This window comes from Equus quagga, chromosome 10 (genome assembly GCF_021613505.1).
Source record: "Equus quagga isolate Etosha38 chromosome 10, UCLA_HA_Equagga_1.0, whole genome shotgun sequence".
NCBI lineage: Eukaryota > Metazoa > Chordata > Mammalia > Perissodactyla > Equidae > Equus > Equus quagga.
The window spans coordinates 7,908,511-8,052,689 of NC_060276.1; the positions used below are offsets into that span (position 1 = coordinate 7,908,511).

General features: G+C 39.4%; 1 long non-coding RNA gene across 2 annotated transcripts; it reads left to right on the plus strand.

The window, feature by feature from the left end:
- The first annotated feature begins 7,852 nt into the window (after positions 1–7,852).
- LOC124245277 (uncharacterized) lies at positions 7,853–101,945 on the plus strand. Of its 2 annotated transcripts, XR_006890257.1 has the most exons (4): positions 7,853–7,945; positions 55,162–55,292; positions 101,009–101,182; positions 101,833–101,945. It is a non-coding gene; the product is annotated as an uncharacterized LOC124245277 (long non-coding RNA). The 2 variants fall into 2 exon arrangements; XR_006890256.1 differs by lacking the exon at positions 101,833–101,945 and having other exon boundaries at positions 101,009–101,583.
- Positions 101,946–144,179: the final 42,234 nt, after the last annotated feature.

Here is a 144,179-nt window from a genome sequence, read left to right on the forward strand (position 1 = left end):
AATGAGTTTTCTGAGTATGGACGTTATGAGGTGGGGCTGTCATGCTTTCAAGGTGCTATTTATTTCCTCTTAGTTATTTGGCCTCCAGCTAACATATAATGTCAAATTAAAACCTTGGTCTTCTGGTCCAACCATCTTGTCTATTAATACATAGCTTTAAAAGGGATATCTCATGCTCTTGAAACCTAGTTATGCTTAAAAATCAAAGTGCTAACATTTTGGCATTACTTTTTTAAGTACAAAACTAACACATGCTTATTGTTAAAAAAGTAAAATGATACAGAAGCACATTGACTATGCAGTAAAATGTAAAATTTACCCACCTCCGACCAACCCCCTTATTTCGCTCTCTAGAGATATTCTTTCAGATTCTTTGCTAAGCATACACAGACACATATTCCGTATTTTTATTTTTAGTTTTTACACTTATTTTCTGCAATGCTGCATGGATATAGATGTTCTTCCATGTCAATACCTATAGACAGTCCTCTCTCTCTCTCTCTCTCTCTCTTTCTATATATATATAGATAGATAGATAGATAGATAGATGATAGATAGATAGATATAGCTGTCTCCATATACATATAAAATCATGAATGTAAAGATTGAAAGAGCTCATTCTAAAGGAAAAGCTATGAGGAAGAAGAAATGCTAGGCTACAACTCCTTATCTGACCCCTGGAATAAGTTTTCTTTGGGTCTAACCCTGGTTTTAACTTCCTTAGAACTAAGGAGAACCCATCTTGAAACTCACCTGAATCTTTAATCTTCGTTTTATGTCAAGAGCTATTTTTAGACCATAATCACAGCTCTGGAGCTTTAAAGCATCCAGGCAATTCCATATCAAAAGGATTTGACTTTGTTCTTTCTAGGGAGACAGATGAAAATGCCTGCTGGAAATAATCAAGTGGCAGCAGAGTTGGCTCTTTCTAATCCCTACTTTCTCCCTGGATTAGGGAGGATGAAGAAGAAATTGCTCAAGGAGAAGAGAAATTTAACATCTCTCTGAAGTCTTCAGTCCATAGCCTTTTCTAGACCCTTGGCCTATTCCAGGGACTGTCTCCTCACTGGCTCTAGCACCAATCCCAGTCCTTTGGCGGGGAAGAATGAAGCCCTGAGCCTGACGTTTTACTGTAAATCAGCTTTTCTATTGATACTGATCTGATAACTGAATTCTAACAATTGGCCTCCTGCCTTGTTCCTTATGATTAAGGTGCCATTTTAGGTCATTTTTGTGAGTAAAAAGGGATGCTGTTAATAACTAATCTGGGACAGCAGGAGCACACCTTGGCTGTCCCATGGAAACTGGACATATGGTCGCTCAATTTATGGTCAAAGAACATCCGGTACCAGTGAATGATAAGAATCATACTGCACTTTGATTGAAGACTTACCAGGCACTTACTAAGCTCTTTACTTAATGTATCTTATTTAATCCACACAGCCAACTACCCTATAGGATAGGTGCTATTATTCACATTTTGCAGATTAGGAACCCAAGGCATAGAAAGGTGAAGTCGCTCAAGTTCCCATGGCTAAATTCCCCTCAGCTGAGACAAATTGTAGGAGCTTAGAGAAGGTAAATGGGAGTATCAGTTCGTTTGAGAACAAGGAGGGGTGGACTGGAATGAGGGATGATACAGCTGAACTCTACAAGGAGGTGTGGCAACACATTTGGGTGGGATATTTTTGGGCTGGAAGTGTTTCTTAAGGAGGCCAGGAGAGTATGGGCTAATGGATTATTTTTGTTGCTGTGCTCCATGATTCTTTTCTGATGACAGCACATCAGTGCTGAGATGAGAGCCACACATCACCTCAGGCTCCCTTCAGATGCCCAGGCATCTCATCTGTAACATGCCAGCCTGCAGCACAGTACAATGACAGATAACCCAACTGTGTCAGCAGCTCTCCAATGCCATCCTCCTGTACCTACAGAACTCTTCGTTAGGAGCAAGCCAGGCCCAGTGATTTATGTCTGTTTATCTGGTCAGAATTCCAGGAGCACTTAACCTCTGTATCCCTCACTTTAGCTCTTGCTCTCCGTCATCTTTTATTGCCCCCTAAGCATTCCTTGTGTAAGCCTTGTCTCCTCAAGCAGTTGGTAAGCAACGCAAAGGCAGGGACCAAACCACTTTGGCATCTCCGTAAGTGACTGCCACAGAGTTAAGCACAGAGAGATATTAAACAAGAATGTTTTCTGTATTAGTTTTCTAATGTGCCATAACAAATTACTACAAACTAGGTTGTTTAAAACAACACAAACGTATTATCTTACAGAAAGCCAAAGTCTGAAATAGATCTTACTGGGCTAAAATCGAGATGTCTGCAGGGCTGTGTTCCTTCTGATGGCCCTAGAGGAGAATCCGTTTCCTTGCCCTTTCCAGCTTCTAGGGGCCACCCGCGTTCCTTGGTTCATGGACCTTTCCTCCACTTTCAAAGCCAGCAGCACAGCAACATCAAATCTCGCTGATTCGGACCTTTCTTTTGCCTCTGTTTTCCACTTTTAAGGACTATTATGACAACACTGGGCCCATCCAGATAATCCAGGAGAATCGCCCCATCGCAAGGTCAGTTGATTAAAGAATCTTAACTCCCTCTTGCTTTGTAACATAACATATTCACAGTTTCTGGGATTAGAACATGAACATCTTTGGAGGGCCATTATTCTGCTTACCATTCCCCTCCACAAGTGGGAGGGAGGAAGTGGGGAGGACAGGGTTCTCCCTGTATTAGTTTCCCGTTGCTGATGTGACACATTTGCAACAAACTTAGTGGCTTAAACAGCACAAAACATTATCTTACAGTTCTGTAGGACAGAAGTGTGAAATGGGTTTTAGTGGGCTAAAATAAAGGTGTTAGCAGGGCTGCATTCCTTTTGGAGGTGCTGGCACAGAATCCATTTCCTTGCCTTTTCCTGCTTCTAGAGGCTACCTGCATTCCTTGGCTCGTGGCCCCTTCCTAAATCTTACTACATCTTCAAAGCAATATGTGGTCAGATCATTCTCACGTTGAAGCATTATGTCCCTGCTTCTAGCACCACATCTCCTTCCTTGAGTCTCACTCTCCTGCTGCTCTATTGTACTCACAGGGCCCTTTGTGATTACACTGAAACTATTCAAATGATCCAGGATGATCTCCCCATCTCAAGATCAGGTGCTCAGCAACCTTAATTCCATGTACAACCTTATTTCCCTCTTGTCATGTAACCTAACATTTTCACAGGTACTGGGAATTAGGACGTGGACATCCTTGTGGGGCCTGTATTCTGCCCCACACCTTTTAAAAACTTTTCAAAAAATGTTCAAATATGCACAAAAGTAGAGAGAGAGTATAATAAATCCCCATTTACTCATCCCCCAGCTTTGGACTTAGTTCATTTTTGAGGGTTATTCTGTGAGTAGTTGGAAGATTATTATATACAACGGATACTAGTCAACTTTGTTCCTAAATTATTTCCTTTTCTTGTTGTATAAACATTGAGATTATAAAGTGTTGTTTAAAAGTTATTTTGTAAACTTTAATATTCGTAATGGTTATAAATGATATAAAACAGTATGTCTAAATACCTTTAAGGAAGAATCTTGTATTTAAAAATCATGAAAAGCAGGAAGGTCACAAAAACCTAATATTCTGACATCCCTTTGTACAAAATAATACCTCTGAAAATATATTTGTGGGAAATTTTGTCAGAGCATACAATTTTTAAGCCCATGATCTATTAGAAACGTATACATACATGCAAAACCCATGTTTGGATTGTAGTTTGTATTTTCAGACAATCTCCATTGTATTTTTCTAATTTTATTGAGAGATATTTGACATGTAACATTGTGTAAGTTTGAGATGTACACAGTGATGATTTGATACCCATGTAAGTTGTTAAGTTGACAATGTGCATTATTCAACCCAAGGATATATAGTTTTAAAGTCGAAAATGGTAGAATCATATTCACTTTCGTTAGGATTTATAAGATTTACAATGTAGAAAGCATTTTAAAATTTCTTGATAGATCCGTTGTGAAGCACCAGCTGCTTTTTTTCATCTGTGCTGTCACCTTACCTTTATCTTCTCCCAGAGCCTTGTTGGATTTAATGATATCCACAATTCCAGCCAAGGGAGGTACTCTGACCAGTGTTCAAGCTTTTGCTGTCAGTATTTGTGACAGTAGATCTGACTTTGTGTATTATGTATGTCTATGCATTTGTATTAGTCAAGCTAATACTTATTTTGGCAGTAGCATACCACCTGGAACTTGTGGGACCTCAACTTCATGTGGGTTTATTTTTCACTTGCATAAAATCTGATGTGGCTGTTCCTGGTGAGGAAGCTCTCTCGGGCAATCTCCAGCCATGAACTTGGAAATTGGGCTTGTTCCATCATCTTGGATTATTTCACTTCCACCCATACAGATGGGGGAGATAGGGAGAATGTGGAAGATTGCATGGCAGGATTTAGGGGCCAGGCTTGGAAGTGGTGTATATCACTTCCACCACACTCCATTGACCAGAACTGGGTCATGTGGTCCTGTCTTTATATAAGGGTGGGCTGGAAAAGGTAGTCTTCCTGTGTGCCCTGGAGAAAAATGAAACTATGTGAACACATGGTATTTGTCTCTGCCACAGTTTGTGAAGAGAATTTTTAGGTCTTAGATCTGGAAGAGAACTTCAGGTTCAGCATCAGAAGTAGAAACTGAGGCACAGTTGGGGGGGAAGCCTTGCACAAGACTAGAGAAAGTGCCAGGCCAACATTCTAACACCTAGTATCTAGACAGCAATGGAGGTTCAGACCCTTTGTAGCATCATCTGGACCAATCTTCTGCCTAGTGGAAAATGGGCCCTTGTCAACAGCACCCCTGACATCCCTCTAATGAAAGGCTGAATTTTTTTAGTTAAAGAATGAAGAGAGGTACAAATTTACAAATGCCAAGATAAATGTACATGTAATTTGCTAATATTTTAACATCAGTTTTATCTTTCAAGTCATGGAGTAGTGTGGCATTATATCATTTTATTGTGCTGAAAGGTTTCTTTTTGCCCATTGAGTTTTATTCACATTAAGTAGAATTTTTGGAAAATATGTATGAGACATAAAACTAGAATACTTAATATTCATACTTGTTATACTTTAATATCTTGCCTAAGAGTTCAGAGAGGAAATGATGTTTGTGTCCTGCATATGCCAGTATTTCTAAACCTTTCCATTAATATTCACATTAGAGATAAGTGAATGAAAATAAAAATTATCTGGAAATTGAAATGTTTCTGCATTAAATTTAAGGTTTTCATTTTCTAGAATATATTATTTTTTGGTTTCAGCTCTTGTAATCTTGTTATTACCATGTGGCCAATATATTATACCTAAATTATACAAGGGGAAAGATTTGGTTTGGAGAGTTGGAGTGGGGTAGCAAATGGAGAATAAAGAAAAATAAACACAAGTTCGGGGAGATTATTCCTTTCCTACTGAGGGGTATCAGAGCTCTCTCCATGGCCACAGTGGGATGAATACTGTTGCTCTATTCCTATATCCTGCCAGTTCTGAGCTAGCTTCTGCATGTTGAAGTTCAAAAATTCTTGGAAAGCTTGCTTTTCCCAGCTTTGGTCAGAACTCTTACAGTGGGCATATGTCTCCATTGTAGGCTAGCGTTTGTCTTAGCTACATTGGTAGAAATGTAGTGTAAACATCTTCTACCATATCTGGGGTATCATGGCCACTCTAGGATGTCATACATTTACAATAACAACAATGGCAACAAAACAACAACGGTACCTAACAATTCTAGAGTTGTTATATGTCAGTTATTGATTATGTACCAGTCACTGTACTAAGTGATTTATATATATATATTAGCTCATTTAATTCTCAAAACAAATCTGTATCTCTCTTATGTTCCTTTTTAAGAATGAAGAAATCCTTCTCAGAAGCCTTTAGCAGATTTCCCCTAAAGTCTCATTGGCCAGAATTACTTCACTTGCTTATGTCAAACCAAGCATTTACCAAGAGGAATGCTTGGCTTAGAAAGTCCAATCAAAACTCATCACCTAGGTATGGGAAGGACATTGCAATTCAGCGGAGGTTGAACAAAACCTGGGTTATGCTAGCAAGGAAGAAGGGAGAGGTAAGGCTATTTGGTAGGAAGCCAACAGTGTTCACTACAGTACTCAGGGATAAAGGAGTAAATGTCAACAGAATTCAAACTGGAGGCATTCTTCAAACATGAATAGAAAAGTGAAAACAAAATTCCATTAGTAGTTGTACCATTTCAAAATGATGAACATCAACCGAAATAGCTGCACATTTTCTGGGCATCTCTAATTAATTTCTTTTTAATGGTTTGCAGTGTAACTCCAGGCAAGTTAACTTAAGCATTTGGCATTTCTTCTCTGAATATGACAACCCAATAATGAGACGCTTTAGTTCAAGACACTAGAACTGTCGTTCTGTGTTCTTAATCCACCCTAGATGTCCACAGCTTGATCTCTGTTACTTCCCTCATCACCAGGATCCAACGAGGGCAGAAGGAAACGTTTCAATAACGACTGAAAGCATTTGGGAAGACCTTTAACTCTCCTACGTCAGAGGGCCAAGAGCCTGATACCTACAGCCATTTATGTGCAGCAACGTCTATATAACCCTTCGTTTGCCCAGGTTTGGGGTTCGATCCTCTCCCTTCACTCCTGTGCATGATCCTAGTCAGTTAACACTACAGCAACTTTGTCCCAATCTTCCCAGGCATCTGGGCCCACCACCAGTTTGCACAATGGTGGGAATATCTGTGAAATTCAGCAATCTTGTAGGCGTCTCCTTCTCTCAGACAGTCAGACGTAGACAGATTTTTCCACGTGTAATATTTATTGTAGTTTAAATCATACTCTATGCAATTGTTTCTGATTTTCCGCCTAGGATCATTGTCAGCTTGCAACTGTGTTACATTTTCACAACTCTGTTTGGACTCTATCTCTGATATGGGAGTCTTGCCCAGGGGCCAATGCTGCATCTACGTTCCACCTCCGTTGCCTGCCAGGATTCCCAGAACACTCTTCCCTTAGGAGTCCAGCTCCCTCGCTCATAGGGGACCAATAAAGCACCATAATATGTTTCTGTTCTCGAGAGTGACAATTGACAAGAATGACTTTGTCCCACATAGTGCAAATCTTTCTATTTTATTCCTTGTGGATACTGTACACTTACTCTTCCGATGTTGAGCCATTCTCCTTTGGAATCACCTTCCCAACTATTTTTCCAGAACAGATGAAACTAATTTCATTATTTTCTCATCAGACATTGCTTTTGACTCAAAGAATAATACCCAGGTGGATCATTCACTTTTTTAAAGAGATTTAGCTTCAAATGGCATCAGGGTTGTTCTGAAAATTTACCTTCAAAGGCTGAAGATCAGCCAATGAGTATTGAGTGTGCTTTTGAATAAAGAATGTCGTAGGTGTTTTCAACTGACTACCATGTTTAAGAGACTGCTAGGGACTGTAATTTACTCGTTGTGGAAGGTTCTGTTTAAATCCAGCCCTCATCCCATAAAGCAGTCCCTATTCAGTGTTGGAAGTGATACTTTCCTCCTTGGCCCTGGGGATTACTCATAAAGCACTTAATTATTTGTTTGCAAAGTTTCATTAAAAAGCAGGGCCAATCATTGCTCGCTGACCTAAACATTCAGCTTATGTACTATTCAGCTCCCCACCTTTATGCTAAGCTGCAGCTGCAGGAGCAGAACTCACAGGAAATACACACACCCGAGCACTCCAGAAGCTATTTTATACAAGTGGGTTTTATAAATAACCGCAAGCTCTTCTTATCTATCAAATTTCGACACCCAGCCTCCCCTGTGCTCCCTAGAGGAGTGCCAAGAGAGAGGAGAGAAGAAAGCCTCCAGGTTCACCCCTTTGACTCTTTAACCCTGAGCTGCCAGTGTTCGCATGTGCCATGACAGGTAACTTCTGATTACTGAACTCCTTATCTTAAAGAAAAAAAATAGGATCGAATGTCCCTGCATTGCTCTTTATCTGCATTTCCAGAAATAAAGTGTGCTGCAGGGAGGGGAAAAAAAGGTCATTGGACCACATTCATTATCAGGAAAAGAATATTGTAAGAGGAATTCTTGAGCGCAGTGCTATTTAAACTAAATTTTGAGCAAGAGTAATAATTACCCTTTATAATATCACATGTGTAAAACACACTCTTAAGCTTCCTAATGGCAAAGAGGGAGGAGAAGGGGGCGTCCTAATCTACAGATAATGAGTAGTCAGGTTGCTGATCACTTGGTCCTGCCCCATATGTCCTGTATGTTTGTTCTGGGTGTGGATGTGTACTGTGAAGTAATGTATGACAGACTCTTCAGATCAAATCCTGTCCTGACCAGTTCTCAGACTCTTCTTAGCTAGTTAAGTGGCCCATGGACTCTCCTGCCTGAGTAAACTTTCTTCAGAACCCCAATTCTAGCAGTGCTTTTTTTTTTTTTTTGCCTTTTGACTTTTTTTATTACTCAAAAAAGCTTCATTTTTTAATTTAGCTTTCTGACTCTGTGCTTGTGCCTTCAACACTTTCACAACGATTTTCTGCTCCTCAATAAGGAAAGCATGCTTGATCCTGTCGCGGACACATTTAGCACACATGGAACCTCCATAGGCCCTGCTGACGTGTTTTTTCGTTTTAGACAATCTCATAAGAACTTTAGGCCTCACAGCACGAACGCCTTGCAGTCGGCCTGGGCACACGCCACACGCGGACTTCGGTGCTTTCCCAACTTTCTTGGTATAAAGGTAAACAATCCTATTACCAGGGGTTCGGGACAGCCTCGTTTTGTTAGACGCTGTGTTGTAGGAGAGCCTATGGCGGTAGGTCAAATGCTGGACCATTCTGAACGCCTCTAGACGCCGTCCCCGGAAGAGCTAGCAGTGCTTTTTAAAGTGCCCGTCCCCTTTGCTTAACTCCCAAAGACTCCACTGACACATACTCAGAATGCCCCACAAGTGTCAGAAGAAGAAAGGCCTTACTTTCCAGAGGGAGAGGAAGGTCTTAGTGTTTTGTACTCCTGGGTGAAGCTTTTTATTGTTTTGTTTTATCATTTATTTTTGTCCCTCAGTGCTTCATATGACGATTCAGTTACCTTAAATTCTTCCCCTCTGTCAGGTCCTAACATCCACACTAAGCCTCCACTCCCGGTAAACTGCGTGCCTCATTTGGAGAGGATTCTCAGGACTCTGAGAGTCTGAGCACTGGACACCAGCATACTGGACAGAATGCTGACGGAGCCTGGAAGACTCCTCGTGGAGTCGCAGACTGGCTCAGCTATTCTAAATGTGCTCCATTCTGTAATTATTATCACGATTGCTCCTTCCTCTTTTCCCTCTGCTATTCGGGTAGGATTTTCAATCTTGTTTCCTCATCCAATCCCATCTCATCTGTGTTCTACTATCTTTCTACCATCCAGGATTTCTTTGAAATCTCTAGTCTATTGCCTGCTGGTTTTCTGATGACCCTCCCCCAAATATTTTTCAATAATTTCAAGAGGACCTTGGGAGGGAAGAGAAGTAGATGTGTGCTCAATCCATCATTTAAAACTTAAAGCCCAGATTTCTCTTTATCTGTTATTAAAATCATCTATTAGTGGGAATGTACTTCATGCCTTATCTATCAGACAGAAAAGTCAACCTTGTTAACTATTCTAGTTTAAGGAGCTTCCTAAGCACTTTGCACAAAGTCAAAGTTATCCTATCAGTTAACCTATCTGATTACATACTCATCATCTGAGCTAATGGCCTTTCCATCAGCCTCTCTTAGAGCTCAGTGGGTGCTCTATGGGACTTCCTCACTCAAGTCAAATACCGATTCCATAGCTTTCTGTGGTGATTTATGCCCCATCCTTTTTGGTGATGTCCTTTCTAAATATCATAATTACAGAGATAAGCTATGGTATTCAATTCAAGCACAAAAGTGTCATAACACCATCAATTTTCCTATCATTGCTTCATTATTGTTCTGTTGAACACAGAGGTGTAAATAATCCATGGTTACTGAAGTCAATAGATTTTGAAGGCAAGTTGAGCTGAAATCTCCCATTAAAAAAGTACTCTTTTCCTTACAATAGTGATTATTTTTGGACACACAGATAAAGCCGGGCTGATTTAATCCCCATTCTGCCCACCGCCAAAAAAGTTTCTTTCTCCAACATTCTATAAAGTCATTTTCTTTCTTTCTATTTCCCCATTCCACTTGGAGTGACGGAAGCTGTGGGCACCTGTTGAATTTTTGAGTTACACAATCTGACGCTATGGAATGTAAACAATATATTGGAAAATAATAATTAATTAAAGTGGATCAATGAGGTCTTCTCTACTTGATGTAGCTACTTTTGAACTTGCATAAGAGGGCTTCACATAAGCAGAAAAAACTGATTACTGCCAAGACATCTTACTTCTCAATTAAAATCACTCTATCTGGAAACACTGGAGTTCTCTTCAATTCATACACTAGTCACCTGGTTGTAGGTTCTCTCAAAGTCCTCTCTTCCATGCGCACTGCCAATGTTCTACTTCAGGACCTCCATGTCTTTTGGTTCCGCAATTACAATAGACCCTGACTGGTCTCCTTACCTCTGATCCAGTTCAACCATCACCAAATTTTAGCTTAAAGTGAAAAGCAACTTTCTCTTGCTCCTCATCTCTTAACTATCAACCCTGTTTCTCAGAAGGACACACTTTTTAGCTCTTTTAACTTTTGCTTCTGGTTGCTGATAAATTTCTAAATAATTTATATACATCGTTGTTTCTTGATTTACTGATGTTGTACATTATACATCCTTACTTTCTGCTCCCAAACCTCCCACTGTATGGTTTTCTTCACTCTTTTTAGCTCCTCTCTTGATTACCTTTGTAAGTTTAAGTAATATATTAACAATTTTATTGTACATTCAAACAACTTCAGACAATATTTCTGAACTCCTCATGTGGTGAGATGGTACTTGCTGGGCCTGCTGCATAGCTCTGATCCTGGAACATCACTGCTTACTTGCTTGGATTAAATTGCCTCCTGACTCCGTGTTTTCCTTTGTCTGCTTACTCCCTTTTATATATTCTCTGTTAGTTTTCTAAAAGGAACATGAGTTTTGGCATGTTTAAAAATTCATTTTATCGTTTTCTCAACCTTGAGAAACACTTTGGCTATGTATGTGGTTCTCACTTAAAAATTGACTCTGTATTTTGAAGGCATTGCTCCACTGTTGTCTGGTGTCTAATAGTGATGATGAGAAACCTGATACAAGTCTTCTTATCATGCCTTTGTAGGTAACCTAACGTATTCTCTTAAGAGTTGTGGCATCTTCTTATTATCCTGGCTGTTCTGAAATGTCACAATGATGTGTCAAGGTCTTTTAACCTTTATTCTGTGCTGGGCACTTAGTGGGCTCCAACATTTGGAACACTCAAGTCCTTTAACTCCAGGAAATTTGCTTTTCTTCCTTCTATCAATTCCTCCCCACCACTTCTGTCTTTCCACAACACCTGTTTGTTGGATATTAGACAGCCTGTACTGAATTTCTATCTTTTATATTTTTCCTTACATTTTCCTTTTTCTTTTAGTTTTGTTCTGCTCTGAAGGAATTTCCATTATTATATTTTAATTAGATTTTAAATTTCAGCAATCATATTTTTAATTTTCAAGAACTCTTTCTGATCATACCTGTTTCATATCATCATCTTCCTGTTTATTTGTTTGTTTGTTTGATGGAAAACTTCTCTCTTTGGCTGCTACCTCCACCCCTCACAGACTGAGTATGCTGGCCGCAGCTGCTGTTGCCGTAGCTTCTGCTCCTTTTTGTTCCATTCCTCCTCTTCCTCTTATCTTCTCCCTCTTCCACCTCCTCTTCTATAAGGTTACTTAACTTAATTCCCTCGTATAATTATCATTCTTTTTTGCTGATAACAATTAAGGTCTGCTCTTTTAGCAGTTTTCAAATATACAATACAGTTTGTTAATTACAGTCACTGTGCTGTACATTAGATCCTCAGAACTTATTCATCTCATAGCTGGAGGTTTGTACCCTTTGACCAACGTCTCCCCGTTTCCCCATCCCCAGTCCCTGGCAACCACCATTCTACACTCTTTTTCTATAAGTTCCGCTCTTTTAGATAACACATATAAGTGAGAACATACAGTATTTGTCGGTCTCTGTCTGACTTATTTCACTCAGCATAGTGCCCTCAAAGTCCATCCAAATTGTCAGAAAAAGGAGGATTTCCTTCTTTCTTTATTAATTAATAAATAACATATATAAAGAACTATTAAAAGTAACCCAAAAGCGTGGTATTATCACAAGGATGAATAAAAATATCAGACTGCCCGCTATTCCAGTCCTGCTGAACACATCAAAAGAAATGTATTTGCCAACATTTACAGCCTATACTTGAGATACAGAATTTGTTTAACATTTATGTAGTCAAATATGTCTCTTTCTTTGATATTTCCTCCACTACTTCTAGTTTTATAAACTCCTGACCCTCAAGAGTTAATAAACATTCACTTTTGATTTTTATATTTTCTAAATTTTCTGTGTCTGTTACCTTTACAATTAAAATAATAAAGTATAGTTAATATTATAATTAATATTAATCCTAGATTATAGATCTATAAGCATATTGGACAATCTTTTATAACCTGACTCCTTTCTCTTTAAACTTAGTGCCCAACTAGGCTTCCAAAGACTTTCTAGTAGTCTTTGGAATGATGCTTTGTGTCTGTGTCGTCAATTCACCCTCTCTTGTGCAGTGAAAAGCCTGTAATAGAAAGGGGATAATGGAAGAGTAGAGATTTTGGAGTCAGTCAGATCTAGGCTCAAATTCCAGCTATCTCATTTAGTAGCTCTTCGATTGTAGCCAATTTATCCAACAATTGCCATGCGGTTGCCATGAGCATTAAATGAAATAATATATATAAAGTGTCTAGCACATAGAAGATGCTCAATAAATGTTAGGTAGCCTTTTTCTCTCCCCCACCCATCCCTTTGGGCATTTTGCAACTAGCTCAACATTCATTATTGACATGCTTGTCAGGAATAGTTGTTAAAATTACTTGCTCTATGAACTGAGGGAGTCACTTGGCTATCCCTGAAATAAAAATTATAAGATGGAAGATGTATTTTACACATAAGATAGCACAGAACATTCTGGTAGAACACAAGGTCCACTGAGAGTTAATTCATGAAAGCAAAGCAAGTTTCTTTCCAATATGTTTTGCATATCAGTCGAATTTTGCTAAGTTATCCTACAGTAACAAATAGCCTCCAAATCTCAGTAGCTTCCAACAATAAAAGTTTCTTCTCACTCACATTTCACAACCTTTACAAGCCAAGTACATTTCTAGTGTATATCCTCTTCATTCTGAGAACAAAGCTGAAGGATCAGGCCCTTTCTGAGACATGCCAGTCTCAGTCAGAGGGAAAAGTGAAAGAGAAGAACGACACGCCACATGATGGCTCTGAAAGCTTCTGCTCAAAAGAGGCACATGATACTTATCTCATATTTCATTGGCCAAACCAAGTTACTTGCCTGAGACTGGTGTCAATGAGATAAGAAGTCTAATTCTCCTGCAGGGATGACCCAATAGGGGGGTTTGAGGCAAGGTTGGGGTCAGCACATATTAGAGTAATACAATTTACCACATATGGCCTCTCAAGTATACGGCTCTCATTTGAGGTAACTACAGAATGTCTAGAGCTGAGGTAAGACAGCTGTAACGTGAATGAAGTGGTGTAACAGGTGTGCAGTTTAGTCATTTCTGGATTCTGTTAGGTCGATCACTGTAGCGTGTTACCAAAATCTCTTTTCATGCTTTAGTATCTCAGACTGTTTTCTGCTCTGAGGAGATGCCTCCCTTCAGCCATGACAGAATGGTCTATCTTGCTCTTTAAAGCGTCTAGACAAGAATGGCCTACTGGTGAGCAGTGCTTCTGTGTCTTTTGTAGAGCTACAGTCAAAAATATTGCCCACTGTGCTCTTTAGTGCTTCCTATATAGGGACCCACATGATATCATCAGAATTTTTTCTGCAGAAACAAACCTTGTTTCTGTAGACTAATGTGTGTGCTTTCTCTCTTCAGACAATAAAGAAAAGATCCACCGTGTTTCCCTTTTTGGACTTTCATTGCCATAAATCTTGGTACTCAATTCATTGCCAAACTGTAGTTGTTGACAACTCAGCTGCCTGGTAGAATTTCCTCTTCCTGACTTTAAATAGTTCTTGTTCCATTTAATATCCTGATTGTCCAGATTTGCATTTTTTTAAGCCTCTACCTGTCTCAAATGTTTTGGGATATAGTCCAAATATTGAATCCTGAAAAAAATAAAAATGTGAACCAAAATTATAAACTAATTCAGAAGAATATGTTCCAGTTCTTACTACCATATCTACAGAGAGATGGAGCATATTATAAGCAAACTTTAATTCACTGTAAAAACTCCTATTCCTTAAGCCCTAAACCACAAAAAAATTCAAAATAATGTTTGTGTCACAGAGTGTTGTATGTAAATGTTTTTAAGTGTTGAATTCTTGGGTAGAATGTGAACCTGATGAAGATAGGATCCATGTCATATTTATATTTCCAGCATCTACCGTGCAGCCCCAAAGGGAAAGAAGCATATCCTGCACATAGGACACCTTGCTCTGTGGTGGAACTCAGGATGTTGAGTACCTTTCACGAGGTCACAGAGCTAGGAAGAGGCAGAGGTGGAATTCGAACTGAGTGCTGTATCATTCCAGACCCTGTGCTCTTTGCATTATACAGTATTTCCCGAAGTGAGGTCACACATGTAAAATTGGTGAGGTATGAGATGTTTTGGGGTGGCATGTGTAGGAATCTTTTAAAGTTATGCATTTATTTTCATGTGTGTCAAAATATAATTAGAACACCTCTGATTTCATGGATACTATGAACTAAGATGAAACACAGTTTAACTAGAAAATGTGAGTCAATTAAAAGAGCAATGTTAAGTAACCAATACTGTGGGTGGTATGAGGGCTATGGTGAGTAGCCTACAGGTGTGCTAGGAATGACGGAAGTCTGGGAAACTGCTGCTTAACTCCCATCTCATTCTGGTTTCACTGTTATCACATAACATATTTATCCTATGATACAACATATTCAATCTGAAGTCTGTTGAGCACCCCCCGCTACTTGTCAGGCACTTAGCTGGGTGCTGAGATTAATAGCCGTGTTGCTTCTCCTCATTAAACTCTCAGTTAGCGCCTCAAAGACACCTGAAACCGGCCACCTCTGTTGTGGACGGAATGTAGAAAAAAAAAAAAAAAAGCTGCAATCTACAGACATTTCTGCCCACCAGTTCTAACCCTGCATTTTAAAATTCTTTGCATTATAATTTAGATTTATCCTCTATTGTGTGGTAATTTCCTTCTTCACTTTAAAATAGCACTTTAGATGTAAGTTAATTCAGCTGCGCTGTTCACTCCATCAACGTTCAGTTATCAGCGCTGATTAAATAGGGTGTTGGCTCTTTGCATTTGTGATATGGGCTTTAAAAACAAGGATGCCAGAGAAACAGATATCAGGTGAAGCTGTGCCCTATAAATAGAAAAGATAATAAGGTGCTTCAGCTTTCTGCTAGTAAAACTTTATGTAGGGTCTTGGTGACTAAAATTATAGGCATTTAGACTGTCAGGAAGAGGAAAAAAACTTATTATGGTAAAATAGCACAGAGTTTGCCTCTCTGTAATAGTTATGAGTTTTTTCCTCACTTAAAATAACATGATTTTATGAGCTTATAGTACCTGCTGGAAATTAAGAGGAGGACTGCATTTTGCAGCTCATTAAGTGTTGATTACGTAAGTATTTCTGGGTGAAGCATCATTGGAATTTTCCTCCAAAAGCAAAACTGACAGTTTTTCTCCATCCTTTTTGTTATTATTTTCTCAATTATGTGTTTGTAAAGCACATAATTACTCTTAGTTATTCTCATGAGCATTCATTTTCATATCTAGTAACAATCTTAGGTTCGAAAAAGTTTTGCAAAAGAAGCAATAGAAAAATCTATGTACTGTTAGCAGGAATTAGCATTTATGAATATTTTAGTTGCTTTTTCTATAGCTAGTTTTCATTATCCCCACATTATTTTCTCTATCATGTCTTCATTTAAATATGTATTAACATGAGTTAATTTAGTTTTAGCTGGAGAACCTTTTAAACAACGGCTATAGCTCTGTTAGTTCTATCTCCAGATAGAGTGTGATTGAGGACTGATGGGCCCGTGATGGCTGAGTCTTGGGCTAAACACCAAATACTCCCACACCTTCCCCAGAAGATCAGATATTCAGGACTGGAGGGGGGTGGAAGGAGAGGGACTAGCATTTTAAACAAGTTAATGTCATTCAACTAACCTCGGTATATCAGTTTGGGTCCAATCAAGAGACAGAAACCACACTGATTTTGGAACTGAGAGGCAATATGTTGATAACTGGCACACTGGGTTGTGGTTTTCACCACCTTTGTGGCACTTGGTCCCTCTTCTTCTCCCGTCACCCCTGCATCCCAATATACTTTGAATACAGCAGGCAGGATGAACCTGTTAACATGGAAATTAGGTCAGGTCACTCTTCTTTGCAAAACCCTTGCGTGGCTCCCATCCTACTCAGAGAAGAAGCTAAAGTCCTTAAATCTACTGGGTCACATACAATCTGTCCCTCTTTACCTCTGTCACCTCACCTTCTACTACTACTCTTCCCCTCTGTCATGTGCCACCTCAGCCACAATGGTCCTCTTGATGTTCCTCAAGCATGCCAGGCAGCGCCTGCTTCAGACCTTGGCACTTGGTGTTCCCTCCCCCTAGAGTGCCCTCCCCTGCCATTGCACGTGGCTTGCTCCTTCCCTTCCTTTACTCCAATGTCACCCTCTTAATGAGGCCTTTCCCGGGTATCAGGTATCAATGTCATATGGCAGCTAGCTCTTAACCCTTCATATCCCTCTTGGTTTCTTTTTTCTCCTTCATACCTGGAATTCGATATACCTGTAATCAATCATGCCAGGGTTACACTAGTGCCAATTTTGCAGGGATAGTATAAAGATTATATCTAGATAAAGTGGAGGCCCCGATGCATAGAGAACACTCAAGAAATATGAGCTCCATATAGCCAACAATCCCTAGGAAGGATGACCCCTTCTTGCCTATATTAAAGGCAGGCCTAATCCTACACTGCAAGCTGGCCAAGTGGCCACCTTGTCCCACACTCAAATATAGATGCACAAGACTAACCTTCTGATGGCAGGAAGAGGCAAGTAAAGACAAACATAAGGACAAGTGTACCAATGGAAATAAATATTATAGCCCTCTGGCTAGACATTGCCAAAGAGGACACACCAACAGGAGTCAGCCAAGGATATAATAATGTCATGTTCTAACTTTAAGGCTTGGCAGAGGAGTACAAGTAAGTTCTGATGATATCTCATCATGGGCAGCCATTTGAGATATTGTCCCCAAGTGCAGGCACACACTCCATCCTGGGTTAGTTTTTGCACCATTTCCAGCCACCCCCATGAGAAATCTCAGGCATTTTAGATCCCTTCCTCCTCCCCTGCTTCTCTTCTTGTTCATTTCCGAGGTCAGGGCTGCTTGCTCGTGTCATCTCCCTTCCATTCCCACTGCTCTGCTTCATGCCTCAGCATTTCTCACTTGAATTAGGGTAATAGCATCCTAACTTGTCCTCCCTTCCCCGCCCCGTAATCTAACATTCATGCAGCTGCCAGTTATTCTGATTCTGATGTCATGCACCGAGCATTTACTGTCTTTCACATATTGTTTTAGGTAGTTCACCTTTATCACTCATTCAACTCTCCCAACAACATTTTGAGCATAGGACTGGCAGTAGTCTGTATCATCAATGCAGAAGCAAGTTCAGAGAGGTTAAACAACTTGCTCTAGGTCTTTCAGCTAAACAGTGGCAAGGTTAAGTCTATGGTTTTTGCACCACCTCATACCTGCCTCTCATACGTCTTCCTAGAACACAGATCCCTTTGTAAAATGTGATTTTTAAATCTTAGCATTCAGAGATCTTCATAATCTAACTCTATCCTACTTCTTAATCTGTATCTCCCATCTAATTGCCCCTCACAATTCATGCTCCAAATTAACCAGAAGACTGCTTTCCTCCCAATATTCTAGGGACTACAGTGTCCCTGTAACTTTGCATGTGCTTTTTCTGCCTGGAGTACACATCCCTCCCTCTTAGTCTATTAAAAATCCTATAATGTTTCAGGCTCAGGTTAATTGCTGTTTCCTTCATGAAACCTTCCCTAATGCCCCTTGGGCAGAATTCATGGCTTTTTCTTCTGTATCCCCACAACACTCTGCCTTTATTTCTAATATACTACTTTTTTTCATTCTGTCTTCTATTATAGTTGTTCATATATGTGTCTCCTCTCTCCAGACCAAAAGTGCCTTCTGGGCAGGAACTATGTCTGATTTATCATTCAATTTTCATCATCTAGCATGGCGCCTGGTACATAAAGTTTCATAAGAAAGGTTTGTTGAATGTGGAGCGAATACTGACCTTCTCCAAGGTAGGAGTAGCTCTGAGTTATCAGGCTAATCCCCGCCTGCTGTAATTAGCATATTCAGCCAGGCCTCTCCAGTCAGCGTTAGGAGCCTCTCCTTTAGGCTCCCAAGATATCCCGTGCACTTTGAACATCGCATTATAATTATCTGTTTACGTATCTGCCATCCCTGTTCGGCTGCCTGAAATGAAGGAAACGTGTGTGAAGCCCAATGACTGTGACTCAGTGAATGGGCTTGGAGTGATTAAATGAAGGCAGACTGGTCCTCCACAGTGCCTGGCATTCTACCTGTGCTGAAGGGATATGTTTATTCTCACTGATGCCCTTCTGATGCTAAGCCATTTGAGTCAGTCTTCAATAAATCACAGTGTGATTGGCAGAGAAATGGGCAAGTCAGTTGTTCTCTAGGGGAAATGGACAACTATGGAACAATTTGACCATAATGGTGGTCAGAATGACTAGATCTGTGTGGCTGCTGCTTCCCGCATAGACCTAGCCCGAAACAAATAGACATGAATTTGGCAGCATAGGCACCTCCGTGGTCAAGGTAATAGTCAAAATGAATATCTGCTTCCTATCTGCTGTTAAGAGAGGTCTATCACATTTGTCTAATTTCCCATTTCAAGAGTATCAAATTCTGATGGTCAGTTTCAACAAAACTCAACCGGAAATTTGGTATTTTACAGGAATAAGTACATGGAGAAAGACACAGCGGAACTGAAAAATGGCATGAAGGATGCCCTGTGACATTATCAGTATAATGCCTTGACCTTAGTTATTCAATCTCTTGGTTGAAAAATGCAAAATATTTGCATGCATAAATCGCTCGATAGTAATTTTTTCTTTTTTGATATCTACCCACCTAGCCTGAGATTTTGTAAACCAGGTGTTTTTTTGATTCTCACAAACATGACATTTTTATGAACATAATAACACAAAAATATGTATCAGTGCCAATGCATCTTAAATATTTTCTATCAAACTGTGACCTTTTCTATTTGAAATAATATCTGAGTCTTTTTTCCTGGTGTTCACAAAACCCGCTGGGAAATTCAAATGATATCATCTGAAATGTAAAGGTATGCTTAGTAAAATTGGTTCAACCCAGATGTTTATTCAGGGATGCAACAGCTAGATATAGCTGCTGATTGAAAATGGAGCTGCAGGCTCCTGAGTTAGTCTGAATCACCTTCTAGATGAGTGAGTCCACAGGATGGATCAAATGTTTTCATAAAGAAGAAGATCAAGAGGAGTTGGAAACAATCCCCTGAGGGGCTAGATTATAGTTCACAGGATATTTAGAGAACATTTCCTCCCTCTCCTGGGAGTGGGCAATATGTGTTAAAGGTGCCTAGATTGTATGCACGTAGTTTGTGAGGATATTCTCAGAACGTCCACTCCATCCCTTTCTGTAAATCCTTTGAAAGGTCTGAGTGTAACTAATTTAAGCTCTCTCTCCCTGCCATATCATCTCCAACTGTGGCACAAGTAACTGGAGAAACCATGCAAAAGAGTAATGCTCTATCAGGGCATGTGAGTCTTTCCTTCTTCCTCACACGGTAAGTCAGATACAAAGAAACTAAGTAATTCTATTATAGTAAGCAACTTAAGAGAAACGCCCAAGGGGTAAAAGTAACCAGTTTCTTTCCTTAAACAGGATAAGGGCTCTTCTCCTTCCTTCTTGGCAAACTCTTCCTCATCTATTAGACACAAGCCTCTGCTGTGAAAGCCTTGCTGACCTCCTCGGTAATAGTCAGAAACTCCTCTAGGGGGCCCTCTATATGCTAGGCACTATGGGAAGCAGACGAAAAGACAAGACCTTTGCTCTCAAGGATCTTACAGAGCAGAAGGGAAGACAGACGCGTGGATATAAGCCCGAAATATTACAGTAAGGTGCTGCTCTCATGGACATATCTACAGTGTAATAATAAAAAAGTGCCTCAGTCAGCCTGGGAAAATTATGGAAGACTTCTCTGGAGAGGTGAGCAAACCAACTCTTGATCTTACTTAAGCAGACAAAAATGACTTATTACAAGATTTCAAAAGAGGTCTCAAGGATTCCAAGAGGAAGGAACTGAAACCAGAAATTGAAATACCAGCAGGATTATAGTTTTATGCTTTTCATCTCTACTATTTTTTAAGAGTTGGCTTCAGTCTCTCTCCCTCTCTCTCTCCCTCTCTCTCACCCTCCCTCTCCCTTTTTCTCTCTCAACCAGCTATCAATACTTCAACTTATCCACAGTAAAATATGGCTGTTTGCATTCACAGCCTCACTTAGAGAGTGCTTCCTGGGAAAAGAAAATCTGATTGGCCCTACTCAGGTCAATATGTACCCCTAATTCAGTGCCACAACTAGGGGTCAGGGTCATTCAGCAGAAACACAATTTCTGGGTCATAAACCGCTGGATAGTGAGAGGAGTTCTCAGCGAAAAGTGTCTGGGTGACACCAATATGTATTCATTACACAAACCACACGCAAAGACATCCCATTAGCTCTATATGACTGGAATATAAGGATGATGTGGGTAGAGAGGCAGGAGATGAGGTATAATGCTACGCAGGGTAGAATTTGTCTTGTAAAGTGATATGATAAGCTTTGCAAGGGGACAATAATATATATCACTACTGATCGAGATGGAGAAAATTGGAGAAGCAACATATATTATTATGTATAACTGTGTACTGTATATAATGATATTGCATACCATAATGATACTATATATAATACCATATATGATATATTGGATAAACTATTGTATACTGTTATATATTAATAGTCCTCTTGTTGAGTTTGAAGTACTTATATTGAAGTGGAGATGCTGCATAAGAGCTAAACTTTGTTGAGCACTCTCTGTGTGCCAGGTCCTCCACTTTACATATATTATCGGATTTAGTCCACACAAGTTCTCAGCCAGATAGGTATCATTTTGGTCTCCATTTTACAGATGAGGACTCTGAGGCACATAGAGATGAACTTGTCCAGGGTCACAGACACAGGAAATCCAGGATTTGTATGAACCAGTCTAATTGCAGTCTGTACGCCATGGCCACATGACTTTCTTTGGCCAATGAAAAGTGAGCAGAAGTGATTTATTTTTACTTCCACGTGGAAGCATTTAGAGTTGCAGTGTGATTCTTCATGCTCTTTTTCTGTGCTGTGGCAGGGCCTGGAATCTCACGTTGATATGGAGGAATTATATGGTGGAGCTGCTGTCAGCTGGGATCCCTGAGTGAATGCATAGGGCAAAGATAAAGCCCCTAACCCCCACCAAAATATATTGGACATATAGCTTGAAGGAGAAATCAACCTTTATTGATTGAAACCACTAAGTTTTGAAGGTTAGCTGTATTGTAGCATAACTTAGTCCATTCTGTCTGGTACAGTGAGCAATTGCTGTTGGTTGAGTGATAATATCTCTCCATCATTTCTACCTCCTATTCCCCATACATCAACAATGCCAGCATAATTATCAGAATCCCTTTTCAACAGGTAAATTTTGTAAACAGTGGTGATGAAACATTGGGGGCAGTATGAGAAGCCTATTATTTATCTATGATCTGAGGAAGCTGAACTATATTTTCTTCTTTCAAGTATTGCTCGTAATGACTTCAGTAGTCCAAATTTGTGACATTTCTCATACCTCAGGCCAATATTTGAGTGCCAGGCACTGCCCTAGGTGCTGGGGATACATCAGTGGACAAAACAGATAAATATCATCTCTTCTGGAGTTTACATTCCAGACGGGGAGACAAGCAAAATGAGTACGTTATACAGCAGGTTAGAACGTATGAAATGCCATGGAGAAAAGTAAAGGAAGAAAGGAGGCTGGTGGGACCGAGGGGTTACAATTTCAAATAGGTGGTCAAGGAAGGCTTCCCTGAGAAGGAAGACAGCGCCATGAGAACATCTGGGGGAAGATTCCAGGCAAAGGCAATGCAAGCAAGAAGTGCCTGAGGCAAGAATGTGTTTTGTATTTTTGAGGGACATTGTGAAGGCTGGCGGTCAGTGAGGTAACTGGGCGGGGGGCAAGTCAATAAGGGACTTGTCAGCTATTGGGAGGACCTTGACTTTTACCCTAAATGAGATGGAAACCTATCACAGGATAACTCAATTAAAACCTACTCTGTTAAGTTAAAAGCTTGTGGTTTTTACGTTCAGTTTTGCGTATTAGAGCTTCCAACAGCAAAATGTGTGCATTTGTGAGTAAACAGAGTTTAAGGAACACAGTGAAGGGATTCCTGCCTTAGTCAGATCTTCACTCATTTCCCAGTCTCTTCCACTTAACATTTCCTTGCTTTGTAGTAGTACTTACTGGTTGTCCATCATCACTACCACCACCACTCTGAGCCAGGCCTTTCTTATCTCCCTCGCCCCATGGCAAAGATTTCAGCAGCCCCCGAGCCTGTGTCTTCTACCACTCACTTCTCTATTTCACAGGAATGAGAGGGCGAATTACCTCAACTACTGTTCACTCCCACTCTCTCTAGCTCAAAGTCATGCCAGCAACTAAAACTGGTACTTCCATTGAACCATAGAAATGCATTCACCATTGCCCGATGCCTTAGAAGGGTTGCCTTGGAACAGTGCCTTTCAAACTTCTTTCAAATATCCTTAATGGAAGAAGAAAGGGGTTGGGGCTGAGCCTAGAGCAACTCAGTTTAAGCATGAAATGTTTTTAAAGTCTCCAACTTTATCTTAAAATTGTATGCAAATTTCACATTCTTATTCATTATATATCCTTATTTATTTTAACATGAAATAAGGTTTTCCCTCAAGTCCTCAAGGGATATTGATTTTTCCAAGAAATGTGTCCTGCAGATTGTTTACTACATATCTCAGATAATCAGAAAAAATGTACCTGGACTCTATTATCTTAGCTCCCCATAGAAATGCCTTCACTATGATTTAATGTTGTTTTTTAATATTTTTATAGAGGTCTGGCTAAGAGAAATCCATGTGAAGAAAGTACCTGTGTCTTTCATCAAAGTGTACTCACAAATATTGTCTAAAACAGTACTCAGTATCCTTTGTGCAAGGAGCCATGCAATACATTTTTATCAAGTTTTTCCTCTGTCTTTGAGGACCCCCTAGGTGTCCCTAATCTCAGTTTGAGGAGTAAGACCTTGGTACAGTGGTTCCCAAAGTGTAGTGCCTGGAGCAGCATTACCAACATCACTTGGGAATGTGTTAGGGATGTGTATTCTCGGACTCCACCTCAGACCTACTGAATCAGAAACTCTGGGGTTAGAACACACAGCAATCCGTGTTTTTAAAATTATATTTATTTAATTTTTTTGCTGAGGAGGATTCACCCTGAGCTAACATCTGTGCCATTCTTCTGTTGTGTATGTGGGTCGCCACCACAGCATGGCCGCCAACGAGTGGCTAAGTCCGTGCCCAGGAACAGAACCTAGGTGACCGAAAAGGAGCACACTGAATTTAACCACTAGGCCATGGGGCCAGCCCCAGAAATCTGTTCTTTGACAAGCCATCCAGGGGATTCTGATGCATGCTAAAGTTTAAGAACCACTGCCTTAGCAGATGCCTCAGGCCCTCAGTAAAATGATGGAGGTGGACAGTCAGCATTTTGTTCTGTTTCCATTTCCTTTACAGCTGCCCAGTGCTCTTGGGTTTACTTCTTCCCACCCCATCCCCACCGCCTCACACCATTTTCCTGTATGCTCTACTGGTCTCCTTTCCCTGTCTAGAACACATCAAGCTCCTTCCTGCCTTAGAGCCTTCATACTTGCTGTTCCCTCTGCTTGCAGCACTCTTCACTACGGCTTTCAAGTGATGGACACCATGTTGTCCTTCAGATTTCAGCTTAGTAATGCCTTCTCAGAGAAATCATCTTTGAACAGCTAATTTAAAGTAGCCAATCAGTCATTTCATAATGTCACCTTCTTTATTTCTCTCCATAGCACTTATCAGCATCTTCCACACTACACATTTATTTATTTGCTTCTTGTCTGCCTCCCTCACTGGAACGAAAGTTCCATGTGGATGGGGAATTGTGTCTGTTCTGTTTACATTTACATTTGTATCCCCCACACCTAGAATATCCCCTGGCACATAGTAGTAGCTCAGCAAATATTTGGTAAATGAATAAAAAATTAGTTAAAAGAACCATAACTAGGAGTCATGAGACCTGGGAACAATAAAGAAGAAATTTAAAGTGTAGTTGTGCCCACAATTTCCACGTGATGAGTTTGTCTCAATTCTTATTTGCTGCACTGGATTGAGGATATGGCTATGTTGTATGTGATTTTTGGACAATATAGCTCTTATATTCAAGCCAAACTACTCATTCTGGTGTTCAACCAAAGAAACAAGGCTGTGTTACAACGTTGGAAAAAAAATGGTTGTACTGGACTTATTGAGAGACGGTAGATAGGTCTCCAAGATGGTACCATCACACAGATTTTCAAGTGTGACCTTAGACTGAGTTTATAACTTTCTCCTTGAGTAATACATGACTTCACTGTAAATGTGCTTTACGATTCTCTCAAGTAACCTTAAAATTACATTCATGAAATCCCCCTTCCTACCTTCCTTCCTTCTGTTTCTTCTTCCTTCTTTGTCAAAAAGCAATTAGGCAGACCTAAATGTAATAGGAAGGCACTCTAGTGGTAGCTGAGGCTCCTTCAAGAAGGATGTGCAACCTCTGCCGTGGCCTTGCAGGGTTGGGAGACTTGATATGTATAGGGAGATCAAGCAAAGGAGTAACTATATTAAGTAAATACTTTGAGAAAATAAGGAAATATATTGAGACAATGGGAGCCACTTTTTTATTATTTGAGAAGGGAGTTATAAGCATTTAACGGGCTAAAGCTAGACTGAACCCCAAGATTTTGGGTGGGAATGAGAGGATTGATGAGAACTCAGTAGTAAATATATACAATGTAGAAATAAATCTATATGTCAATGTGTATACCTAAATATATCTATATATTTTTTTGAGGAAGATTAACCCTGAGCTAACATCTGCTACCAATCCTCCCCTTTTTGCTGAGGAAGATTGGCCCGGAGCTAATATATGTGCCCATCTTCCTCTACTCTATATGTGGGATGCCTGCCACAGTGTGGCTTGACAAGTGGTGCATAGTTCTGCACCTGGAATATGAACCGGCGAACCCCAGGCCACCAAAGCGGAACGTGTGAACTTCACCACTGTGAACTTAGCCACAAGGTTGGCCGTATACGTATATATTATATGTAAGTGTGTATATATGTATGTTTATGTGTGTACATACCTCTCCATAAACAACACATATACACACATATATCTCCTAACTCTGTTCATTGAGCAATCCTGGGAGCTGTGATACCTGGTAACAATAAGCACACTTAGTGTCCAGATCATTGGTTTCTGAAGACAACTCACTATCCAACAAAAGGAGCCAGAGTGCCTTTGAGAAATGATTGCTTCTAGGTTTGGGGCAAGAAAGGAACTAGATGAACCTGGAACCCTTTATTGTTCCCAAAAGAAGGAAATTCTCTAAGAATGATAGGGATATGTCAAAAGCATACAAAGGCCAGCTTAAAGAGGTTCACACTGGCCAAATCCAGGACAATATGAGTATGTATGTATGTATGTGTGTGTGTGTGCGTGTGTGTGTGTATACATATATGTATATAGTACTGGATTATAACCCACTAAAAATAGTAATCCACAGATCCATCCACATGTAAATGGATGAATACATAAACGGAAGAAAAGAGGAAGCTTTTCCTTACAAAAGAAAGTCAACTGAAAAATTTAGAAGGAATGATCAAATTAGAAAATCACCATTTGGCAATCATCATAGAAATGATTAATTCAGATAAGAAATAACAACAGATGCTAAAACTAGTGGGTGAAAATGAGATGAAGAATGGGATTTTACATAGCTCTAAAAGATCTCAACCTGAAATACGTATTCCTTATGAAGAAGAAAAGTTAGTGCACAGTAGAACAAAACAGTGCTGATACCATATTAATCATGTGACCAATGTTAGCACCGACTTAGGCTGACAAATCAACATCATGTACCACCCAACAGGACAATGAGAACATAACATCACTCTTATTATATCTCGGTGAAAATGGCAGAGCTTGGGTATAATCATGAGGAAACTTTAGACAAACTCATGATGAGTGACATTCTCCAAAATGATATCTGTAATCTTTAAAAAAATCAAGGTCAGGAAAATCAAGGAAAGACTGAGGAATAATTCCAAATTAAAAGAGACTGGGAGGATATTCAACAGGGTGCAACCTATGGTCCTGGATCGGATCCTTTTGCTAGAAAAGATATTATTGTGACAATTGGTGAAGTGGAAATGGGGTCTCTGGGAAAATGGTATAGGGGAGTTCTTTGCAATTTTTTCTTGCTACTATTGTGGAGGTTTGACATTGTTCAAAATACAAAGTTTTTTAAAAATTATTTTATTGGGGTCATAATACTTTATAACATTGTGAAATTTCAGTTGTACATAATTATTTGTCAGTCACCATATATATGTGCCCCTTTACCCCTTATGCCCACTCCCTAATCTGTTCTCTTTCTCCATGTGTTTGATTATTTTCCACATATGAGTGAAATCATATGGTGTTTGTCTTTCTCTGTCTGGCTTATTTCACTTAACATCATACCCTCAAGGTCCGTCCATGTTGTTGTAAATGGGACAATTTTGTCTTTTTTTGTGGCTGACTAGTACTCCATTGTTTATATATACCACATCTTCTTTATCCACTCATCAGTTGATGGGCACTTGGGTTGCTTCCATGTCTTGGCTATTGTGAATAATGCTGTGATGAACATAGGGGTGCATAAGTCTCTTTGAATTGTGGATTTCAAGTTCTTTGGATAAATACCAGGTAGTGGGATAGCTGGGTTATATGGTATTTCTATTTTTAATTTTTTGAGAAATCTCCATGCTTTTTTCCATAGTGGCTGCACCAGTTTGCGTTCCCACCAGCAGTATATGAGGGTTTCCTTTTCTCCACATCCTCTCTAACATTTGTTATTTTATTGTCTTGGTAATTATAGCCATTCTAACAGGTGTAAGGTGATAGCTCATTGAAGTTTTGATTTGCATTTCCCTAATTTATGATTATTTTTAACAGTTTCAATCTCTTTTGTTAAGTATCCCCTCTGTTCATTAATTTTATTCCTGATCTCATTGAACTGTCTTTCTGAGTTTTCTTGTAACTCACCGAGTTTCCTTATGATACGTATTTTGAATTCTCTATCATTTAAACAGTAAATTTCTGTGACTTCAGGATTGTTTTCTGGGAACTTGTCATTTTCCTTCAAGTCTGGAGTATTAATATACCTCTTCCTACCATTTGCTGGGGCAGACTTGTGACTTCAGATAGTGGTAGTATTTGGTCTCAGATTCCACCTGCCACTACTTATTGGGAGGTAGGAGCTGTGTTTTCTGTGCCTGCCACAACTGCTGGTAGTTGTTCCTGTGTGTTGGAAGCTGTGCTGACAGGACCTGTCTGTGTTTGCCCACTGGCTGCTGCTGTTTTACACACATATGCACAGGTGCTCTGGCAGGGATCCCCAGCTCTGGTGAACTGGCCAAGCTGTTGCACCAGGTGAGGGGAGGGGTGCTTTCTTGAGCACACATGATCCCCTGTGCTCCTGCTCTGCACTGACTATCTGCCCACTTGGGGTGCTCGAATTGGTGAGGACACACCCATGATTGCTTTGTGGCCTTGGTGTGGAGCATTCCTGGGGGCTGGGAGGCAACTCTGCTAGCAAAAACTGGAGTGTTCCCACAGAGGGCTGCATTTTCCCCATTCTGCTCTCAGAGTCATGTGCTGGCCACTGCACCAGGTCCCTGGCCCCAGATCAGTGTCACTGGGCAGGCAGAGGAGATCTGCTTACCTCCTTCCACTGCCTCCTTGGGGATTCCAGCACCCCCACCTTCAAATGTATGACTGTGTGGATCTCTCAGACATCTGTTGAGTTGTGTGAATGTTCTCTGCTGGTTTATGAATGTCCTTTTCATTGTAGGTTACAGGGGAGAGACTAGGAAGAGTTTACTCCGCCATGATGCTGACATCACTTCCAAAGTTTGTTTTTGTTTTAAAGGCACTAAAGTAATAACATAAGATCATATAAGAAACCACTTAATTTTGATTGAGATTCAGGTATTATTTCTTGAGCACCTACTGTGTGCAAGCCATTATGCTAGTTATAATTATGGCTAACATTTCAGAAATATTTTTCCAAGGTCTAATATGTGCCACATCAGAGTTATTATAGGGTTGAACTCCTGTTTCCCTTCTCTCAGGGAACTCAGTTTGGTACTGCCTGATGTCCAACATCTGAAAACAGTTGTATCATTTGTTTTGTCAAATTTACTTGTCATTTACTGTGTGAAGGCAAGTATGGTACCATTTATTCCATCATGGCCACAAACAGAAATTCTGTGTAATTTTATTTCATTTTCTTCAATCATTTTGGAGAATTATTTAACAGTTTCGCATAAAGTTACACATATAGTGATCATATGATCCAGTCATTCTTCTTCTAGATTTTTACCCTAGAGAAGTTAAGGCATATGCTTTTGCTAAGATTTGTGTGCAAATATTTACAGCAGCTTTATTGTAATAGCCAAAACCTGGAAACACCCAAAATGTCCATGAACATGGGAATGCATAAAGAAATTGTTTTATATGCATACAACAGAACTAAAAGGAATGAGGTACTGATACATGGAACAATTTAGGTGGATCTTGAAACTATTATGCTGAGTGAAAGAAGCCAGACACAAAAGAAGATATGTGAAATTTATATGAAACATGAAAATAGGCAAAACTAACCTATAGTGGCAGAAAGCAGATCAGTAGTTTCCATGGGCTGGGGTGGGGAAATTGAGTCCAAAGGAGCAGGAGGGAACTTTTTGGGATAATGGACATATTCTGTATCTTGATTGTGGTGGTGATTACATGGGTTTGTATATGTGTCAAAATACATTGAACTAGTCAGTTAAAATGAATGTATTTTATGTAAATTGTATTTCAATAAAGTTGGTTTAAAAAGAAAAAAATAGCCAAGCAGCCTTCCTAATAAGAACAAACAAAATCACTCTGCATAGGCAACCATTTAATTTAGAATTTAAGATTCAACTATCATTAGTTTAGCTCTTCCTAACACGAGCCATTATGATAATCACAACAACAACTAACACTTACTGAGCATTTACTGTGTACAGGTACTGTGCTAAATGTTTTCCATGAATTTGTTGTTTCAACTCATATTTATCAAGTTGCTACTATGTGCAAGGCTATGTTCTAGGTCCTGGGGATACAGTGGGCTCCTGCTTTCACATAGTTTACAACCTAATGGTGAGAGACAAGCAATTTATCAATGAAAAGGCAAGATTGGAAAACTTTACTCTGAACTCCCAGCTTAAGAAACTTTCATTGTTAATATACAAGCTTATGCATATGTCTGTACACACATGCACAGACATGCACAGACATACCCGCTCATATATGTGTGTGCCCATCTGGTCTGCCTACTTTTGTTGTATACACACTCTGAAGTTGCTGGCCTAAGATACTCCTGATTCCCCTGCACATCCACATTCATATTTGGCCATGCCCTCTCAATTACTAGCACATACTCGCTCAGAAGCTTTCAGGCAAGTATACTATGTATGCATAGCCGTTACACTCACCTCTTTCACTCACTCTTTTTCCCTCCTCTCCCAACAAATTGCTTTTGCTACACAGAGTCAAAACATGTAGGCATTCTGTAGGATGAAAATAGCCTGGATCTCATGACATTTGCGAAGACTCTTCGTTGAATTGTATCCATTAAAATTTTATAAGTTTCCACTTTGGCAGGCCTTTGGATTCAGAAGTGAATGAGACCAAGCCCTTGTCCTGAAGGAGCCCATCAAGTGGTGTGTACTTGAAGGTGAACATCCCAACCATTACCAGCCTAATCTCCACCACACTTTTACCTTCTTGGAGAAACACTGTTGGGCCTCCTGGTCTTCAGATGCCAATTCTCTGTGGTAGAACAGAACATTCTCATGAAGTGATGTTATTTCCATTCAGCATCAGTATGTTCAAGCTGAAAGACCCCCTCAGAGGTCATCTAGGCCAATGATACTCAATATGTGGTCCATGGACTGGGTCTGGGTTTTGAAAAATTATCTGTTCACAATGTACTAAGTGCAGAGTGTGAGAGTAAGCATATATGGACTTCTAAAGCAATTTATCATTGTGGTGATGTCCAAGAGTGTAATTTAATCTTTCATTATAGACAGTTTCAGAAGCATAACTCCCTCATGTATTACCTGTGGAAAGTGAAATCCAGACTGGGAAACGTCTTTTGCAACGGCTCCTGGCTGTTGCTTCAGGCCTGTTACCTAGCATGTTCCAAAATTTATTCTGAACTCATTTGAGGCAGAATGCTGAATTGATACCAAAAAAGATTAATGATGGCTACCATTTGCAGAGTATAGCCTGTGTGTCAGGTACTGCATGAGGCAGTGTTTATCCATTATCTCTTTTCCTCACAACATCTCTTCATTGTATGTATAACTATCACCACTTTGCAATGACGACATTGAGGCTCAGAAAGGCAAATCAACATATCCCAATGTTACTCAGGAGGTAAGTGGTAGAACCTGGATTCAAACAGGTCTGTGCAGATTGGAGCTCTTATCCACCATAGTATACATGCCTTATCTGTGAACCTCAAACCATCTATGAGGTAGAGACGATTGTTAATCCCATTTTACAGTTAGAGAAACTAAAGCTCAATGAGATTAAGTGACTTGCCTAAGACCATACAGTTAGTGAATGACAGAGCTGGATTTAATTTGTCTGCTAGCTCTAAAACCCACACACTTTCCCACTATGCTACACTGCCTTAAGTGTTCAAATGAGAAATGTTAGCAAGATAATAGAATATTGTTCTCTTGGTATTGAAGCATATCGGTTTCATGGGAAAGGTCACAAGGCTGGGGAAGTTCGGAAGTCTAATCTGGGACTCATGCCAAGGTCTGAGTCCTGTCTGGCTGGCACATACTTAGACAGGGCATATATCAGTGTGTCACCAGTGTGGGCTATAGCTCATGTTAACTGTTTAACTCTTTTTCTGTAGCCAAGTCTCAATGGAATTCTCTAAGACTCTTCTGGATTCTCTGTCCAGGCAGATGCCAGTGATCTCCCCTTTGCCTGGAATTATCTTTTCCATCTCTTCGCCTAGCTAACGCCTATTCATCATTCAAATAACAGCTTAAATTGTATTTTCTCAGATAAGCCTTCGGGCACCCCTAAGGAAGTCAGATCTCCCCCGTGTGCACCTTCGTAGCATACTAAAATACTCAGCAGCATTCCACATAATGGTAAAGTAGTGATTATATAATGTTTCACTTTCTCTTAGTAGGATGTAAACTTTGAGAGAGGAGGGGCTTTGCTTACTCTTACGTCTCCAGTTCCTAGCACAGTGCCAGCATGCTAGATACTCAGTTAGTTAATGCTGTTGTTTTTGAAATAAAAAATGGCTGCATGGATGCAAATGTTGGATTCTTATTCAACCATGCCTTTTTCTGTCTCTATGTTATTTCTTCTGTGTTCAATTAGACCAGTGTTTCCTAAACTCGCCTAATCATAAAAATCACCTGGAGTCCTTCCCAAAAAGTATAGATTATCAGGCAGAGAAGCCTGGGAGTGGTCCAGAAATCTCATTTGTTTTTCTGTTTTGTTTTGTTTTCTTTTTTCTTTTTTATTCTTTTCTTTTTTCTTTTTTTACTAGCAGACTGGGCAATTCTTGTGAGCATGCTAGTTGGGGAAACACTGACTTCGAATATTTGTGTCTTATTTCTGAGTATTACTTGACAATTGGATCTGTGGCTTGGTTAATCCTATTCTTTAACCTAGTGCTGAGGCGTTGTCTAAGCATTCTGTATTGGAGGAGATGTTATATACAATGTTGAACTTGCTGTTCTGACCACAGCACCACCTGCTCAGTTGCCTGGCATGGATCACCAGTGATGTCACAATGGAATCTAAAGCCCTTATCCTGGCATTGAGAAACTTCTAGGATCTGACCCGAAGCTCCTTTCCAATTGCCCCTCTTCACATGACCTCTGCTTCATGTACACTAAACTGCTTTCTTTTTATTCCTCATATACACCCCACAGGCCAAACATTTTGATTTTAGTTGTGCTATTTCTGTATGTTAGAATGCCTTTTTTTCCCATTTCTGTATCTTCAAATGCTAATTTTGGGATCCAGTTCCATGCCCCTTCCTCCATGCAGACTTCTGTGGCTTCCCCTTTTTCTGATCCCTCCTCACATTGCGTACCTACCTCTTCGATGGCTCTTACCATATTCAACTTTGTATTGCAGCTTTTTCTGCCTCTATGTTATCACTTCTTTTAGGCTGAGAGCAATATGAGGGCTAGATTCTCACCCATGCCTAAGTTGCAGGCTCTCCTGAAGCACACACAAACCTTTGCCCCCAGAAGAACCAGGGATTCATTTAAGACATGTACCCCCCAGCTCCCAGCACCAGTAGGAAAACAGAGATCATCAGGTAGAGGCTTCCTCTACAATTCTGTTCTCCTCAACTCCAAACCTATCCAGGTCCTCAAGCATCTTTTCCTTTTGTCTTAGCAGAGGGATGCTTACTCCTTTCTAGAGTGAACCTCTCCACAAAATGATTTAAACATTTTGACAAATGAATAAATGAATTAGTCAGGATAGACTAGATTATTCCCTGATTCAAAAAAACACAACAAATGTCAGTGGTTTAACACATCAGAAGTTTATTTCTCACTCATGCCACATGCAAAACAGCTCAGCAGAGGATTCTGCCCCCTTATGGTCACTTAGGTGCAGGGTGATGGAGGCTTCATCTCAACATGTATTTCCACATCACTGCAACAGCGGGAGGAAAACGTTGTCAATTATCCCCTGGTTCTCAAAGCTTCTGCCTAGAAGTGACATACACACACCACTTCTGCTACACTTCCCTTCCACTCATATCTCATTAGCCAAAACAAGTCACATGGCCATACTTAATTTAAAAGAGGGCAAGAAAGTGTAATTCTATCATTTGCCTGAAAGGAAGAGAAAACTGGGATATTTGTGAACATCCCTAATGATTACCAAAATATGTGGATAGAACATATTTCAGTGACAGTTTTCTGGCTTTATTTTTAATTACTTTCCCCATCAGTCTCCTGTTTAAAAGGTACAACTGTCTTTCCTTTCTTCGGCTTGCTGAAAGTATGCATACATTTGAGAAAAAGTGGAGTCATCTATGACCCCGTGTACATGCAAGAAAGTTCACTATAGACTGACTCTTGCTTTGGTAGAAAGTCCAGAGAAATTCTTCACAGTTAAGAGACTGAGATTCACAGCAAGACAAGTTTGGGAAAGTGTCAGACTCTGCTACTTTAGAGGACAATTAATTACACTTAATAATTTGCAATTTAGTGCTTCACTTTCCATGCAGATAACATCTGCTTCCTTATAAAGAATATATAGGAAACAATAGCCCTAAAGATACATTTTGGAAGGAGATTTTAAAGAGCATTCAGGTGTGCTGATAAGTTGCCCTTTTGTTGTGGCAAGAATTTGTATTTGGCGGGGTCGGGGGGGGGCGTGGAGGGGGGTAATTCCTGACTTCATCCTGACTTGTCTTTGCATGTTTGATAATGTAACTCAACCTTTCTCCACATTATTTCCCTGCATGCAAAAAGGAGATAATACTTGCTTTTATAGCTTTTTTGGAATTTCAGAGGGAAGGGCTAGGTAGTAAGAACAGCATTGAGGAAGAGACCCTATATGGATGGTAGGCTTCAGCTAATTTATATTAGCATAATCTTAAACATTTATGCCTTTCAAAAGGCTGCATTATATAGAAGAAAAAGCACCCATTTGGGATCAGAAAGACATCACTTTGAGTCTCATCTCTGTCACTTCCCAGCCCTGTAGACCAAGGAAAGGCAATGGGACAACACTTACCTCATGGCACTGTTGTGATGAGAAAATGGGAGAAAATATATGTCACCAACCACAGGGGCCGGCACACGGTAAATTGTAAATAAAAGGTAATTATTAAAATTAAAAGGCAGGCAAAGAGATGGATCGTTTTAGAGGATTCAGCAACTCCCAAAATGACCTTTAACCAAATATGCCTTTATGTTAAACATTCAGGGTTAAACCATCCCATTGCATAACTTGTACTTATAATTTCAATGTACACAGATACTGAGTTTCTCACCTCTTTCTGAATTTATCTTGGTTAGCTAAATTGTTCTCTGAGTCGATAAAACACTTGGCTTCCAAAAGGGATGTTAATATCTTCCAGAGTTACATACATTCTAATAGACAGAAATTACCATGCCCTTATCTTTTAATGATTCAAAATTGAGACTCAAATATTCTCTGCTGTGATATTCATTATTAACGTGTAACAGTAGATTTAGATTTAAAATTATGAATGTGTGAATTGCTATGGTGTCACAAATTATGGCTTTGCATATTGAATCATCTCATATTAAATATGAATAAAATGTAGATAGAGAGATACATTTATGTAATAAATTCAGCAGAAAAGCAAAGAATCCTGATAAAACAACCATCATGAGGCTAGGAAATCTTTCTCTTAAAGAAGTGCCTTTTTTCTTAGTATCTGCCATTTTATTTCTACATATTTTTCTGCTACTTCAATAATAACGAACAGTCTCAAATAAATATTTACATTAGCTCCTTTTGCAATATGTTGCTTACTTAGACTGTATGGGGCATCCAATGTTTGAATGCACTTTCAAATACTTGGTTGAGAAAAGTTTCAATAGAAAAACAAAGAAGAGCATGTGTCTCTGCAACATTACAGCTGGGAGGGGCACTTAAGAGCGTCTCTAATCTAGTGCGTTCATCTGGCAAATTGGAGAAACCGCTATCCAGAGAGATCCAGTTACTTGCCAGGGCTAACTGTTAGAGGCAGAAGCAGGATTAGAACTCAGGCCATCACACTGCCTCCTGTGTTCTGTTTATTTTAAAAACAAGGCTGCCAAACTGGAAACTCACAAGTCCACATGCTCACAGGACTCTAAACCCAGTGTTTTTGACCTTCCTTGGGAAACAAAGTATAAGATAGCTGTCATCTTTATTCTCTCTGTTTCCCTTTGAGAAGAGGACAGGATGAACACTCAGATATTGCAAAGCGAACAAGTATACAGCGATATGTCTGACAGGCCATATCCTCAACCCTCAATCCCCAACAGCAGGCGTAACCTGTTAAGTAAAAACAGCAAACCACTGAGATAGGAAAGAGAATAGCCTGCTTATCCCCACCTCTCCTCCCTTCACATCTAAGTAAAACATACCTGATTTGGTCTTTGTGACTCAAGCTGGGACTTGATTTAAATCTAAACCACTACTGTGATTTTGTTTGACTCAAACTCCTGTGATGGTGGGTGAAAACACAATGACGATGTGAACTCATATGCATTTTCTGCCCTCAAATAGACAAGGCTCTGTGAACTGAAGATCAATGCACATTTAAAGCTGCATTTTCCATTGTTACTCTTAATAAAAGAACACTCTTTGCCATGTCATTAAGTGATAAGTGGCATTAAATAATACGAAACTTGGAAGCAGTCATTCCAATTTATGTGACTAGCCAATGCCCTTGCCTAAACAAAGAAAAAAAAGTGGTAAAAATCAATATGGCTATCTTCTGATCACACTTAAAGATTTTTCAAATTTGAAGGATCAAATCTAAAGGAAAAGAGATAAATATATTGGTATGAAAACAATTTAATAATTTAATAATGGTTATGAGTGCATAGAGGCTTCTTGGGGGAAAAGGAAGGTGACCAACACAAGGGAAGTTTCTCAGACATATGTATCTCTTGACAGTGAGGGCTATTTAGGAGTGGAATGGCTGGGCCACCTGCTGTCTATGTTTTTTTCTCTGTGTGTTCAGCCAAATCTTTATTATAAGCCAATTTCCTGTAGGAAAAGGAATGGTGAGGGCATCAATAATAAGGGATCTTTTATTTAGTAAAAATCTAATATAAAAAATTATCAGAGCACCAGTTAGCAAGCTGTGTTGCTGGACTTCAAACTAGTTTCGTCTATAGAACAAAGACTTGGTGGTAAGTATTGAAATAGGAGTCTCTGAGTTTCGGTTATGCAGAAGAAAGATACAGAGGAGGTTGAATGCCTGCTTCCTGCAGTGGCAGTCTCCTTAGCACACTTGAGGCCAGGACAAACCAAGCATGATCTCTAACTGAATTAGAGAGATGGAAGGGACACCAGGTCCGCACTTCCTCTTAAAAGTTTTCACATCCGTTCATGCAGCCATGCAGATTTCAAGCCTTGCAAACCATTTCAGAAACTTCTGTCCACAATCTTTGGACAGAGAATAAGAACTAACATTTGCTGAGGACTTGTGTGTACCTTGTACTCTACTAGGCTCCTTGGATCCATCAGATCCTCTCATCAACCCCGGGAGGCAGATATCACTAGGATACCTATTTTCCTTGAGAAAAAATTGATGCAGAGAGAGGTCATGTAACTTTCCTGTGCGGGCTACTAAGAGGCAGCGCTGGGATCTAAATGCAAATGTGGATACCTCCAGAGCATGTATTTTTCTCACTAGTCTGTGCTTCCTGTCATATTATGCTTGCTTGAAAATAAATGTTTTTAACTAAAGGCAAAAAGGCGAGCATTCAGTTGAATTACCTTGGGTGAGTTTTAAAGAGGTTTTCTATATATGGTATTACAATCCTTCTGAATTTCCTGGCTAGCATTCTTAATATTCAGCTCCCTAGTCAGGTACTGAGATATGCCCATGGATTAATTATTTTTATGCAATGGTGAATATTTTCCGAATTGAACTGTTTTAATAGCTAAATTCAGGCATGCACATATGCGTGTGTGTACACACACAGAGAGAACAGATCAAGGGACCTAATGTTATTGCAGGAAGCATCAATATTTATGCTTGGTAAGTGTATAGACAGAAGTTTTCAATTAAGGAAGCAGAAGAAAATAGTGAAACTAAAATTGAATCTAAACTAGCTTGAACGTTTAAGGATCAGTGAAGTTAATGTTACAGTTAACTGAAGGTTAGAGAGAAAAATCCTCCCTGCTTCCACATTTAAAGCCCTGTTGGATTGCCCAGCGAAGCTCACCCTCTGCCTAGCTCTCATCCGAGAGAGGAGGTGAGCAGGATCGATTTGGGTGCCTGTCTCTGACCTCAGCACTTTGATCATGGGCTGTATGTGCTATTTTCTCCTTGATTCCAGCAGTGACCTTGTGTGTCTCATGTCTTTCGGGCACTCAGGGTAATCTTGGTTAACATACGTTTCATCACTTACCTCTGTAACTGAAGACACAAGTTAGCAATTACATCTCTGTTCATCTCAATATAGACACATGAAGCTGCTGTTTAAGAATAAACACTTCATGTTCACTTACTTTCGCCTAAAAGCACGAAGTAGAAAATTCTAGGGATGTAAGGGTAGGACTCAGTGAACTGCACTGATGTGGGTACTAGTGCCCCTTTCTAATGGGTCCAAATGCAGTTACTCATGTACTAGAATAAGGAAGAGGTAAAAGTAAATTGAGTAATTGTCATAGGAAATGTATTATAATTCATGGTGGCATTTTCTTTGTTTTCAGCTTAAAGAAAAGCTAAACATTTTCTAAAATAAGGTTTCACTTTTCTTGTTTTCTTGATGCTAACTGAGTCTTAAGTGTAAGCTGGAACTATGTAGAAGTGAAAACCTACCAGAAATTACATCCTTGGTTGTTTTATTATCAATCAGTAAGAGGATTAAAAAGGCTTAGCATCAATTACCTGACTAGACAACCAATGGAAAAATAAAATTACATCCAAATGTAATAGTGATCATTGGCATGTTCAGGCTGCTGGAGACCTTATTCACAGGCCCTATGATTACACCTTCATTATACCCACTGAAGATATGGCTCTCTGGGGCACCATGATTCATAGGATAAAGCTCAATGTAGCAGCAATATTACACCAAAGTGGAATGTGACAGGTGAAATCAGGCCAATTAAACACATTTAATTCTGGGACTAGTTAAATTTGTTCATACCAGATTGCCTGGTTAGTGTGAACCAACCATATTTGCCTGCTTCATCTGATTATGATTTTACCTCATGTTTAATCTTATCTAAATGAATGGAAGTTGGGCTGTGTACCAAAAGATACTGACCTTATTATTTTAGATATTCCTGGCTCAAGTTTTAAGGGCTTGTCTATTAACAAGGCTATAAGTTTTACCCCTGCTCCTGATCAGAAAATGCGTCCATTTAAGCTAATGTGGAGCAGGGTGTCCTCCTCTGGATGGACTGTCCTTCCTGCCACTCTTCACTGGCTCACTTCTACTCATCTTTTAAGGCTCAGGGAAAGGCTTCCTCTTCTGCTTCTTCCCTGCCTCACCACCTAAAGTCTAGGTGAGGTGACTTTCTTAAGTACACTTCTCTCACAGCCTGTAAGACACCTGTAAGAGACAGGTTAACAGATTGCACCCCAAAGCTCAGATGTATAAATACACAGAGGTGTCATTTCAAATGGCTTGGAAGTTACGTGTGTCAATTGATAGTAGCTTAGCACAGTTCCTTTGGTCTCTCTCAGTCCTACGGAGGTGCTCTGACTGATGGACCCACATGTCAGCAGATGAGACTCACTCATCAAGACTAAAGAAATACCCACCAACTTTCAAAACTTTGTTAATACTCATTTTGTTTGTTTGTTTTTGATAAGTGAAACTTTGCTCTTATCTTAAACAATCTTTGATTTATCAGGATTCATCTGTATATACCATATTTAAATAACTTGTTTAAATCCTTGGGCAGCTGCCCATAAGAGCACATGGTCCAGGTTTCCCGTTCACATGAACCCCCCTATGTTGTGTCTCTCACATAGCCATGCACCAGTGCATTTACTTGTATGTCATTTACACCCAACTGTAAACTTCTTGGGAGCAGCCAAGTTGTTTTCTTCATCACTAAATCCCTAATACCTAATATGAGGCCTGGCATATAGTAGGTTTCCAGTGTTATGAGCTGATTGAATGCATAAAAGCTAGAATTTATTGGATGCTATTTGTATGTGGCATTGTACTAGGCACTATCCCGTACAGTTATGAAGCGGTTACTATAGTTATTCTCATTTTACAGATTAGAAAACAGAATCATAGAGTTAAAAATGCCTGACGTCATAGAGCAAGTAGGTGGCTGAGTTGGGGTATGGCCCAGGTTGTTCTGACCTCAAAGCCCTTGCCCTTAACTATTACGAATAATGCTTCTGGTAGCTGAATCACCCCTCCAAGGAAAACAGGGACCTGAGACACTGTACCAAGGCTTGGACCTGTCACACTGCAATCTAGGACGGGCTATCATTTGTCCTCAGGCTATGGTCCATGAAACCAGGAAGGTGTTGTCTAAGAAACATTGCCCTGTTGAGAAATGATGCTAGAGATTGGCAGACAGTCCCACTGAACCATCAAACTGAAGGGGCTCGGCAGATGGAGACTCCAAATACAACATCATGCCAAGGGAGCTGGCAAAGAGCAAGAAGGTTCCAAGTGGAGGGCTGAAGCCAGAGTCTCGAGGGATTGTTGAACTGGAAAGAGTAGCTGAGGCATTGTGTGGATTTGTAAGAATGCCAATCAGCTCAGACTGCTGAATAAGCATCCATCCATTCAAACAGTCCTCATTTATGGAGAACCTTCTCTTGGTCAGCCACTGAAGATACAGACAGAGGCAAGTCATATCTCCTGCAGCAACAGTATTGGAGAATCTTACACACTTGCACAGACTTTGGCACACAGTGGGTGCTCCTATTGCCCTGCGTCCTGGCTGCCTAGCAATAATTGATGCTAATAGTACATTTTTATTGAGCACTTACTATAGGTCAGGCACTTTTCTAAGGGCTTTTCATGCTTTAAAACATTCTATCTTCACAACAACTCTTTAAGATAGGTATGATTAGCATCATAATGTTACAGATGAGGAAACAGTAGCACGGACAAGTTAGGGGGCTTACTCAAGGGGACACGCTTCATCAAAGATTGGAACTTGCGAATTCTGGCTGCAGAGTTTGAGCTCCTAACTTCTATATGCACTAGCTCTCTAAGTGTTACTCCTTCCCTAGGTCCTCTTTCATCCAATAGCATCTATTCATTCACCACATGTTAATGAGAACCTACCGCGTGTTTAGGCCTGGGGTGGATACTGGTGATGTAACAGTGAAGAAGATAGGCAAGGTACTAATACTGACATAGACGGACTGTTAACTGGCTCATGAGATTAGAGAAAACAATAACACCCCTCCTGTCCCCTTCAGGACTCCAGCCATGCCCCTCCTCTATTGCTAAAAGCTGCACATGCTTCCCAATAAAGGCCAATAGTGAATCCTGAGAAACTCCACCCACTCTCATGAGTTGGAACTGCTATGGGAAAAGAATGCAATGCCAAATACATTGGGGAAACTGGTTTAAGGAACTGCTAGGATTTTGGTTTGAATCCCTTCTGTGTTGGGATTCTCCAGTGTATCTGTATAATGGCAAACAATTCCGTCGTTGTATGAAAGGGAATTCATACTGGAAATATTTAATTCCTGGAACCAAGGAATTTAATTTGACAGCAAGCATATTAATTGAGAATCTGTGGCCACACTACTGACCTTAAAAAAATGGCCTTGCTTGTGTAAACTTGAGAGCATCAGTCTGTACCCTGCTATGGCTGTGTGGACCAGAGTCAGCAAAAGACTAGAGAGTGCATTTTTATTTATTTATTTAGTTAGTTAGTTAGTTTTAGGAAGATTAGCTCAGAGCTAACATCTGTTGCCAATATTCCTCTTTTTTTCTCTTTTTGCTTGAGGATAATTATCCCAGAGCCATCATCTGTGCCAATCTTCTTCTAATTTGTATGTGGGACACCACCACAGCATGGCTTGACAAGTGGTGTAGGTCTGTGCCTGGGATCCAAACCCACAAACCCAGGCCGCTGAAGTAGAGTACGCAGAACTTTAACCACTCAGCCATGGGGCTGGCCCCCTAGAAGGTGCATTTTTAAATGAAAAGAGATGTCCAGCTGTATTTGTCTGTTGCGACATTATTATGACAAACAGTTTTATTGCGTAATTTTATTAGTTAAAAGTAGAGCTGATTATAAACTTACATAGAGAACAAGATAAATAGATGTTTAAAATGTCCTTGCTTTCAAGTTCAATGATGAATAACTGAAAATCCAACTTTTAAGGATAGCAACAGGAGGGAAGAAAACACTATCTTTTGAAAAACAGATTTCATCTGGACCATGTGGGAAGTCCTCCAGTGTAACACAGGCTATTATGTGGAAAATGTATCATACTTATCTCATGGGCAGGCGGAGGATTCCATATTGTATCTCCACTTTGAGTCATTTTAATCCACATCCTGCCTTTTTTTATTCTGGTTTCAATACCAATTTTGCTTTATTGGCTTGGGTCTTAATAATGACAAATACCAGACATCTGTACTTTAGATTAGACAAAGTGAAGCACCTTTGGATTCCAATTGTCTGGATTTTGACAGAGAACTCAGGACAGGGGCCCTGGGCAATTTTATATTATCCATTCAGCACGCATTTACTGTGGACTGGGCCCTGTGCTATGGGCTGGGATGTGAAGCCCAATCACATATATTCCCTGGCTCCACAAGCTTGCAGTCTAACGGGAGAGGAAGACACAGACAGATGAGTGTAAGATGGGGAGTGCATTCTGAGAGAGATCTGGAGCTGGGTTAATTCCAGCGGGGAATGTACATCTGTGACTGAGGTCTCCGTAAGAGGGCAAAAAGCCACCCAGGTGGGAGCCAGAATGGCACATGTAGACGAAAGCAATAGTGGTTAAGGGAACGAGCTTTTGCATCAGCCAGATGTGTGCCAAGGCTCTATTTCAGGATTTAGGAGCCATGAGGCCTTGGGCAAGTTAATTAACCTCTCAGAGCATCCATTTCCTGAATTACTGAAGAGTTTTACACAGAGGAAAGATATAGTCAGATATCTGCTTCAGGAAGATCTCTTGAGCATCTGTGTGGAGGGTGGGTTGGAGGAGGCAAGGCTGGAGGCAGGAAGGAGAGGAGAGAGCAGAGCTCTGTTGAGGAAATGAACGGCTCGAAACGCAGACTCTTTTATATGCATTGCCCAGCATCTGGCAATACCGGTGCTGACAATGATTCACCATATACGGTACTTACTTCAGGTTTGGCAAGTGGCCAGGGACCAGTGAAGAGAGCTACCCCTCCTCCTCTGCTCAGCACACAGGGCCCATTCAGTATCACCCCTTTAGACTACGGCTGGGCTCCTTGCCCTCCAATCCCTGGGCTCCACTGGCCCTGGGGAAATGACAGGCCCTGGGAATCAGAGAGATAGTGCCCTTCCTCATCACGCTCAGCTGCCCTACTGTCTAGGAGGTCATAGATCGTCCCAGTGGCAGGGAAGCTTTTAGTGCATGTGCTAGGAGAGTCTCATAGATATAAACTCTGTCTACCTCTGGGCACCCAACAGGACGTGGGTAGGCTGCAGCTCTGCTGTACTGGAGTCAAAATGCAAGAAACCACAGCACCTTCGTGCTCTCTGGCTGCAGAAGGGCTTGTCCCTGCTTAGTGGGACAGTGCTCGCTTGCAAGGAATATTTTAAAGCAGTTTGAGATTTTTCCCAGGGCATGTTTCCTACTCTGGCCTCGGCAATGCTCTTCAAGAACAGCAACAACAAAAATAAGGCCTATGCCTTTTTGTCTGTTAAGGGCATTGAGAAATGCTGCTGTAAAGAAACCTGTTTAACTTTCCTTAAACCAGTTTCCCCAATGTATTTGGCATTGCATTCTTTTCCCATACATCTGTTAACAGCTCTATTGAAATAATATGGGCAAAAGGCCACTGCAGTGAATCTGGGAGGGGGCCGGAGGGACGTGGGGAGTTTGATATAACGGAGAGTGGCCGTTGTGGAGTCAATGTTGTACTTTATTATCCATGTGACTGGACAGGTTAGTTAACCTGCTGAGCCTTTGTTTTCTTATCTGTAAAACTGAGATAATGCCTAACTTGAGGGTTGTCATGACGATTACCTGAGACCAAATAGGTAAAGCTTCAGTATGGGTGAAGTAATTGACAGTTATCTTTTCTGCATGTGGGCAATCATGAATCTAGGCTTCCAAGGATTGGTTCTCTCAGTTCAATTGTATTCACTCATTAAGGTTTTAGCTGTAAAACGTGGAACTGACACAAATACGATTTATTTGAAACAGAACAACATTAAGTTGATTTCAGGACTGAGGATAGAGGCAGAACATGGAATGGTTTGCATTTCTCTCATGAAAATTGGGGCTACATGGAAACCTGGATCTTTGCTTCCTAACAATGAACAATGCAGGCACAGCTTGTGAAAAAGATTCCCAGTCTTCAAGTCTGTGACATTAAAAGTTAACAAATTTTGTCTGCTCATTGTTGTTTCTGTTTTTCTACCTACACAGGAAAATCAAGTACTAGATTTGGGGTATGAGGAGATTCCAAACAAGAGGGAAAGCAGTGTGATTTCTGGGGCCCTTTGCTGGCCTAAAACATTTCTCCACCTGCTGGCTTTTGCTTGGAATTACATATCACAAAGCTCTTCTTTTCATAGCTGGCTATAAAATCTGCCACATAGATGATGCATGGACGGACGGACGGATGGACGGATGGATGGCTAGATAAAGCTAGATACAAAGTTCTGGTGCTGTTGCCTTGATAAATTGTCCTTTTGTACATAACAGTCCTTTCCTTATCTGAAGATATCCATTTTGCAGCATCTAACTTGATTCTTCTCCCAGCTACACTACCCCAGTTTCTTCTCTTGTTGCCTATATGCCAGTCTCAGTCTCCCAGTCCTCTGACACCCTGCCTGCCTCACTGATTTAAGCAGTTCCCTTATCCACAAACGTCTCTGCTGGAGGGAAGTCTAATCCCACAGCCCATCCACTCAGGCCTCTCAAGTGTGCGCCCTAAACATTAGACTCTCAGCAGCCCCTGCCCCCACCTGCCCCTGCCCTGTTTTTGGAATTTAGAGGTCAGAGGACAGGAAAGTTCCTAGTTCTGTGAGCGGGAGGAGAGCAAGAGTGGGAACAAATGACATCAGCAGATGACACTCCCTGACATCGCTTCCCCTTTCTCAGAAGTGGTGTTTTGTTGGTTGCTTTCCCACAGCTGAGCTTGTCATAAAAGGAGCTCTGTTCTCCCAGGGTTTGTTAATTGCAGCATCACTGGGTTAAAAAAAAACCCTTCAAGAATGTAGGGAATCTTGTCTTAGTTCATTTTGATATCTAGTCCCTTACTGCAGTATCAGTTTCCAAACTTATTTTTGATACACCAAAAATTAACAAATCAAAGTCATACTGACATACTCAAATCTCCAAAATTTAAATAACCCTTTATGCTACTTAAGTGTAAATTACATTAGATGTATCAGGTTACAGCTCTGCATATCACCCAACAGTTACGTAATCTTTTAAATTCTGTCAAAACCTATGATTTCAAACAGGGTTAGCTTTTTTTGGAGGAATCTCTGTTAATATCTACTGAATATCCAGGCCCCTCAGTGAAATTTTTGTGACAACTAATTTTCTAGCGCAGCAAATATCAGTTCTACTTGGGAGTTGGCTTTGATCCTTTGATCTGGTGATGATGTGGGTGTGAGTGTGGGGGAGGGAAAAGGCTGAGTATAGTTCACTTGGTGATTTATATAGCCGCTTTCACATGATTAGAATGAGAATCCTAAAGCAAACAGCATTGTGGGAAGCCATAATAATTAGGAGGTCTCTCTTTAGCTGGACTAAATTCCAAAGTGATCCCAGTGGCTTGGAAGTCAGAGAGTCCATTTCATTCTGTGCTTAAGAAGCATTCCCCTGAAGGAGTCCTGCTGATTCTGGAGATTAAGGAAGAACTTCCTGGTGGCAATTAATTAATTGCATGCAACACTTTAATTTAAAATGAGTCTCTGCAGTTTTGGAATAAATAAAACCCTCTAAACTGTGAAAGTAAAATGAAAATAAATGTTGATGGCCATATTGCCAACCTTGTCTGTGCGTTTAAGTGTGTTCCTTTGGAATCTTAATGCCAGTGCCACCAGGACCACAGTCTGTACAACTAAGATGAGCGTTCAGCTCAGTCCCAGGACCCACACTGATCTCCTTTAACTAGGCTTCCGTGCCCACCATGTGCATTGCTAGGGGAACCAGGCTAGAGCTGGGTGGGGCTGGGCAATTTCATTGCCAATACCAGGGTTCAGTCCATGTCGTTCTTTTCTTTTTCTTTTTTTAAATTTTTAAAAAATTTTTTATTTCTTGAGGAAGATTAGCCCTGAGCTAACATCTGCTGCCAATCCTCCACTTTTTGCTGAGGAAGACTGGCCCTGAGCTAACATCCGTGCCCATCTTCCTCTACTTTATACGTAGGACGCCTATCACAGCATACCACTCGCCAAGTGGTGCCATGTCTGCACACGGGATCCGAACCGGCGAACCCCGGGCAAAAGAAGCAGAATATGCGCACTTTACCACTGTGCCACTGGGCCGGCCCTGATGTCATCCTTTTCTAAACCTGAAGACAGGGCATTAGCATTTGCTTCTCCATCAGGTGAATTCTTTCAGGGACCACAGGGCTTCTGAAGCCAAGAGAACCTGTGAGGAGCAGAGGGCACCCCAGGGAAGCTGCTGGCACATTTTCATCCTATGAATTTTAACCCTTTGGTATGCACACTCATTTGCACATTCTTATTATCCCTGTTAACTGATGCTCCTAGAAAGCAGAGCTTGTCCGGTCTATTTCCAGGCCTCCACCAGTGCTGCTTACTGAGGGGGCTTTTCTATCTACCAATTCCTACATGTGCTGCAGCTCTGAAGCCTTTCCCAAACCTCTCAGGCTGAATACATTACTCCACCTGAATTTGCTCACCTTCAAGAGGGGGCTGGTAGCAAACATCATGCTCTAATTTCTTTGGCCCTGATCTTGGTCCATTTCACAGACTTGTCATCTGAGCTTTTGGCCTGTACTCGACGGGGACACTTCAGTTCTGCTCCCACACTGTGCTGTGAGCCCTCCCACACAACCTCGCCTGCACCCACAGGATTCTTATAAAAAGTCTCAGCAGCTGGGGACCGGCCGACTGAGGAAAACACTTCAAGCCTTGCCTTCCCTTCTCCAGTTCCTACTTCCCCAAGGTACCAGCATTTCTGGTAATGCCATCATAAATTGCCCTTTCTTTCTGTATTTCTCTGTTTAGGCTTGATGGCTGAACTCCAGCCTCTTCTCCATGGCTAACTTGGAAATGCCACCGGTTGCAGTGGCTGCACATCTGGCAGGGTTTTAGTCTGCACAGCCCTAAAGCACTCACTCCAGAACTCTGCTACAGTGAAACACAACTTATGGAAGGAAACTGGACACACTCTGTCGATCCCCCACCATGGCCTAGGGCTTTCTGAGAGGGACAATTGGGCCCTGCCTCACGCTACGCCCACCCCCGGGCTGACCAGCAGCGGGAACATGGCTCTCTCTTCTTCAGCACACACAGCTGTTTGCTTGTCCGCAAGTGCTTTAATTCCAGCCTGTCTAAGAGTCACTTGGCTCAATAGCTATCACTCTCCATAGAGCATGAGACCCTCAAGGGTGGCTGAAGCCTTGGTACCCCTGTTCCTCCCTATAGTGTCTAGCATATTAAAGGATTTCAACAGTTTCTGAAATGAGTTGACTCTGTGGCAGTTGTCCATCATGGCAAAGCTCTCAGAATAAATAGAAAAGAGGCAGAAGGAGAGAATAGATATGAGTGGCAGGCTTAAGTTTCTGAGAATCCACGTGTGGAAACAGCACCTTAAAATGGTCCTTCCACACACAGCGTTTTGGATTTAACATTATAAAGCCTCTCCTTAGAAGTTTGCCTGGGTTAATATCATTGGCTTCATTCATATTTTAATATCCCATCCCTTTGTATATTCACCATTAACAAAAAACATTATGAAATTTCCAACTTTATAAAGACATTCAGCCAGATTATTAAGCAGGGGGATGCGAGGACAGGCATTGTTAGAGGTCAAGGGAGAATTCAGATTCTGTCTGAGTGCATTATCTTTTCTTTTTCAGATCACTCTCCTTAGTTGCTCGATAACATTGTAGTTTTTCTGACACTCGCTTAGTAATAACCAAATAAAGGCAACCACCATAGTTTTATTTTTTGTTGTTGTTATTTTAAATAAAAGCTTGTTATATGCAGATGGTAGTAAGCATCCTTGGGCTCAGAGCCAAATCATTGGTTTTGCTTTCATGGAAACTCATGACTAATTATGTGCTCAATTATTATCTGCCCTTCTTAGATCAGCAATAGAAAACTTTTCTCTTTACTGAGCTTCCACAGTGCCCTGATAGAAGAACTTTATCAGTCAGCTTAGGCTGTGGTAACAAAAAAATCCTAAATCTAAGTGGCTTATGTTAGCCAACGTTGACTTCTTGCTCTCACCTCATGTCCACTGTAGGTTTGCTGCATGTCTTCCTCACCCAAGGTGATGGAACAGCCCCTAGCTGGGATGTCGCTCATCTCACAGTGGAAGAAAAGGAAAGGCAGTGGCAAAGGGCATGATGGCTTTCAAGGCTTCTGTTCCAATAGAGTGTGGATCAATTCTGCTCATTTCTAGTGGCCAAACTGAGGTGTGTGGTTAAGCCAGACAGGGCAGGGATGTATGACCCTCCCTACGGGATGAGCAGTGAGTATATGAAGAATAATATAGTCTTCTACAGGCCTCCTCTTTCCAAGTTCCCTCTTAGCACACTTCTCTCAAAAGTGCCGAAGTTGATTTTGCATTTGAATCATGGTCTTTTAATTGTAAGCTGATCCTGTGCAGTACTGGACAGTAGTTTTAGGAGGAGCCCTTGGGCCTCTTATGTCAGAGAGATTTCCTGACCTGTATCAAAAGTCTCCTGGGGATCTGTGGCATCATGGAAGGGAAGTTGTTCAGAAGATGCCCTCTCTCGATAACAAAGGCCTTCTTCTCCCATAGCAGGGCAAACCAGAACAGAGTTATTGCTTTCCTGAAGTTTCCTACATCCATATAGTAAGCCTGGGTATCAGCAAACCTGAAATATTTTAAACCATAGTCGTTAGCATTTTTTTAAGATTTATATACTTGTAATTGCCTTCAGCATGTGCTATTGTCCTGTTTGGTTTCTTTGTTTTAGATTTACACAGCATTCTACATTCTACTTTTTAACCATAATCTCCCTTTTATATATGTTTACAATATCTGTCTCCCCTGATTTAGTCACATGCACCCACCCCTAGGCCTACCCCTTCTGTGCCCAACTGTTCTCATCCTACTCCTTTATATTGATGTGGGTCTTGAGATATCCTGGGCCATTTCTCTTGGACATGGAATGTTGAGTTCCTGCTTTAGGATACATTTATGGGATCCATTCTTTTATGTATTCTGCACACCAGCTTCCTAAGACCTCCTCTTTACTCTTTTCCATCCTCACTCTTGTTCCTGTGGACTTCTAAATTTCCATCTTCATGGAAGCTGGTACTCAGTCTTCAGTCTCATGAAACATGGAGCCAAAGTTCAAGTCGGGGTGAAGTTGGGGAGAACCTGGAACCTCTTTCTGGAGTTGACAGGCCTGGTATCCCTAGAGAGTTAGAGGCTGCTAAACATTCCCATTCCCAGTGAGAAGCTGGGTGTGTAAGGAAAAGAATGCCTCCAGGCCCCAGAACAGTGCCACGCGGGTGATACCACTCACTGCCACCCCAAGATGTGTTTGCCCTTTGGGGAAAGGGCACTGCAGCCATCCTGGCACTTTGTTGGTATACTAATATTAAAATCAAGCCAGGGAAAAATGCAGTGATGTTTTACGTAAGAAAATGGTTATCTTATAGCACAGTGGCTGTAATGTACTCACTGATCTGTTTTTCTTACCTACCTGTCAAAACTCCAGTTTGAGGATTCATATCAAACTTATTTTACTTCACAAAAAAAGGCTGTTGCTATTATCGTTGGGAGAAAAAGCATCACTGGCTTGTTCACGACAGTCCTTTCATATACAAAAGCAATATCCACAAAATAGAGGAGCGCCCAATCAGAGAAAGCATTCATAGACCAGTTCATAGGTTTCTAGCCCACACATAATGCTGTAGAATGCACACACTGACATACACACACACACACACACACACACACACAAAGCTGACTGCTAGTTGGAAGGCAGCTTGTTGGGTATGGAATTCCTAGGGATGGAGATGGCAGCAGAGAGACCAAACAGCACCTTCCCTTCAGCCAAGACAGCATTCTCATCTGTAACCTAAGAATAATCAGAGTACCTATCTTGTAGGGTTACTTTTGAGGATGCAACATGAGAATGCACGTACAGTGCTTCACATTGGGCAGGGCACAGTGGAAGTCATTGAAAACATTAATTTGCATTGTTATTGTAAAGGTCTCACCTGACCAGTTTTTGAAAGTAGAGTCATTGCCATACTTTGTATGCTAAGGTGATGGCCTGGAGGATCCTTAGTAAAGTGTGCAATTAGCATTGCTTATCCAGAACTGGGACTGCGATCCCTCACCCCAGTTCTAGATGCCCTCCTCAGGTCACTGTATATAGTAATCACTGAGGTGGCTGCCCAAGGCTGCCCCCAGTGCCTGGGGCCAGGAAATGGAGTGAACTTAAACTCCCATATGGCCAAAATTACAATTCTGTAAGAGCTTCTATTTGTTGAATGCACTTCTGTGCACCCAGCATCATTCCTAGTTCCTAACATACATGGTCTCATTTGCATTTATTCCACAGGACAACTCTAAAGGTAGGCACTGTCATTAGCACCCTTTTATAGATTAGGAAAATGAGGCACAGAAAGGGTAAGCACTTGCCTAATGCTACCTGGTAATCTAGTAAGTGGCAAGGCTGGGAATCTAACATAAGCCTGTCAGGGCTCAAAGCATGAGCTGTGATATACCCAATCGGAGACTATTGTAATATTAGCAGTAATGGTAAAAAATAGCCTTCTATTCCTTATTTTTTATATTTCCCTAGGGGTCTTATGTCTATTTGACTTCAAAGAAAAGACTATGAAAATCTCTTTTAAAGCAAAATGATTATAAGTAACTTTTCTTCATGTGCTTAAAGATTTATTAAGGCACTATTATTAAAATTCCTTGTTCAGGATTAAACTGTTCAATTTATAGTACTTGATAAATTACTTTGATACACTTAGCTACCTCTTCTGTACCATCTCTTTAAATTAAATTTTTAGTTTAAGAGCAGAGAACATTGACAAAAATGAGAATTCAAAATAAAATGACTGCATATGGAAATCTGTATATAGCTCTAAGATTTCTGAATGTCTCAACATTTTAATTCCTATCACATGGATATAAGCTTGGACTTAAAATATCTGTAGAGTCATTTCACTTTGAATCAGACGTTTAATGATTATTTTTTGTGCCTCACTGAATTTGTTTCTGCTTCCTGTCTTCACCACAGCCTTAGTTTCACCGACACTGGACTGACACTAATCGTGAGAGCAGGTTTAATTTCATCGGAGGAATTCGTATGCACATGTGAACGCTGAGGTAGTATAAGCAATGTAGCCACATCCTGGGTTTAGCAATTTTGGAAGAAAGCCTAGAAGAGCTCAAAGAGCATGGGATTTTAGGTTAGGCAGCGCTGCATATCGCTACTGACCCTGCCACGTACTAGCTGCGTGATTCTGAATGTATCAGTTAATCTTAGTGATCCTTCATTTCCCCGTCTATAAAATGGGGCTAATAATACCTTATTCTCAGCAGAGATGTACATCAGGGCCATAGCAGCTCCCACTTTTATTGAAAAGAGGAAAAAGTGTTGATTCCAAATAATCCTGTCATCTTTTGTATCAATAAAAATAAGAAAAAGTGAATCACTTCTAATGCATAATGTAGAAAGAACTTTTTAGCAGTTTCTCTCTCTCTATATATATATATTTCTTTACACTATACATGTACAAATTCTGTATATATACATATATAGTCTCCACACTATATTTGCTGTATATATATATGTAGTATATATACTATACATATATGTATACACTATTCATATATATATATTTAGAAACCCTGTATTTTATACACATATATTTACAGACACACACACACTTGCACACTGGGTTGCTTAATCATTAGCTGACTGTTGAGGTATGCATGGAGGGAGAGTAACTAAAACAGGGTTGCTAGACCGGCTTAAATGAGATTCTCATCATGTTATGCTTCTGCTCAAGAACAAACAATTGGCTCCCGATTCTTTAAAATTAAGTTAGAATTCCTTTATTCTTCAGTGTTGTTTGTATGTTTAAATTTTTACGTTAGGTTCTTCTTTAAGTTATTTTTTAAGTGATGCCTATGTCAGGCACTGTGCTTGGCACTTTCACATAAATGATCTTATTGAAGCCTCATAACAACCCTGGGATGTAGGTGGTATTATCCCCATTTTGAAAAGTAGCTTTATTGAGACAGAATAGATGTACAATAAACTGTAAGCTTTCAAGTGTACAGTTTGATAAATTTCCACATATGTATGTACCTGCGAAACCATGACTACAATCAAGATAGTGAACATATCCATCACCCACAGGAGTTTCCCCCTACTTTCTTGTCATGCATCCCTCCATCCCTCCTTTCCCAAACAACCATTTATCTGCCTTCTGTCACTATATATTAGTGTACATTTTCTAGAGTTTTATACAAATGACGTCATATAATAGGTAGTCGTTGTTGTCTGGCTTATTTCAATTAGCATAATGTTTTCAAGGTTCATCTGTGGATGTAATTGAGATCAGTACTTTATTCCTTTTCATTGTTGGATAATATCTCATTATATAGACGTTGATGGACATTTGGGTTGTTTCCACTTTTTGGCTGTCATAAATAATGTTGCTATGAACATCAGTGTACATGTTTTTGTATAGACATATGTTTTCACTTCTGTTGGGTAGATATCCAGGAGTGGACTTGCTGGGCTATGTGGCAATTCTGTGTTTAACTTTTGAGGAAATGCCAGACTGTTTTCCAAAGTGGCTGCAAAATTTTACATTGCCACCAGAATTTTTAAATATATCAATAAACTGACTTAAAGAATGGAAAGAACTTATTTAAGGCTACACCACTTGGTGTCAAGTCCAAATTTTCCAGAGTCTGTCATTTCAAAAATCCAAGGAAGGTGATGGTAAGCTTCTTGAGGCTAGGGGTGTTTCTCAGACTTATTCACTTCACAGCACAGGCAGGCTCTGAACCAGACTGCTTAGGTTACAGCTCAGCTCCACCACTTACTGGCTGTGTAAGACTAAGAAAGAATCTTAACCTCTCTGTTCAATTTCTCATGTGTAAAATAGGGAATAATAATAATGATAGCTACCACATAGGATTGTTTGGTAATTAAATAAATTAATAGTTACAAAATACTTTACCCAATCCCTGGAACACGTAGAGTTCAGTAAAGATTGCTTATTATCATTATTATGATTATTATTGCTGTTGTTGCTATTATTTGCACCCAGAACAGCTCTTGATAGATGTGAAATCAACCCTCCTTAGAAACCACACCAACAGGCTGCTCTGTGACACATGAATTGCCATCTGGTTCCAGCAGGGAGACTTCTTTCATGTCTCAAAATAGTGTGGCACCGCGTATACAGACTTGAGTAAGGGGCGTTCCTGCTCTGGGGACTCTCAGTCTATTGTGGTGGCTCTTAACCTTTCGGGGCTTTGAGCATTGGATGAAGGTTATGGACCTTCCCTGTAGGAAAGTGCACACGCAGAAAGCACTTTCTAAGTCATTTCAATTATGGCTATCTTTCAGAGGGAGGCATGAGAACTAACTTTTAGTACACACCTCATCTATGACAGGCTTTCTCCTAGGCACTTTACATCCAGGGGTTTATTCAGTCCTCATAATAATCCTAAAAGGGAGGATTCATCACTTTCATTCATGGAGGAGAAAACTGAAGTTCACAGAAGAAAGTGGCTTTCTCAAGGTCACATAGTAGTGATGCTTGCTCTGTTTCCAAAGCCATGTTTCCTCTGCCATCTCTTCCACATCTTATTTTTTAACTATAACTTTAAGCACCCTTAAAGGTGAAATTGCTTCAAAACTCCTTCCATGATTTGACAGTCTACATTCAAGTATTTTAGTATAATTGGAGAAGTCAGTGGGCAGGCGATTTTAGCTTGCTCTAGTAGAAGTCGGTAAGCCACCTACTTGGGATTTTGTTAGCGAAGTTTCTCTGCTTTGTTTCCTCTTGATAACACAGCAGGATGTCATTTTAAAGGATGCCAATCCCAACATGGTTCTTGCACCTAACTTGCAACATTAATTATTGACTGGTTGTGAGAAATGCATCCATTGTATAAATGAGCTCATTTACTTTGACACCTAAATTGTCTTTGAATCACATCGGGCTCAAGTCACTCAACTTGAATACAAGGCAGTTCTGTAATGTGCTTGTGATACAAGTCGGAGGGTGAAGAGAGTGCTTTCCAATTTCAGACCCCTAATCCAATTTGCTAGACACTGCAGCTCATACAACTTTTCAAGCAGAAGAGGACATACTCTACCATTTTCCAGAGTGGACTTGAAAGCCCACTGGTGAGGACACCTCGTTAGGCAGAATCCTAAAAGGAGATTCTTGGTTTATCAAGGGCTGGAGTCCAAAAAAGCTATTTCATCAGTGGCTGTGGTTTCTCAAAGCTCAGTGGAAAGGCCTGCCCAAAATCTCAGTGCTCAGTGTGGTGGTGTGGCAGGGGGAAGGGGGGCAAGGATGGCAGGGAAAGTAGAAAAGCCCACCCTGACCTCCTTGGCTCAGACATGGCTTTCCCTTGGCTCAGATGCCAGTCACTTCTTCTAGCATCCTCCAACATATGTGAATGGGCAAAAAAAAGATACAAGAGACTGCTTCTTCTTTTATTCACTAATTATATTAAGCAAAAGAGAAAACGTTCTGAGCTCCATCTCACTGTGTTTTTAATGCCCCTTCCCAGTGTGTCACAGGGATCACATTTTCAGGACCAGCCATCCTCCTTCCTTTTCACACACAGAAAGTAAAAGGGGTAATTATCCCCCAGGAACACCTTAATTGTTCCAATTAACCTGACCACTTTTTGCAATCAAAGCCAGGCAGAGAATAGGATTTAAAGCGATCAAACATCATTTTATGGGCTGTAGATAAGTAATAGACAAGGCAGGGCATTTCTTATAAAGGAGGGACTCTGAAATGAAATAGGCTTGCACTTAGAGACTTTTCAACCACTATTACTGAGAAGAAAAATGACATTTTAGGAGCTTTTTTCTACCATCATTGTGCCTTTCTTTAATAATATAGCACAATTATCTGTGCTTATTTAAGCTGTGGAAGCATTCTGCGAGTGAGACTGTTTAACTGCTTTCTTAGGCAGGCAGGCCTGGGTTGGAATTTTCCTTCCAAAACTAATGTGCACTACCATATTGGACTAGTAACTAAACCCTTCTGAACCTCACTATCCTTATCTGTGTGCCAGGTCCTTACCATACATCATCTCAGTCAATCTTCACAATTCTAAGAGGTGGATATTGCACCCATTTCTTAGAAGATGGAATTGAGCCTCAGTGGACCTAAGTGACCTTCGCAAGTTTATAGTTTGGCTTGCTGGTGAGTTAGAGTTAATTTATTCTTCTTTTTTTTAACCTCCTAACATTCACTGAGACTCTATCTATCTACCAGGCACTCTGCTAAACATTAAGGACATAGTGCTAAAGATAATGGACATAGTCTCTGTTTCGATGGAACTTAAGTAGAATTCAGCACTGGTCACAAAGCCCATATCCTAATCACTATACCAGAGAATTTTGCCTTTCTCACGGTGTCGTTATGCTCGGATGAGTGAATGAATACAAAAGTGCTGTAGTCTTTAAGGAACTTGTGTCATGTATGTGATACACACATACACATCCTACATCAGACTGAATCTTCATGAACTTGCTCAAAGCTCATTTAGACATGACTGAAGTGACAATATAACTAAAAATTGGGCCACTTGGGTCAAAATCAGCTAATTTGTTAAATAAAATGTAATAAAAAATATGTAGGCAAAACTGTAGAGACAGAAAGTAGATTAGTGGTTGCACTGGGGCTAGAAGTGGGAAAAGGGATGACCGCAAGTGGGAACTAGTTTCTTTTTGAAAAGATGTAAATGTTCTAAAATTGGATCGTGGTGATGGTCGTACAACTCTGAAAATTTACTAACCATCTTTGAATTGTACACTCAAAACGAGTACATTATATGGCGTATAAGTTATACCTCAAATAAAGCTGTTAAAACAAAAACACAAAGTAAGTTAATAAAGACCTATGAGTTAGTCCTGATGGGAACTGTAGTGAGTTCAAGTATCTCTGGGCTGATCCAGGAAGAGACAGGATCACGAATGGCAGTAACATACAAGCTTGATTGACTGATTGATTACTGTGATTATTTTTGCCTGGGGCACTTTCACTTTAAAAGTTATCTCCTGGAATTATGTCACAATTCATGAGAGGAAAATTGGTGGAGGAAGGGTGAATACCAGCCCTGGGTTCACTTGATTATCCATGTCAGTAAATGTCAAATACATTCTTTTGTTACTGTTTGGATGGACCTAAATTTCTGGTGAGAAATGCCAAAGACAATGGTAACAACTTGTGGACGTGAAAAACAGAAAGACTATTTTACTAATGTTCACTCGTAGTGTTAATCAGGGAGCTTTTAGTTAAAGCAACAACTAGTTGTAGGAATTTAACTGTAGACAGAACGATAAGCTGAGGATTTATTAATTGTCCCTTGCCAGGTTCTGTCCTTGTTATTGACAAATCAATTACACACAAACTGAATTTGTAACTTTTCAGTTGGATAACTTTAAAAAAAAATGAAGCATTTGCTTCCCTGAACTATTTACCTGATTGAGTTATTTTTAAATTACACCTTGAGAGTATTGCCAAATACTGAAAGCTGACACATCATCTTAGCAGGGGTGAAGTTTCATTGTGAAATTGGACATGAACTTATCTGGCAAGAACACAACTTCTGAAGTGTTCTTGCCTAAAATGTTTCTTCTCATAAAAACTTATGAGAATATCAGAGAAGACATTTTAAAGGTCAACCAATCCAGCCCTCTTTTAGGCGTAGATGAAACAAAGACCTTACAGAGAAGAAGTTAGCGAACCTGCTTATGGTCACACAGCATCCTTGGAACTGAGTCAAGACTCAAAGTGATTAACCTTCAGACGATCGGGTCTGATCTCCATCAGACTGTCTTGCACCTATGTGTATGACTCGTTTCCAAATGCATATAGGTGCTGTTATTAATAAGAAAGGATAAAATACAAATGTATTTGAAAGCATTGCTGAACATAGAGGAAGTTGATAAAAATCAATGTATTTTTTCTCCACTCAATAAACAATAAGATTATAATGCCCCTCATGTGGAGTCAGCATCATTGAAGGGGGGCCATTGAGACGTTCTCATACTCACAAAAATTTGGAAACTTCTTGTTGTGGGTTGAATTCTGTCCCCTAAAAAGATATGTTGAAGTCCTAATCCCAAGTACCTGTGAATGTGACCTTATTTGAAAATAGGGTCATTACAGATGTAACCAAATTACGATGAGGTCATACTCAATTAGGGTGGCTCCTAATCCAATAAGACTGATGTCCTTATAAGAAGAGAAGAGATACACAGGGGGAATGCTATGTGACCACGGAGGTGGAGATTGGAGCCATGCAGCTAAGAGTCAAGGAGGGCCAAGGATTGCTGGCAGCACCAGAAATTAAGAGAAAGGCATGGAACAGGTCCTCCCCTAGAGCCTCCAGAGAGAGCATGGCCTTCTGACACCTTGATTCCAAACTTCTAGCCTCTAGAAGTGTGAGACAATGAATTTCTGTTGTGTTAAGCCACCCAGTTTGCAGTGATTTGTTATGTCAGCCCTAGCAAACTAATATACTTCTCTTTTGCAAACAGTCCGTATTGAGGGCTGCCAACAGGCTGTGGGAGACAACTGCTCAGATGGAAGTTGTCATTATGTGCTATTCATTTATCTGACTTATTTCCTTTCATCTTGATACCACTGCTTTCATCACAGTGCTTCGCCTTCACCTGTCCTATGTACTGACTAGATTTTAACTAAGGTCGTCTATTCTCCTGTCCTCTTCCACCCCCTATCCCCTATCTCCCGTCTACTGGCAGGGATGGAGGTTTTCCACACAGCAATTGTAGATTAGATTTGTTTTAGAGGATGAAAGTGGATGGGCTAAAGCAATGATTACTTTTATGAACTCTCCCATACTTTCATTCTTTTTAAAACTCAGTTTGCTTTTATTGAAAATGTTAAGGATTATTTCCTCACTATTCCTTCCCCTCCAAATTAAGGCCTGTATATCCTTCTATCTGAATCCTAACTGGAAATCTGGGCTTTTTTTTTGCTGTACCAGCTGAAGATGAAAGCAGAAGTCAATATCTAGGAAAGATAACAGAGAACCATGACATATGTTATTTCAGTGGCATAAAATAATTGTAATTATTCCCCTTGGCAGTTCTGTTCCTATTAGATACACAACTGACCACCTCACTTTATTGTTCAATGAACTCAAGTGCAGGGCTTCTTAAACATTAATGTGACACTGACTTTAAATCTTGCTCTTTCAATGACATTATACTCTGGCATTAAACTTTGGAGTTGGGAGGGTCTTAGAAGTCAGTGAGCTTAGTGGGGCCTCGGAAAGCACTGAGACCTGCACAAGTTCACAAAACTAATTGATAATAGAGTCAAGCTTGGAACTCAGGCTTCCTGTGTCCCAGTCTGCCATTCTTTCCACCAAATCTCTCTTCTTTTTAGAGGACATTTAGTTTCCTTTCATTAAGTGTTATTGCTCTTCCTCTCCCAGTCAAGTGTAGTGTAGTTCAAGGTGTGATCTCTTTGTACACAGATGACAGAACTTTCCTGCGTGGTCATGTACTTCATTGCCCTCTTATTTCAACTAGAGTTGCAAAACTTTACCCTCCCACCAATAGAATAGAACAGAATAGAATAGAATCTTCAGATGGTGAGATAGGTAATTCATAATATAATTTCAAAATTAAACAATGATAATTTCTTAGTTTTGATCATTGTACTAAGGCTATGTAAGATGTTAACATTAGGAGAATCTGGGTCAGGGCTGTAAAGGAACTCCATACTATTTTTGCAACTTTTCTGTATGTCTAAATTTAGTTCAAATTAAAAAGGTTTAAAAATTGAATAAGCAGCATTTTGAAATATACCCATGGCTTTACTACCTAACCTAATTCCTGAAAAAAAATGTGTGTGTATTCCTCAGAACATTTTTTATAAATTCATAAACCTTACGCTGCTGTAGCACAGTAAGTTTGATAAGCCCCCTCTTATCATCTTGTGAAAATTACATTTTGTTAACAGCCATTAACAATCATATGATAGACTGTGTGCTCAGGACCCATAATTTGCACATAGGAGAGGAAAGATATGAGAGGGAAATCAAGAGTACTCTTGGAGGCAATGCAAAGGTTGGATAATCCTCTTTTGGAAAAGCCACAGTGCTCCACTTCTCCTGGGGGAAAATGCATTTAGTATCAACTACAGTCTGAAATGGGTAGATTCTTCTTTCCAAGCCCATGCCTACATTCAAAGTCCATGTAATTGCTTCAGAAGAAGCCCAAGTGTATTTAACGTTATCTCCTACAATTGCCCCAAGTGGATCTTGTAATGCATTTATATTCATCAATCAACTATTGAGTGCTTTCTATTCAGAAAGCACAATTCTTGTCTGTCTTGTCTTGTCTCAGAAAGACAGTCAAGTAAATGGATTATTATTATATGATATTTGATAAGTGCTATGGTGGAGGGAGCCGCATGGTTCTCTCAAGGCAGAGGATGAGAACTTCTAATTTGGCCTTTAGAGTCAGGATGTCAGGGAGCACTTCCTGAGGGAGGAACTATCCAGGGCTGAATCTTTAAGGAGAGCATGAGGTAGCCAAGCACAGAAGTCAAGAACTGTAGAGAGATATTCTAAGCAGAGTGAGGAATATGAGCACAAGTATGAGGAAGTATGGCATGTTTAGGTAGGTAGTCCATTACAGTTGGGTCATGAGGTATATGTGTACATGGGAGGGGTAGTGGGGCAAGGCCTTTTGTCCCAAACCTTTTGGGGAGAGAGGAACAGCATGGTATAACTTTTGTCTCAGAAAGATTACTCTGGCTGCAGAATGGAAAGTCGATTGCAGGTTAACCAGAATGGAAACAGGGAACATAGTGAGAATGCTATTGTAATAGACTGGGTCAGAGAAGATAGTGGTTTGGAGAAGGATGGTGGCAGGAGGGGTGGCGAAGCATACTCTTTAAAGCTATAGTTAGGAGGTAAATTTGAAAGTACTTGGTGATTTATTTGGATGTGGGGTTTAATGAGAGTAAAAGATGATGTCGAGGTTTTTGCATTTCCATAATGAGTTAGCTATAACTTCAACTTCTTTCTGAGCCTCTCCTCCACCTCCTGTCTTAAGTGAAACCTCGCTCTCCTAAGGACACTGCTTTCCTTGGAGCCCTCTCAAATGAAGAGGCAGAGTAAAAGCGACATCATATGTTTCCAGATACAGTTTACGGGGATGCCAAAAAGACATAGGTCAAATATTTTTTCTTACCATTTTGCACTCAGTTAAAATGAATGAAAATTTTGAAAATTGAATACAAAAATATACTCTAGTTACACTATGAATTTATTATTTTCTATGAAAATCTTAGCATGGAATAGGGAGAGAAGGCACAAACAGATTACACTGCCACCTAAGCATCAATTACTCTTGCTATGTCACTTCTCAAGTGGTGGACCCGGAAGTAATAGTAGTGTCACCATTTCTCTCCATGGGCTCTTCTAGAATTTTACTTCTGTATGCTGTAGTTAAATCTCTTTGTATCATGAAATTCCTATCAGCTAGTTCTAAAAATTTCCCCCTCTCCATATTGCTGTCAACTACTCCACTCATTCATCTAAGATTTTGGCACCTGATTCACAGTCATCCTCTCTACTCTACATCCCAGTCATCCTAGGATGACATCATTGCCTACATGGATGACCCATCCAAATATACTCGCCTCCTAATTCCAATGACTTTCTTCTCCAGTCCTCTTCAGTTAGCCCTCCCCAAGCTACACTCTGGACCTTATCATTATCCATAACTCTTCCACCTCCAAAATCTCTAATTTCAGTACCTCATTCTATGACCACAACCACCTCTCCTTCTAGCTTTATAGTTTAACTACTCCTATCATGACTGTTATTTTACCGCTTTCAGACATCCAAATCACTTACCCCTCTATTTTCTCCCAATCAACCTTCCCCTTTCTTCACTTCCCTTTTTAATCAGCCTAGTTTCATAATTAATCATTTCAATAACATCTTTGTCAATACTGCAAATATCTTACGTTATTTCTCTTTTTATTGTATCAACTTGAAAAAACCCGACCTTGGACCAATCCAACTGTCCACTTTCCCAACTGTGCCAATAGGCAGTTAAATTCTAGAAAAAACTGTGATTCAACAGAACAGCTGAGCTCTAATATGAATTCAAGATCATGAGCTTCATGTGGGCCCACTATTCTTCCTGACAAACCTATTATATTTCTATAGTCAACCTGTTTTCCGTCTCTTCACAAAGATTATTTAAAACCTTTTCTTCAAACCTGAATCCTGCCTCAAGTCTCTCCTTGTAGATGACCTTTTATCCTGTCTTAGGAATAAAAAGACAGAGACCAGAAGGGAACTTCTGTATTCCCTCTATCAAACACACAATCTACCTGTAACTGAGCTGCATCCATTTCATCTTCCTTCAGATTTGTCATAATATCAGATCTGTCCTTCCTTCAATCTGAGGCCAGGCACTCATCTTGAACTTCAGATCTCATCACCTACCACTTTCCCAGGACCTTTACATTCAGGGAACTTAACTTATTGTTTACCCCTTTCTCTTTATTGTTTTCAACTTTTCATTCTCAAATAGATGATTTGCATCAGCATTTATACATGCTTAATTCTCTCTCATAGAAAGCAAAATAGCACTTCTTTACTGACTTCTCTTCTCCCCTGTACAGGCAAACTTTTCGATAAGTTGTTTACACTCATTGCCTCTACTTCCTTCCCTCTTGTTCACTCCTTGACCAAACATAATCCAGCTGCCATCCCATTGTACCACAAACTAGCTTTCACTAAAGTCATTAATGGACTCTATGTCACTAAATCCAAAACACATTTTAAAATTCTCATTTTGCTTGACCTCTCATAAACATTCAATCATCTGTTGACCACTCCCTTTTCTGAAAAAAAGAAAGTAAAAGCTCTCATTACTCAACTCTTTCTTTGTTTTCCTTCTCCATCTCTCACCTCTCCATTCTCTGCCTCCTTGGCAGGTGCATTCTCTTCCTTTACCTTCATCCCAAAACTCAAGTTTCCCCTTTCTTCGCAATTTCAGTGCTGCACATGGTATGAGAGGATGCCATAAATAGGTGGAGTATCTTGTATTGTTGTATTCTGAATTCCATGGTGCTTTCATTGTAGGAGTCCAGTAAAAAAAAATTTCTACCCCCAACTTCTCACCATCCACCCACTAAGGTCAATAGCTTTCAAACTGTGTCTGCTGAGCCCTTGACTTCTGTGAAGGTACTTCAGGGACCACTGTGGGGTGGATCAAGGAGAAGGTTGAGTTGATAGGACTTCAAGTCCCTTGCTGTGTTTCAGTAAAGTTAGGTCCTTTTTTATTTGGTTTATATTATTGGAGTTTAATGTAATATTTCATTTGAAACAATGTTTTTTCTGCACACACCCACATTTATATGTACACACAAACACAAACACACACACACACACACACACACTGGCCTATTCCAATGGCTGCACTGAGCCTGAGACTAAGAAACAAAACCTGTTGGTATTATTTTAAGTTTCAGATATCTGACCGTTTTCTTCCAGTGCATAAATCCTCTGTAGAGACAAATTAAGGATTGTATGTGAAGATCTCAGACAGTATGAGATATGCTGTTTTCAATGTTGCCTCATTCTGACTCAAAGGAAAAATACGTTCCTTTACCCCATTGCCTGAACTTGATGTATCTTGGAATTTCTAACCCCACCTCCATTTAATATGTCATGGCATCTAAAGCCTTTGCAGATGCCCTAAAATGGAAATTGCCAACCAGGGATGGAAGCATCTAAACAAGACTTATGAGTATACTAATTATTTCAGGGGATAGATGCTCTATAAAGAGGACTGATGGGAGACACTTTCAATGTTAGCTACCAAGAAAAGGAAAGACAGAATTTTAGCAAATAGGATGCTTAATCAGCAAGAGAAAGCCTTCTAAAGATCAGTTTAAATCTTAAGCATGAAAAGTACATTAGTGATTGTCAAGCTGAGTATTCAGTCTGCTCTCGCCAATTTAAGTTTGACTCAAAGCACATTTCTGGGGCTTGGTATATTTCAAGTATTCTATCCCATGCCACGGAGCATACAGGTGAATGAGTCATAGTTCCTATCCTTAAGGAGCTTTCAATATATCATGTACAGCTTACACGTCTTTTGCAGCAAATGATTAAACCCTAAGGTCCAAGCTGCTCGAGGTGAGTTGAGAATGCAGAGTACAAAAGAGTCAAATAAAAAAATACTGTGGCACTGCTCGTATCCAGTTTCCAGAAAGACCCAAATAGGAAGTGCTCTCCAAGGCAGGTTTAAGGCAGCCTCTATGTTGCCACTGTGCTCAGAGAACACAGATATAATAGAAGGAACACATCTGGCAGAGCAAGCTTATTTCACTTTGGCTAAAAAGAAAATATAATAGCATTATGAAGCCATTCCCATAAATCAATAAAGGAGGAAGCCAGTATTTTGCATGGTTAACTGAGTCAAAAGGACTGAGAAGTCACATAGGAGGAAGACTAAGGATCGCTTGTTGGATTTATTAATATTACTACTGTTGCTACTAATACTACCATTATTACTAGCAATAGATAACATTTATGGAGTTTTTACACTCTGTTCCAGGTGTTTTTCTAAGAATTCCATTTATAGTATATCATTGAATCTCCCAACAACGCTGATAGATATTGTTATTTTAATTTTATCAATGAAAAAGCTAAAGCTTAGAGGTTAACTAACTCATCTAAAGTAAGTGGTGTAGCCAGAAATTACTGGCTGGACATTGGTGATGTGGACAGAAATGATATAAGTGGAATGGTAGGAACGGAAGACAGATTCAACTGGATGAAGGAGTGAATATATATGAAAACGTACAGACAAGTAGCAGAGGAGACACATTTGGAGGGAATTTTTTGTACAGATTTCTTTTTTTAATTAAAGAAGGAGGAAGATCGCTACTGAAACAAGAAGGAAGAAAGAAAAGACTGGTGCAGATATAGGGAGGTTTGTAACATGTGATAGGCAGAAACTGAGGGACTTTTTGTCTGATGGCATCTGTTTCCTTTGTAAGGGAAGAGACAAGATCATCTTATAGAGAGAAAAGAGGAGATGGGGTCGGAGCGTTGGAAGAGAGTGATCATGCTTGAAATAGACCTTGTAGAGAGTGGAAGAGTCAGTCAAGAAGAGGAACATAAGAGGAATGCTTGGCAGTGTTGAAGATTGATTTATTTAAGGTTTGTGACTATGAATTTATAGTAATATGAACCTGTACTATTTCAAGATTTTCTCCTTCAGCCTGGGATTCTTCATTGCAGGAAGAGAAAAGGTGGATATTTGAATTTAGCTCTGGTTGGGATTTGCCAGATAAGTGCAATGAAAGACAGATGGCTGAGGGAGATTAGGATAATGACAACAGTGTTATTGACGTGATGGAATGTGGAATCTAAGCTGGATAAAGAGCGCAGCGAAGAAAGTGGAGGACTGATCAATAGGTAGAAAGTAGAGAAGTTGATGGACTGAATGTCATAAGGAGTGGTGCTAATTTAACACTCACAGTGGGAATGCTTTAAGGCAGCTCGAAGAGTTAGACATAATGTTCAAGAATGATATATTTGAATCAGTGCTTTTAGTGGCAGCATAATTTCAGGTAATAACAGAGTCCATAGTGTGAATGTGGGAATGGCAGATAAGCTGGAGTGGAGAAGACAGCTTAATTCTTTCTGGATTTTCTAAACTTGACATAAAGTCTAGGTGTTTCCATTGTTTCTTTCATTATTTCTATAACTTGTGTAATGAGATAATGTACAGTCTGTTGAAATATTAATTTTTGTCTTGTTCTTACTGTAGTAAATTTGAAAAATCAGAAGGTAATATTGGTCCCAACACTCGAGCCTTGTGTTCTACGATGTAGGCCACTGAGTCTAAGCTAGAGCGCTACATCACCGCCTCACCCGACACTCCACCCCAGGAGGCCTTTAGAAGTTGAGCGAAGTGTTTTCGGTTGTCATAAAGATTAAGGAGCACTACTGGCATTCCATGAGCAGCGGCCAGGCAGCCTAGATGTTCTGCAATGCTGGAACAGGCTTTGCAAAAAGAAGACAAATGCCGTTTTCTGCACGATTTTAGAATGCCCCACCAGACATTGTAGGTATAAAAAGTGTTTATACTTATCAGAGTTTGGAACCAAACTCAATTTTATATGGAAACCTAAAATATTTGTCATGTATCTTAATGACAATTAAAATTTTGAGAAGATGCCAAATTCCATGTAAAATGGGAGAACCTGTCATTAGTTTTGTTTGGAACTTTCTCAAGATTTCTTCACCACATCACAAGGTAAGACACTAATATGAATTCTGTTAGACGTATTTGAGATACCTGTATCTGCATTTGTACCTGCTGTATACAAATTGGTAAGAGGAAATTTTTACTTCTAAGTCTGTTCAATGGGCATAAAAGTAAATATATGAATTGCAGTGATCTCATTGAATTTCCTCAATGAAACTTAAGTATATCATTATTACTATTATTGTAATTCAATAATTAGACTAGACATCTTAGTTATAAACATTTTGTATAGAAAATTTAGTTAATTTTTGAGTTGCCTATTGTTTTTCAGTCTTATTCTAATCCTGTCCTTTGAGGTCTATGATAACCTCTCTAAAGCTTCTTTGATTAGCGTCTTTTTCTAATATTCCCTCTGTCGCCCCACTGTCTACTAAAGACATGCTCTCCAAGGTCTCTTTATGTATTGAAGACTACAATGTAGACCTTGGCATGTGATGGGATTTCAAATTAGGAGATGTGTTTTTCATGATACTTCACTAGTACCCTGTAGTGATATACCAGATCATGATCCTTAAAAATGAGGACCAATTCACTTGTGAGAATAACATCCTTGCACCTTTTCCAATCTTGGAAAGTGTAATTTGTTTGGCATATTATTCCCATTATAATCAAGGTTGTTTCTCCTTTTGCCCTCACCATTTACAAATCTGTCTAGACCATTATTACTTATCCTAACACGTTTTCGCTCATTATTAATTTCTTTTAATTTCCCCTTTATGATCCAATTCTAGTATTACATTATATTCTTTATCTTAATTATGTGAGTATGTAGATTTTATTATGGGTGAGTTTCTTTTCAGGATAGTAAAAAGGACATTACAAAATATTTGTCAGAAAAGGGAGCACCAAGTCTGATATGGTTGAGGTCCAATGGCTAATGGCTGGGCTTCCCTTACTTCTCCCCTCCTCTGAGTTAAGCATTTGCAGGTTTCAATGTTAGATCCTTCAAGGGATCATGCTGGACTTGAAGAGAAGGAAGCTGGTTCCTGGACCAAAAGTGAGGAGAGACCTGACCTGGGATACTCAGTGGACTCCCCTAGGGATTGCAAATGGATTTGGGTTTTAGTTTTGGTACCGAATTCCTTGAATAGAAGATACTTGTTCTCTGCTTCCATGCAAATCTCCAAAGTGGGCATGGCTATATGTATGATTGGCGGGGGTGGGGGTGGTGGGGACTAGACATTGGATGCTTCAGCTTGGGAGCACCGTCAAATTTTTGTGTTTAAGCTTGACATGAAGGGGAAGAGCCACTTGAGTTTGAATGAGGTAGGATGGCCATGAGCAAGGGCCATAATGGACTAAAGACCAGAGGCCCATCATCACATTTTCTGGATTGAATAGCCCTTCTGTCTCCCGCATAATCCCTTGGGGAGGAGGAGTTTCCCAAAACACGGCTGAGACTGAATTTCCTATCAATTGTAAGAGATGGGGGCTAAATTAGATTTATTTGATTTTAAGAAAAAAATAAAAGTTGCCAGCCCTGAAGTACACTGGTAAAAATTCATACCAATTACACTGGAGCTTGATAATATTATTTTAGACATATTCTTATCAAAGAAACATTGAGAAACCTTTAGTGAGAGAATAAAAGCATGGCTGTAGAACTGCATATCCCAAAGCAGTAGTAGCTTCTTGTTGATCTTCTGTCCTGTCCCTCCATCATCTTTGGAATGAATATCTTTTCCTGTTTAAATCTCCACATCCGCTAGCATCTCCGTGTGAAGGCTCCAGGGAATAAGGTTCTGCTTTCCAGAAAGATTCACACATCTTGCTCTGGTTTGTACACTGCAGAGGGCATGGTAATACTTCTGCTAAAAGAAGAGCTTCAAATTGTCAAACCCCAGCGCTTTTGTGAAGCTGCTGTTTGTAAGAAAGTGGACTGAATTCATCAGGGTCAGACAGCAGTTGGAGTAAATCACCAGGGAAGACCATGAGTGGCAGGGAGAAGCTATTGGAGTGCATATACTTGGGAAATGAGAAAACAGATCTTCGAGCTGTGCTTACTAAACAGAGCTCTCTGGACATATCGCTTAGGAGTGATTGGATAGTGAATTAAAATGTCTGTATTCGTATTTCCCCTTGAATGACTGTTGCACAATGAATGCTTTTGAGGAGAGATCTATATGGCTTGTTTTCTACTCAACTGAAATCTCTGGAGCTCAAGACAAGATAAAGTTGTGTGGCTTCATTGTATGAGTCGTCACAAAATGAGGTGGGGAAGAAATATTGCTCTTTAAAAGTTAGTGAACCGTGGGGATTTTACGTGGTATTGTAAAGAATTCAAACTAGTCAAGGAAAGAAATGGCAGATGGACAACTCAAAGAGGGTTCAGGCAGTGCTTGAAAGGCATGGGCATTGATTTCAAAGGGCTTTCCTTTCAGAGATGCACAGCCTAGGCCTCGAGGACTTCAATAGGTGGTCACGAAAATATCCATGTTATTGCTCTGGGCTTTTCGCTGAATACAGTTTCCACATCCATCCTCAAGACAAGTTTATAGCTAGCTCCACACAGCACATAAACTGCTTTGAAAAGACGTCAAATGGTTAAATTTCATCAAACAAGTGGTCACTTTGAAAAGTACTCATTAGCATCCTGTCACCGAGCGGGGCATTGACTGAATCGAGTTACTTGTTTTCAAACACCTGTTTGAAAATGTACCATACGCAGACCAACTCAAATAGAAGAGAATTTTCATTTTCAGAAACAAAATCTTAGACATCTTTTAAAAACAAATAGTAATTTCCAAAGCATTTTATGTCCCTTTGAGGAGGACACACTCTGGGTATCTTTTAGTACCCATTTTGCAACTATTGCAAGAGTAAATTGTGGTCCTTGTGAAATCTTCATTCTACCTGACCTCTCAGCAGCATTTGACACTGTTGGCCTCGCTGTTTGGCAACTCTTCTCCATTGTCTATTGACCTGCTGGGTTCCCACTACAGCTCTATGACTATTCCTAATCAGATTCCTTTGTGGGTTCATTTCTCTGCGCATCCCTGAAATGCTCATTTATTCCCCTCAGTCCTATTTTAGGCTGTTTTCCCTTCTTATTCTACACGATCTCTGTGAGCAGTCTCATCCTCCACTGTCTTCAATTTTCCTCTATCTTTCTGCTGTCTACTATGGTAGCCACTAGTCAGGTATGACTCTTTAAATCTAAATTAATTAAAATCAAATAAACTGTAAAAATTCAGTCACACTAGCCATACTTTAAGTGCTCAATATTCATAATAACATGTGGACATGGCCAGAACAATTATAGAATGTTTCTATCATCACAGAGCGTTCTATTAGAAAATGTTGCTTTGTATGCTAATAACTCTCAGGTTGATCCTAGTCCAGACATCTCTCCAGGGCCTCAGACTCATAAAACCCTACTGGACGTCTCCATTTGGATGCTCCATAGGCCTCACAGACAAATTATTTCCAACAAACCTCTCCTTTCCTGGAAATTAGAATGGGGCCTTGAATGCAGAGAAAAGGAATTTCATCTTTATTCTTTATGAATGGGAGAGCCATCAAGAATTTTGAATGTTTCCAGATGATTAATTTCAATATTGATAGTTCTTTAAAATAAAGAAGACTCCTAGTTTTCATGTGTGGCATTTGACAGTTTCTAAGTTGAATCATCCCTTGCAATGACCCTGTAACTGGCACCCGTTTCCTCCCATTACCCCTGTCCCCAAATTAATTTCACATACTGAATGCAGAATGAGGCTAACAAAGCAATCTTTGTGATAGGAATTCCACAGATTGCTTAATTGACACTTCAAAATCTCTCATTTATTTGGATTTCTAAATCAACAGAATTAGACTACAAATTAATTCATTAGTGCAAACAATAGAAAATGAGGTCAGGATTATTAGGAGAAGAATAGACAAGGAGATGAATTGATCCACAGTCAGATATACAGGTTGATCCCTGAAACTCAGAAAAAGTAGGTCAACCTCTCCCCTCTCTCTTAATTACATGCCCACAAGCTTTCTTCTGTCAGGTCTGGAAATCTTGGGGCTTATTTCTACACAGTGTAATTATGTTTCCATATCTAATCGCGTCCAATTTTGAAATGAAATAAACAGTAGGAACTAGTCACATTAGCAAGTGGAGCCACCAAATTACATTCATTAAGGCATTGTTCAATTACGGAGTACAATCCTCCAGTGACCCCAGGAAAGCAAAAATTCAGTTTACAAATAAGGATCTGTGGTATTTAATAAATATACGTATTATTTTAGGAAGAATGCATTCTTTCCCCTTCTATCAAAGGGAATCTAGATCTGGAAAGGGCTTGAATAAAGGATAATTACACTTTGATGAAAAGAAGCTGAATTCACCTTGATCAAAAATCAGGTCAGGAATTATCTGCTCTAATGCAGTATAATGATCCTTTGGATTTATAATTATAAACCTTCAGGAGATTCTCAGTGTAATTCTAACGTAACAGCAAGGTAACAAGCAATGTTTCCCATTTAGTTTTCCACAACATACAGCACAATTCTATACTGAATTACTAGTATTCTTTTATTATAATAATTTCTCATGCTTTCTTAAAATTTCTACCTCTCTAGACAAATATATAGCTCCCATTGTCAATCTCAGCTTGTCTTCCCACCTTTAAACACATTGTTCCCCACAGCTCTGAAGCAAACTGCCTCTTATCAGGCAGGCAAAATGTCTGTCTCCTCTCAAAGTTTTCTTTTCAAATTTCTTTTTTCAGCAAGACCTTTTTCAGAACTGCCAAGAGCAAACAAGAAAGGTTGATTTCAGCTCAATAATTAAAATGGCCCAAGAGGACACTGTTACCCTTGTCTGTCCTGTGTTTGCCTGTCTACCACTTCATGCTACGTCTGCATTTGATATCTTATTGGATTACAGCATAAAATTGCACAGCACAAGTCTACATGGCCATGAGGCGAGGCACACAGACTCACACAGACAGAAAGACAGAGGGACAAAGAGGAAGGGAGCGAAGGAAAAAGAGAGAGAGAGAAAGAGAAATGACGCAGTATTATAAAATAGAAAGGACACAGACTTTCACATTCATTATGTGTTCTTGAACCAAATATTTCATCTTCTGAGCCTCAGTTTCCTCATCTGTAAGATGACAATCAGAATACATATCTCTTAGGGATATGAGGACTAAATAAGATAAAGCTCTAAAATATCTAATACAGCACTGGCCACAAAGTAACCATTCAATAAACGATGGCAAGTATTCTATTAATTACCAAATAGCTGCATAGACATATTAGGCGTGTTGACATATATAAACAGTGTAAGCATACAACATTATATATATGTCATACACATTTGAATTATAAATAGATATTGGACGGATGTGAAATATGGAATAATTGAAAGAGTGCCTGGTTTGGAATCAGGAAATCAGCGTTTGAGTCTTGACTCTGAATGTTGCTAGCTGTATGACCTTGGGAAAGTCATTTAACCTTTGGAGGAGGAGTTTCCATATCTGCAAAATAGGGGCCACATTACCCATCCTGGACATTTAGTGTGCTAATACGTGCAAATGGGCTGTTATGTGTAAAGCTATTTATATGTATAAGACATAAAGGTGTAAAACCCTATTTGCATCCTTTGCCTCTGGAGGAGTAGTTCCCAAGGCGGCCCTCTCTGTGCGTGGCTGAGAATACTTGTGCAGGACTCTTTTTTTCCCAAATGGACTTTGGAGTTGCATCTGGAACCTGGGCCAGTCTTCGACTTAGAGTCTGACAACAGCCTCTGGCCCCACGTGCGTTAAGCTTCTCCATTCTGTTTCTTGAGGGACAGGGGCGACTGCCGCAGTTGCAGGCTGTGTCCAGCCATATCCCAGTCAGGAGTCAGGGAAAGGACTCATCTGGGCACCAGAAATGGAGATGAGAAGGTAATGGTGCAGACTTCTTGATGACTCTTACAGGCAACGGGGCTGAACATATCAATTTTCAGGGATGCAGACACAATCTTGAAATCATGTTCTGATCATCAGCATCTAGCAACAAAAACCTAGCACACAGTAGGTAACCGGTAAATATTTGTCAGAGAATTCCAGGCAATCTCAGGGTTTGCAACCCCAATACACCTAATGACTTAGAGTCAACTGACTCTCCCTTCAGTCACTATACACAGCATTTAATGGAGATTTTGTCCCTCTTTCCTGGGAAAATGGCTTGTCTTGCTTGTCTTTTTTTCCCCCCTTTTTTTTTTCCCCCTCAGAGACAGCCTTCCTTTGTACGCTCCTGTGACCTCACATTCAAATCTACAGTGAAATCAGGTGGGAAGCATCTTCTGGATTTTTCTTTTCCTGCCAACTCTCAGTTGCTGATTGGGTTGCCATTTTGAATTGCTAAATGGCCTTCTAATTCCCATTTCATGCCTGGTGCTTTGTCTCTTGTCGGTTCTACAGGACTGTCAGAACCTATTTACTAACCTCGCCTATCTCCTCCTTCAGAACTCTTCAGCCAGGCTCTTTTTCCTGCTCTGTATTCCGTTCACTGCTCAGCCACCCTCACAGGCCTCAGCTGCAACAGAAGAGTCCATGTGAAACAGGACACTCAGCCCCATGATGCATACATTTCGAAGAGAAATATCCACTCTTTCCTGAATCGGTGAAGTTTTAAACACCAGAAGTCTGTTTCCCTATTAAAGAGTTTCCAAAAAATTACAAATGGTCTTCTTTTTAACAAAATCTCTTGTAACTTTATGCCACACAAATCACATTTGGGTAAACCTGGTTTTGAGAAGGGGGTGATCAACTGGCAGTCACTATGATATATATTTGGTTCTCTGAAAAAAAAATTTCTTTTCTGGCCAAGTAGAAAAGAAAATTTATTATCTGATACAATTTTGGATCCTCTCCTTTTCTGTTGAAGATTTTGCACTGTAAACATTTTTACAGAGCTGAATTAATGGCCCCCCAAAATAGTGATTTCCTAAATGTTAATAAAGTTTTAACATGAAAAAAATAGATTTTCTGAGATAGCAACTGGCAGTTTGGGGATAGAAATAATGTATTCAGTAAATAAATTTCACACAGCCCAGCTAAGCACTCCTCCAGACTATTCAGATCAATATTTGATGAGAATGTATCAAAGCAAACTTATTGCTATGAGGAGCCACTGCTGTCTTTTGATTGAAGTTAATGAAGCAGACATATTAGTGTAAAGCACTTGCTGGATACATTTGAAATTTGTCCTAACCACCACTAGTGCTGCTAATGGAAGATGGTAATTACTGTCCACATAATTCTGAAATAATTAGGAAAATGGGCACTTTTCAGAGTTGTCCTATTAAAATGCAGGCCCAATAACAGAAAAGTTTCGAGACATGTGCTGATTTGAATCAGTGGAGATAAAAGTGACAGAGTGCCTTTTTACTTTACAATTGAAATCTCTCTTCTATCGCATTCTGTAAAGCTTTAAAAGGACGAAGAAGTCGGAAACCTTGCCAATGACAAGGCGTAGAGAAGAGCGCAGGCAGTAAAGTGTGGTAATGACAGCGTTCCTCACATCCCTGTTATGGTTAAAGGCACTGTAGCCATCCTGTAGCTGGCACCCCCTCTTCCTTCATCCATGTAAAGGAAGATACGCAATTTGGACGGGTCTCTTCGATGCTTCTCTGAAGGCACATATAGATCACAGCATTGACAAGGACCTTCTAGGACTGAAGATGTTCAGAGCATTCAGCTCCATCTCTGAATAAATCAGGGCGGAACTGGCAGTGCCAGACAGGTGTGCCCTGCTCCCAGCATCAGACCTGGCCCCTGCGGATTTGCAGTCGGTGCACTCTCCCGTGTGCAACATGAGAGAATTCTAAATGCAGTGTGTGTGAAAAAAAAGACGAATGGTTCCTGGAAGCACATTGTCAGTTGCAAGACAGGGCTCCCTCCCATAAAAGAGAAGGAGCTGCTTACAGAAAGGGAACCTGGGACCACATTAATAAAGAGGAGACAACCTGATAAGCAAACATGGTCTCCGCGGACCAGAGCATGTGCAGACTTCCCCAGTCAATTTCAAATGTCTTGAAAGTAATTTGTAATTGCGGCTTGTCTGAGCTGAAAAAAAGAAGAGCCTTACGAAGGATGGGCTGGCCTAGAATATGTAGGGGAAAGCATCTCTTTAAAGTGAGATGGCTGCTTGGGCAATACTGCAGGTGTCCAATGAAAGTGCACGGCAAGGGATGATTCAGAAAAGCTCTGGCACAGATTTCCTGAAACGAAGGGCTAAATCGTGCAGCATCCTTCACAAGCGGTTGTACAATCCTTGGCAGTGCAGAAGGCTCTGTCATACATTTTCTCTCAATTCTCTGCATAGCCACCCAGTAAGGACTACAAGGCAAGGAATTAACATCCCCATTTTAGAGATGAGGAAAGTGGGGTTCAATGAGGCAAGATGAATTGTCTATGGGCAGACCTTCTGATTCCTAGCCCAGTGCTCTTTCCACTACAGCACTCAGAGGCCTATAGTCTCCCAGTGGCCACGCCTCACACTGCTATTCTTGTCACCTCTATGTCCCAGGGTGAGCCCGGCTGCCCATCCTCAGTCCCCAGCAATCCTCTGATGTGGCTCTGCTATGTACTGTGTGCTGGCTGGCAATTAGCATCTTCCACAAAAAAACCTGTTCTCAGAAAGAAAAAGAGTGAGGACAAAACTCTCACCAGAAAAAGAAAAGAAAATCTATCATGAGACAATGCTCTTAAAGAACCCCACTTCCTTCCTGTTGTTTCCCCAGGGGTTCTCTAGGACTTCCGGGTGAAAGCCCAAACCTCTGAAGCTGACATTCGAGCCCCTCCATATTTGATGCTTCGCATCAAGGCAAGGAATTAACATCCCCATTTTAGAGGAACTCTTCTGTCCAGCCAGGCTGACCTCTTCTCCAGCATTTGAAACCACATTTATCTTTAACAGCACACTTTCTCCTATGCTATTCCCTCCATTTGACAGGGCCTCCTTTCCCTTATCTTTGACTAAATCCTGCCCAGGGGTGTTGATGCAGAGTCAAATCCCACTGGCTCCATGCCGCCATTACTGCAGGTTCAGCCCATGGATGGTGGGCCCATTCCGTGTCTATTTCATGCATCGAATTCCGAGAGATTGCTGATTGTAGCAGTCACAACTGATCTGATTGCAAGGGCCAGAAATTCAACTTGATCTGGCTAAGGCAAAAAGACAAATTTACTGGAAGGCTATTGAGGAAATTAATATACCAAAAAGAGGTGGGAAGATCAAGGACAGCTGGGCCTTAGGGACATTTGCAATCAGAGGCTCAAATGCTGCCGGTACTCTGTCCCTCTCTCATATTTGCTTCCCTTGGCATGGCACCTTTTCTCTCTCAGCTTCTTCCACATTCTGGGAAACATGGCAACAATAGTTCCTGTGCTGCACATCTCACAGGCTTCCTACCAGAGGATTTATGTTCTCTCCTCAATTTCATTTCACATATTTCTAGAGGAGCACTCTGATTGGCCTGCTTGCTTCAGACACCTGTCTCCAGAAAAATCTGGTATGGCCTGGGGCAGAATCACTTAAAATAGACCCTACCACTGGGGACCTTGGGCTGTGGGTCATTTCCAGAGGAGACAGGAAATTGCTGTGATCCTGGTAGCCTCCTATTGGTGTCTACTGTATTGACCTGTGGTCTCTCATGAATTGCTGCTTCATTTTGCATGCATCATCTCTCCTTTCCTGAGCAATTTTGACAGCTCTTTGAAAGCTGAGCCTAGGATCACGTGTTATCCTTCTAGAGTTCCCATGGTACTTACTATAGTGCTGGGCAACTCCATTTATTTACACAACCTCTTCTCTGACAACATCCTGTGCCAGGTGTTGTAGATGGATACTTGTTATCCACCCTGACTCTTGCCACAAACTACTTGCCATTCCCTGAAACCACTATGCCATTTCTCACCCCTGTGCCTTCACACATGCTATTTTCTCTATCCGGAATACCTTACCAATTCTTCTTCCCCTGACAAAAAAGCCCATTTGGTCTCCAAGACTCAGTCAATGTTATCACTTCTGGAAAGCCTTTCCTGACCACATCCTCTGGTCCCTTCATCACAAGGCTGGATGAAGTTCCCCTCCTCTCTGCTGCCACAGAACCCTTCATGACATTTACTGCCTATCACTGTGAAATGTAATCATTTACTTGTTGGTCTCTTGTACTAGGTGGGTGGTTCTCAAAGTGTGGTCTCTGGACCATCAGCATTACCTGGGAACTTGTTAGAAATGCATATCCTTAGGCCTCATTCCAGACCTAATGAATCAGAGACTCCAGGGGTACACCCAGTAATGTGTGTTTTATTGAGCCATCTAAGTAATTCTGATGCATGCTCAAGTTTGAGAACCACGGAGACAGGCACTCCCAGCAGTCTACATGGTCTAGCTCATAGTAAATGCTCAGTAAACTTTTGATGAATGAATTAATGGATCAATATTTCCTCCTCCATGTGAGGATTTTGGGATGTATTGTTTCTTCTTGCTTGCTTTTCAGGTACTATCAACAGGTAGATGACCGGTTTGTGTTCATTAATTAGAACATCCATTTATTTATTCATTCATTAGACTATCTAACAAACTTGAGATTCCAGAGTTGAATTCATACTGTTTGCCATAACAATGAGGTATATAGCTCTCCCAACCACCAGGAGTATTTTGGGAGCCATCTTCCATGGCTATAGGCCTCAACTTTATAAACGTGATAACTTCCATTGATGCGTTTTCAAAAGAAACAAGAAATCCAGAGAAAACCATGTACTTGCAGCTACTGATATCCTTTGAGCTTGGCATGATTTAAAAAAAATACCCTCAGTTAATTCTGAGTGCCTCCGAGTCATCTTTGCTGATAAAGCCTGGGCTTAAATTGTAAACAAATTAAAGACTGAAAACTTTTCTTCGGCACATTCTTTCAAGAAATTTATTGCTGTCTGTGAGCTACTTGGTTCCTTTCAGAGGGAGCAATTCTCTGTGCGCTGGGCTGAGCAGGGCGGCCCTGCACCTTGGCAAAGCCAAGTGGGAGTGTGTATGAGAGACTGAGCTGTCTCAATAGCCCAATGTTATGCTTTCAGCAAGCTTTTGAGAACAAAGTCTCTGTTTTTATTGCTCCCCTTGCCAGTAATCACGACTGGCTTCTTTCAGTGGGACATTCCATGCCTTTGCACTGAGTGCCAAAGCATGGCATCCCTGAGCACCCCAGGCTCCTCAGAGCGTCCTGAAATGAGGCCATTCTCGAGGCCACCCTCGCTCCCATTCTGCACACACAACCACATGCACAAACATTTTCTGATAATCCTTTCCTGCGTCCCAAAGAAGACAGTGAATGTAAAGCCCCCAAGAACAAATGTACTCTTTGTTATACTAACTTGTTACATTTTTTTCTTTTTAAAAAACTGTAAGTAATTAGTTTCTGGAAACTTGTTCTGCATTGTAATGTTCGAAACTTATGCCACAAACACAAAAAACTGACTTAAGGGAATGAACTGCTTAAAGCTTGGAGGTTAAGGTTAAACCCATAAAGATTAAAAGCATGAATTATGTAGAGAGGTTTCACCCGTGTGATATAAAATTGATATATAAAGCAATTCCCGAATGCCGCTCTATGGCTGCTTCACAGCACCCGGAGATTCATATTGAACATGCAGATTCGCCTGGAGTGTCCCAGTCAGTATGTAGTTCAGGAAATTGATATTTTTAACAATTGCCCCACGTAATTCCAGTGTGTAGCTACTGCTGCAAACGTCTGGATTAGATGATGTTCAACTTTCCTTCCAATGCAGAGTCTGTAATGTTTTGTATTACCACACACTTCATGATTCTCTCATTCTCTCTCCCTCTCTCTCTCTCTCTCTGTCTCTCTCACACACACACGCACACACACACACACACACACACACACTTCTATCCAAATAAGGGAGGTAATAGCAGCTTCGTCATTATACTGATTGTCAGAAAGCCTGGGTTATGGCCCCATTCCGGCCACACAATAGCTCTGTTACTTTGGATAAGCCATTAGCTCCCTCTTACTTCAGTTTCCTCATACACAAAACAAATAGTCTGTACTGTTAGATCCAATAGTGTGTTGATAAAAAGGAAAAATAAGAAGGCTTGATTTGTGGTGTTTGTCGCATTTGCCAATTTCCATGGTGTAAATAATCCCAGCTATCATGGCTGCTTTCAAGCTATCAACATGATGCCACTAACATAGAATTGGGAAGAGATGCATGCAATCTACTATTGCAAATTGGTACAAACTGGCTCCAACTCACCACTGACTAGATCTCTTCCAACCTTGAATCTCTATATTCCATTTTATTAAATTAGCGAATTAATAATGGTTGCATCTTTTCTTTAAAGAAAAAATCAGTCATTGATGCTGTGGAGAGAACTTGAGCTTTGTAGTCATACAGAATTAAATTCCAACTTCACCATTTAGAGTTATGTGATCTTGGACAAGCTAATTAATTTATGGGTCCTGGTTTCCTCATTTGTAAAACAAATAAACAAAACAACTCTTTTAGTGAGAAGTAATGAGTTAATGTATGTAGAGTGCCCAGCAGAGTGTCTGGCATCGGTAACATGCAAATAAATTAAACTAGAGAAGATAAAGCAAAGCAGTAGCAGTCATGCATTAGAAAGACCAGCACGAGGCTGAATATTCCACTCCATGTATAAGCCACATTTGCTTTATCTATGGATGGGCCTGGAAGACATTATGTTAAGTGAAATAAGCCATACACAGAAGGACAGATACTGCATGATTCCATTTCTATGAGGTATCTAAAGTAGCCAAACTTATAGAAGCAGAGAATAGAATGGTGGTTGCCAGGGACTGGGGGAGGAGGAGGTGGGGAATTGCTAATCAACAGGGATAAAGTTACCATTATACAGGGTGAATACTTTCTAGAGATATGCTGTACAACATAGTTAATATAGTTACATATATAGCTATATATAGCCTATGGTTAACAATACTGTATTGTACACTTCAAAACTCGTTAAGAGGGTAGACCTCATGCTAAGTGTTCTTACCACAAAAAAAAAAAGAGCAAGGAAACACATGAAATCTTTCAGAGGAGATGGCTATGTTTATTACCTTGTTTATGGTGATGGTATCATAGGTGTATGCATACGCCCAAACCCTTCAAAACATATACATCAAATATAACTTTTTAAAGTATTAATTATACCCCAATAAAGTTTTTAAAAAACACCAGCATTAGGCAGGAAAGATGTCCAAAGGGAGAATATGAAAGAGAGCTCACAATATAACTTGAGGATAATGATAACAGTTACTGTTTTATTGAGAAATTGCCATGTCCTAGGTGCTGTGCTAAGAGCTGTACATGGGTTATTCGATTTTAAAAGCACAGAAAGCTACAACTGTTATAAACTAAACTGTCACTTTAAAAAAGTAATTTAAATGTCTTAAAAGCTAGTTTCAGATTTGAGCTTCTACACAGGACAATTTGCAGGAGGATGAATCTAGAAGGAACAGGGATATGAAACCAATTTACCACAGTCTCGAGCTTTGTACTTTGTATTCAAGACAATTCATTTGTAAAGTCATTCAATGGACATCCACTATCTGCAAGATACCGAACAAGGCACTGGGGAAAGAGGGATGCAAATTTGAATAATACGGGGCTTTTATTAGTGAGAGACAGACTCAGGCATAAATCACATTGATTTAAGACTGACTCAAACCAACCATTCTCATGGTCCTTTAGACTGTCTGGATCTGAAGCTATTCACCTGGGCATCTTGTTCGCACTTTTTTGTTCTAAACACAGTATGCTTTCTTTCTAAACTACATGAGGCATGTTTCAATTGGTGTGTAGTGAAAAGACATCAAAGTTTGAAACACTATTTCTATCCTATTTACCAGCTCTAGCAGCCAGGGCAATTTCTGTCACTACCTTTTGTTTCCAGATTTTGTTTTATACTTGGAGCTCAATAAATATTTGCTATTGTTTTTAGTAACTTTTTCAAGTAAGTTGATACTAGCTCCTATAGTAAACAAATCCCAAAACATATCATGGCTCAAGCCTGATAGAAGCTTACTCACATAAATTCCAAAACAGGTCTTTCTCATTAGCAACTGGTTCTCTTTCACATGGTGATTGAGGGACCTAGGATCCTTCCATCTCATGGATCCACCATTTTCAATAAATGCAGTTCAAAGTCATCAGGCTCTGCTGCTTCAATCAGGAGAGAAAGAATCTGGAGAATCCAGTGTGGAAGATGTTATGGACCGGTCCTGGAAGGAGCACATATGACATCCTCTCATAATTCATTGGCTAGAACTCAGTCATACCACTACACTTAACTTAATGGGAGGCTGGGAAATGTAGAAATAAGAAGAAATGTTTTGGTGAACGGCTGGCCAGTCTTTATGAGAGTAACCAAATAACTCTTTCTTATTCTATTCTGAAGATTTCACCCAACATAACACCATGTGATATCCAGTCTATATATTCATTTTTCATCAATATTAACAGTATCAGAAATGTTCTAGGTGCCATAGTTTCATATTTGGGTACAAGTTTGTAGGAGAGAAGGTTTGAAGCAAACTTTCTCTCCTTCCTTGCCCTTGGTGAGTTTCCAGCATTTTGTTTTTGCTTTATCTGCCCTTCATCAGCTTCTATCCCATGGTACTCCTGTTTGGATGGTCTATTGTGTGGGTCTGAAATGCTAATAAAACAAAACTTGAGAATCAAGCTAGGCACTGAGAGTCAGAAATAAGTCATAAATCAGTACTGAGTTGATAGAAGCACAAAAAGGGCAGGAGAAATGTCAGAAGCCTATCTTGACAGGCAAAAAATAAGAATGTGCAAGTACTGAGGGTGGAGAAACCCAGGCACCATATCTCATGACAATGATTAGAAATCAAGGTACTTGCAGAAACTACCCAATGTCTCAGAGGCAGAACCAGAGTAGTGTTATTTTTATAATACAAAAGCAAAACACATGACCAGAAGGATTAGCAGATTTGTTAGCATTCTGTTTCCTTGGGAGACATTCTCCTAGCACTTTTACTTTATTCATATGAATCATCATAATTTGTAATTATACATGTTTTTTGATGATTTGTTTAATGCTTATCTTACCAACTAGACTGAAGACTATGTGAGGGAATGAACTTTATATTCATCAATGCTGAGCACAATGCTTGATACATAGTAGTAATGCTCAATAAATACTTGTTGGATGCCTTGATGGATGAATAGCTACATTATTATCTTGGTCCTAACACAAACTGAGTGACCTTCTAGAAGATTTTCCTCCAAACTTAACAATTTCTTCCTACTTAAAACTGCTTTTTCTCTTGTCTCCAGCCCAACTTCCCTCCCCTATTTCCTTTCCCATATCTTATAACTTCTATCTAGTCCTCTTCTTAGGCTTCTTTCTCTGCTCGTCTCCTAACTATTGAGTCTCCCAGAGTTCTGCTCTTAGGCCACTAGTCTTTTGTTCTAAATACTTTCCTGAGATGGTCTCTTCCAACCCATTAAGTTCTTTGTCGATAGCTCTGATTACTACATACAGCAAGGCAAGACCTTGCCCTCAAGTTTCAGATGATGTAAATTGCTGGGCATCTTCATTTTGAGTCTCAAGTTCATCATAACTAGAAGCAAACTCATCACATTTTCTTGAAAACCTGCTTCCGTTTCTGTGTTTTCTATCTGTGTTTTTATATGTGGAAGTGTTTTGCCCTCCCCACCCCCGTGCAAATATCTATCATAGCACTCAGCACATTCTATTGAAATTCTGCCTCCTTCTATAGGCAGTTAACAACTTTTAGAACAGGGGCTATGTCTGATTTATCTTTGTGCTCCTAAGACCTAGAATAGTATATGACACAGAGCTGGTGTTTACTGAAGCGAGTTCATGTATGAATATCATAATTATTCTTTCAGGTTCCTTAACTTGACCCCATGAAACTATATTTTATTTCTCACTGTTGTGTGTTATGACATTCAGTCAACCACAAAATTCCATGGATTCCACCTCTAAAATGTCTCATACGCTCCTCCTTTCCAATCGTTCTGCTCTTGTCCAGTCCTTCACCCAAACTATTATAATGGCCTCTTAAATATTGTGACTAAATATGATTTCTTCTCACTAATGTCTCCTATAAAATTCTCTCTTTATTCCTTCCTAATTAACAGAGGTTCATTGAGTGACTACTATTTGCCATGCAGTTTTCTAGACACTGGAGATAGGGCAGTGAACATGACAGAACAACTTCTCAATGAGTTTTCATTTGATTGGGGGACACCCAAAATTAATCAAAAGCCAAATATATCATACTTTTTAAAATTTTTTCCAGCCTTATTGAGATATAATTGACATATAACATTGTGTAGGTTTAAGGTGTAATGTGATGATTTGATATACATACATATTGTGAAATGATTACCACAATAAGGTTAGTTAACACTTCCATAACCTTGCATAGTTAGCAAATTTTTTTTTGTTAACTATAGTCATCATGCTGCACATTAGATTCCAGACCTTATTCATCTTATAATTGGAATTTTGTACACTTTGATCACCTTAACCCATTTCCCCCACCCTCCCATTCCTGGGACCCACCATTCTATTCTCTGTTTCTATGAGTTTTTTAGATTCCACATATAAGTGAGATCATACAGTATTTGTCTTTCTCTGTCTTATATCACTTGGCATAATGTCCTCAAGTTTCATCCATGTCATCACAAATGGCAGGAATTCCTTCTTTTTTATGGCTGAACAATAGTCCACTGTATATATATATACACACCACATTTTCTTTTTACCCATTCATCCATTGATGTGTGCTTATGTTGTTTCCATGTCTTGGCTGTTGTAAATAATGCTGCAGTGAACATGGGAGTGCATATATCTCTTCAAGATAGTGATTTTATTTCCTTTGGACATGTACCCAGAAGTAGGATTGCTGGATCATATGGTAGTTCTATTTTTAATTTTTTGAGGAACCTCCATATTGATTTCCATAGTGGTTTCACCAATGTACATTCCCATCAACAGTGTACAAGGGTTCCCTTTTCTCCACATCCTCACTAGCCCTTGCTATCTTTTGCTTTTTGATGATAGCCATTCTACCAGGTGTGAGGTGATATCTCATTGTGGTTTTGATTTGCATTTTCTTGACGATTAGTGATTTGGAGCACCTTTTGATGTGCCTGTTGGTCATTTGTATATCGTCTTTGGAAAAATGTCTATTCAGTTCTTCTGCCCATTTTTTAACCAGATTACTTGCTTTTAGCTTTTGAGCTGTATGATTTCCTCATGTATTTTGAATATTAACCTCTTATCAGATATATGGTTTGCAAATATTTTCTCCCATTCTGTAGGGTGCCTTTTTGTTTTGTTGATCATTTCTTTTGCTGTGCAGAAGCCTTTTAGTTTCATGTAGTCTGCTTATTTACTTTTGCTTTTGGTGCTTTTGCTATATTATATATTTTAAAACAGTGTTAAGTGGTAGGAAATAAAAATAAAGCAGGGTAAACAAATAGAGTTCCTTGAAGTGTGAGTTAGGAGACATTTAGATTGGTTAGTCAGGTAAGGTCTGTTTGAAGAACTAACGTTTGAAAAAGTAGAGGAGTAAACCATGTGAATATCTCTGGAAAAAGAGATCAAGACAGAGGGAACTGCAGCTGTAAATGTCCTTAGGTGGGAGCCTGCTTTGTGTAAGCCATGTGTCTGATGTGTAGAGGCAAGAGGTCATTAGGAACCAGTCATGTAGGACCTTGGAGACATTGAATGTTATTCTAAGCATGATTTCAGTTATTATAAAATTTTGAGTAGTGGAGTGCCATGATTTTATCTAAGTGTTAGAAGATGTCTGTGTGGTTAACAGAATGTAGGGATGTATATCAACCAGCCACTGACACAATAATACTGAGAAGCAAATCACTCCAAAACTCAGGGGCATACAAAATTTAGCAGTATGTCTTTCTGAAGTGTTTGTGGATTGGCTATGGGTTGGGCTCAAGCATACTCATGTCTCTCATCTTCTTTGAACCAGCAGCTACTCAAGGCATGTTCCTTTCATGGAAATGGCAGAAGCAGAAGAGGGCAAGATCAAACACAAACATATTTTGAGCCTCTACTTATGTCTCATGCACTAATAGCCTATTGACCAAACAAATTGCATGGTGCGGGGAAGAATATGCTTCTCATGGAGGTGAGGGGGATGGACGTGAAAATTTCACTTGCCAAAAATCCAGTCTATGCAAGATGCAAGTTGGAAACAGAGAAATGTGTCAGGCTATCACTGTAGTCCATTTGAAAGATGATGATCATTTGGGCCAGGAGCTAGTGTAAAAGTGGCAAGAAATGGATGGATTTATGATATAATTTAAAAGTAATGCTTATGGGAGTTAAAGATAAGTTTGATATAAGGGATAAGGAAATCACATATCACTCATAGGTTTTTTTATTTGAGCAATTTGCACCTAGAGGCGCCATTTACCAACCTAGGAAAGACTGAGGGAAGAACAGGCTCTTGACCTTGGACATGTTATAATTAGTGAAACCTATTAGACGTCCAAGTGAGGATGGTTATGGGACAGTTGGCTATATGAGCCTGGAAATTAGGAAAGAAAGTAGAACTGGAGATAAACATTTAAAAGTCATAAGCGTCTAGATGTAATCTAAAACCCTGAGACTGGAAGAAATGATTCCCAAATAATCTTCCAAACCCAGCTATGGTCCTGCACGTCCCTGACGTTTCCACTCTCATCTGCTGTTTCTCACATCCTTACACATTATCTAGAGGAGACTAACTTCACATTCTCAAAATGTGCCTGCCCTTTCACATCTCCTCAACTTTGTGCATGTTATTCTTTGTGTGTGGAATGCCTTTTTGCTCACTCTTTTCCAGTTGATAGTCCGTTTTTGCAAGATCAGGTTCACATGACACCTTCTCCATGGAGCCTTCGAAAATACCTATATCTGAAATTGACCTTTGCTGCTCCCATTGTTCTTTGCTTAAATATCAACTACAGGAGTTCTCACATCTAGCTTTCTATTAAAGCCCAATTGACTGAATTTCCCCAAACTGCTTTCCATAGCTCCCCTCACACTTCCAATAGACACATCTAGGGATCTGCATAACAGTTTTGAAAACCACTTTTTCAGTCTCAAACCCCAATTTTACAGATGGAAATTTAGGCTCATAGATCGTAAAATACAGGTTCAAACATGTACTAGCAATTAGTCCTATTTGTCCATGTGGCTGTATCATCTATTAGAATGTTACCTCTCTGAGGGCAGGAACCTGATCTAAATCAAATTTTCTCTGCATACCTCCTAGCTTCTGCAAATTATTGGTGTTGTATAACATTTTTGTTGAGTTTGAATTTGGATTATCTCCATAGACTATAGAGATACCATCTTTCAGTTGTCTTTCTAGGATAGCCAACATAGAGACCCAGTGGACGATCGCTGCAATGTGAATGTGTTATTGGCAGAAACTTGCTATACATCGGTTTACTGTAAAGAACGTTCACTGCCCTGCGAATAAAAACCAAGGCAAAAACCAAATGTTTTACTTCTCCTACATATTTATTCTCCTATATTTTCACCACTCAGAATTCCTGGCTATGGATAAGGCATGCTACACTGAGATTTTTTCAGCTATATTGACATATAGTTTACAAATAAAATTTTAAGATATTTAAGGTGTATAGTGTTACACTGAAATTTTAAAGAAAAATTGAAACAGTAGAAATTATAAATAATCTGTCATTTCTCTGAATCAAATAAGTGTCTCTCTGAGCAGGTAGTGACTCAGAAAGCAAACTGCCACAGTGCCAGGAATTACCTTTTCTTTGGGGTGGAGGATATGGAGCCATCGGCTCCAGGCTAGCAGTGGAAAAATAATATACCCAATAGGTTAGAAGGCCATTTCAGAGAAGGGGACAATTGCTTAATAATAGAAATCTGTGAAAGATGCATTTTAAAGGATATTTTAGAGAAGTAGAAATTCTCTAGTTGAAAAAATGCCAGGGGCCGCCCTGTGGCCGAGTGGTTAAGTTCAGTAGCTCCACTTAAGTGGCCCACGGTTTCGCCAGTTCGGATCCTGGCACTGCTCACCAAGCCATGCTGAGGCAGCATCCCACATAACACAGCCAAAAGGACCTACAACTAGAATATACAACTACTTACTGGGGGCTTTTGGGGAGAAGAAGAAAAAAAAGGAAGACTGGCAACAGATGTTAGCTCAGGTGCCAATCTTTAAAAAGAAAAAATGCCAAATTTTAAATACAATGTAAATTTGCTTCAGAATGTTTTTATTGGTTTCTTGATAGTGTAAGTACATGAGTGGATTTTATTCAAAACATAGTAATGATCTTATGCTGATGTTGATATTTACCCAATCATTTCATAATGAAGAGGAGACAACATTGCACTGGAAGGTGGGGGAACCAGCTTCTTGTCTCAGCGATGCCATGAACCAGTATATGATGTTGGGCAAATCGCTTCACTTACTTATGTATTTTCATCTATCCATCCAGTCATTAATAAGTACCTACACTGTATGGTATTAGTAATAATAATATTGTATAAAAATTTTGGTTACAATCTTTTTGATTCTAACAATTATGTACTCTGACTAGCTTAAGTGAAAAAGGAAGCATTATTATAAGAATTCTAGGGTGTCTCTTGGAGCCAAAGTGCTGGTTGCAACCAAGCCTCAGCAATGACCTAGAACTAAGGGCTGGGAAAAGCTTCAGGAGTTTCTTTCTCTCTGCCTGTGGCTCTACACCTTTCTGCATGTCTGTATCCTTTAGTCAGAATGAAATTAGAATTGTATTCCCAGCTCTGATTTATCTAGGAAATGATCATTTGCACATACGGTGTCAGAAGCCTATCTCTGGTTCGATCAACTGTGGCCTGTGAGGAGGAGTGGGGTGGGGGTATTGTGTTGTATTGTATGAGCACATTTGCTAGGAGCCCTACTCCTGTAACTATGTGGACGAGAGGTGGCTGCGGGTGGCTGAGTGAGTACTGAGATTCAGTTCCCAGGAAAGAGAGAGGAATTGAGATGTTATGGTAGGCAGAATAATCCCTACTCCTAAAGATGTCCATGTCCTGATCCCTAGAATTTGTGAATATGTTATGTTATATGGCAAGAAAGAAGGAAGGTTGTAGATGGAATCATGGTTGTTAATCAATTGACTTTGATATAAGGAGATTATTTTGGATTATCTGGGAAGGCCCAATGTAATGAGAAGGGTCCTTATAAGAGAGAAGCAGAAGGTCAGAGTCAAAGAGATTTGAAGATTACATGCTACTGGCTTTAAGGTAAAAGGGCCATGAGCCAAGAAATGCAGGTGGCTTCTAGAAGCTAGACAAGCCAAGGAAATAGATTTCCCCTTAGATCTTCCAGAAGGAATGTAGCTCTGCCAAAACCTTGATCTTAGCCCATTGATACCCATTTGGTTCTTCTGCTCCCCTTACAAACCTGTAAAATAACAAAATTATGTTGTTTAAACTGCTAAATTCTAGGTAATGTGTTACAGCAGCAACAGGAAAGTTACATAGAAGTTAATTCAACATTATCCCTGTATATTTACTTAGAGATGGCACATTGAGTCAGAGCAAAATATATAATTGTAAACTATTCTAAATCTATGGAAAGAAATGAATTTGTTATAGCAAATAATAAAAATGCCAATCTCTCACAGCTATAGTTTCTTCATTGATTTAACAAATAATTATTAAATTGTTGAACCTACCATGTGCTGGCACCATGCCAGACATTAGAGGGAACAGCATGAAATGGGGGATGCCGAATAGGCATCAGGGAAATGAGTCTTAGAACCTCGTCTAATCATACACAACCTGGAGGTCAGCCCAGACACGAAATCTACTGCACACACATTCATATTCAACAGGATAGTTTATGCTTTCCCTAGATGAACGCAAACTATCCAGAACCATGTTGCAATCATTTTTCTATACATTGACATGTCCATCTTTCGTTCACTGTTGTAATAAAGAATTCAATTTATTCTAACTTTTTAAGGCTATATTTCACCAGAGTATTAAACTCTTTATCCTCAAATGCTCTGATGATTAAAATAGCATAAACTAGGGAGAGAATTTAAAATTAATATTAAACATATAACTTCTGAAGTCTCTTTCCAGTGTGTATAAATTCCTGCTTAAATGTGTATGCACTTTTGGTGGTTTACTACTGCTGAATTCCAAACCACACTTATACACTAGGTGCAAATGGATTTGGAGATTTTTTTATATCCCCCCAAAATTAGTTATTTTTGATAAGAAGTTCACGTTTGCATACCTCAGTCAGTCAGTCCATCAAATCTACTTATTTCCTACAGCAAAATGTTTTCAACAAAGAGAATCTATGAAAACATAAAAGTTTAGATGTGGCTGAAAATCATGATCCAGTCAATTCTTGCTCCTATCTTTCCACATTAGACTTTCTCTTTCAGTGAGAACTTCCTATTAAAAGTGTCTTTTATAGAGAGGTTGAGCAATGTACCTTTAGCCAGGCTTCTATCATGACACCAGCTCCCCAAACACCTCCCAGATATTTCTGGGCTGCCGATGGGGGTCTTATGCATTCAGGGTCACCTCTGCCTCAGAGCTCCTGCCCGCACATTTGCTGTCCCCTTCTGTATAAGACTGATCTAGTGATGAACCTCAGCCTATTCCTCAGTTGCCACATAGATGTACACATACAAACTTTACTCACACAAAATATATACTAGTATGATAGATTTCACAAACCGGATTGGATTGGGAGGGCACAGACGAGTAGTATACCTTACAGCAACACAAACAATGTCAAATTTGACATTGAGGCATCCTAGATTGTATTAGTTTCCTATACTTATTGCTGCTGTAACAAATTGCCACAAACTTAGTGGCTTAAAAAAATATTTATCCTATACTCCTGGAGGTCAGAAGTCTAAAAGCAGTCTCACTGAACTAAAGTTAAGCTGTCAGCAGGTCTGGTTCCTTCTAGAGGCTCCAGAGGATAATCTGTTTTCTTGTCTCTTTCAGCTTCTAGAGGCCGCCTTCCTTCCTTGGCTCATGATCCCTTTCCCCATCTTTAAAGTGCTTCACTCTAACCTCTGCTTCTTTTGTTTCATCTCTTTTTCCTGACTGTGAATCTCTTGTCTCCCTCTTATAAAGACTCTTGTGATTCCATTGGGCCCACAGGATAATTCAGGATAATCTCCCTATCTCAAGATCCTTGACTTACTCACAACTAAAAAGTCTCACTTGCCATGTAAGGTAACATAGTCACAGGCTCCGGGGATTAGGATGTCAACATCTTGGGTGGTTATTATTTTGTTGACCACAGTGATATGAAAATTTTAAAAGGTTCTTTTACCTTCCTACTACCAGAGAATTTTTACTGCCTAGTTCAATTTACCTGATCCCTCAGCCTCAGGCACCTTAATAGCTCCCCTCTCCTCTTCTCCTCCCTTTAGTTTTCCTCTACACCCCGTCTCTTCTCCTGGATTTCCTAGATAACTTCAAAATTGTCTTACTTTATTACACATAGCCATTTGACTCTGTTTTGCTATTACAAGCTAACTCCAACTCAGGCCTACCTCTGCTCATCCAAAATTATCAAAGTGCTGAGCACAACAGCAGAGTTTCCCATTTAACTGGAATGACTTTCTCTAGAAACAATGATTGTAAAAGGAAAAAACTATCCTTATATTTTGTAGAGCATTGATATTAAGGCCCAGGCAACTCTTCCCTATTATAGTCAGCTCAGTTGGTCAATATATGAGTTGTGAAAATTTGCCTTTTCCTTGATATCAGGATTGTTTCTTAGTCTCTTACCCTTGGGCTTACGAGCAAAAGTGAGTCCTTCTTCCTAAGGCCCAGTAAATAGTCTGCTAATGTCAATAATGGTGGTGACCCCAGTTTGTTAGAGCTTGCCTCCTACTACGAGGTCTTTCCAGAATAAGAACAGCACCCTTCTAACCAAGAGGCTTCCCCAGGCCTATTTTATCACACTGACTGGATAGGAAGGAAGAGAGAGAGAGAATCCAAAGGGAATTCTTATGGGTTGAATTGCGTCCCCCCAAATTCGTATCTTGAAGTCCTAATCCCCAGTATCTCAGAATGAGATCTTATTTGGAAATAAGGTCTTTGCAGATGTAATCAAGCTTAGATGAGGTCATTAGGGTGAACCTTTAATTCAATATTATTGGTGTATAAAAAGGGAAAATGGCCATGTGAAGACATAGACACAAAGGAAGAACGCCATGTGATGAAGTAGGTAGAAGCTGGAGTGATGCAGCTGCACACCGAGGTGCGCAAGCATTGATGGTCACCACTAGCACTAGCCAGGAAGAGTCAAGGAAGGATTCTCCTCTGCAGGTTTCAGAGGAGTCATGGCCCTGCCGACAAGCTGATTTTAGACTTCTAGACTAGAACTATAAGATAATACATTTCTGTCGTTTTAAGCCATCCAGTGTCTGGTACTTATTATAGCAACCCAGGAAACTAATACAAGAGTCAAACACAGAAAAGCGAGCTTTTGACTTCTGAGCAACTCTAAATTCTATTAAGTATGTGGCCTGGGCATATCTATGTCTCACTCCTCCTTGTGAGGGATGAAATGGGGCTGAGGAACCTTGAGCTCCCTCAGAATCTTTGATTGGTCACGTAACATTTGCATCTTGTTTTATATGTTAGCTCAATGGCCTCTGATCAGATCTGTGATCAATCTGGTACATTTTGAGACTATCTGAAACATCCAGCTCGCCTCTTGGTGAAACTGCTTCCTCATTCTTTAGTGCTACTCTTATGAATCTACCTCAGACCAACAGGAAAAGCATTTCAGCCTCTCAGGACCTTTACTTGGTGAGGTATTTCTCTAAGGAGCGTCTGAAATATTCCTGACAATTTTATAATTAAGTTTTCTCCTAAGGACAAAATGCATATTAAGTAAAAAAAGCAACTTCTATTCTTTCTATTCATTAATTACGCTCAGCTGGTATATCCAATCACATTCAACATATGAGGCTATGTAATGTGCATTAGGTTGTAATGTACCATCTCAGTGATATTATAACATCCAAAATATATCATAAATCTATGAAATTTAATACCTTCTTCATTTATTATCAATTCCAATGACTGTGTTCACAGATCAATTAAATTTCCAAATAGAAGAAAGAACATCTTTCCCAGGATTTTTGTGGTTGCTGTTCTCTTCTATCCTAAAAAGAAGAGTTTTAGTCAAGTGTCTTGATAAAGCCCACGTATCCTCTTTAGCGTCTGCAGCCTTAAGAAGCTTTTCATGAACTGATATAGTTCCTTTGATACCTGCAAGGCCTCATGATACAAGGTAAATTTATGAGTCAATAGCTTTTCTATATACAAGCAATGAACAATTCGAATTTGAAAGTAAAAGATAATATTATTTGTAGTAAAAACAAAAAAAGAAATTCTTTGGTTAAGGTCTAATAAAGTATGTGTAGGATTTATATGTGGAAAACTACAAAACTCTCGTGAAAGAGACTACAGATCTAAATAAATGGAGTGACATTTTGGGTTCATGAATTGGAAGATTCAATATCACTAAGATGTCAATTTTTTTTTCAAACTGACATATAGATTCAACACAATTGCAATCAAAATTCCTGCAAGCTATTTTGTTGATGTTGATAAACTGGTTCTAAAATTTATATGGAAAGACAAAGACCCAGAATAGCCAACACAATAGTGAAGAAGAATGTTGGAAGACTCACAAGATCTGATTTCAAGACTTACTATAATGCTACCATAATCAAGACCACAAGTGTAGGTAAAAGTATAGACAGGTAAGTCAATGGAATAGAATAGAGAGCCCAGAAATAGATGCACACAATACAGTCAGTTGACTTTTATCAAAAATATAAGGCAATTAATGGAGAAAGGATAGTCTTTTCAACAAATGGTCTGGAGCAATTGTGCATTAATATAAAAAAATGAATCTAGACACAGACCTCACACTTTACACCAAAATTAACTCAAAATGGATCATGGACATACATGTAAAATGAAAACTATAAAACTTCTAGAAGAAAACATAGGAGAAGATCTACATGGCTTTGCATTTGATGATGAGTTTTTAGATACAACACTGAATCCATCATCCAAGAAGGAAAATAAATTTAAAACTTCTGCTCTGTGAAAGACACTGTTGAAAGAATTAAAAGATAAGCCACAGACTGGGAGAAAATGTATGCAAAGATATATATGATAAAGGACTTGTATGCAAAATATACAAATAACTCTTAAAATTCAACTATAAGGAAGCAAACGACCCAATTTAAAAATGAGCAAAAACAAGCCAATCCTGATGGTCTAGTGGTTAAAGTTTGGCACTCTCACTGCTTTGGTGGCCTGGGTTAATTTCCCAGTCACCAAACCACATCACTCGTCTGTCAGCTGCCATGATGTGGTGGTGGCTCACATAGAAGAACTAGAATGACTTACAACTAGAATATATAACCATATACTGGGAGCTCAGGGAGAGAAAAAAAAGAGGAACATTGGCAACAGATGTTAGCTCAGAGTGAATCCTTCCTTGCAAAAAAAAAAAAAAAAACCCAACACCTTGGGTTTCCATGAGGAGAGTCTTTTCTTAAATACTCCTGTATTCTTGCCCCACCCTTTGTTCTCCTCCATGGAAACGGAGTGAGTTACCTGAATGATAAGTTTGACAGAAGAAAGTGCAAATGTAGCTTGATTCCTTTCTCCATCCTTTCTCTTTTGGATCTTACTGCAAAGAGAATGTGCTCTGGACCATTTTACTTATGCTGGAAGCTTAGCGGCAAACACTTGCTCTTGGTGCTAGTGATTAAGGGGTGTTTATGGTAGTATCTGATTATTCTGCTCAGCCTGATATTCTGAAAGGAAAGTCTTAATTCTGGGATTCAATGTTTAGAAAATTGTTGCTGAACACTTAAGCTACGAAGTACAACTCAGCATTTATCAATAATGATGATGCTATTTTCATCTTTATATGTTTGCCCCATCTCAATTTGTTTAGTATTCAGAAAGGAAGATGGGTGCTATTAATTTCTACTATAATGACAACAAAGGATGTATAAGCAACTCCAGAATTTTGGCCACAAGGAATAGATGGATAAATAGATTGTAGCTGGGTTATTACTGAGCTCAAGAGAGGTTTTTGCTGCATTTAGCAATGTCAAGATGGAAAGTATACTAAAGCATGTTTGTAAGCTGATAAGAATAGTCCAATAAAGAGGCAGAGCTAATTTGCTGGACAACTGTAGGAGAAAAGTTTCTGGAAAATGAGAGGGGATGGAATCCAGGGCTCTAGTGAAGAGAAGTTTGTCCTTTGTAGGAGGAGTGATAGTTTCCTTACTGTAATGTGGGAAGAGTACATAAGCAGATCAACATGTAGATTTGTGGGTGGTTGTTGGATGATCCCTTCGATTTCTCAATTTATCATGTGGTAGCTAAAATTTATCATCACAGTAGCTAACAGTGATAGTATAACAGAAGGTATGAAAAATCTGAGGAAAGAGAAGTTATGAAATAGTAATTTTAAGTTGTGGAAAGACAAACTCCTAGGGAGCCTGGTAGGATTATTGGTCAGGAGTTTCTCATTCAATATTTTTATTATACAATAAAAGTAAACACAATCAGCTCAGTTGTGTAATTTTTTCCAGAAACAATCAACTACATAGATATAGGTATAAAAAAGGTAAACTAGTAAAGTTCATCCAGAGTCTGGTGTTTTCCATACAAGTTTGACAGAAGAGGGGGAGCAAAGGATTGGAAGTTATTGGTAAAGGATTGATTATAATGATGAGTCTATGAAATGAAGAATAGGCTGTATATAAAGGAATATGGACAGAGAGGTGTTGATGGAGAGTGAAATTGGTGGAACTATTGGGTTGGTGGTCTTAAAGAAGTAGAAAAATTACGAAGTGGTGGTACTTATACGTGAGTTAGAAGGTTAAGAGGTGTTGGTCAGAAAGTGGCATGCATCATATCCAGATTTTAAAGGTAGTGTTGCTTCTGGCAAAGTCTAGGATCTACAGTATGACTATGGAAAGACTGAATTAAGAGGACTTAAAAATAAAGTTAATTTGGGATGAGTAAAGCAAGGAATTTTGAGGCCAGAGTGTTAGGCGGGTCATCCATATAGACAGTGAAGTTACCTAGAGAAATGACAAGAATTGAGGTGGAGAGGAAGACAGTGAACAAGAAGCTAAAATCTTCCCTGAAAAAGTGGATTGACAAGGAAGTAATGGGAAATGACAGGGACAAGAAAGGAGAGCGATGTGCTTGAATGGCACGAACTCCAAAGCAGCAAGAGTGGGAGAACAAATCACTGCAGGTTAGCAAGAGAGAGCAAGGGAGCTGGCTACCCTGTCTCCCATTCTTGAGGTGCCCAGAGTATGAGAAAAGCAGCGATAACAAACAAAAACAGACAAATAAAACACAGCATCTGCTTGACAGGGCTAAAAGGGAAGTTATGCATTTAGATAAGACAAGGCTGAAAGCAAAAGGATGGAAAAAGATAGTCCAGTCAATGCAAGTCGTAGCCAAAAGAGAACAGGAGTAGGCATACTTATATCAGACAAAATAGACTTTAAGTCAAAAATTGTCACAAGAGACAAAGAAGGATATTATATAATGATAAAAGTTCAATTCACCAGGAAGATATAACAAGGATGGGAGTTGGGTCATATAAGACAATGTAATAAGCAGCACGGGGATAAGAGCATAGTAATAATGGATTACCACGGGCCTTAAAGTTCTGGTGATATATGAGGTTCAGATATGTCCTCTGACAGTTCAGCTTCACCTCCTATTGGAAGGATGGAATCAACATTAGCTGACATGGGGAAGACGGTGAGGGAAGAGGGAATCAGAAGTTGAGTGGGAATGTGGATGGGAATCAGAATTTGGTTTGTGATATCTATTAGATTTCTAATTGGAGATGTTGATTGGGCATTTGTATGTACAAATCTGGAGTTCAAGAGAAAAGATGTGAGCTGGAAATATCAATTTGGGATGAATTACTAAATAGATATTAATCAAACCCACAAAACTGAATGATATCACATGGGGAGTCGATGTGTATAGAAAACAAACAATGATGTCCAAGGAGTTAGCCTTACAGCATTCTGACATTTAGATGTTGTAAAGTTTAAGGAACCAACAAAAGAGACAAAGAATGAGTAAGTGGCCAGTGTGGTAGAAGGTAAACTAGGTGAGTGTGGGATCCTGGAAGCCATGTGAAGAAATTGTTTCTGGAGGAAAAGTGATCAGCTATGTCAAATCCTGCTGCAATTAGCAATAACATGTGGATCAAGAAATGACCATTGGGTTGAGCAATGTGGAGGTCATTGCTGACTCTGACAAGGGAAGTTTAGGTGGAGTGTTAAGGGAAAAAGCCTGTTTGGAATGGTTGAAGAGACAATGAGAGAAGAGAATTTGGAGATAGTGAGTACTAATGAATCTTACGAGTTTTTATTTTTAAGGAAAGGCCTGTAGTTGGAGTGGAAAGTGGAGTCAAATGAGGGTTAGCTATTTTTTTTAACATGGGAGAAATAAAAGCATGTTTGTATGCTGATTGGAAAGATCCAGTAAAGGGGGTGGGGTGTTGACGATGCAGGAGAGAGAAGACAAGCAATGTCCTTGAACAGGTGAGAAGGTCAGAGATCTATTGCCCAACTAGCCTTAGTTAGGAGTTTGGGCAGCTCATCTATGGAAACCAGAGGGAAGGCAGAATACAGGGGCCCAAATGTAGGTAGGTAGGTAGGTAGATGTGGTTGTGGAAGATTTTGAAAATTCTCTTCTGATTGCTTCAATTTTCTCATCGAAGTAGGAATTAAGGTAATGGATGAGGAGTGAGGATTAGAGAGATGTTAGGGGTCTGAGTAGAGAGGAGGCAGTGTTAAAGTCTCATCTAGGGGAGTAGAGAGGGGATGAACTAGGGATACCTACTGTGGTTATCCAGCAGCATTCAGGGCCCACTTGAAGTGTATGGTCATGAGTTCAAAGTGAGACCACTTTGCATGGTTTGTGTTTTCTCCAGCTATATTCAGCTGTATTGGGGGAGAAAAGCAAATGCTCTTTGCTGCTCCGTGAAATACTGAGCTGGATTCTTTATCTGGTGGCTAAACTCGAAGTGCTGGATTGCCTTGGAAAATGCTCAGAGCTGTGAACAAAAGTTATATCCTTTAGCTTCTAAATTCAGGGAACTGTCATTTAGGGGGTCAGATTATTCTAATCCTCCCCAAGATGGGAATGAAAGTAAGTTTGTTCAACAGCTGCCAAAAAGGAGACTAGCAAGTATAATGATGTCCTTCTCCTCCTCTCTGAGTGACCCCCCCTCCTCAACACCAAAGAATCCCCTTAACAATCTTGAGCTACTTCTTCATAGAGGGGTTGGATCTGCAATCTGTCTCAAATTCACACCACCTCGGAAGTCAAACATATACCAGCACTGTCAGCTGTGGGATAAGGGTAGCAGAGAGGAAACAGAGTAGCCTAAGAAATCAAGGGAAGACAAAGACTTTTCCCATTTCTGCAAAATTTGGCATGGAGGGCTCCAGGAAGTAGCCAGGGGCTGGGCTGGCTTGCCAGATCCTTCCAAGAATCCACCCAGTTGGATGAAGGGATTTCAATTAGAAGTTGTGGGGTAAACCACAAACTTGGGGTAGCAGTTGTGAGTCTGTACGATAATTGGTATCAGAAGGCGGTGGAGAGGGTCCCTAGCGGGTGTCTACAAACCATTGATCGTTCCATGCAAAATCAATGGCTTTGGACAAGCTTTGTTTTTTCCATTCTTGGATAGACCACACTGAGCAATAGTTACAGACATCTGCAGATGTGCTGCAGCGGCGTCACACTGGGGATGTGGAGAACCTCCATCAGATTCCACCAGCTACCTCCTCTACTCTCACCCCACCCCTGCCCTGTCAACCACTTTCAGGCGATAGGCATTGTTATGAGTTGAATTGTGTCACCCCCAAATTCATATGTTGAATTCCTAACCCCGAGTACCTCAGAAGGTGACCTTATTTGGAAATAGGGTCATTGCAGGTCTAATCAATTAAGATGAGGTCATACTGGAGTAGGTTGGGCCCCTGATTCCATATGACTGGTGTCCTTATAAAAGGGGGTGGGCCTGGCCCAGTGGCATAGTGGTTAAGTTTGTGCACTCCGTTTCGGCGGTCCGGGGTTTGCCGATTCAGATCCTGGATGCGGACCCACACACCACTCATCAAACCATGCTGTGGTGGCATGCCACATGGGAGAGCTAGAACCACTTACAACTAGGATATACAACTATGTCCTGGGGTTTTGGGGAGAAAAAAGGGGAGGGGGATTTGGAACAGGCACAGATATACAGGGGAATGCCACGTGAAGAAGGCAAAGATTGGGGTGATGCTTCTACAAGCCCCACAATGCCAAAAATTGCCAGAAACCACCAGTAGCTAGAGGAGAGGAGTAGAACAGATCTTTACCTCACAGCCCTCAGAAGGAATCAACCCTCCCAAACCTTGATCTGAGGCTTCTATTTTCTAAAACTGTAAGACAATAAATTCCTGTTGTTTAGGCCACTCAGTCTATGGTACTTTGTTATGGCGGCCCTGGCAGACTAATACAGGGACTTTTAATCATTTTTGTCTTTTGAAAATTGGAGCAGAACCATGGGAAGAAGAAAGGGAAAATACCTGCATGAAGGGGAAGCACTGAGGTTGTGAACCTGACAGTGACTTGCATCTGATTGCATATTTAACCAAGAAATACTAAATTTTAAACCAGAAGTATCTGAAGCATTATGAGGTTGAACTGGAATGGAATAAAATAAGTTGTCTTCTCTGGGCAAAGTGGGGGTTCAAATCTAAGAAGAGTATGTGCAGTTTTGTGAATAGATCAAACTGTACACTTTTCCCTCTCAAAGCAGGTCTGGCTCCAGATGACTGTTTCTCTTGTATGATACACTGCTCAGGATAAGCCTTCCAATGGTGCGTGTGTATGTGCGTATGCATGTGTGTTGAAAGGTGGGTCGTTCTGAAGTGTCAGCCGATTTATGGCCAATTATATCAAAGCATATTAGCCAAGTACCACTGAATATTTGAAAAACAACCAAAATGATTTTTGTAATATTCTGTAAGTCTTGGTAAGTCCAGCTTAGCAAGACTTTAGCTGTTTTCTCAACTAAACACCTGTGGCATTCACACAGTTCAAAAGAAAGGTTACACTCCACACGAGGTTTAAATCTGCTTCATAATTCTCAAAGATGTATTGGGCAAATCATAGATGCCTGTGTCGACTGCATGAAAATTGACTATATCTACGAGATGTGTTGTTTATACGTGATTATGTGGGCAAAATTCATTTTCCTTTAAAGAAGTAAAATTGTAACAAAAAAGCAACATAGACATTTTCAACCCTGGATGAGAAGAAATTATGGGGGTGTTACAATTATAGCTGTCTTGCAGTTCTGAAAATGCCTCCGTTAAATGCCGAGTACTCTAATATAATGACCCTAACCCATCCTCATATGCATTGCAAATAATTCTCTTCACATAGATGCTTCCTATATGCTGTTTTATAGACAGTTTTTCCAATTCATAATAACTTAACTAACAGTTTTGTATCAATATACAGAAACTGTTGAAAATGTGGGGCTTTTATTTGGGGAAGTTTTGCACAAATTGAGGGGGAAATATTATATAACATCACAGTACGTATATTTGTAGTACTAAAGTACCTATTTGATTATCATAAGGAATGAAAACTATACATGTATTCCACTTTAAACATATTAATGCTGGATAGAATTGCTGAGTGGAAAGAATTCTTTATGTGAAGATAATGGTCTAGTGTTTTCCCTACCAGAAACTGGCTGTGAAACTTATCTCCTTGGTGTCTCATTTGCTGCACTGATAAAACAAATGGATTGCACTAGGTAAAGTCCAAGTTGTCTTCCAGTGCCAAAATTCTAAATTCATTCAACAGATGTTTATTGCCTAATGTGTACAAGGCACTGTGCTAGTAGGCACTGTGCTAGTAGGCACTGATAATATGCTGGTAAACAAAACATAAAAATCTCGGCCTTTGTGTAAAGAAAAAGTTGCTAGTGCTCTTCTGGTCTCCAGAGTCTGTCCCAACCCTCCCTTCTCTGTCTTGTGCCATTTGAGTCATTTTCTTAGATCGTGCTTTTGACCAAGCCCCTCCAATACTCAAGACTTGTAAGGGTCTCGATCAATTGCAGAGTATGTTGCAAATTCTTTAATTAGGTATTCCTTACCCAAAGTGACCTGACCCAATACTATGTTAACAATCTCATTACTTCAGAGGAAGCATTGGGTAGTAGGAAAAGAAGTGATCCAGGAGTCCAAAGCCCTGAGTTCAGGTCCTAGTGCTCCCACTCATTAGCTTTATAACTTTGGGCAGGGCATATAAATTCTCTGAGCCTCCATTTCCTCATTTGTAAAATAAGAACGCCAATAATCTAGCCCCATAGAGCAATATGCAAGCAATAAATCACACAATAAATCACACACAATAAATAAATAAAAGGATGAAAGTATCTCGTAACTATTAAGGTAAAGTGGGATAGTGGAAAGACTGTGGATTTTGCAATCACTTAGAACTAAATTTGAAATCTTGCCCAGCACTTTATTAGCTTTGTGACTTTGAATAAGTTAATTAATATCTCTGAAGTCCTTGTCTATAAAATTGGATCAAAATAGCTATTTTGCATGGTTATTATGAGTGCCTAAATGAGACAGTGTAAGGAAAATACTTGACAGTTAATGGGTAAATAGGTGATCATTGAATAGTAGCTATTACTAAGGCAGTTAGTATATATTTTAATTCTGCAGAGAGAATGAATTGTATAGATACTATGATCTTACTAGTTGACAAATTAGTTCAAACCTTCCTCAAGAGAAATCACATAATATGTTTTGGGGGGGGTGAAGGGAGGAGGGAGATTATGACAGATTCCAACTGGAACCATGATGAATTGCAATTCATATTCTGAGGTCAGGCTGATCTCATAGGACCATTAAGTAGCAGGAGATAGTCCACACACAGAAATGCATAAGAAATAAAAAGATTCAGGAGATTGATTTGGTAGTATTTGGTAGAGTTGAACATGCATAAACTTTACGACCTAGTAAGTCTACTCCTAGATATGTACCCTGGAGAAATTCCCATGCATGTCCAAAATGGAGTAGGAACAAGATGCTAATTGTGGAGTTGTTTATAAAAGTGAAATATTAGAAAGAACTTAAAAGTCTATCAATTGAAGGGTGAATAAAATAATCATGATTTAAATAAGATATATACCGCAGCGAAAATGAGTGAACCATATCACTTACGTATCAATGATTGATTATCTTCAAAAACACAATGTTGAATAAAAAAATAAGATGTGTAGAATAGTATTTATAGCACAATATCATTTATGTAAAGTTTAAGAACTTACAAAACAATACTATATAGTATTTTAAAGCATATGTGTATATGTGGTAAAATTTTAAAGACACGAAAAGGAGAGAGAATCACCAAATTCAGGACAGAAGCTAAGTCTGGGCAAGATGTGTGTGTCGGGAGGAGGGGATGAGGAGACTGAATCAGGGTGAGTTACAACAGGGAGCTTCACCTGTATTTGCGATGCTCTGTTTCTTAAGTAGATGGTGGGTACATGGCCGCTTTTACGTTATTTTCTATACTGTGTATATATCTGAATTATTTTGTAATAAACACTGAAAAGAGTATGATAATAAAGTGAGAGGAGAGGAGGGGAGGGATCTGGTTCTTGCTGTTAACCATCAGGAAGTCACAATGAATTGTGAGTGCTGATTACCCAGTGAGAAGCTAAGAAAAGTAATCATAGTACACAGAGTGATATCAACATATTCCCAACTAAAAAGAAAACAGCCATGGAAACTTAAGCATTGTACACGTTTGCATCTCCCATACTCAAACTCAAGTATGTATCTAACCTCATCCTGGAGGCGGCTAGGTGGGGAAGGGCAAGCACATAGTATCAAATGAATGGACGAGAAGAAATACAGGCTTTGGAGGCAAACTGACCTTTCCTTTCTGCCATGGAAATGAACTGTAAACCCAGGACAACCAATGCCTTGCTATATTACCTTAGACAAGTTGTAGTTTCAGTAACCTTAAATGTAAAATGAAGATTATAATATCTATATCTATATATCTATGATATCTAGCTCACAATATTTTAGAGAATACACACACATAGACCCATATGCCTAGAAAAGAATAGGTGTTCAAGGAATGCTAGTTTTCTTTTCTACCCACTACGAGATTTCTTACAGCCTGAATTCTCATAAGATCAATTATTAAGTCTCATTACAATCTACTTGAAGATCAATTTGTTTAATTCTATTATTACAATGACTTGGAGCAGCTTTGATATAATGACATTTTTCTTATTTTAGTACCTTTGTTCACCCTTACTTTTATGACAATAAATTGCCAAAAAATTAGATTAAGTTTCTAAGGCATTTAGATTGAAGAGACTAATTACCTGTTCCTGTTCTCTCCTGACAGGTGCTGTTAAAGTACATGTGTGACCATGGGCAGCACCATCTCCCTTGCCCACCAAGATGGCACTCCTGTTGCAGAATGAACTTTGAGTACCTAAGCTCTCAAAGTGCCCTGGCTCATTTTCTCAGCATCAAATTTGAGTGGATCCTAGCTGCAGAACAAGCTGAAATCTCTGTAGTAAGCCAACTGGGAATAGAGAGAGGCCAGGAATTGTGGGACTATCACTATGAGAAAGGACACAGTTTTGATTATATGCACCTGAGAAAAATGACTAGCAATTAATATTTCAAGGGCTAATGAGAATCAGAGAACTCAAACAACCACCAACCTCTCATAAGCTTATGGCTCCTAGAGAATCTCATAGCGTGATTTTTCTGAGAAGAATTTAAGACAGAGTTGTTAAATATCATACATAGCCAAGGTAGGAACAACCTAATTTTCTCTCCCATGACCAAGCTAACTTATGCTTATCTGGAATAACAAGCCAGGACTTTATAAACCTGTTCAAAGTCACTTGCAATCATAGGGTAGCATGCTGAAATCTTGGAAGACAACATAGAGGAGGTGAAATATTTAACATGGTGAGATTGCATGGAAATCCAAAAAATCTGGTATTTTATCCTGCACTTCATATTCATGTGCTATAATTACAGATTTTTACCTGTGGGGGGAGCATGTAGGTGGTAGAAATTCTGCATTTTGTCACCCTCATCTGTTGCTTCCCTGACTGCTATGAAATAAAGCTGGAAATTAAATACAAACAGTTTGAAATTCATTCAAAGCCAACCGTTTAGAAATTTTAAAACATTCTTCTAAATTCTGCTTAGGTTAAAGTGGAACTCTAAACTGCAATTCCAGGCTACTGACGATATGACGACAATGAGAACACTACATCTCAAAATATATGGACTGTGGTCAAAGATGAACTGAGAAGATTTACAGCCATAAATGTTTTATTCCTAAACACAAAAGAACATAAATGAGAATTCAATTAAAAAGAATAAAAATAAATCACAATAAATATAAAGTGGAAGGAATTTATTCATTCAATAAACATCTTTTGAGTGGCTACTATGTGCCAGACACTGTGCTAGGTACTAATGATATAGCAGTAAAGTCAACCAAGTCTAGGCACTCACAGAATTTACATTGTAAGAGAGAGGGAGAGAGAAAAAACTAACACATAAACAATGAAGTGAATAATGTGTTAGGTGGTAAGTACTATGAATAACAATAAGGCCGGGTAACAGACAAGGCATATTTGAATGCCAATGAAATATGGATACTTGTGACATATATTACTCCTGAGCAAAACTTCAAGAATCAGTGTATGTGATTTGCTATATTCCCTTTCTCCCGCCTCTATGATCATGGAAACAAGTGTCAAGATGGGGCCTCCATCAGCCGGGGTCCACTAGACCCCTTGCTTACTCGTGGTGGGTATATATCGTGCTTGAGAAATAAACATTGTTGTTTTAAGCCACAAGCATTTTCATACTTTTTGTTACTGCCATATAGCCTAAGCCATTCTTACTCTTAAAATCATCTCTGTGGAAATGTCAAGTAGGTAGCTGTTCACATAAGACTTTTGGAAAGAAACTGGGAAATGCTAAGAGTATAGGTGGTGGTTAAAGTCATGAACTGGATAAGATCCCTGAGGGAATGAGTCTATATAGAAGAAGTCTGAGTCTTGAGCTCTAGGGCCCTCAAAGTTTAAGAGATCAGTAAGAAGATAAGGATCCAGCAAAGGAGACAGAGAAAAAGTGACACATGAGAAAGAAGAAACAGACAACAATTATTCTTGAAGCCAAAAATAGTGTTAAAAAGGGGAAGGAATACTAATGAATCTAATGTTAATAGGTCACAGAAAAAGAGGACTGAGAATTAATCATTGTATGTAGAATACGGAAGTCACTGATGACCTTGGCAGATGTAATTTTGGTATCTTAGTCCATTTGGACTGCTATAACAAAGTATCATAGACTGGGTGGATTATAAACAACATAAATCTATTTTTCACAGCTCTGGAGGCTGGAAGTCTGAGATCAGGGTGTCACCATGGTTGAGTTCTCATTGAGGGCCATCTTCTAAGTTGCAGACTACCGACTTGGTGTATTCTCATGTTGTGGAAAGAGAAGAGCAAAAGGAAGGTTTTGTGTCTCTTCTTATAAAGGTACTGATCTCATTCATGAGGGCTTCACACTCAGGACCTAATTACCTCCCAAAGGCCACACCTCCTAATACTATCACATTTGGGTTAGGATTTCAACATACAAATTTTGGAGGGATACAAACATTCAGTCTCTAACAGATGGGAAATTCAACTTGAATGGAGTGGGTTGATGAGATAATAGGAGGTAAGATGTCTAAGCAGTGAGAATGAATAACATTTTAAAGGAATTATTTTGCAAGGAGGCGCAGAGAAAGGGGTTGGCAGCTGGAAAATATGTCAAGTTAAGAGAAGTTTGTTTTCTAAGATGGAAGATAGCAAATTATGTTTGTATGTTGATTGGGCGGCTACAGTAGAGAGGAAAATTTGATGATGATGCAAAAAAGAGAAAAAGTTTTGGCCCTAGTTAGGAACGTGGGCAGTTTATCCATGCCAACAAAAAAGAGGTAGAGTATGCGGGTCCAAATGCAGGCAGGTGGTCAGATGTGGTCTGGGAGTTTGTTCCAATTCTTTTATAATTATTTCGAACTTCTCAGTGAATTAAGAAGAAATCCATCAGTTTAGGGTGGGGAGGGTGAGAGGATATTGGAGCTTTGAGGGGAGAGGTGTAATTACTTTGGAAAATGGGAGAGGGAACTATCAGGTAACTAATATAGACAAATGTGGGACTTGTAGACAAAAGTGGGAGTTAATACATTAGAACAGAGAAAAGTAACAGAATCTGTAAGTACATCTAAAACTTGGTTCTTTGGAAATATCAGTAAAATAAGCCATCTTCTGATAAAACTAATAAAGAACAAAAGAGGAAAAGAGAAATTGAACATACACAATATTTGAAATCAAGAAAGATAACTACAGATTTGGAGAATACTCAAAATATTATATATATATATATAAATTTAGGCTAACACATGGAAAAATCTTCACACAATGAATAAATTTTCTACAGAAATAAATATTACCACAAGCATGTTAAGAAGAAGTAAATTGGAATAGGACAACAATCACAGAAAAAACATTATCAAAGAACTATCTGCAAAAACAGCACCAAACTTAGATGATGTTAAAGGTAAGTTCTTTCAAACCTCCAAGATCTAAACAATTTTCATGCATTAAACTTTGCAGAGTGTGGAAAACAATGACATACTTTCCAATTCATTTTATGAATGAACTTGTGTTCATGATGCTCAAATCAAAAGATAGCATAAAAACTCTAAAGACCAATTCACATGAGAATATAAATAGCAAAAAGAGGAAGGTTTACATCATGGCCTCTTTCTTTAATAGTTATGTGACCTTAGGTGTAGCAGAGTTCTCTACCTAAAACTAAAGTTCTCCCTAACATGGTTTAGAATTATCGCTGGAAAGTGGCTATCCAGCTGTGGACTACATTTGACAGTTCCCTTTGCGTCTACAGGAATCACATGACCTGTTCTTGCTAGTGGAGTATGAGCAGAAGTGATGTGAGACATTTCCAGGCCAAGGCTCTTATGCAGATGTGCTTTCTCTAATCTTTTTCCATTTGATGGCTGAATCTAGGTGACACAGAGGTCCTATGGGAAGGTGGAGTCAAAATATGGAAGCAGCCTATGTTCCTGAGTCACCATGTGGAAGACCAGTCTGACAAACACAAACAGCAACATTGGACTGGTATGTGAGTGAGAAATACATTTCTGTTGGTAAATCAATGAGACTTTGGCATTTCTTTATTACAGCAATTAACATTATCCTAATTGACACATTAGATTAGTCAGTTGACTGCCCTAAGCTTCCATTTTCCCACATCATTGATTTCCATACACCCACTCAAGGAAGCAAAAGTTGGTAAGGATTGGAGCTATTCCATGACACAGATCAGGCTATATATGCTAGTGAGGTGGGTCACTCACAATCTATTTCATAGAAATAAAATAACCAGAGCATATTACGTAAACAAAGATATTTATCACAGTACTTTTGTAGTAGCAAAAGAGGAAGAAGAGAAGGAGGAAGAGGAGAAAGAAGAAAAAGAAGAGGAGGAGGAGGAAGAGGAAGGACAAGAAAGGAGATAAAGGAGAAGAAAAGTAAATGAGGAAGGAAGAGAGGGAGGAAGGGAAGGAGGGAAGGAGAGAGGGAGCACTCCCTAACTCATTTTACAAGGTCAGCATTACCCTGATACAAAAGCCTGACAAATATAATACAAGAAAAGAAAATTACAGTCCAATATCCCTGATGAACGTAGATGTAGAAATCCTCAACATGATATTAGCAAACCCAGTTCAACAGCATTTTAAAAGAATCATACACTGTGATCAAGTGGGATTTATCACAAGGACACAAAGATTGTTCAACATGCACAAATCAGTAAACATGGTAGACCACATTAACAAACTGAAAGATAAAAATCATATAATCATCTCAATAGATGCATAAAAAGCATTTGCCTAAATTCAACATCCTTCCGTTCTAATAATTCTCAACAAAATAGGTACAGATGGAATGCACTTCAATATAATAAAAGCCTTATATGACAAGCTTACAGCTAACATCATACAACTCATACATACATACTTACATACAACTCAGTAGTGAAAATCTGAAAATTTTTCCTTTATGATCCAGAATAAGACAAGGGTGCCCTCTCTTACCACTTCTGTTCCACATAATACTGGAAGTCCTAGCTAGAACAATTAGAAAAGAATTAAAAGACATCCAAATCAGAAAAGAGGAAGTAAAATCATCTGTTTGCATATGACATGATCTCATATATAGAAAATCCTAACGACTCCTGTTAGAACTAAAACTGACTAGAAACCTGTTAGAACTTATATGTGAACTCAGCAAATTTGTAGGATACAAATCAACATGCAAAAATCAGTTGCATTACTAAACAATAACAATGAACTATCTGGAACAGAAATTATGTAAACAATCCAATTTGCAATAGCACCAAAAAGAATAAAATCCTTAGGAGTAAATTTAAACAAGGAGATGAAAGATCTGTACACTGAAAACTTAAAACATTGATGAAAGAAATTGAAGAAGACACAAATAAATGGAAAGATATCCATATTCATGGATTGGAAGAACTAATATTGTTAAAATGTCCATACCACCCAAAGCAATCTACAGATAAAATGTAATCGCTATCCAAATTACAATGGCACTTTTCACAGAAGTAGAAAAAATAATCCCAAAATTCATATGCAACCATAAAAGACCCCAAATAGCTAAAGCAATTTTATGGAACGAGAGCAAAGCTGGAGGCATCACACTTCCTGACTTCAAACTATATTATAAAGCTATAGTAATCAAACAGTACGGTATTGGAATTAAAAACAGACACATAGACCAATTAACTGAACAGAAGACAGAGCCCCAAAATAAACCCAGGCATATTCAGTCAACTACTTTTTGACAAAGATGCCAAGAATAATCAATGGGGAAAGGATAGTCTCTTCAATAAATGGTGCTGGGAAAACTGGATATTCACATGCAAAAGAATGAAATGGACCCCTCTCTTAAACCACATATAAAACTCAACTCAAAATGAATTAAAGACTTAAGCATAAGACCTCAAACTGTAAAACTCCTAGAAGAAAACACAGGGGAAGAACTTGACATTGGTCTTTGCCACGACTTTTTGGATTTGACACCAAAAGCACAAGCAACAAAAGCAAAAACAAACAAGTGGGACTACATAAAACAAACGTTTCTGCACAGCAAAAGAAGCAATCAACGAAACGAAGAGGCAACCAGTGCAATGGAAGAAAATATTTGCAAATTGTATATCTGATAAGGGGTTAATATCAAAAATATATAAGTAACTCTTACAACTCAATACAAACACACACATACATAACCCCATTAAAAAACAGGCAAAGGACTTGAACAGACAGTTTTCCAAAGAGTATATATAAATGGCCAACAGGTATATGAAAAGGTGCCCAACATTACTAATCATCAGAAAAATGCAAATCGAAAGTACAATGAGATATTACCTCATGCCTCTTAGAATGTCTACTGTTGAAAAGACGAGATAAAAGGATGTGAAGAAAAGAGACCTCTTGCATGGTGTTGGTGAGAATATAAATGGTACAGTTATTATGAAAAACAGGTTTAAGATGAATAAATTCTAAGGATCTACTGTACAGTATGGTGACTACGGTTAATAATACTATATGGTATACCACAAGAGTAGATCTTAAGCATTCTCACCAAAAAACAAAAAAAGGTAACTGTGAGGTGACAGTTGTGTTAATTAACCTGACTGTGGGAATCATTTCACCATGGATACATATATTGAATCATCATGTTGTAAACTTTATATTACAATTTTATTTGTCAATTATATCTCAATAAAGCTGGAGAAAATATAAGCAGTTGAAGCAGTTGGAAATGTGGTTCAATATTTTTTTTAATTTTGTAGATGTTGGGCTCGTACCCTGGTAAGTCTTTGGATATTTGGAAAAGTGGGACATAGGAGAGTCTTAAAGTTGGATTAACCCCAATTTTGAAGCTGTTGTGAGTGCTACACAATATTTGATGGAACCCAGGCTAGGGTATATTTGCTGATGGATGAACCCAGACCAACCAGACACCTAAGTGAGACCCCTCTTCCTGGGCTCTATCCTGGTGATAATATGGTGAAGGTGAGGTTTGGGGGTTATTACTTCCCTCTGGGAAACAGAAGAAGGAAATTCACATTCCGTTAAAAGTAGGACAATATATAATATGCTATCAAATGAGCTACTATTACTCCTCAGCACTCTCTGCAACTTTCCTGGCAATAGATGTCAGATTTTCTCTGATGGTTGATGCTAGATCCTGAGGACTGATGCATTGAGGAGTAGAGCTTGAGATCACTCCATTTTCCAAATGTGTATTCTCTGGCTATCCAGGCATCGAGGCAAACAGCCTCGATGTGCTGCCTGCTCCAAGTATGATGCTATGGTTCAGTTACTTCATTAGCATGACCTCCGTTCTCTGTCTTGCACTCTGGGGGTGGGGGTGCAGATGTCAACATCAAGTGCTCTCTGACCAAGCCCCTCTCACTTCCTCCCCACTGAATACTAAGTGATTCCACACCACACATAGGAGAGGGCCTGAAGATGTAACAAGTGACAGAAACATTTGAGAAGGGGTTAAGAGGGCACTGTGATTTTCACCTTTGTTACCAGGGACTGATGATAATGGGATTCTTGTCATTACAGCCCATAGAGGAGAAACAACACAACTCAAAAGGAAGCATTGACTGCTTCATTACCATCAGGAATGGTGGAAAGAAGAGAAAGTCAGATTTGAGAATTCATTTCAATCAGCTCTTCTTTTGGTTTGTTTAAATGTCAGTTTTTGTATGTCCATATGATGGAATGATATGCTGCCAATAAAAGCATATTTCTGAAGAATACATAACAACTGACAGTCTTATGATATAATCTTAGATGTTAAAAAAAGGATGCAAAACTTTACTCATAGTATGACCCCATGTAGAGGGAAAAAGCATTTAAGGAATTATATAAAATGATGGGATCTCTCTGTGGTTGGAATAGTTTTTTTTTTCCTTTTTCTTATATTGCTGTATTTTCCAAATTCTTTATATTAAATTTATGTTGCTTTTGCAATTAGAAAAATAAAAACCATCATTTTGTAAATTTCAGTTCATTCCTTGTTGAAATCACAGGGCTTGCTTCCAGGAACACCTGAAATTACACAAGTGAAAGGTGAGAAAGGGAGGATGGGGGAGGGGGTTTCTCATTTTGCTTTCAGCTGAGCTGCTTTGGCAGCTCAATTTGAATTACTCAAGCTGATGGGTTTTATTTTAACCTTGTCTAACAGAGAAGCAAGAGGGATAAAGTAAATGGAAGGACAAAGTATAGGGTTGGCTAGAAATTCCATTATAATAAAGAATTAGAGAGAAAACGTGGGCATTGGAACAGATAGCCAGGTTTATTAAGTCTTACAAAAAAACAGAGGCGAGGACAGCAAGGAGATTCATCTCTTTTCTAAAAGCATCTGAGAGTGTCTTGATAAGAAATTCAGTTCTCATAGACGCTCTATACCCTATAACAAAACAAGAATAAATAATGATAACAAACAAATCTATGAAACGAAGATTTTATCAGCTCCTCGCTACATCTCCCTACGTCACTCATATACTTCAGTTACTCTTTCCCAATTTTTTAACTTTAAATTTCAATTATTTTAGAGTAGACATAAAAACAGTAGAAAAGAATTTCAAAGCTCCTTGTAATAAACTCAGGATTACTGAACCCAAATGGTCAACTCCATGGAGTTTCTGGTTTTCTAAGCTGCAAACTCTGTCCTTAAAGTCTGCAGATAAGTCTGCTTTGGAGGAATTTTTGTGCATGCTCTTGAGTCTGTACAATTTTTATCTGGAACGAAAATATAATTTTGACAAGTATAACGAAGGTTGCATCTTGAACCATCACTAGATTCCAGGGCATTTTTATATAATACTGTTGTTAATTGAAGCCTATTCATAGAATCATTGAAATTTAGAGGGAGAAGTTGCTTTAGAACTATAAGAAAAGCTAACTACCTCACTTTACAGATCAGAAAATTGAAGCTGAAGAGGTGAAAGTGTGTCAAACCTAAGGCTAACTTGAGTGCTACAGTTGCCATTGCTCTCTGCTGCATGCTCAACGGGGCGACCATCAGGGATTACTGATACTTTTACTTGGAAGGTCATCAGAATGAAAGCGAATCAACATAATATTTTAAATCTTAAAAATTTCCAACTGACACTGGGCTGTGAAAATTCTTCTTCAGCATTCCTGCCTGGGTGTCAGGAAGCTACTGCTTATGAGTGAGAAGGCAGGCTTAGAAGGTTTCAAAAAGTGACATATGTTGGTTGTGAGCATGGATAAGTGAAAAGGTTGCCAGGCAAAAAAAGGATGCAATGCCTTTTTAAAATATTTCACTCAGCAAATAAAAATATCAACACATCAATAGTTAAGTTTCATTTACCTTAAAAACGATTTTTCAGATGATGGTGGATGAATAAGAAGGTACAGTATTCACCTCTCTTTTTCTAATTTCATAACACAAAACATTTCTCTCACTCTTTGACCCCTGTGCTCCCTGCTGATGGATTTAGTACTGCTTTCATATTACTATATTTTGATTAATTTGTTATGTATAGTTTTCTTATTCACTTTTAAAGCCATGATCATTAGCTTTGTAGTTCTTTCCTTTACTTTGGTCACCAAGCTCAATGACTGATATTCAAGGTTGCAGTGGGAAACAAAATAACCATACAACATCTCCTATTTTGACCAAAAAATAAACAAGCCCCCAAATGATCACTCTAAATCCAATTAAAGTTCAAATACCATGTCTGTCTTTGGTTGAACACAGACTTTCTAATAAAATTACAAGGGGTGATTCCATTCTCTAATCTTATTGCAAAACTTCTAACTTGACATATTGAGGTGGTAATAATTGAATTCATTAAATATGTGATAGCAGATACGCCACGTCAGAACACCATACAAATATAATTCTACTTGTTACCTACTCATTGCTGAAAATAAAGCACATGTTTCAGGACCAGCTTATCTATTAATTTTTATAGAATTTCCTTTTAAAAGGTATGTTTGTAATATATTCTTTCATTTATTCCTCAAATATTTACTGATTCCCCCTATGAGTCAGGCAATCTTTTAGGCTCTGACATATTGACACAAGTCTCTCAGCTTTCATTGAGTTTAAATTCTAGTGAGATAGGGCCAGAAAACAAAGGAAGAAATAAACAAGCTGAGTTTAAGCTAGTGAAGAGTACTAGGAGGAAAAGAAATTAGAGGAAGGGTGATAGAACATGGCTGGAGGAGGGGAGCTAATTTCAATTTGAATAGTTAGGTATACCCTTAATGAGGGTATGTGAACTAAAATGTGAATGGCATAAGATCCGAGCATAAAGAAACATGTAAGGGGAGATTGGACATGGATAGACCACCTGAAGGTCTAGTGGAATGGTGTTCTAGGCCATAGGGCAAACACCCTAAGGTGAGGATAGATGTTAAGATTAGGAAGATTTAAGGATTAGAAAGAAATCCAGTGGGGCTGGAATGTAGTTAGTGACTGAGTAAGTTAATGGTGGAAGAAAAGGGGGTCTAGTACTGAGCCACGGGGTACTTCAAAATTAAGAAGTAGAGCTGAGGAGAAGGAGACAGAAAAGGGAACTGAGAATAAATAGCCAGGGAGCTAGGGAAAAAAACTGTGATATCATGGAAGCCAAATTCTTTTTTTTTAAGTGCTGGGGCTGGTCAGCTGTGTGGAATGCTGCTGAGAGGTCGAGCAACATCAAGACAGAAGAGCGATCATTGCCACTGGAGAATGGAAGCCATGGGTGACCGTGGCCCACACAGTTTCAGGGGAATGGTAAGAGTAGGCGGCAGGATTGGAAGGGTTGACGAGAGAAGAGCAGATAATGCAGTGGTGACAGAGAGGAAAGATAGCATTTTAGACAAGTTATTCTGTGAAGAGTAGCAGAGAGATGGGACAGTAGCTAGAAGGCAGGCAAAGTGGGGTCAAGGGAGGTTTGGTTATTATTTTTTCAAGATATTTGAGTGTGTACCACAGTTTGTTTATCCAGGCCCCTGTTCAAGGATATCTGGGTTATTTCCAGTTCCTGGATGTTAAAAATAAACCTGCTATAAACATTTGTGTACAGGTGTTTGTGTGAACATAAGTTTTCATCTTTCATGGGTAAATGCCCAGGACTGCAATTGCTGGGTCATATGGTAGTTACATGTTTTGGTTTTACAGAAACTGACAAACTGTTTTCCAGAACACTACTTTACACTCCTACCAGCAGTGTATGAGTGATCCATTTTCTCCACGTCCTCACCAACATTTGGTGTTGTCACTTTTTTTATTTTAGCCATTCTGATAGGTGTCTAATGATATTTCATTGTGGTTTTACTTTGTATTTCCCTAAATGGCTAATGATGTTGAACATCTTTTGATGTGCTTATATGCCATCTGTATATCCTCTTTGGTGAAATATTCTTTCATGTTTTTGCCCGTTTTTAATTAGATTGCTTGTTTTTCTTCTGTTGAGTTTTGAGAAATTTTCATATATTCTAGACACTAATCTCTGGTCAGATATATGGCTTGCAAATATTTTCTCCCACTTGCCAGCTTGTCTTTTTGTCATCTTAACAGTATTTCACAGAGCAAACATTTTAAATTTTGATGAAGTCAAATTTATCAATCCTTCTTTTTATGGATCATGTTCCTGGTTCCAAGTCTGAGAACTTTTTGCATAGCCCTAAGTCCTGAAGAGTTTCTCCTATGTTGTTATCTAAAAGTTTTTAGGTTCACATTTTACATTTAAGACCAAGATCCATTTTGAGTCAATTTTTACATACAGTGTGAGGTTTAGGTAAGGTTAATTTTTTTTTGCCTATGAATGTCGAATATCTATTTTAATTAAATTATTTAATTTATAATTCAAGTGGAATAAGTATTGACATTCTTCACATCTCTATCAATTTCAATATTTTCCTATTTTAAATGTGAGATGTTCCTAGAAAAGTCATTTGACATAGCAGTATCAAACAGGAATAAATATTTTCTTGAACATCATCAGCAATTTCTCTTTCTACTGTCTCCCAAATGGAACTATATTAAGCAACGGTGGAGGCACATTTTAAAATAAATCTATGATTAGTGATAATGTGAGCGTTTCTAATTAGAGACTAGAGTTTCTAAATTTCATTTTAAGGGAAAAAGACAACATGTTCTTTGGCTACTTTGATATACACAGGTAAAATAGAAGAAAGCTATCAGTATAGGCATTCAATCTATTTTTCAGAATCAATGGCACTGTGTTTTTTCCCCAAACTATCAAGAAAATTACCTTAACTGTGCATTCAATTTCATATGCACTATGGTCATACTTTCCTCAATTCTGTCCCTGAGTCCAGCGTCATACACACTGAATTCATAATATACCAGCTAAATCTTCTTTAAAACCTATTCAATCATATTTCTTTCTATTCCCCTTCCTTTCGGTTAATGTCTCCTCATTTAATAATAAGTAGCACTGATTTTTCACCTTGGCATTGCAGGCTCCCCTCACCCTGGTCTCTACAGTAATTTTCGCCATGTAAACTAGTCTAATTCTATCTCAGAACCTTCCATGAACTGCCTGCAACCATTCTTTCACTCATGCTATCCTCTTATATCTGATATTCTATCTGTTGAATGGACTCTTGTTTTTCCTACAGTCAGTGAAAATGCTAACTCTTCCAGTCAACCTCCTCTGGTCATTCCAGCCCAAATCTTCCAAAGGTTGCCTTTGTCATCCAGAATAAAATACAAGAGCCTTACCATCACCGAGGAGACCCTACCTGATCTGGCCAGTATTCTGTCTCTCACCATATCTCTTACGATGATTTCTCTGCTTACTAGTGGCCTCTTCTTCCAAATTCAAAGCCAGCAGCATCCCATCTTCAAATCTATCTGACCCACTCTGGTCTCTTCCTCTTTCATTTACAAGGACTCTTTTGATTACACTGGGCCCACCTGGATAACAGAGAATAATCTCCCTATCTCAAGATCATTCACTTCATCCAGGTCTGCAACGTTCTTTTCACTATGTGACGTACAATATTCATAGGTTCCGGGCATTAGGACATGGACATATTTGGGGGCCGGTATTCTGCAAATGATATCTCTCAATCTCCATGTATGATTTCCTTACTTCATTCAAGTTTCTCATCAAATGTCACCTAATCATCGACGCCCTTTCTGAGTGCCCTAAATAAAATAAAATATCATACCTTCCTCTTCCTGTATATTCCTTCTTCTTCCTTTCCTTCTTCACAATTATTACCACTTGACATACAATTTTGTTTTGTTTACGGCTTGCTTGTCTCAACTAAATGATAAGCTCCATGAAAGCATGTCTGCTTTGTTCACTGCTGTATCTCCTGCACCTCACTCCATCTAGAACAATGCCTGCCATATAGTAGGTGCTCAATAAATGTTTATTAAAATGGTGAAGATTGAATTTCTGCACATATTACTTTCATTATCCAATATACACTCCTGGAAGTTAAGAACTATGTTTTATATCAAATTCATAAACTTTATGCACTGAAGAAATCTGATTTCCTTAATAAGATTCCATCTTGGCCAGTAAGAAGTCAGAATCCTCTGTCCCACACTCCTATTCTGACCTTGTTCTCTTTCTTAATTTTTAGTAGGTTCCATTGAGTTATTTTGTATAACAGAAAAGAGCTATTTCTCACTCTTCTTATGAGATGGAGCCAACAGGCCATGGTCAGAGCTTTTTAAAGACACTGGGCTCTAGCTGTCTATAGAGATGGAAAAAACCCTTGGAAACTTAGTAGTAACTTGGACATTATATCACATAATTGGAAATAAACGTTAAATAAACATCTGCTTAAAAATATGTCTTTAAAATAAATAAGGGTTATTTTATGTAGTTTTAAAAGTCACAATAAAGCTTAAGACACATTTGACTATTATGGATATTTTTAATACAAAACAGAAACATCAGCCTCTGATACAATGGGGTTGAAGGAAAAAATGTGGGAAAAAGCAAAGTCTAACTGCGTCACTAGCTTATTTGTATATTATTAGGTACTATTATTGTTACCTCTTTGAGTCTCAGTTTCCTTATTTATAAAATGGTGGTAAAAAGGCATCCATATTTATTTAATATCAATTGAAAGAAAAAGATGATGATATGGTGAACAAGTCAGATATGGTTCCTAAAAAGAAGTTCTTATAAATCGTGTTTCAATACTGGCCATATTAAATGCTTGGAACAGGGTGGAGTAGAGGAGTGGGACAGGGGGCTGACTCAGGGGAAGATGGAGGAGAGAGATCTCCCTTGGTGAAATTGGCAGTCTTCCTTTCCCTTTCGAGTCACAGGCCAGAAATTCTCAACAAAATGACCTCTGAGAATATTAAACTTCAATACAATCCTGAGTAGAGGTTAGAATTCAAGGGAGTTGAATGCCTAGAGAACAATATTGGGAATAAAGTTTAAAGACTGAGAATGAAGACTGAGGTGGCAGAAGAACTCCGGAAGGGAAAGTTGACTATAAGAAAGGAATGGAGAGAATCCCATGCAGCCTCTAGCAACAGAGCTAGCTCGCAGGGATGAGGCTGGAAACAGGCTAGGTGCCCTCATGTATCAGAGACCATACACTAGATCAGGGACCAATTTGCAGACAGCCTGGGCGAAAGGGGTACAGTCATGTGGACCACCGACTTTCCAGGGTATATGCATGCTGCTATTCCTGGGTTCTATGACTTTGGTGTGTCACACAACAATATATGGCAGTATTCTCTTTACAGGTGAATCATTCTAATACATTGTCAGGCTAGGCTCCTCTTCCTGATTTTACAAAGTGGGGAAATGCCTGGGGCTAGGCCTGGGGAGATTGACAGCTAGGACAGCTTATGATCAAAAACCGACTGATCACTTCTTTTAACATATACTACAATAAATGTGGTAATAGCATTCAAAAAAGTAGCATACAGACAAGATCCAAATAAATGTGTCCTTTAGATTTGTGTTTTTTTCCCCCAAAATACCCAAATAATTGAACAGGAACAGTAGAGAGACTCTGAAGGTATCAAATGGCTACTCTGGTTTGTCCCTGTGAAACAGCACATTGCTAACACGCTTGCTTTAACAATTCTAAAAATACCATCACAATCCATTTCAAGAGTAGGGAAGAAAAAACGAAGAAGATTAACTAGATGATGTGACAGCAATGATTGAAAAGAACCCAAATGAATCATTTGGGACTGTCACTGCCAAGAGACGGGTTCTCTGATCTCTTGACCTGTTTCATAAAGACCTCTAACATATATTTATTTGTTGTTTGGTGTTATGAAGATGACTTGGCACTGCTAAAACAACTGGTATTTTTGGTCACATCAAAGAATGAATCAATTTGTTGAAAATAAAAATGTAATTTGTTTACCAGAGTGTGGCTATAAAACTTTTAACCCCCTCCACTCAAAACCCTTGGCCATCAAATGCTTGTTTAACTAAATTTTTCCCTTGTTCATTAGTGGGCTGTATTATAATACATGCAGTGCAGACAAATGTCACAATTAGCTCATCTCCATGGATTAATTCACTCATTCAATACATTTTTATTGAGCGTTTACTAAGTGCTGGGCAATCCTCTAAACACTGGGATATGAACATGAACCAGACAAAGTCCCTGCCCTCAAGGAATTGAGAATCTAGCCCCCAAATACACCCAACTGCTTACCTCCCAGATGGACCCTGGGGCTGAGGAGAATGAAATCAGCCCCTGTTCCTTTATGTCCCCCAGTATTCTGTGCATGCATCCACGGTGCCATTTAGCATACCAAGTTGAGTCGTCTGTTAACTAGGAGTACCCCATTAGGTGGTGAGCAACTTGGGAGAAGCTGGGGTGTTGACTAAAGAGAACGCTTTCTCAGCTGAAATGCTGGGGAGAAAACTGAATGTATCGTCTGTCCCACACTCACTCCCCTACAATCTAAGCAGGGAGGGCAGGAGCCTTGCCTTGTTCACTGCTATATCTCTAGCCTCTAGGACAGTGCCTGGAATATAATAGGCACTTGATAAATGTCTGTTGAATTGACAAATTAACAAAGAAATCAGCTTTTATGATTTCTAGATTCTGATTCTTTTCACAATACCATACTACTTTGTGCCCCAAAGCACTGCGTTCTCGCTCATTTCACAGGGCACGTGGCTAACTTCCCAAAAGGGAGGAGACTGCTATATCTTATGACAAAACTTTGGCACCAGTGTAGTCTGTAAAACTGGATTTTTATGTGGGCACACTCTCTACCCATGACTAGGACTCTAATTGATTCATCCCCTTACAGCCAGTACCCAGCAAGCGAGAGCTCCAAGGCCCTGAGCCCTGTTCGTGGCTAACGTCTTTGACCCTTTTTTCTTTTTTTTTTATTGAGTTAATGATAGGTTACAATCTTGTGAAATTTCAGTTGTACATTAATGTTTGTCATTCGTGTTGTAGGTGCACCACTTCACCCTTTGTGCCCACCCCCCACCCCACCTTTCCCCTGGTATCCACTAAACTGTTCTTAGTCCTTAATTTTAAATTCCTCATATGAGTGGAGTCATACACAGATTATCTTTCTCTTGCTGGCTTATTTCATTTAACATAATTCCCTCGAGGTCCATCCATGTTATTGCAAATGGAATGATTTTGTTCTGTTTTACAGCTGAGTAGCATTCCATTGTATATATGTACCACATCTTCTTTATTCATTAGTCTGTTGCTGGGCACTTAGGTTGCTTCCATGTCTTGGCTATTGTAAATAATGCTGCAATGAACATTGGGGTGCATAGGACTTTTAGGATTGCTGACTTCAAGCTCTTTGGATAAATACCCAGTAGTGGGATGGCTGGATCATAAGGTAGTTCTATTTTTAATTTTTTGAGGAACCTCCATACTGTTTTCCATAGTGGCTGCACCAGTTTGCATTCCCACCAGCAGTGTATGAGGGTTCCTTTTTCTCCACAACCTCTCCAACATTTGTTACTATTAGTTTTAGATATTTTTGTCATTCTAATGGGTGTAAGGTGATATCTTAGTGTAGTTTTGATTTGCATTTCCCTGATGATCAGTGATGATGAGCATCTTTTCATGTGCCTATTGGCCATCCATGTATCTTCTTTGGAGAAATGTCTGTTCATGTCTCCAGCCCATTTTTTGATTGGGTTGTTTGATTTTTTGTTGTTGAGTTTTGAGAGTTCTTTATATATTATGGATATTAAGCCTTTGTCAGATATATGACTTGCAAATATTTTTTTCCCAGTTAGTGGGTTGTTTTTTTGTTTCAATTCTGTTTTCATTTGCCTTGAAGAAGCTCTTTAGTCTGATGAAGTCCCATTTGTTTATTCTTTCTATTGTTTCCCTTCTCTGAGAAGGCATGGTGTCCGAAAAGATCCTTTTAATACTGATGTTAAAGAGTGTACTGCCTACGTTTTCTTCCAGAAGCCTTATGGTTTCAGGTCTCACCTTTAGGTCTTTGATCCATTTTGAGTTTATTTTGGTGAATGGTGAAAAAGGATGGTCAATTTTCATTCTTTTACATGTGGCTTTCCAGTTTTCCCAGCACCATTTGTTGAAAAGACTTTCTTTTCTCCATTGTATGTCCTCAGCTCCTTTGTCAAAGATAAGCTGTCCATAGATGTGTGGTTTTATTTCTGGGCTTTCAATTCTGTTCCATTGATCTGTGCACCTGTTTTTGTACCAGTACCATGCTGTTTTGATTACTGTAGCTTTGTAGTATGTTTTGAAGTCAGCGATTGTGATGCCTCCCATTTTGTTCTTTTTTCTCAGGATTGCTTTAGAAATTTGGTCACCCTTTTTTCTTGATTTCACTTTGTTTGTTGACTTGGCTCTCCTTTTTCCTAGTTTCTTATTTCTCACATTCTTTCTCCCTTTTGAACCCTGCATTCACTCCCTTGGATCTGCAATTACTTCTCCAGCTTTGAAACTCATACCATGGGTCTGAAATAGCCCTGTAGTCTGGCCAGTCTTTTCTGGCTGCCCTCAGTAACTACATTTCTTGATAGGGCCACCAAATGCCATAATCCTCTTCAGAGTTGGCTCCCATGGCTGGCATCCACTGGTATGGTCTTAATCCAGTCCCCAAGAGGAAGAATCAGACACAATAGGCATTCAATAAATGTCTCTTCATTTGAATTCATTCATAATAGTAGTGGATACAAAATGGGTCACTGCCTGGCTCACAACAGCCCCCTCAGTGACCATGCTCATTATTCTCCTTCCTTTGGAGGAATTCTTCTCTGCACTCAAACAAATAGTCTAAATGAAATCCACCATTTTCCTATTTCACACACCTGCTTAGTCATAGTTTGTGATCAAGGGAGGAAGAAATTGACCAAACCTTAACAAAGCCTGTAACCTAGAATTAACCCCACTTCTCTTATCAGGACCAGCCTTGTAGGACTTAAAAAAATGGGAGCAGAACCTAGAACCATGAGATTGACTGACTGATCAAATAATTCTTTCTCCAGTCAAAAAATTAGTCAACAAAGGAATGTCTTCATTTTGCTATCTCACTGTCCATCAGGGCGAATAGATGCACTCTTGTGTGCTACTTTCTCTTTATTTCTCCTTTTCTTGAATGGTAGTCTTTATTGCTATTTTATTCTGTTTTTATTTCACTATTGTATACGAGTTATCTTGTGGGTCGTTAAATTTGTCATTTAGTCATAAGGCATATGACCATATGGAACCACATTCGAACTTGGTCAAGAGGAATAGAGGTCATTTTGAGATCCTGGACTTGGAGATGATGCTGTGGCAATGTGTGACCAACTCCATTGTCTCTCATGAGGGAGGCCTGGGAATGGTTTTGGTTGCATATGGGAAAAATGCATTATTGTCCTGCTAATGATAATGAGAAGAGGGGTATTTTAACAAACATATTATAGGAAGTAGGTGTGTGTATGCTAGGCAATCAAGATAAAATTTTTCATAAAGTGACACGGCTATCTGGCTTTCAATGATTCTCTTAATTGTGACATCTGTGCTATCACCTCTTCCTTGCAGAAACTGCTTCTTCTTGCATCCCCAAGTAGTGTCTGTGGTTCGAATGTGTGCTTCTGTGTCCTTACATGACTTCACTAAGCCAGCCACAGGGGTCAATTGTCAGTTGGAGTAGAGGGCAATGTCTCAAGATAGTCTAATCAGTGTTTCTTCCCTGAGATTTTTCAAATTCCTCTGGTAGCCCTACATCTAGCTTCACAGGGAAGGATGTCATTACTCAGAAGCAAAAGAGAGAGACGGGGGAAATAGAACGAGAGAAAAGAGACAGAAAAAGGAGAGAGAGAGAAGAAAGAGTGGCAGGTTCTGAGAGTGGTCCAGCCCTGGCTTCTAGTTCCACAGGATTTTGGTTATTGCCTTTGGAAGCTTAGATGTTCATTTCTTCATTCATTTGTGTGAATACTTCACAGCCTTCCGAAACATACCCCCTTTACCTAGCCTACTTTAAATGAGATTTCTTGAGTCTAACAACCATAACAGTCCAGACTAATATACTAGTTCATAATCCATTATTTGATGATGAAATAAAAAAAATTTTTTTTAAATTAATAGAAAAAATAGAGTATTTTTTAGCGTATCACAAGAAGTAGGGGCAAGTATTGGTTTGACAATTTTGGGTGTGTGTGTATGTGTGTTAGCACATGCATGCATGTACACACTGGGTCACTAGAGGGTCATGCTCAAAAAAATTTGAAAGCCATGGCACTAAAGCCTTTGAATCTGTGACTCAGTGGGACCACTTTAATAGTGTAAGAAATCAGATCTAGATTGTCTTATTGTTAATGAGCACCCCAGGTATGAGGGAAGTGACAAAAACCTGGAGAAAGGCTGAGTTGTTAAAGAAATTTCTCTGTATTTGAAGCAAAGTATTCTTCCCAAAGTGACAGTCCGTGGAATAGTTCGTGCTTATGAATTTGGTGAGGACTGTAAACCAAAAGGCCAGACAGAAGTTCCTTTCGGTAGCAACAGCCTCACCAGCTGCAAAAGAGTTCCAATTACCCAGGTGATCGGCTTAGTGTGAAATCCACATATTATGCAAACTCTGATGAAGGGTCAGAGGAAATTGATAGAATCAAGGCAGTGACAATTTCACAGTCATCGCAGGATAACGGATGTGCAGCAAGACTCATTTAGGAAAATAAAGCAAAATATCAGGATGCCTTAGTTATGAATGAACACCTGAGCTAATCTCCTTCAGTGCTGCTGAAATGACACGAGTCTCCCATTTGTGGAATTCCACTCCAAAGGGAGGGATTCAGTCCCTAAACAGAACCTGCTGAGACAACAGCCTCTTTACCGAAGTGGATAACTTCGGTTGAGTGACAGCTGCAGTTGCTCTATGATGAAGGGATAGAAAATGAATCAGTACCAACTTGAGGCTAGAGTATGGATGGGGGGAGCAGTGTCTCACCTGAAGGTCGAAGTGATTCCTGGCACTGATCAAATAATCTGGAGGGAAAATACAGTCCTTATAACAGAAACCAGAACTGTAGGAGGGATTTTGGTATGCTTGAGGATGGGGCCCAACTCTTGGTCAAGACTCCAGAGCAGCGCTGTTCGAGTTTTCTATGATGATAGACCGATTCTGTTCGGTCCAATACAGTAGCCATTAGCTGTATTTGACTGTTGAGCCCTTGAAATAAGCATAGTGAGACTGAATTTTAAATTCTATTTAAATTGAATTAATTTAAACTTAAGGTTAAATAACCACATGTGGCTACTGGCCTCCAGAGTGTACAGCAGTGGCTAGCCCATGAGAGTGCCCAGGTGTTTAGGAGGCAGCTACCTGGTGGGGGGTCTGAAGCCTCCACCTGGAGACAGAGTGGGAGATAGATAGAAAGGACATGATGGAGAGCTCTGAAAGCAAGCCAACTGTGGGAGAAAGCAAAACTTGCCTGTGTTAGTCATGCACTGCTTACTTCCTACACTCCTCTTCCTTGAATTCTCACCTATATTTGGTGAGATCTTTTGGAAAGTCCCACTCTCCCTGTTTTGGGCTCGGTGGAGTCACAGGAAGGAGTGTGTTCCCAGGTTGACTTGGGTGTTAAAAGGGGAGCAGTGCATCCTCGGCTTCTAGGGCTTATAGGTGCAGGAGGAAACAAAACAAGAAATTTTACCCAGAGGTATATAAAAGTTTTAGCAATATTTTGGGGCTGGCATGGTGGCGTAGTGGTTTAGTTCATGCACTCCACTTCAGCAGCCCAGGATAGATGGGTTTGGATTCCAGGCATGGACCTACACACCACTCACCAAGCCAAGCTGTGGTGGCGTCCCACATACACAGTAGAGGAAGATTGGCACAGATGTTAGCTCAGGGCCAATCTTCCTCAAGCAAAAAGAAGAAGATTGGCAACAGATGTTAGCTTAGTGCCAATCTTCCTCACCAAAAAAAAAAAAGTTTTAGCAATATTTAAACTTTTTAGTCAAACTATTAATTTTGCCTTATAGGCATATTAAACAAACAAAAACATTTTGTTGAGTTCTACATGTAAAGAGATATAAATCGAGCTAAAACAGTGTGTCTAAATAGAGATAGCTTCGCATTGGAGTTTCATTCATTTAATATTGGACCTGCTAACTCATTCTAAACAAGTGTCTTATGTTCCCCACACAAAATGGTGTCATTATTCTCTTACAAGTCATCTAAGTGGAAAACACAAAAACATCTTTTGTCTTTGTAAAATTTAGAAGAAGTTTTAAAAGTATTGCACACGGTTTACTTGTCCATTGAGAAAATTGATAAGATAGAGGTGCACTTACATTTATATTAAAATGAGATCACCCAGCATAATTGTTTGTAATCTGCTGTTTTTCTCTTTCCATGTAAATAAATAGTTTTGTTTAAAAATATACACATCTGCACACATTTTGTAATTTAATAGCTGCATAATATTTCTTTGTGTGGATGAACCAGAATTAATTTTATTACTCCACTGTTATTGTACATTTAGGTTTTCTTATTCCCCCACCAATAGACAACACTCTGCTGAACATTATTGTATCTATTTATTTGCATATTCATACAAGTATTTCCTTAAGGTATTTTCTTTGACTGGATGGCTACATTTGAGAGGTTATAAATTAAAATATTATGATCTTTGTCTTTAACATCAATGATGATAATGGCTGAGATCACTAAGCACTTACTATGTGCTAAATATTACTGTAATTGCTTTACATGAGTTAATTCACTTAATTCTAATAGGTGCTACTATTATACCCATTTTACAGATGGTAAAACTGAGACACAGAGGGTTTATTAACTTGTCCAAGATTATTTAACTAGTGCAGAGGAATCTGGATTTAAATTCAAGCAGTCTGACTCTAGTCTTTGCGCTGAACCAGAATTTCTACTGTGCTCCCTCTCCATGAGTTTTCTTTTGGGTGCTCATATTAGAAATCCCTTTCACTAACATTTCTCATATATAGGGCTGTCTTTTGGGCTTTTGCTGCTCTGGGCGCATTGGAAAATATGCCACCATTCAAATATCAAAAGGTTTCCAATGGACAAAGGGAACTGTCGGGTTTTAGGTAACCCCAACTTCAGAGACAGGAAAAGATAAACACTTAACAATAACAACAGCAAAGAGTGATGGCCTTCGTTCAGTTTCTCCATTCTAGTCAGTACTTGGAGTAGCTAGTATTTTCCTACGGTGGTGTTTGTGCATTATGTTATAATTTCACACATCACATTAGTTTTTCCCATTGGACTGTGGGGGACGAGCGGTGATGATCCATATCTTACTAATTTCTGTTGTGTGGGGCCTAAAACAGTGCACTTTAATTTCCAAACTGAGGCAAACACATGATCTCGTGACCACATTTTGTCCACAAAGTGCTTTTGTGGATCCTGTAGCTTCAACAAATAAGGAAGCAATCTTGGTATCGATGATGTGAAATAATAAGAAATATATATTTTGTCTTTGTCTCTGGGTCCTGGCACACAGCTGCTAAAAACTCTTGCAATTTCCTGAGTGATAGGTGTGATAGGAGTATCATTGGTTATAATATTTGGTCTTAGTTCTAGGTCCTGACACAAGAGCTTCTAAGACCCTTGGGATCTCAGGAGCGATGAGTGCCTTTTTGTATGCTAATGAGATGGCTGGTGGCTGGGGGCCCCTAGATAGCCTCAGCATGTGGTTGCCTGAAAGACAAAGGTATGATTAGAGGGTTGGAACTTTCAACCCCTCAGCCCCAACCTCCAAGGAAGAGAGAAGGGCTGAAGATTGAGTTAATCACCAATGGCCAATGATTTAATCAATCATGTACATGTAATAGGACCTCCATAGAACCCCCTAAGTGAGGGAGTTCAGAGAGCTTCTTGGTTGGTGAACACAATGAGGTGCTAGAAGGGTTGTGCGCCCAGAGAGGGCATGGGTGCTCTGCATCCTTTCCTCCCACACCTTGCCCTATATGTTTCTTCCATTTATTCATTAGTTGCATCTTTTAATAGTACATAAACTGTTTTCCTGAATTCTATGAGCCATTCTATCAAATTATTGAACCTAAGGAAGAGGTCATGGTAATAGCTGGTCTGTCAGAAGTATGGGAGGCCGGAGAGACTTGTGATTGGTGTCTGAGATGGGGGCAGTCTTTGGAACTGAGCCCTTTACCTGTGGAGTCTGATGCTAGCTCCAGGTACTTTTGTCAGAGTTGAATTGTGGGACACCCACTGGGTGTCTGGAGAGTTGGAGAATGGGTTGGTGTGCGGGGAAAAAAAAAACCTCACACTTTTGCTGTCAACTGCTTGTGGGTAGAAAAACAGACCAGAGTATCTATTTACTAAATGACCATTGATTCATAAAAAGCTGAGCTGAGCTGTGGCAGCTCCCAGAAGTGGGGATCCTTCGAGGTGGCTCTCAAAAGATAACTAAATATGTACATTTAAGGGCTGATTTATGTAAAAATACTATGAGGGGACTGAACTATTTTTCTCAGTTTCTATTACTATCTTATGCTCTCCTTGATGGCTAAAAATCAAGAATCAGCTAAAAGTTAGACATGACTCCACTGAATCAGAGAAGTTAGGAATTTACCATTGCTGTAAATGCTCAAGATGTTTTAGTATTTAAAATATTACATGGGAAATTCAGAAAAATGTGTGGCCATAAGGATGTTGCATGGGCATGGCCATTTTTCAATCCTGTTCCTAATCCTATTCATTTAAATTATCAATTGAACCAAATATTAGAATACATTAGGCCATCAATTGGGTTTGCCTTTTCATTTAGAACTGCAGGCATAGCTGCTGAGAAATCTCAGGTGTGACAATGCAATCAGGGCTTTAGAAAAGCACAGCCAAATGCAATTTATATCAGTGCTCAGAGAAAATTGATTGCGATATTATTTATATCATTTTTCTCTGCATTCATTTCTCAATCCATGCATATAAAAATGTTACTTTCTAATTCATAGACTATAGACACCATAGATTATATGAAATTGGTCATACATTTAAGATTTTAGAATCTTAGGGGGGAAAAACATGTTCTACATAGTGATCCATCTTAAATAAAAATATCCAAATAAAGAGAATTGATGTCCTTTGTGCTTCCACTAGGCAGGAATCAGCCTGCTCTATAATATATCATATTAGCATGAAGTGCTTGCTGCATACCCGTATGATGGGCAGTCACCATTGGCAGCGGTAGCCATTGGAGGGACTAAGCTGCAGCTGAAATCCACATTTGTATTTGTGAACCAACCTCTCCCTTCTTGTCTCCACATATTTAAAAGTGTGGCTAAAGGAGCCACAGAAAGGGGATTGTGATCTCTGCCTGGGAAGGGCCCCAAAGGCAGAAAACAATCTTGCAAGAGATCATGTTAATACAAATAATCAGACTTCATCAATTCATATCCTCATAGATGCATTGAGTTTTTATAACATGAAGCTTTTCCAGCAAAATCTCCTCATTGCTGCGTGGAAAAATGGGGCAAAAAAGAAGCAGCTGTAGTCATTAAGTCCAAATGGTGCTAGAGATTGAAAAATAAACTGTGATAACATAGGCCTCAAGATATGAAAGGGTCTGGTCTGGTTCCTGACCTCAGGGTCCCCTAGGACAGAATGCTTTTTTTTCATTTTTTTCTTTATAACAGCTTTATAGAGATACAATTAACATACCATGCAATTCACTCATTTAAAGTGTACAATTCAATGGTTCCTAGTATATTTACAGAGTGGTGTAACAGTTACCACCATCGACCTTAGAACATTTTTATTTCTTTTAAAAGAAACCCTGCACTAAGTCATCACCCCCAAACCTCCCATCACCCCCTCAGGCCCTGGGCAACCACTAATCTACTTTCTGCCTGTATAGATTTGCCTGTTATGTACATTTCATATAAAGAGAATCATACAGTATGTGGTCCTTTGTGACTGGCTTCTTTCACTTAGCATAATGTTTTCAAGTTTCATCCATGCTGTAGCGTGTATCAGTACTTCTTTTATTCTTATAGCCGAATAATATCCCATTGTCTGAATATGCTACATTTTGCTTATCCACTCATCAGCTGATGGATATTTGGGTTGTTCCCACCTTTGGCTGTTATGAATAATGCTGTTATGAATATTTGTGTATAAGTTTGTGTGTGGAAATATGTTTTTAATTCTCTTGGGGATATATCTAGGAGTGGAATTGCTGGGTCATGTGGTCCTCCTATATTAACATTTGAAGGAATTGCCAAACTTTTCCAAAGCAGCTATACCATTTTACATTCACACAGCAGTGTATGAGGTGTTCAACTTCTCTACAGCCTCACCAACACTTGTTATTATCCATCTTTCTTTTTATTATAGCCATCCTAGTGAGTACGAAGTGGTATCAAATTATGGTTTCAGTTTGTATTTCCCTGACAACTAAGGGGATGCTTCTTCATGAGTGATTACAAAGAATGAAGGAGAAAAGCTACGGGCTAGCTGTGGGAGGTGGGGCCCTGCAAGGAAAGGTAACGAGTGGAGCTAGGGCCTGACTCTTTGTGCTTAGCACAAAAATTCCTGACCCGGACATGGAAGTATCACTATTGCAAAGACAGAGTTGCAAGTTTTGTTTTTTTTCAAAGCAATAACAGTGAGGATAAGAGGTTCTAGGTGAATTTTCTGAAATCATGTGGTCCAAAACTAAATTGCTAGAGAATAAATTGGTCAAAAGGACAAATTATTTGCAAAGATGGATTATTTGAAATGACTGATCAAAAATGAGAATTTCCAGTTGGTAATATGGCAGTACAGAATAATGGCTCTGACGTCCTCATATTCCTGCTGCAGGGGTTGGAGAAAGTCTAACAGAAAGGACAAGATAAGCTCCAGGATCAATTCAAGGTCTAATAATCTGTGAATAAATGATAAAACTTTTGACCATTATTAAAATCTCCATCCTGTATATACATCTATAGATTGTATAAGTTCTTCTTTTTTGGCTTGGGGTTGACCGTTTATTTTCATTTCTCTGTACTTAGTACAAATATGCACTTTGCAAAATTGTTTCCTTTGGGGAAAAGGGATGGGTTTTGCCATAGCTTTAAAGGAGCCATTAATGATAGTGCATGTGAATTCCGTAAATGTTTGTTGTGGTTTCTCTCAGCTCTAAGCTAGGCCTAAGATGTATCTAGTCTGCCACAAAAATCATAGCACTTATATGAGTTTAACTATGTAACTTCCATGAGTAACGTTCGTTTCCAGTATCCTCTTGACTAAACAGAATAATGCTAACACTAAACTGGTATGCCAGTCAGGGGTATGGATTTCTTTTATCATTGCATTCAGTTAAGTTCCACAAAAACGCAATTTAAACTAGTTGTCATAATTTTATTCTTGTCTATGCTGAAGTTTTCTAACTTGTGAGTTTCTTTGTATGAGTATCAGAGTATTGAAGAAGTTTCCATGTTTTTACAATTTCATTCTCTCTCTCTCCATGTAGATGGGTGGAAAAGCCAGGCCTCTTATATTTCAGGTTGTGCATTTCCTTTGGCTGTTTCTGGCACCTAATTTTCATATCCTGTGCTTTTCTCTAATTCCAATTTTTTCAAGAGAGTCAGAGTCCATGCTTTCCTGAACCAGGAGTCTAGTGGGAGAGAGAAAGATGGAAACAAGGTAGGTACTCTATATATCTTGAATGCAAAATAAAAAGTTTAAAAAGTAATAATGATAATAGGTACCACTTATTGACTACTACCTATGTACAAAGAATTGTGTTAAACACTTTATATGCATTTCATTTTGTTTTTGGTTTCACTAGAATATTTACCTTTGATTTTATTAGGGAATCTGTAATTATTTTTAATATGCACTCTTTTTAAAATATACTTTCTGTTTTTCTATTGAAGTATAAAATATGATTATCATTTGAAAAAATTAAGAACATAGAAAGGCAGAAAGGAAAAAATACCACCCATTTTATGCATTTCATTCGTAAGACAACCATATAAGGTAGCCACCTTCATTATCCTTATTTTAAAGATGAGAAAATTGAGGGTTACAGGAGTTAAGAAACTTGCCAAATTAAAAAATATAGTTTGTAAATAGCAGATCTTAGATTTGAATTCATGTTTTGAAATTTGAAACCTGAGTGAATTGATACATCAATGTATAAGTAAATTATTCTGCCATGAGACAAGAACTATATAATACAAGTATGAATGAAGAGAGGCTAACCCTGCTTGAGGGCATTGTGGAAAATGAGAGAATGGAGGAGACCTCAGAGCTGGTCTTGAAGGATGAATGCAGGTCATTGGGGAGAAAGCAAAGCCTGGATCTGTAGTTGCCTGAGGCCATTGTGGATGAAAGGCTGACTGTGCAGCACTGGACGTTGCTATTAGAGGCAGCCAGCAGCACTACTAGCACTACTACTAGGCCACAGTGTCTGCATGGGTAGAAGCCGAGGCGTCAGACTGACCACGGCACATTAGAGAGTTGCAAGTGGTCAATATGTGTATGAAGTTTGGAAGCACAGAGAGAAGAGGCTACAAAAGTAGGTTAGGCTAAGTAAGGTCGTAAAGGGCTATTATTTTAGTGTGGAGATCAGATCAGAGAAGAGCAGAGACATATATAGTCCGTGGGAAGCTATGGCAAGAATCCAGGTAGGAGCCGGAGGTGGTACGGGGAAGAGGAGACTGCTGTGAGATTTGCTGGCTGGTTGAGAGCAGCGGAATGTGAGCTGGGGGCATTTACAGTTCAGATGATGTCTCTCAGCAAAGCATTACTGTTAGATCCCTGCCCCCGACTCCCTTCTGCTGTGACCTGGGATGGAGCTTTAAGTGCACAGGTTCTGCCTGTCTCAGGATAAGTACTCCAACGCATTAAAGATTCTAATCTTGATTCTGCCACTTATTAATTGTGTAATCTTGGGTAATGCATCCATTTGTTTGGGCTTCTGTAACAAGGTACCATGGACTGGGTGGCTTAAACACTGAAGTTTATCTTCTCACAGTTCTGGAGGTCAGAAGTCCAAAATCAAGGTGTCAGAAGGGTTGGTTCTTTCTGAGGGCTGTGAAGAAGGAGTCTGTTCCAGTCACGTATCCATGCCTTGTAGATGGCCATCTTCTCTCTGTGTCTTCATATTGTCTTCTTTCTATGCATGTCTGTGTCCACATCTCCCATTTTTATAAGGCCATCACTCATATTGGATTAATGCCCACTCTAGTGAACTCATTTTAACTTAATTACCTCTGTAAAGACTCTATCTCACATTTTGAGGTACTAGGAGTTAGGACTTCAATGTATGAATTCAAGAAAGAGAAAACACAATTCATCCCATGACAGGCAAGTTACCTGTCGTAGATTCTCGAGGTGTTCCAACCAGTTCCGCTTAACTGGCTGGTACACCCATCCCTGAGCTGTGTTAGTGCTGGGACTAATGGCTTACACTTGCGACCTGCTCTTGAACATTCCCCTTGGCTACTGAGAACTGTCTGGCCAAGAGATGCCTGGGACTTAACCGGCCACCTCTGGGGGTGGCAAATGACTTTTGGGGCAGGGGACTACGAACGCCCTTTGGCTTTATTGTTACAAGGTGAGCTAACTCTGTGGTGTGATTTATGCTCCAGAGCTAATGCTGCTCCCCAGCCCTCCATACACACATACCCCATGGATTAAACCAAAACTACAATTTACCTGAGACCACATGCTTCCTCAGCTCTTTCCCATTTCCTGCTTTGTTTCCATCCCTACCATACAGGCTTTGCCTGAAGAGCACATTCCCAAAAATGAACACCCATATCAATTCCCTTCTCAAGTGCTGTTTCCAGGATACCCAATGTCAGATGTTACCTAATTTTTCTGTGCGCCACTTTCCTTATCTGGCACATAGTAAATAGTTAATAAATGTTGGCTGTCATTTCTATTATTGATATGGTATCTGATGTGGTATTTAATTTACAGCAAACCATTAGATATGGTTGGTATATTGCAATGCTTCATAATGAAGAGAAATATTGATTCTTTATCATATTTTGGTAGCTCAGAGATTCTACCTTGGAAGGTTCGAGTCAATTATAGAGACCTTAGACTTTGAGAGGATCCTAAAGTGTCTAGTTAAAAGGGTTCACCCTGTAGGAGAAATAGTTACATGTGTACTGAGAACTGGACATTGGGGTATCAGAGAGCTAAGCAAAGTCTGCAGCAACAAGTCTTAGATAAAATGATGGATTCCTTTAATATGTGCAACCATTTGGAAATCTCCAAATTAGTAAGAAGGAACATTACAGTGAGCTAGAAATGCTGTAGCACCACGCGCAGGTGAGAATCAACAAAATATGTGTTATAACAGGCCCCATTTTAAGTGTTATCAAACATGACCTTAAGGAAACACCAGTTTTACAAACAAATAAGATTCCTCAATACATTAAACAAGTCATTCACTGCAACTGAGTGGGATTTTCCCCAAGAATACAAGGGTAATATAGTATTGAGACATCTACAATGTGATACTGAGCAGCTTTTGCACAAGACAAATAGAGAAAATAAAAAAGGTTTACAGAGTTTTACCATGAAAAAAATACCATCATTGACTCCACTGAGAAAATGTTTCTTGCAAGTTAGAATACCTATCTTATAGAATAAAAGAATGCCAACTATAATAATAGCATGGCATTTTAGTGCGCTTCTAGGCAAAACTTAGATGGAGAAGCTACGTAAAGACAGTTTTTTGAAGCCGGTGTCCTGGTTTAAATGTTGGAGTGAGGTATGATGGCAGTAACAGAAGACTTAACATTAATAGTTCCAACAAGAAAGGCCGTGTCATTAACCTAACAGACATAGGAAGTCTTTTATAACATTCAACACCCACGCAACACCTACTCCAGTGCCTGGCACGTAGTTTATACTCCATAAATATTTGTTGACTTAATGCTGAATTGTCTCCTAAGGAAAAGGGAAAGAAAACTTTTAGAAGAAAATGAGTTATATAAGGATATTTCCACAGGTCTGAAGCTAACAGCTAATGTCATACTAATTTTCAAAATATTCCAGCTTTAATGGTTCAGAAGGTCAGTAAATAATACCTCTCTTGCCTTCCCCTCCTTAGTTCTGAACTGAAAGAAAGAGGGAGCGAAAAAGAGAGAGACTAGAAACAGACAGAGACTGAAATGTCAGCTTGATTACTGATTAAAGCTCTTTTAGAGAATATGGCTTAGGTGTGCAGCTAATCGGGCTTACTCTCAATTTCAAAAGGGACACGCTCCTCTCAAATTGCAGGCTTTCTGGGGGAGGCTAATGCATGTGCAGTAGAACCCCACCACAACCGCCAAGGGTGAAGACCAAAATTTACCCTCTCTGTAGACAGGTACAGCCTAAGGAAGAGACTGGAAGAGTAGAGGACTAAGCCTTGTATGCCCAGTTTGTTCTCTTACATTAATCAGATAAGTCTATTATCCCTACTGGAGGACCAGCAAGTGAAATAGAAGAAAGAGTGAGGGGCTGAAAAGAGGCTGAGAATGTCACTCTAATAGAAGCAGGGGGAATGGAAAATAAGTGATGCCTCTAACACTTGCCATCATCATTATCCATCCATCAGCAAGTGTACTTGGCTCTAACTCCAATATGTATGTTAGATCTGATGACTTATTTCTATCTCCACAATTATCACTCTAATATAAGCCACTAATCTCCTGCCTGGAATAATAAAATTGTTTCCAAACTGGCAAAGTATCTATATAGTTATGTAGTTTGTGCACTGAATGATTCCGTGGGTTCTCTGGTAGCCCATGTTGTCACACAGCGCACAATCAGGATAACTCTATGTGGTAATGTCCACGTAACTAGTGCCCTCTGTGCTACTTTAGGCTAATATTAGGTGCTGGGGATACAGTGATGAGCAAATCAATACCTGCTATCATGGGGCTTTACCTTCCAGTGTGGGAGAAGACAAACGTATATAAATCAACACATGGATTTCAGATAGTGACAATTACCATGTTAATTTTAGATAGTGGCAAGAACTGTGAAAATAGCAAATACTGTGCACTAGAATAAGGCTTGGTCCCCTACGGAATGGTTGAAGACTCTCTGTAAGCTGTCCTTGGGAATGAGACTGGATCTTGGTGTTAATTCATGTTGGAGAATAAACTAAAAATGCTGAGCAAACACAATCTGGAAGGACAAGGGGAGTGATTTCCCTGAGGCCGCTGTTCCATTGAGGGAACCCATCCTCCCTTAAGAGACAGAGGTGAATTTTTATAGGCTGGGTCCTGGGAGTTAATAGGCAGATTTTAATTGTTTTATTTCCAGGAAGTATTAAAGTATATATGCTTGTATATTAACCTGCAAAATACTTAGACAAGGATCTCTCAAACTTAAATGCTTAAGGGGGCCAGGCAGATAATTTAAATTTGTGAGAAGGCAAGTAGGGGAGCAGGATAGAACTCATGCGTGCTATTAAAGAGCAGTCAGCAGTCGCTCAGCTTCCCCTAATAAATGCCACATGGGAATATTATTCCAGCATCTCCAACTATTCTTATTTTTCAAGGGATGCTAGAAATCTGGATTTTTATGTGAAATTTCTGGATTCTTAGATGTTATTTTTTAAAAAATAAACTATATAGGTCAAACAACACACTTTCAAGCTGAGGGCAATCTGTTCTGACCTCTAATTCAGACTAAAAACACCAAAAGAACTCTTTCATTTGGAAAACTAAGCGTCATGTGTTTCCTCAAGATATAGACATCTATAATCTCACACGTCTATTCTGAGAAGGTTGTCTGAAGAATTTTCTCTATTTTTATGCATTTTGTTCTCAACAGCATTCCATGTCCTAAGTCTATAAACCTCTGTGAAATGAAGCTCCACTATGCATATTTCTATTTAATCTCTAGGTACTGAAAAAGAAGCAGATGATCTTCAGACTCTGATTCTGAGAGAAAGAAAAAAATAGAGGGATTTGAATAGTTTCCTGGGCTTATGCTAAGTATACTAGAGTTAGCTATTTTGCCCTTCAAAATGACTGATTTAGACGTTTGAGCTACTGGTCACAAAGTAGACAATTCAGATCCCACTATTGGGTTCTTGCAATCTACAACTGATGTTAAGGGGACTCCCCATTTGGAACCATACGGAGAACACAAGGCATGGATATTATATTTTCATATTTAAAATTTAATACAATTCAACATTGCTACCAAAAATCTCTTTCCATATATGCGTACACAAATAAATGCTGTTAAGCCAAATTTAAAAACAAACACACAAAGCAGCACTGATAAATATTTGACTGTAAGAGATATTTTTTATGAGCATCAAATATATGGTTTTCAAACATTGTTATCTATCTGAACCATTATTATAACACATTTTGGTAGATTGAGAATGGAAAAATACAAGATATTATTCTAACTGGGACTTTAAAATCCCTGAAAATTCAAAGTCAAAATCTGTCATTAATATATTCAGTTTGTCTCAGTACTAAAGGACATATGTTCCATCTGAATCATGCAGTTTCATGATGTTCTAGGACTTGAAAAGAAATGACACTGGCTTTCTCTGTATCATTCCTATACAGAGAAACACAGAGAACTTCTCAAATGATTACTGTGATATTTATTGGTGTCATCTATGTTACTTTATTTAGATAACTTGGTAGCCTTTCTTGAATCTAACAGTGGAGGAAAAGAGAAATCAATGTTTCTGTTAGCAGGTCAGGTCCTTATTGAATTGTTTTGTCCAAAGGCTGTTGCTAAGCTTACAAAGCAGAGTCTCTACAATATGATGCAAAAACATATTTATAAATATCAAAACAGAATAAAGAATGAGTTTCTGTGAGTGAATATAAGTAATATTTTAGGATTATTTTCAAAATTAAAAAGAACCATCCATGTATCACCATGTCACTTTACTTGCAACATCTAAAGGAACTTGGGGTTCATTATTTTGAGAAGTCAGTACAAAAAGAGATGCTCTAAACAGTTAAAATTATGCTTTTGTCAGACAATAAATAACATATGTTTCCAAGTATTGTTCTCTAGCAGGATCTGATTATATAATTTATTATATTTATTTAAAATACATGATTCTTATGAAATTTACACAATGCATAATTATAGATATCTTTTACTTAGGATTAACAACATCCAAAGGTACCTTGATATTGCTGGAGCCACAAAGGTTAGAAGGGTATGAGGTTTGTCAAATGTCATAAGAACAACAACATAAGAAATGCTTTACACACATTATCTCAAACTATCATAATTACCCTACAAAGTGGACCATATTATATTATTTTACAGATGAGAAAAATGAGGCTTGCAGAGCTATTTGGGGTATAACGTAGAATTATTTAACTTCCCTTTAATAAAGATGATTCATCCAGGCATATGGACTCTCAAAAAGTCAAAATATAGACATTAGGGTTCTCATAATCTCCCCTAAATTTATATGTATAATTTAGCTTGTCTATTAAAGTGCATTTTTTTTTAAAAAAGAGACTCATCACTTATATGATAATCTTTAAGAGGTTGGTCGCCCAGAAAAGATCCCCCATGCAAACTTTTTAGTTTCAGACATAAATTCCAGAAGGGCAAGGGCCAGGGTATTTCTTTGACTTTATAAATTCTGTGTTGGCACACAAAACATCTGATGACATATTCATAACGTAAACATTATGAAGATATTTGTAATAAGATTTTCAAAACTATGAAGTATTTATGACCAAAATTAAGTGAAAAAGAGCATAAGCTTTTATGATATAGACTCATTGTGTGGATACAGAGTTTATCCCATTAGTTGATAAGATGGCTAAAACATCCTGACTAAAGAGAATGTGGTTCAATTATCTTGAGAGAAATTGAGCTAATTAGTGGGAACGGGATATCACCTCTTAGGATATTCCAATCAGATGTCAAATTCAACAGAGTCCAAATGGAAAGTATCATCTGAACTCACTTCTAAACCAACTCCCTTTAAGACTCCACATTTATGAGAATAGAACCATCATTTTCCCAGTTTTCCTCTACTATAAAGGACACTTCAGATAGAAAATGAAGCACATACAAAGGCCTCAAAGGGTGAAACATCACGTCTTATTCATTCATCCATAGATGGATATTTAAGTTGTTTTCATATCTTGGCTATTGTGAATAATGCTGCAATGAACAAGAGAGGACAGATACCTCTTCAAGATCCTGATTTCATTTCCTTTGGATAAATACACAGAAGTGGGACTGCTGGATGATATGGTAGTTCTATTTTCAATTTTTTGAGGAAACTCCATACTGTTTTCCATAGGGGATACACCAATTTACATTCCCATCAACGTTGAACAAGGGTTTCTTTTTCTCCACAGCCTTGCCAATACTTGCTGTTTCTTGTCTTTTAAATAACAGATGTGAGGAGGAAGATCCAAGATGGCACCGTGAGTAGTCCTCTTTGTCTCTCGCCCTTCGAGTCTACAATTATTTGGACACTTATCGCTTGACATAGGATATCCAGACAGCATCTCAGGATGTCTGAGACACCCACGCGACTATACATCGGAAGGCAGACGGACTTTCGTCCGGGAAGATGTGGAAATAGGTGAAAACTCTCCAACCCCGACGGGCAGCCTAGTACCCGCAAGCGGCTTTCTTCCAACGGACGCCCCCAGAGGATCCACACACATCTAGGGCAGGAGCGAGAACACAACAGAGGAGCGACGGTGGAAACAGGTGACCAGAACCCTACCTAAACCCCCCGCAATTACTCCTAAACGCAGAGGGAAACTTTGGAGTTGCACACCTGAGCCCGCGGGGAGAGTCTCTCCCCGCCATTGGCGGGGAGACCCAGCCTGGTGTTCGGGGCGCCCGGAGGGTCCCAGAGAGAGACACGGAGGGCACGGAGGTCTCCCAGCTGCCGTTGTCCGCCCCGTGGGACTAGGGATTGCTGGAGATCTCGGAGAGGACCGGGGCTGGGGGAACTTTCAAGGGCCGGTTCTGTGACCCGGAGGGGAAGCGCCGGAGTTCCGCCAGGCAGCAGACAAAACTCTCTGTCTGCCATTAGCAGAGGGGCCACGCTGAGCATTCACGGCTCCGGGAGAGGCCCGGAGAGAATCACAGAGGGCGGGGCGACCCCCTAGCTGCCGTTGCCCGCCCCGTGAGGCTAGGGATTGCTGGAGATCTCGGAGAGGACTGGGGCTGGAGAGAGTTCCAGAGACCCAGCTTAGTAGCCTAGGGGGAAACCCTACAGGCTCACAGCAGCCTTAGGGAAAGCCTCTGCACAGCACCAGTAGAAGGCACCCAGCCGCCAGCCACAAGGCTGGAAGACCCCAGGGCAAAAGCAGCATAGCTAGGTGTACTAACCACAGACTGTAGAAGATGCCAATAGCTCTCCTGCGACCCATAGAGGACAAGTGAGATTTGGTGGGTGCCGACAGCAACGGAGCGACAAATATAAGTGATCCCACCCCTGGCCGCTGGAAAAACCCATAACACCATCGCAGACCCCAAGGAGAGAGCACATCTAGGTGGGCTGCAACAGTAGGCACCTGCAGCCTGAAGCCCCCCTGTGACGGCCCCCACGGCAGAGGAGGGAATCCAAAGGGCCACTGTGGCTACGAAGAGGGGCCCAGGCCCAGTTAGCAACTACGGACAGGGTTCCTGGTTGGTGAAGTATAAACAGCTGCTCCCCCCACCGCAGCAGCTGAAACAAGTGAAAGGAGCAACTAAACTCTATCTCCATGCGGAGGCACAAATCAACAACATCAAGCAATATGAAAAAATACATTAAATCTCCAGAACAGAAAGAAAGCAACAAATACACAGAAAACAATCCCAAAGAAAATGAGATATATAACCTAAATGATGATGACTTCAAAACAGCCATCATTAAGATTCTCAATGAGTTAAGAGAGAATTCTGACCGACAACTCAACGAGTTCAGGAGCTATGTCACAAAAGAGTTTGATACGATAAAGAAGAACCAAACAGAAATATTGGAAATGAAGAACACAATAGAGGAGATTAAGAAAAATCTAGATGCTCTGAACAGTAGGGCCGATAATATGGAGGAAAGAATTAGCAATTTGGAAGATGGCAATATAGAATTGTTGCAGGCAGAGGAGGAGAGAGAAGCAAGACTTAAAAGAAATGAAGAAACTCTCCGAGAATTATCAGACACAATTAGGAGATGCAACGTAAGGATTATAGGTATACCAGAGGGAGAAGAGAAGGAGAAAGGGGCAGAAAGCCTATTCAAAGAAATAATGGCTGAGAACTTCCCAAATCTGGTGAGGGAGATGGATCTTCAGGTGACAGAAGCCAATAGATCTCCAAACTTTATCAATGCAAGAAGACCAACCCCACGGCATATAGTAGTGAAGCTAGCAAAAGTCAACGACAAGGAGAAAATATTAAGGACAGCCAGGCAAAAGAAACTAACCTACAAAGGAACCCCCATCAGGCTATCAGCAGATTTCTCAGCAGAAACTTTACAGGCTAGAAGAGAGTGGAATGATATATTCAAAAATCTGAAGGACAAAAATCTACAGCCGAGAATTCTCTACCCAGCGAAAATATCCTTCAAATACGATGGAGAAATAAAAACTTTCCCAGATAAACAAAAATTAAGGGAGTTCATTGCCACAAAACCTCCTCTTCAGGAAATCCTCAGGAAAACCCTCATTCCTGAAAAATCCAAAAAAGGAAAGGGGCTACAAAACCAAGAGCAGAGGAGATAAGTAGAAGGACAACAACAGAGAGTAGCAGCTCTACATCAGAACAGATTAAACCATGGGACGAGAAACAAAGGAAACTGAAGAAAACCGGAAAACAAGACACAAAATGGTAGCGGTAGGCCCCCGCGTCTCAATAATCACTCTAAATGTAAATGGATTGAACTCCCCAATCAAAAGACACAGAGTGGCAGGATGGATCAAAGAACAAGATCCAACAATATGCTGCCTCCAGGAAACACACCTCAGCCCCAAAGACAAACACAGACTCAGAGTGAAGGGATGGAGAACAATACTCCAAGCTAATAATGAACAAAAGAAAGCAGGTGTCGCTATACTAATATCAGACAAGGTAGATTTCAAAGCAAAACAGATAAAGAAAGATAAAGAGGGGCAGTATATAATGATAAAAGGGACTCTCCACCAAGAAGACATAACACTTATAAATATATACGCACCCAACACAGGAGCACCATAATTTGTAAAGCAACTCTTAATAGAACTAAAAGAAGACATCAACAACAATACAATAATAGTAGGGGACCTCAACACACCATTAACACCAATGGACAGAACATCCAGACAGAAAATCAACAAGGAAATAATAGAATTAAATGAAAAATTAGACCAGATGCACTTAATAGATATATATAGAACACTTCATCCAAAAACAGCAGGTTACACATTCTTCTCAAGTGCACATGGAACATTCTCAAGGATTGACCATATTTTGGGAACCAAAGCAAACATCAATAAATACAAGAGAGTTGAAATAATATCAAGCATCTTTTCTGATCATAACGCTATTAAACTAGAAATCAACTACAAGAAAAAAGCAGAGAAAGGTGCAAAAATGTGGAGACTAAACAACACGCTTCTCAACAAACAATGGATCATTGAAGAAATTAAAGAAGAAATCAAATATTATCTGGAGACAAATGAAAATGAGAACACGACATACCAAATCATTTGGGATGCAGCAAAAGCAGTCCTAAGAGGGAAATTAATCGCAATACAGGCTCACCTCACTAAACAAGAAAAAGCTCACATAACCAACCTCAAACGACACCTAACAGAACTAGAAAAAGAAGAACAAACAAAGCCCAGAGTCAGTAGAAGGAGGGAAATAATAAAAATAAGAGCAGAAATAAACGATATTGAAACAAAAAAGACAATAGAAAGGATCAATGAAACAAAGAGTTGGTTCTTCGAAAGAATTAACAAAATTGACAAACCCCTAGCCAGACTCACCAAGAAAAGAAGAGAGAAATCGCAAATTAATAAAATCAGGAATGACAGAGGAGAAATCACAACAGATACCAATGAAATACAAGAGATCATAAGAGAATACTATGAAAAACTATATGCCAACAAATTGAACAACCTGGAAGAAATGGACAAATTCCTAGACTCCTACAATCTCCCCAAACTGAATCAGGAAGAAATGGAGAATCTGAATAGACCAATCACAAGTAAGGAAATAGAAACGGTAATCAAAAACCTCCCCAAAAACAAGAGTCCAGGACCAGACGGCTTCTCTGGAGAATTCTACCAAACATTCAAAGAAGACTTCATACCTAGTCTCCTCAAACTGTTCCAGAAAATTGAGAAAGATGGAGAACTCCCTAACACATTCTATGAAGCCAACATCACTCTGATCCCCAAACCTGACAAGGACAACACAAAGAAGGAGAACTACAGGCCGATATCACTGATGAACATAGATGCAAAAATCCTCAACAAAATTTTGGCAAACCGATTACAGCAATACATCAAAAAGATTATACACCATGATCAAGTGGGATTTATACCAGGGACACAGGGATGGTTCAACATCCGCAAGTCAATCAACGTGATACACTACATCAACAAAATGAAAAACAAAAACCACATGATCATCTCAATAGATGCAGAGAAAGCATTCGACAAGATCCAACACCCATTTATGATAAAAACCATCAGTAAAATGGGTATAGAAGGAAAGTACCTCAACATAATAAAGGCCATATATGATAGACCCACAGCCAACATCATACTCAATGGACAAAAGCTGAAAGCCATCCCTCTGAGGACAGGAACAAGACAAGGGTGCCCACTTTCACCACTCCTATTCAACATAGTACTGGAGGTGCTGGCCAGAGCAATTCGGCAGGAAAAAAAAATAAAAGGAATCCAAATAGGTAACGAAGAAGTAAAACTCGCGTTGTTTGCAGACGACATGATCTTATACATAGAAAACCCTAAAGAATCCACAGAAAAACTATTAGAAATAATCAACAACTACAGCAAAGTAGCAGGGTATAAAATTAACGTGCATAAATCAGTAGCATTTCTATACACTAACAATAAACTAACAGAAAAAGAACTCAAGAACTCTATCCCATTCACAATCGCAACGAAAAGAATAAAATACCTTGGGATAAACTTAACCAAGGAAGTGAAGGATCTATACAATGAAAACTACAAGACTTTCTTGAAAGAAATAGGCGATGACATAAAGAGATGGAAAAACATTCCTTGCACATGGATTGGAAGAATAAACATAGTTAAAATGTCCATACTACCTAAAGCAATATACAGATTCAATGCTATCCCAATCAGAATCCCAAGAACATTCTTCACAGAAATTGAACAAACAATCCTAAAATTCATATGGGGGAACAAAAGACCGCGAATTGCTAAAGCAATCCTGAGCAAGAAAAACAAAGCCGGCGGAATCACAATCCCCGATTTCAAAACATACTACAAAGCTACAGTGATCAAAACAGCATGGTACTGGTACAAAAACAGGTCCACAGATCAATGGAACAGAATTGAAAGCCCAGAGATAAAACCACATATCTATGGACAGCTAATCTTCGACAAAGGAGCAGAGGGCCTACAATGGAGAAAAGAAAGTCTCTTCAACAAATGGTGCTGGGAAAACTGGACAGCCACATGCAAAAGATTGAAAATTGACCATTGTTTTTCACCACACACCAAAATAAACTCAAAATGGATCAAAGACCTAAAGATTAGGCCTGAGACAATAAGTCTTTTGGAAGAGAATATAGGCAGTACACTCTTTGACATCAGTTTCAAAAGAATCTTTTCGGACACTGTAACTCCTCAGTTGAGGGAAACAATAGAAAGAATAAACAAATGGGACTTCATCAGACTAAAGAGCTTCTTCAAGGCAAGGGAAAACAGGATTGAAACAAAAAAACAGCTCACTAATTGGGAAAAAATATTTACAAGCCACTTATCCGACAAAGGGTTAATCTCCATAATATACAAAGAACTCACACTGCTTAACAACAAAAAAACAAACAACCCGATCAAAAAATGGGCAGAGGACATGAACAGACATTTCTCAAAAGAAGATATGAATATGGCCAATAGACACATGAAAAGATGTTCATCATCGCTAATCATCAGGGAAATGCAAATCAAAACTACACTAAGATATCACCTTACCCCCATTAGATTGGCAAAAACATCCAAAACCAAGAACGACAAATGTTGGAGAGGTTGTGGAGAAAGAGGAACCCTCATACACTGTTGGTGGGAATGCAAACTGGTACAGCCACTATGGAAAACAGTGTGGAGATTTCTCAAAAAGTTAAAAATAGAAATACCCTATGACCCAGCCATCCCATTACTGGGTATCTATCCTAAGAACCTGATATCAGATATCTCAAGAGTCCGTTGCACCCCTATGTTCATCACAGCATTATTTACAATAGCCAAGACGTGGAACCAGCCTACATGCCCAGAAACTGATGATTGGATAAAGAAGATGTGGTATATATACACAATGGAATACTACTCAGCCATAAAAAAAGACGAAATTGGCCCATTCACAACAACGTGGATGGACCTCGAGGGCATTATGTTAAGCGAAATAAGTCAGTCAGAGAAAGACGAACTCTATATGACTCCACTCATAGGTGGAAATTAGTATATTGAGAAGGAGATCTGATCGGTGGTTACCAGGGAAAAGGGGGGGTGGGGGGAGGGTACGGAGGGGGAAGTGGTGTAGTGTACCCACAACATGACTAACAAAAATGTACAACTGAAATCTCACAAGGTTGTAATCTATCATAACATTAATAAAAAAAAAAAAGAAAGAAAAAAAATAAATAAATAAATAACAGATGTGAGGTGATATTTCACTGTAGTTTTGATTTGCATTTCCTTGAAGGTTAGTGGTATTTAGAAATGTGTCTATTCATGTCCTCTGCTCATTTTCTTCCTTTTTTTTTCTTCCTGAGGACGATTCGCCCTGAGCTAACATCTGTGGCCAATCTTCCTCTATTTCGTATGTGGGTTGCTGCTACAGCATGACTGATGAGTGGTGTAGGTCCTTGCCTGGGATCCAAACCCATGAATCAGGGCCGCCAAAGCAGAGAGTGCTGAACTTAACCACTACACCACCAGGCCGGCCCTCCCTGCCCGTTTTTAAATCAGATTATTTGGGGTTTTTTGCTATTGAGTTGTATAAGTTCTTTACATATTTTGGATATTAAATTCTTATCAGATATATGATTTGCAAATATTTTCTCCCATTCTTTGGGTTGCCTTTTCATTTTGTTGATCATTTCTTTTGCCATGCAGAAGCTTTTTAGTGTGATGTAGTCCCACTTATTTATTTTTCTTTTATTTCTTGTGCTTTTGGTGTCATATAAAAAATTTGTTGAGAGTTTTTATCATGAAAGGATTATTGAAGAGACTATCCTTTCCCCATCGAGTATTCTTGGCTCCCTTGTAAAATATTAGTTGACTATATATGTGGGAGTTTATTTCTGTGCTCTTGATTTTGTCCCATTGGTCTATGTGTGTTTTTAAGCCAGCCACTCTGGTGATTGTTAATGAGGCCAAAGCAAACAGGATTTTCTTGTCCAATTTCGTCTTGTACAATCATATGTCTTTGTAATACCATTTTTTTTGTTTCCAGTGAAGCTTCAGGTCATAGTATTTGGCAGAAACATACAGGTTTCCTCTAAACAGCCTTCTACCTGCGTATTTGCACCCTGTAGATGCATGCCTGCTAACTTTTCTGTTTGGCCCACATTGAGAACATAAGCAGCAGGCAGAAAAGTTTGTTTTTTCCTCTAAATCTCCAGTTCTAAATCTCTTCTCATAGCAGGCCTTGTCCCAAATGCAGCTAGGGGGCCAGATTGCTGCTTCATGGGTGTGGGACAGTATGCAAGCATTCATCCTTATGAAAACACGATCTTTAAGGTAGAACTCCCAGGATATTTTCAATGTGATGTTTTGCATGATGCTTTATTCACATATTTTTGATTCCTTGTCACATTTTGCCCTTCTCCTTTGGCAATCTCCTTCCAACCCCAAGCTTTTCCAACATTTTATTTACTTCTGAAGTCACATAGTTTCCTAATTGGCAAAATGCAAGGCTGTCTTTCAATGCTTAGCCTGTGTGCCAACAGCATCTGAAACTATTCGAGATCTTATCTTCTTTGAATTATCCCCTCACATGGTTTTATGTTACTAATTTTTCTCCATCTGTCATTTATATCCTGCCTATCATCAGAAGAGGTTTGTGTCAACTTGAAATATAGAGCTGCAGGTGAAAGAGGATTAAAATAAAGCTAAAAAAAAAATCTGAAATTATTAGGAATGGGAGGGATATATCAGCTATTTGGGATAAGGCAAGTATTCTATTTCGGCATCAAATTAATTTTGGTCTTCCCGGTAATCAAGCAGAAGAGGTAAACTGGCTGAGAATATCCCTAACCTGCCATGCCTGATGACAGCTCCCTCCTCTGCTAGTTCCTCTAAGCTGTGGATACTGCCCAAGGTTCGGTCTTCATCCATAGACTCTTCTTTCCCTATGCTTGGCTCCATCACTCTCATGCTTTCACATGCCACCACTGAGGGTAACTTTCCAAACTCCAAGTCCTACTGTCTCATGAGTTTTAGCCACTTCCAATTATTGCATCATGCTAACATGACTGCAACTTAACTTTTGATCTTCTCAAAAAGAAAAAGCTCAAACTTTCTAACTTTCCCAGTTATTTGAAATGTCTAAACATTTTTCCAGCTCCAAAAGTCAGGAATTTTGTCTCACCCTTTGTTTTTTGCCACCGCCATCCAGTCATTCAGTGAATCTTGCTGATTCTTCCAGTGCAACCTCCCTTTTTCTCTTCTTATGGCCTCAGAGTCCTTTGATAACCTCCACACTGATACACCTGATTCTTGTCTTTCCTTCTTTCAGTCAGTCCCACAATTTGGGCTCAAATCATTCTTTTCCAAATTTTCACTTTCCTCCCATTCT